Below are 144,179 nucleotides of genomic sequence, written 5' to 3' on the forward strand. Positions count from 1 at the left end.
GTTTACGGAGATTGCCGAATCATTTTTTCATTTTATAAAGCGGAGTTTTAAGTCTAATTAAACATTTTTATGGTGTGCTTACATAACCAATGCGTTTTGTTTATAACTATAATAATATCACACGTTTGTACAATATAGGTGGCAGGTGACCTTTAAGGTGTAGGAAGATTGCATTCAGAAATAAAGAACAACACTAGCTGTGATTGGTGCATTATGTAAGAGTTGTACTTTCTGTTAGGCTTAAACAAAAGTTGAGCCTCTTGGCAATATGTGAGTTTATGTTAATTTCTATTTAGATCATATTTTGTATTTTTTATTATTTTTTTTAAATATGGTACACATGGCTGAAAATGTGCCTGTTGTGACTAGATAACTCTTACCCATGTCTAGTTCCAGTGGAGTTATCTCTCTTAAATGCAATGGAGTACCTGGTTCTGTCATTGTCAAATTAACAATCTAACACTGCTCTCTAGAAAAGTTTGTGACATGCACGCTAAAGTAGGATAGAAAATATATTTATTTCCCCAAACATTTGAATTAAGGTCTATGGAAAAACAATTGGTACCGTGATACCTGGTAGATTTACCGTTGACATTATATGGTGTTTGGAAGTTGAAATAAATTCATTGAATCTCAAGACTCTTTTACGAAAATTCCTTAAATAAACAGAACACAAATTTGGCTTTCCGTTAGTATCTATATTTGTGATTCATAAGTTGACTTTGCTTCGGTGTACCTTGTTAAAAATCGTAAAATTTGGTGATCAGATATAGGAGAAACTGCCAGGTTGCCCATCGTCCAGGTAAAGTGGGCAGCATATCGTCTGCTAGTGACCTTATCGGGAAGCATCTATTAGAAAATAACCTTGGACATTTTGTAAAAGACTGGCCTATTTCCAGACCATGCCAGTCACTCACGCGATAACTTCTAACATGGAATGATGGGTATTTTTGCAAAGCAAAACATCAAAATCCTTTGCATCTGAGATAGGTACAAACTTAATGCGTGTTTCGGGGTGAATTCAGGGACAACGAAGTCTTGAAATTTCATTTCATTCTCTTAATTGGAGTTTACAATTAAGCAGAGGCGTAGCTATGATATTTTGCGCCCGGGGACGAACTATAAAATTGGCGCCCCAGCCCCCTCCCCGTTTAATCACATTTTTGAATATTACCCTTGTTTACTTATTATAATGTAACGTTGTAAGCCTCATTTTGGCGCCCCTGTACCTTGGCGCCCGGGGACATATGCACCCCCCTGCACCCCCCCCCCCCCCCAGCTACGCCTCTGCAATTAAGTGGGCCTAACTTGTCATACAAAGCGGAAGATGCAAGGTAACAGCCTGATTTGGACCAAGCTTAATTTACCCAAATCACAGGCTGATTAAACCCACATGTTTATCTTGTGTTTCCAATTTAATAGTGAAATGTTTTCAAAGCAGCCTATTCACCTTGGTGCAAAATTTAGTTTATTTTATTAACAAATAATACAATTACTGTACGCTGACAAAATATCATGAAAATAGGGCTCATGTAGTGATATTGGTTTCAGAGAGAGAGAGAGACAGAGACAGACAGACAGACAGGGGGAGTATTTTTAGCGCAGCTTTAAAAAATTTCAGTCATATCGCTACGATGTCTGCAGTGTGGCAGTTTATAGTGATGTCTAGCACTGGGGCATCATGTCGCAGACATGTGGCATGATATCCCCCAGAGTCATATTATCCTGACACCAGGCCGACCATACCTAACACTAACCTCTTATTGCTGAGCGCATAGCAAGGCAGCTCTTAGTACCATGTTTTTATAAGTCTTTGGTATGACTCGACCGGGGTTCAAACCCCCGGCCTTACGAATCCGAGGCGGACGCTCTAACCACTAGGCCACCAAAGGGATCTACTACAATATCAAAATATTGAACATGAACGTATATGAAATATTAGCAACGTTGTGCAATCAGAATACACTTCCAATGATCTCGAACAGCGTCATTTTTTCATCGAGGCAACAAGTCACTAAATGTTCTAAGTGAAATCCAAGGCTATGCTGATGAAACAATACAAACAACATTTCCACACACTATCGAATCTTAGTTTTCTAATGTCACTTTATTGAATTGAGTAAATACGGGATTCCTTCTCATAAATTGGATAATTTCGACTTCCATAATCATAAAGAATCAAAATATCCCACGATGTGATCGTTCGGACTTTAAGGTTACCCAATGGACTCCTTGTTGATGACTGTCATCCGTGTTGATCGCAAGTAGTTAAGTGGGATACTATACGTACAATGGGAATTAGCATTACGGAGACCCCTGGGACAATATACGTACAATGGAAATTTAACATGGCGAAAAATCGTGGGTCAATATACGTACAAGGGGATTTAACATGGAGAAAAATCGTGGGACAATATACGTACAATGGAAATTTAACATGGAGAAAAACGCTGGGCCACTTTAGGGACAATGGGAATTTAACATAGAGTTTGGGTCTGTCTAGGGACAAGGGAAATTAACATGGGGAATAGAGTTTGGGCTTTTGGGATTTTTTTTTTTTTTTTTTTTAAAGTTTTTTTTAAATTTAAATTTAAATTTAAATTTAAATTTTAAAAAAAGGGGTAGGCAATGGAAAGGCTATCTCTTTTCGAGAAATATGGCTGGCCCTGAAAAGGGCCTTTGGGTTTATGTTAATGTATTCATTAACATAAATGGTACCGCATTGGTCTTCTTCTTGTCCTTAGGCTACGTCTCACTGTTGGTCCGTAAATCAGCACTCTTTTCAGGCATCCTTGTCTTTCTACGTAGATCCTACGTATCCACAGGCTGGTGTTTGTCCTGTGGACAACGGCACACTTGGATCGGACATACATGGGTATGTCAGTCCGGAACATCAAGGAAGACACAAGCGTAGAAGATTGCACATCGGTCCACATCTTGAAGCGACGAGAACAGGTGAATCAATGCACTGAACTGCGCTTATTTATAGGTAGAGGCAGGATTGAAACGGATTGAGTTCATTCACCAATCCAAACACGCGTTACAAAATTCAGTCAGTCCGCATCCAATCCGAAGAGAGTAGTCTGTGACGTCAGTTGGTCTATATAGATTCGCTAGCGCTTGTGTGCAGTCAATCTATGCGACAGTGATTCAACATGACGGAAACTCAGAAAACGATCCATTGGGGTGCACCAGCAGGGGAGACTGCCCAAGGGAACCCGGACTTACTTTCAGAAGAGGTACATTGGGATTTTGTGGATTTTCTTACCTCGCAAGAATTTGTTCCGGAACCTTCGTTACCTTCTTCATTACCGCAAGTGGAGAATTTTAGACAGAGACAGAAAGAAGAATTGGAGAAATTTATGCAACGACAAAAGGAAGCGGAACAAGCTTTTCTCCTACAGCAACAGCAACAGCAACAAGAAGAGGTAAGAAAAAAACAACAGCAACAACAGCAAGAAGAAGTAGCAGCAAAGAAACAAGAGGGTGAAAATCAAACGGCTACGGTACTGTTGGACATTTTAGCGGAGTTAAGAAGTCTGAAACAAATGTATCAGACTTCTTTATCACGACTGAAGAGAATACGACCTTCCCGAGCTAAACACGCCAACCCTGTGACTAAGCCTGTCGTACCACCCTTAGTGATTTCAACCCAATCATCAGAAGTAGGCCTTGGCCGTGGCAAAGGCTTAAGGCAGTTAAAGTTGATTGGTTAAACTCACTCCTACACCATAAAGAAAAAAGGCCCTTTTCAGGGCCACCCACATTTCTCGAAAAGAAATACAATTTCAATTTGCCAATAACTCAAAAATAAACCCACCCATTTTACCCTTATAGTACGTGTCTGTGTATGAGTGCGTGAGTGTAGCTTCTTATTTTAAAATCAAAACTCAAAGACACTTACCTTATATCATTCATGTATTCTTTTATCCATTTTTTTACAATCCAATTCACAATTCACCACAGAACACTTTAAAAAGTTCGTACACTTCTTCTTTTTCATTATTTAGTCTCTCTTTTTTTTTAATTTCTTCACCGTTTTTTCCTCATTTTCTTCCCTTCTTCTTTTCTTCTCCTGTTCCTTTGCCTCTTTTAAATAGAATTGTCTTCTTTCTTCCTCTTCTTCCTCTGAAGAATCCCTCTCTTCTTCCGAAGAATCCCTCTCTTCTTTTGAAGAATCCTTCTTTTCTTCTGACTCCTCTTGTTTCTTTCTTGGGCAATCTGGAGACCAATGTCCTTTTTCTTTACAATAATAACAGGTATCTTGACTTTTGTCTTTTTTAGCCCCTGTTTTTGTTCTTTTTTGACGGTCTGGACACTCTGAAGACCAATGCCCTTTCTTCTGACAGATATAGCAAGTATCTTGACTTTTATCTCGAAAGGAAGGAGAGTAGTCTGTCGGCTGGTCTGAAGAGAATTTTCTAATGACCCCTCGCAAAGCTCTGACGAAACGTTCCATCTGGGTAGTCTCTTCCATCGTTGTGCTCAGCTTGAGAGTGAAATGAATAGTGAAAGGACAAGACACACACCCTTTTTATATACGCTGGTTTGCCAAGACTATAAATTAGTCTATGGTGTTTAAACTTGAGTCATTTGACGTTTTGCACTCAAGATGAAACGATCCCGTTCATTCGAGAAGAAAGAAGAAGAAGAAAGTAAGAGGCAGAAACGTGATCTATCGCCTCGTACCAGGGCTGAAATCTTGGCACAGATTCATGCCAGTGATTTTGAAGAGGACATGAGTGAACCAGAATTTGAAACCTCTAAACCAAGTTCGTCACCCTTAGTCAACCCTGAAAAATACTATTCCATTCGAGAGACGGAAAAGCGCTCCTCTAGAAAATTTAGAACCACGGCTTACACCTACACGGTGAAGTTTAAAGATTTGAAGGCCGACGTACCCTTGGAGAAAGCAGAAGGGTTCATCACCGAGATGTGGGATTCTTTGCTCACCGCACTCAAGCGACAATGTCAACCCAAAGAAGACGATCGCTTGACACTATCCATAGATCACGACGGTTTGAAATCCCCTGTTTGGATCGACTTTAGCAGACCTGCAGAACTAACCCCTTCCAAAATCATGGACAAGATTCAACACGTACAACAATCTAATGACCAGTTTGACATCACCGATGGTAAAGCCACACTGAAAATGGCCCACGTCTCTCTTCCTCAAGGGACAGGACGCAAAAAGATGTTATTGGTGAACGAGCTTCGCAGCATTAAGCGTAGTCTTGTCCAAATTCACAATCCTCATGACCAGATGTGTTTAGCCCGTGCCATCGTGGTGGGACGAACCTATGCCAACAAGAACGACACGACAGAATGGAAAAGAACCTGGAACACTATTCAACGATCCGATCGAGCCAAACAACGAAACGAAGCAGAACTCCTGTTGCAACAAGCTGGCCTGTCCAAAGACACACCCTGTGGCATTCCTGAGATGCAAAAATTGCAAGATGCCCTAGCTCCACGCTACACCTTGAAAGTGCACCCTCAAGAAATGCGCGGGTCTCTGTTGTTTCGAGGCCAGGATTTTAAGGACGGAAAATACATTCATGTTTATCATCACGATGACCATTTCGATACCATTACCAGTATCACCGGATTCCTGGGATACGGTTATTATTGTGAGAAATGTGATTATGGTTATAACAATCGAGAGCAACACAAGCATTGTGGATTGAAATGCCCAGGATGTTTGGCCTCTCCACCCTGTCTGAGCGAAGAACCAGTGCCTTGTTCGACTTGTCTGCGCACGTTTGTCAGCCCTGCCTGTTACCAGCAACATTTGAAAACACAAGGTTCACAGAAGAAATGTGCTTGTCAACTCCTGATATTGTGCCCTACGTGTGGACAAGGCATACTTACCAACAATGCCAAGGCACACGTATGTCGAGGAAAGAAAAAATGTCACATTTGTCACCACATCGTGGACTTGGAACACGAATGTTACGTGCAAAAATACCAACCCCCACCAGAGAAAGAGGACGGTCACAAGAAGAAAGGCAATTTCATCTTTTTCGATTTCGAATGCATGCAAGAGACTGGCATTCACATCCCTAATTTCTGCGTGGCTCATCGAGCGTGCGAGAAGTGCATTCAAGAACCTATCTTCAGTCATTGCCCTCACTGCAGCAAGATTCCTGAAGGACGTGAAAAAATCTTTCGGGGACCAAACACGTTAGCCGATTTTGCCCAATGGGTCTTAGACCCCATCGACAAGACGTGGAGCCAAGAGGACATCGAACGTTACGGAGATTGTCATCGTCATGCCACGGTGATGGCTCACAATTTCTCCGGATACGATGGACAGTTTCTTTTGAGGTACTATACGGAACATGGCACCGAACGTCCTAAAGTGATTTTGAACGGAGCCAAAATCATTTTCATGCAAGTGGGACAAGTACAGTTTAAAGATTCGATGAGTTACTTGGCCATGCCTTTGAGCCGAATGCCTAAAACGTTTGGAATGACAGAAATGGCTAAAGGGTACTTTCCACACTTTTTCAATACGGAAGCCAATCAACATGCTGTTCTACCCCATTTGCCTGAGGCTCACTATTACGACCCCGACAACATGCGTACCGAACAACGAGAAGCTTTCTACGCTTGGCACCAAGCTCACGCCTCGGACCCTTTCGACTTTCAGGAAGAAATGTTAAAGTATTGTCGTTCCGACGTGGACATTTTACGGCGTTGCTGTGGAAAATTTCGAGAACTGTTCATGGAACACGGAGGGGTCGATCCTTTGAAAGAAGCTTGCACCATTGCAAAAGCGTGTACCTTAGTGTACCGCCAACGATTCATGCCTGAAAACACCGTGGCTGTCATCAGTCCTCAAACGACCCATTATGTCAAGCGTCAATACTCGGTCAAAGCCCTACGTTGGTTACATTACTTGTGCGACAAGGAAGACAAATGGATTCAGCATGCCCGCAACGGAGGAGGCGAAAAGACCATCGGAACGTATTCGGTAGATGGCTGGGACTTAGAAAACCCCAAGATCGTGTACGAGTTTAACGGTTGCTTATTTCACGGATGTCCCGTCTGTTACCCTGACCGTGACACTAAAAATCAGTTTTTGCAACGAACCATGGAAGACTTGTACCAGGACACTTGTCAGCGACGCCTAAAGTTAGAACAGCAAGGATACCAAGTGGTGGAAATGTGGGAACACGAGTACGATCACCGTTTGAAAACCGATCCCGAGTTTAAACCCCTCGTGGAAAGTTACCAGTTCATGGACCCGCTGAACCCGAGGGATAGTTTGTACGGAGGAAGGACCAATGCCACCTGTTTGCTGTACCAAGCCGACGAAGAGAAAGGAGAAGAAATCAAATACTTGGATGTGTGTTCGCTGTATCCCTACGTGTGCAAATATTGTCGCTTTCCTGTAGGGCACCCGCAATTGTTCACGGAACACATCGACCTGAAAAACATTCGACAATACGAAGGCTTGATCAAGTGTAAAGTTTTGCCTCCCACGAACCTATACCATCCCGTCTTACCTCACCATTGTCAAGGCAAACTGATGTTTCCATTGTGACGTACTTGTGCCGAAACGTGCAACCAGGACCAACCTTGCCATCACAGCCAGGAAGAACGTGCCTTGACGGAAACCTGGGTCAGCGTGGAATTGTTCAAAGCTCTGGACATGGGATACCAACTGTTAGAAGTGTACGAAATTTGCCACTTTCCCAAGACACAACAGTACCACAAGGGTGACCCTACTCAGAAAGGCATTTTCGCCGACTACGTGGATGCCTTTTTGAAACTGAAACAAGAAGCCAGCGGCTATCCTTCCTGGTGTCACACTCCCGAAGACCAAATACAATTCAAAGAGAAATACTACGCACAAGAAGGCATCTCTTTAGACCACATCGAAAAAAACGAAGGCAGGCGATCGTTTGCCAAAGTGATGTTAAATTGCTTGTGGGGTAAAATGGTACAACGACCGTGTTTACCCAAGACGGAATATTTGACAGAACCTTCCCGCTACTTCCAGATGATTCACGACAAAACCAAATACATGAAACACGTGGACGTCGTTCGAGAGGATTTGATCTTGGTCAATTACGAAGAAGATCTGGACTTTGTACAAGACGACCCTTTTGGAAATGTCATCATTGCGGCTTACGTGACAGCTCATGCTCGCTTAAAATTGTACGAAGCTTTAGAACTGTTAGAAGAACGCGTCCTGTACTTTGACACGGACAGTTGCATTTACATCCATCACCCGATTCAACAGCACCCTGACATCGAAGGAGACCGTTTAGGAGCCTGGACAGACGAGCATCCCGACGACAAGATTCTAAGTTTCGTCAGTGGTGGTCCCAAAAATTACGGCTACGAATACCGGGACAAACAAGGAGAAGTGCACACGACGTGCAAAGTGAAAGGACTGACTCTGAATCATCGTACCAGTCGAGTGGTCAACTTTGGGGTATTGAAAGAAGCCTTGCAATCGGGAGAGGATGGAAACTTTAAAGTGACCACCTATCAACCGAACAAGATTGTACGTTTACCCACTCACCACATCGTCAGTCGACCCTTGGAAAAAGTCTATCAAATTGTATACCAGAAGCGAGTGCGACTTCCCAATCACTTTACCTTACCGTACGGTCACGTCGGTATTGGTCTGTATATGAAAAGGAACCCTAGGCAAGATCGATAGTTCATTGTTCATTGAAGTAACTTACCATGTCGTTGACGAAGAAGAAACCAGATTGGTTAGGAGTCAAATGTTGGACATCACCGAGACCAGGGTTTTGAGGCTTGGACACAAGAGGTGGCCCAGTATGCACGAGAGTTATTCAAGGAAAAAAAGTTACTTTTCAACCTGTGTTAGTGACGGTGCCAGAAGAACCCGTCACCCAGGACAGGACTGTCGTGGACAGGCCTGAAAGACCCTTTCGGGAGGACACTTGTGTGACCTTACCCCTACTATAGAACTGGTTAGAACTTTACCCAAAACATGTTGTACAGACACTTGTGTTTATTCCACGTTCATGGTTATCATGTGCCTTTTATTCTTGTACTTAAGCCTTTGGCTTTTATGCATTTTTGTCTTTCGTATTCATGTTTGAAACATTCAATAAACGTGTTCTGAAAAAGTATATAAACTCTTGTCTTGTTTGTTTTTCGTGTCACAAGTGACATTTCTCACACCATGGCTACCTCTGCTGTCTCTGCTCCCTCTTCCTCTACTGTCAAAGTCATCGACGAACACTTAGATCGTGCCAGTTGGGAGGCTTTGTATCTTCGCCATCCCTTTAACATGCTCATTGCTGGACTTAGCGGTTCAGGCAAAACCGAATTCGTCAAACGTTTGATCGAACATAAACATCATTTGATCGATCGACCCCCTCAACGAATCGTGTGGTGTTACAAAGAGTGGCAATCGGCGTACAGCCTCTTGCGAGAAAGTCAAGGCGATTCCATCGTGTTTGTGGAAGGCATTCCTAAAGAAGACGACGGCATCGTCTCTGACTCCCGTCAAACCCATTTGGTCATTTTCGACGACATGTTAGGAGAAGACGAAGAAGAAATTAAACTGTGGTTCACGCGCAAAGGGCATCACCGTAATGCCAGTGTCGTTTACATCACCCAAAATTTGTTTCAACAAAGTAAAGCCCATCGCACCATCAGTCTCAATGCGCATTACGTGGTCTTGTTTAAAAGCCCTCGAGATAAATCGCAAGTGCAAGTCTTAGCCAAACAGTTAGGAACGCCTTGGCTGACTCAGGCGTACGACGATGCCACTCAAACTCCACACGCCTATTTACTCGTCGATTTGAAACCTACGACTCCCGAAGATTTGCGATTTCGTACCCACTTGTTTCATCACTGGTGCCAAGACAGAGGGCCTGTCCTGTACACGTCTCCGTCCTCGACTTCATTTCACTCCCCATAAAAAAATCTATAAAAACCTCAGACCCTTTTTCGTCTGTCTCACTCTCAGTGCGAACATGACGTCCCTTCAGTCACATCTTCCCGTCAAATTGATTCGTGCCTTGTATGGCATCAGTCGAGAAAAAGATCCACAAACACGAGCTCGTGTCTTAGAAGCTAGTCTCAAAGAAGTCTTACGATGGTTCACGGTGACGGCACGTCAATTACTCCAAGGAATCATTCAGATTCCTCATCAAACCAAACGCTTTTTCGATCGAAACAAAGTCGCTTTGGTCCAACTGGCCGATCCCCGCATCGACACTCAAACCAAAAAACAAATCATTTTGAAACCTGGAGGGAGCGGTACTCTAGGAGGGGTCATGATTCGCTCACTCTTAAGATGGGATCCTAATGCCCCCAAAGTTATACCCAAGACAAAAGTCCAACGAAGCCCCAAGAAGAAAAAGACCAGGTCCCCAAGGAGAACTTCTCCAGTGGCAGGACCCTCCTCTGACCAGACACCACCCCGGAAAAAGAAAAGAAGCCCCCAGAAAAAGAAAAGTCCACAGAAAACTAGTCGCAAGAGAGGCACTTCGGCCAGGACGCAACCTTACACTCGCAAACCACGACCTGCCACAGCGGTGACTGCGTCTCCGGCAGCTTCACGTTTGTCCACTTCTCCGTTAATGACAGACAGAACTGAAGAGTACTTGGAGACGTTGATCACACCAAGAACTTCTCCGTTAATGACCCCCAAAAGAACTTCCCCAGTGGCAGGACCTTCCAATTTAGTGGCAGTGGCTGCTGCTCACAAAGTACCTTCTCCCAAAATCAAAGTTCAAGAAAGATCGGGCATGTTACAAAGTTTACTGGATTTGTCCAAGCAAGAACTGGCTCGATTTAGTCCGTTACGTACCCCTGCACGACGTGTCATGCCTGTCCTGAAACTGATACGACGTAAAGACAATCAGTGGCGACGCGTTCCAGTATAAAAAAGCCCTGTGACCAAGTCGGGTATCAGTGTTTTTTCGGTGCTCCTGAAGACTCAAAGATGTCACCCTCCAGAAAACCCCAAGGAAAGAAAAGGAAAGGACTGCCACCACGTTTAGACAAACATGGGGACATGTTATCTGTCCTGTCCAAAGCTTCTCCACCCCTACGAAAAAAACTCATTCAAACGGCCTCCAAAGAGGTCATCGATACCGTGTGCGAATGTTGTTTGAACGTTTTGAAAGGCACGATCCCTTTGTCCAAACACCAGAAACAATGCTTAAGCAAACATCGTCACGTTCTTCGCCAAATGGTTCGAAAGAAAATTCCCATTCGTCAAAAAAAGAAGATGTTAGTGCAACGTGGAGGTATTTTACCTCTCTTGTTAGGCCCCATACTGAAAGGAGTCTTGGGAACCATGTTGGGAGGACTGGTGGGAGCAAGATAAAAAGGCCTTCGGAAGTCCCAAGATCTCAGAATCGACCCCTGACAACCCCATGGAAGGACGAAAACTAGCTTTAGTGCCTTACAAACGATGGATGCAATGCCATCGGTGGCAAGAACAACGCACCCCGCATTTACCTCCCAATCCCCATTTGAGCGAGATGTCCCAGTTACAACACGAATTGCAGTCCTTGATGGATCGCCAAGATTTGTCCGAAACAGAAAAATCGCAAAAGTACGGTCAACTCTTGCAACGACTGCAACTCTTTCACCAGAAAGCTTTAGACGAAACAGCTCTACCCACTCTGAAAGATTTTAAGACCTTGATGAAAAGTCCAGCACCATCACCAGTACCAGTACCAGTACCAGTACCACCAGTACCCGTGACCAAGACAGAAAAAGGAGAAGAAGAGGAAGGGTTTCAAACTCCACCAGAAAAAGTACGCAAGTTAACAACACCACCTACCTCCAGAATTGGATGGATTAAAAAGATGATGGCCACCCCTTCTTCCTCACAAGAGAAAAAGAAAGTGAAGACAGAAGTGAAACAAGAACCGATATCCCCCGCTCAGACATCCTTCTCCTCTTCGACGCCTATTGCTGGCCGCACACGCAAAGCATTGCAATCCAAGAAAATACCCCAAGAGAAAAAGAGTAGCATCCTCCAAGAGTGGGTGTCTTATTAACACACCAACCAACACAAAAAAAATGGAAAAAGTCTTAGCCAGCATTTACTACGATCCTTCGCATCCTGCAGGTTACGCAGGAGTTCAAAAATTGTATCGTGCTGCCAAAACTCGACTGAAAAGTCTCCGTTTACCTCAAGTGCAACGATGGTTACAAGAACAAGCTACCTACACTTTACACAAACCCATTCGACGTAAGTTTGCCAGAAGTCGCACCCGAGTGGAAGGCATCGATCATCAATGACAAGCCGATTTAGCCGATGTCTCTCATTTGGCCAGCTACAATCGTGGCTACAAATGTTTGTTTTGTGTCATCGACGTCTTTTCCAAATTTGCCTGGGTCGTGCCCTTGACTTCCAAATCGAGCAGCGAGTTAGTGCGAGCCCTGCAACGAGTGTTGAAACAAAGCGGTCGTCACCCTCTTCGATGGTAAACGGACAAAGGTACCGAATTTCTGAACCAAGCTTTCCAAAAAGAATTAAAGAAACGTGACATTCATTTTTTTACCACCGAGAATCCCGAAACCAAAGCCAGCATCGTGGAACGTTTTCAACGCACTTTGAAAGAACGCATGTGGAAATATTTTACGTATCACCACACTCTGAAGCACATCGACATCTTACCGCACCTGGTGCAAGCGTACAACCAATCTTACCATCGAAGCATCGGACGTGCCCCGCAAGACGTGACTCCCGAGAACGAAGTGTTGGTGTTTGAGCGCCTGTTTGGTACGTCCCCGACGAGGGCTGTCCCCAAGAAAAGTGGAGAGTTGGCCGTAGGAGATTGGGTGCGCATTGGCAAAACCAAACGCACTTTCGACAAAGGTTACTTACCTAACTGGACGACCGAATTGTTTCGCGTCACTGGACGAGTGCATGGCCGTCATCCTGCCGTCTATAAATTGGAAGACATGAACGGAGAAGTGCTCAAAGGAACGTTTTATTTGCCCGAGTTACAACGTGTGACCAAAAAAGAAGACGACGTGTACGACATCGAAAGCATTCTCGAACGCAGAACCCGTAAAGTGGGCAAACGACGTGTCAAAGAAGTCAAAGTACGTTGGAAAGGATATCCACCCAGTTTCGATTCTTGGATCGACGCTTCGCAAGTCATCGACTATAAAAAGAAGTGACCATCATGCCCTTTCACACAGCAGACGCAGCCACGTCGACCACTCCTCCCTCACCTAGTTCTTCTGTGCAAGATTTACAAAAACAACCCTTGTGGATGTGGTGTGGAGAACGTGTGCCTAAAACGCAAATCGTCTTTTTCTGCCAAATCTTCGTGGTGTATTGTGTCATCGGGGCAGCCATTGCCAATTTGAGTTTGCAACAAGGAGACAAACAATTGTGGACCATTTTATTGAGCAGTTGCATCGGTTACCTGCTTCCTAATCCCTCCCTGAAATTCACCTCGAACGGGAACCCCGGGAACCTTGTGTCCAGTGCCAGTGCCAGTCACCACTTCAATCACAACCAGAACCCCATTTTAGACGGAGACACGCCTCTGACGTCCAGTAACCCCTCGGACAGCCACAGAACTCTGGAATTATGAGTCACCAAAACCAATTTTACTTAACTTTACCCAGTGACAGTTCCATGGAGGTGTTTCCCAAGAACACGTTGTGCTGTTACACGGCCAAATTACCTCAGGCCATCCAGTTAGATCACGAAGCCCATTGGGAAGTGGCTTTAGTAGAAATGATTCACCCGACCCAAGTCCTCAATGTCCTTCCCAATCAAAATTTTTTTGATGTGGAAGTTCATGACGAGCAAATGCAACAGTGGATGGATAGCAGTGTCAAATATGACAAGAAAACCCGTACACAAAAGTACACCACCTATCACTTGTTCATTCCCCCAGGCTATTATTTTAGTGGTCAACATTTGGTCAGCACCATAACCTCCAGGTTTAATGTCGTGTTTCTGAAAGCTTTGGAGCATGTCAACAAAAATGTCACCATGGAGTACCACAAAGCAGCTCGTCGCTTCTTGATGAAATTTGAACGAAGTAAAATCCTGTCCATTTTATTTTGTCCTGAATTGTTTGACATGTTGGGCGGAGACATGGACATGAGAAAGGCCATGCTCAAGAAAAACGAATTACCCATCGTTTACGACAACGAGTCTTTTAGCAAGTTATTTCGTGCCCCGGTAGAACTGAACCAAGGACTGAATTTGATGTTCGTGTATTCCGATGTGGTGGAGTACAACGTGGTGGGACACACCTCCGTACCGTTACTGCGTGTCATTCCTTTCAAAGTGGATTCTGCCACGAACGCTGACGAGGAAGGTGGAAACACTTACCACGTCCACCGCGAATTTGTCCATCCTCACTATTTGCCTGTCAGTAAGTCGTATTTGGGCACGGTCAACATTGCTATAAAAGGAGATCTGGGACAAAATATTCCATTCACCAAAGGAAAAGTCACGGTGAAACTCCATTTTCGAAAACGGTTCTCTCACGACTCGTAAGTAAGTCATGTATCCTGTGTACCGAGGGGTTGCTCGACAGCGAGGACACGGTTTAGGAGACATGTTAAAATCGGCCTTTCGTTCGGTGGCCCCGGTGTTGAAACCGATGGTGACACGCGGATTGCACGCCTTGAAAGATGCGGCACTGACGCAAGGCAAAGAATTTCTCCAAAATGTCATCATCGACAAACAAAACCCTAAAGAAGCCTTCATGAGGGCAGGCAAAAATGTCTTGCTGCAAACGGGCAAAGACATTTTAGGCCAACGAGAAACACCTATAAATGCCCTGCACGCTACCGAGTCAGGCATTCAGCAAGGACAAGGCAGAAAGAGACGACGAAGAAAACACACTTTCACCAGACTTCAAGCGAGAAAGGCCAAGAAAAGAAGAACCGTTCGAGACTTAGACGTTTTCGATTATTGAGAAAAGAGACAAAAAAATGATGCACCGAGAATCTTGCGCTTGTTCCAAGACGGAACTGGATCTGTTTGCCATGCCCCCCACCATGATGACCATGCAAGAATCCCAGTGGGTGGAATTTCACCCCGTCTCCTCAATGACCGATTCCGCTCCCATCGAGTTTGAAATCAAAGGACAGCCCGAAGATTACATCGATCTGAATAGCAGTTACTTGTACCTGAAAGTCAAAATTCTAGATAAGACTGGAGGTGCTATAGACGATGAAGCAGTAGCTCCCGTCAACAATTTCATGCATTCCTTGTTCAGTGGAGTGGACTTGTACTTGAATAACAAACTGGTCAGTAGCAGCATGGATACTTACCCTTATCGTGCCTACCTGGAAAATCTCTTGACGTACGGAATAGATGCCAAGAACACTCATTTCAATGCCTGTGTGGTATGGGAAGCTGACGAACCTACCAAGTTTGAAATATTGGAAACTGATGAAAAGAAAGACAACAATGATGGATTTGTAGAACGAAGAAAGAGAATCACGGGAGCCGACACAAGTTTAGAACTGATGGATCGTTTGCATTTGGACATGTGGTTGCAAGAAAAGTATTTGCTGAACGGGGTGGATGTCCGCCTGAGACTGAATCGTAGCAGTGCCGCTTTCCATTTGATGGCTGATAGTGACGGTTACAAAACCAAAATCCTAGAAACCAGACTCTACGTACGCCGTGTGGAAGTGTTACCTAAAGTGGGAAACGACATCAGTCAGACGTTGAGCAGAACGACCGCCAAGTATCCCATACGACGCGTGGAAGTGAAAACCTTCACCATTCCCAAGGGACAGCGATCCATGATCGAAGATCATCTGTTCCAAGGACAGTTACCCAAACGTTTGATCGTTGGTATCGTCGAGAATACAGCCTTCAACGGAGCTGCCGAAAAAAATCCTTTCTACTTTCAACACTTTGGCGTGTCCAAAATCGAAGTCAGTCGCGATGGCAAGACCTTGTGTACCCGACCTTTCGAACCTGACTTTACCAAGAAGAATTACTTGAGATCGTACTTGTCCCTGTACGAAGCCACCGGACAGTTAGGAACCAATACCAGTCACGGTATTACGTACGAGGATTATGCAGGAGGCTACGCTTTGTGGGCTTTCGATTTCACTCCAGACCAAGGCAGCGACGAAGGACATTTCCACCCTATAAAATCCGGTCAGATTCGTGTGGAAATTCAGTTTAAAGACCGAGACCCTGATGAAACGGTGAACGTCATCCTGTATGCAGAATTCGATAATACGATAGAAATCAACAGTTTGAGAGAAGTCATCCTAGATTACTAGAAACCATGGAAGACTGTTATCCCTCTTTACCTAGTGGAGAAACTTTTAGTGTTGGATTATTGTTAAAAAATGTTAGAGTTGTTGTTGTTTAGTGTTAAATGATTTTTGAATAAAAAATGTTGTGTTTTGAAAAAAATTGTTTGATGTTATATTGTTGGATTATTGTTAAAAATGTTAGAGTTCTTGTTTAGTGTTAAGTGATTTTTGAATAAAAAATGTTGTGTTTTGAAAAAAAATGCCTTTGTCTTTTGTTTAGCTATAAGAATGTTGGATTGATGCTCTTTCATTTCTTACTATCCCTCTCATGACACTCACTAAACGTTGCGACTCAAAAACCGTGTGAGGGATGTTTTCCTTCACGTCCGCGCTTTAACTTTAAGAACCGGGTTGTTTCCAGTCTAACCATCCATTGTCGACTCATCCTCCTAAGAAGATGTGCTCCAAACTAGCTAAACTCAACGAAGCCTACGTGAATTTGCATAGGGTCAGACACAGTCTGATACCGAAGCCAGAAGAAATAGAGAATGTGAGAATGTTAAAAATCACTGAAGACCTGATAGAAGAGCTCTTCAGAGAAGAAATGAACAGGGAAAAAGAAGAATGGAGAGAGAAGTACAGACTTCAGAGACAGCAGCGACAACAACAACAAGAGCAGCAGCAGCAGCAACCTGAACCTGACAGAGGCTTTGTCGATTGCCGTATCGACACCAAAGAGTTCTTCTTTTCTTTCCGAAGAACCAGACCTATCGCCAGAAAGTCTATCCTCAGAGGACATCGCATTCTTAGAAACTAAAAAAAGAATGCCATAGCAAACAAAACAAACAGCCCTTTTCAGGGCTACCCCAATACTCTAGAAAAGAAATAACGATCGATTTGCCAATGTGTGTAGGTAGAGTAGTGTGAAAATAAACACTAACTCTTTTTTAAAAAATGTGAGGGTATGTGTTTGTGTGTTAGTAAGTGCTTAAGTAAGTTGGTATGAATAGTAGATTAAAATCATGTTGTTTTTTTTTTGGTGTTTGAGGTGTATATTTGGAGTTAGATTGGATTGCTTTGCGTATGTGGATAGTCTAATGAAGTGATTTATAAAAAATTTTAAAATAGTGATGGGTAGCATAAAAAAGTGAGTGAGTGTTTCTTTTAGGTCCGCGTGTTGTTGTTTTTGGTCATGATGTAGGTAACATCAATTTTATGTTTTTTAGGGGGATGTTTTCCTTCACGTCCGCGCTTTCACTATAAATTGAAACTCGCTGGGCAGTCTAGCTACCCTTGTTGATTGATCAACACCAAAAATGAACACGAGACTGTCTAAACTGTTGGAACTTCATGTGCATCTGGAATATGCCAGGCGCCTGTTGAATGAACTGGCCGCGGAAGCCATTGTGGAGGAGGGAAGGATAAGAGAGGAGGAGGAAAGAAGAAAAAAAGAAGAGGAGGAGAGAAGATATAAAGAAGAAGAAGAAGAGGAAAGAAGATACAAAGAGGAGGAGAGAAGAAACAAAGAAGAGGAGGAGGAGAAGGAAAAGAAGAGAAGAAGAATAAATTTCAGAATCCCAGAGAGCGAAAATTGGGATTCTGAAGCGACATATCCTGCCTCTGCTCTCTCCCCCAAAAAAGTAAAAAGTAACTGGGGGATAAGATGTGTATGTGGCGCCAGGCCTGGAAGGTGCCACCATTAACCAGGTGTCCATGAAGTTCCAAAAAAACAGCCCTTTTCAGGGCTACCCAATACTCTAGAAAAGAAATAACCATCAATTTGCCAATGTGTAGGTAGAGTAGTGTGAATATAAACAATAACTCTTTTCTAAGATAGTGTGAGGGTATGTGTTTGTGTGTTGGTGCTTGTAAGAGCTAAGGTATGTTTGTGTGAATAGTAGATTATGGGTTTCTTTATTGTTTCTTAGCGTATGTGGAGAGTATAGTTTGGGTTTTGTAACCGCTCACGTACGATTGTGTGGATAGTAGATTATGGATTTGTTTATTGTTTCTTAGCGTATGTGTTTGTGTGTTTGTGTTTGTGTGTTTGTGTTTGTACCCACTCACGTACGATTGTGTGGATAGTAGATTATGGATTTGTTTATTGTTTCTTAGCGTATGTGAAGAGTGTAGTTTGGGTTTTGTAAGCGCTCACGTACGATTGTGAGGATAGTAGATTATGGATTTTGTTTATTGTTTCTTAGCGTATGTGTTTGTGTGTTTGTGTTTGTGTGTTTGTGTTTGTACCCGCTCACGTACGATTGTGTGGATAGTAGATTATGGATTTGTTTATTGTTTCTTAGCGTATGTGGAGAGTATAGTTTGGGTTTTGTAAGCGCTCACGTACGATTGTGAGGATAGTAGATTATGGATTTTGTTTATTGTTTCTTAGCGTATGTGTTTGTGTGTTTGTGTTTGTGTGTTTGTGTTTGTACCCGCTCACGTACGATTGTGTGGATAGTAGATTATGGATTTGTTTATTGTTTCTTAGCGTATGTGTTTGTGTGTTTGTGTTTGTGTGTTTGTGTTTGTACCCGCTCACGTACGATTGTGTGGATAGCAGATTATGGATTTGTTTATTGTTTCTTAGCGTATGTGGAGAGTATAGTTTGGGTTTTATTATATGAAATGAAAAAGTAGGGGATGTTTTCCTTCACGTCCGCGCGTTGTTTGGTCATGATCTAGGTAAGATCAATTTTACGTTTTAGGGGGATGTTTTCCTTCACGTACGCGCTTTAAGTATAAGAACCCACAGTATTCGTCGTTCAAACCATTCTGCAAAGAATAAAAAAAGAAGATGGCTTCTAACCAAATGGACAAAATACAAACATTACAAGACGTTTTAGACAACTTAGGAATGATGGAGCAGATGTTGATAAGACTGGTTGAAGACCATTATTCCTATATCCCCATCGTGTAAAGATGGAAATTAATAACTTAAAAAAGGTAAAGGACAAGATTAGTGGTGTCATGAAAGAGATAAAGGAGGAGAAGGAGGATGAAGAGGAAAGAATAAGAATAAGCAAATGGAACGAAAAGATTGAAAAAGAAGAAGAAAATGAGAAGAGGAAGAAAGAAGAGGAGGAAGAGAAGAAGAAAGAAGAGCAGGAGAAAAAAAAGAAAGAAAAGAAGAGAAAGAGTGTTGGAGATAAAATAAGAACTTGGTGGAGAAAAAGAAGAAACTAGAAGCAGAAGAAAACCCAAAGACCCTTTTCAGGGCCAGCCATATTTCTCGAAAAGAGATAGCCTTTCCATTGCCTACCCCTTTTTTTAAATTTAAATTTAAATTTAAATTTAAAAAAAAAACTTTTTAAAAAAAAAAAAATCCCAAAAGCCCAAACTCTATTCCCCATGTTAATTTCCCTTGTCCCTAGACAGACCCAAACTCTATGTTAAATTCCCATTGTCCCTAAAGTGGCCCAGCGTTTTTCTCCATGTTAAATTTCCATTGTACGTATATTGTCCCACGATTTTTCTCCATGTTAAATCCCCTTGTACGTATATTGACCCACGATTTTTCGCCATGTTAAATTTCCATTGTACGTATATTGTCCCAGGGGTCTCCGTAATGCTAATTCCCATTGTACGTATAGTATCCCACTTAACTACTATCGCATGATGTCCCACCCAGTCACATTATCCTGACACCATGCCGACCAGTCCTAACATTAACCTCTTAATGATGAGCGCTCAGCGAGGCAGATGTTAGTACCATTTTTATAAGTCTTTGGTGTGACTCGACCGGCGTTCGAACCCATGACCTCCCGCATCCAGAGAGAGAGAGAAAGATGAAAAAAATGAAAATAGAGAGATGAAAAAATGAAAAGTGGTGTAGTCCTCTTTAATTTGTGTTGTAATCCAATACAATCATCATATGTCAACGTCTATATTCTCCTAATTTTACGGACCTCATAAGCTGAAATATATTTAATCTTTTTTTTAAAGCATCGTATGTTAATTTTGTTCCATGAATTTAAAGGTATCATTTAATGTTCTCCATATTACTAACACTGACAAAAATCTGCAGTTAATTTGTGTTCATCTATATAGCCTGGTCTCAGTAAGCTAATGCTTTATTTTTCGTCTATATTTATACTTATCCTGGTATGTTCAAGCCTTTTTGTAAATAGATTTATGTAGAATGTATGTATATAATAAATAAACTTTATACTATAATACATCGAGCACCGTAACTTATTTTCATTAGCTGAATTTATAATGCATTATTTAATTGTATTGAACAGACTGTACACGATTAAAGTGTATACTGCACAAGATTAAAGATTAATGGAATTACGATTTAATTGCAAACAATAAAATTAAGAGCGTCTGGCCATTAACGGTTGAAACCCGTTTGATTAATTCATCTATAATTAAACATCATATTATCACCATTTAATACTTTGTTTGATCAGTGTATCCATAATTTAATTGTGAACACTAATAACAGCATAATCTAATCAAATTGGCAAAACAAGTTTGATAAAATACCTCTATTATTAAAGCATTTTTGATGCCATTCATCAATTTAATAAATTTATTACCATTCTACAGCATAAAATACCATGCTGACCTTAAATAACATTGTGATCTTTGGTTGTGTTATATGGAAGTTTTGTTTATGTATAGATTTAAAAATTATCTATTCAGAAATAAATACTTACTGAGCTTAGTATGTACTTTTAATGAGGCCAAGAAAAACAATGTGTGTTTCCTATTGCAATGATACTAAAATTTGGGCAAGCAGGTCATTTTTTTTAAACATGATATTTTTTACCATGGTGATAAGGTTGGTAATGAGAAACAGGGATGGTCGGCCGACCGGATTTTTTTTTTGGCCAGAAACATTTTTAAATGTTTCAAAGGTTAAAATGAAAACAAGTTGGTTTACTGGTGAGAGAGTTGGCACAAAAGACACAAAATCAGCAATAAAAGTAAGGTACGTTATACTATTCTGTTTGGATTCGGCCAATGTGGGTATGTGAGAAAGCTTGCCAGTAGCTCCTCGTGGGTCGGTGGTTCTTTCCGGGGTTTTCCCGGGTTCTTCCTCCACCATTAATACTGGCCGCCATGTATAGCCTCTCGTGTGTTGAAAAATGGCGTTAAACCCTACAACAACAAGAACAACAACAACAACTAATCTGTTTCTCAGCAATAACTCCAAACACAACTTAATGGGATAAATACATCACGAAGAAAGCAATGTTTGCATGAGAAATCAGTAAAAATGCACAAATACATTTATATGCATTACTGATAGTGTTTAAAGTCAGCCGTACTGTCCTGATTGATGAAAAGTGTCAAAACGCTTTTCAGATACTGTAATGTTAATTCAAACAATAATTTTATATTTTCTTTATTATAAACACTTAAAAGTTATTTTGTTTATAATAAAAAAAATCTAAATGCTAGAGCTCATCTATTTTGTTCTGATTTCCGCTAGACATTTTCGCTAATAACTATCATACGTAAAATGAATATTCTAAATTCATTTACTATGTTTGCAAAAACAGTAATAACTAGTAAAATAAATCAGGTATGTATGTTCCGTTACTTTTTTCTGATATTTCACATGGTCCAAATCAGCCCCTAATTTGGACTGAAACAGCTGCCAGCATTCAGATTCAATACCAACATGCCAGAGGGAGTACCTGTGGTGTGACGGGTTGTTATGCCGCCACTGTGGTAGGTGTGTTATGGATGGGGTGGGGTACTCCCACTATTCTATTTAAATTATTAAAGAAATCCCACCCTGGCTCGATTTTGGTTGGAAGTTAAATTAGTGAAAGATAAATGTAAAGCTCCTAGCCCCCAGTCAGCAATGCCGACGGATAAATGATTGAATATACAAAAAGGTGAAACTCAACGAATAACAATTTAATGACAATTCAATATTGAAATGATTAAAATTTCCCAGGTACTCTCCTTCCGCTCGACCCTGTGATAGCGTATTGCATAATTTGATTAGTAGTGTGAGATATCTTTCCACCTGTCCTTGTATTCTACTCTTCTGCGTATTCTTCTCTCCTATTCCTCCAATTCCTTCTCCTCTTCCTTTCGACTTTCTCCAAAATCCTTCTCGTCCTCGACTTCTCTATACTCCTCCTTCTCCACTTCCTCTTTCTCGACTCATTTTTCTCCTCTTCCTCGACTCTCTCCACCGACTAGACTTGTCGAATCCCACTGCTCTGCTAGTCTTACTTCCGTCTTCCCTCTTAGAGATTCGGGACTTAACTGAACCAGAAGTTCGGTTCCCCAAAATGTACGATATCTTCCTTAGCCCTTTCAGCTCACACTACACCCAGCCTAGCATCAGATAACGGCTATTAAATTTCTTGGGTCACGCATACATTCACATCGAAAAACTCATACGTTCTTGTATGGTAAAACAACGTCGTAATAAAAGCACGGTATCAATTACGTCACATACATACATCAATAAATTGCGTCACATCAGTACATATTCCTAATCCCATTACAATATCACAACAATCAGACGCATTTCTTTACATCGCAACTCATACAAAGTACACAAATTTTCAAATATCCATGCTCTGATATATCCATGCATCCATATTAACTAATCTTACACACTTCAACCATTTTCCAAATCACAATTCAAGCATGTGTAAATTCTAACATATAACATGAATAAATGCACTAGTCTGCTACGAAGTAACCTATTACCAAATTACAAAATTAACTCTGACCACAAGCTAACAATCTACATAATTTCCTACATAATACTCAAACTCTTTTCTCAAATACGCATGTAAATTAAACACTGCAAAGGTAATTCTACGTACTAAACGATCCTAGTAAGTACGTATACATACCGTTACAAGCCAGGGGTCTTTACTTGACCGAGCGGTTGTCAAACCCTGGCGCGATTCCCGCTAGAAGTCATAAGTTTACTCCAACTTTCCAAAGACTTACATACAACTTCAGTTGTAAATTAGAAAGCCCGACGTGTCCATTCTATACCTTAAATTTACAATAATTAATGGAAGACCACAGATAAAACAACCTGCCAAGTATCTATCAACCGAACATCTGCATGGTTTATCTTCATCAGGTTTCCGTACTGCCAGCCCTTCACGCCTTAGAAAATATACGAGTATCCCCTAACACTGGGAACTATTTTAATACCACCACCTTAGGCCAGTCCATGTATGCTTTCCAGGCACATTTCGCCAATATAACTGCGCCACATTTGCCCCCATGGCGACATAAACGGTATCTGCTGAGTCCCTTCTTATCTATTCCTTTGTGTAATTTACCGGTTTGCTACCGTAAATACTGTCACTGCAGTCACACTACCAATGTACACCACTAGATTTTAATATGTACTATCTTACTGCAGGGACATTCATTCAATTTTGGCCTGAATTCACTACTAGTGAACCATGGCATCATGGAAACTCACTAACACTTCACTCTGTGACGTTTGCTCCTAGTAACTGGCTAATTATTTCGGGCTAAGGATATTTCCATTGCGCCGAATTCCAATAATCACACAAGTAATCACACAAATCTAAGAATTCCTTAAAACGGGGCGCTATAACCAAATGCGCATACTCCAACTTTATTACAATACTACACATAATTACAATGCCGTAATGTTCTGCAAAATCGAGCAAATAACTTACTGACCTTTACGAGGTTTTGTCTTTCCTTAGGTTCTCCTCTCTAAGTTTTACTGCCGAATTACGAGTGGCTTCCTCGAAGTAACCCTATATTGCTCAGCAATCCTCGTAGGCGAGTCTAAATTTTCGCTTGCTAGTAAGAAGTTATGATTCGGATTGAAATTGTTATCAGACCCTCTATCTCAAGTCCGATTGGGTGCCGCTTTGACCCGATCCAATCAAACTTAGCGGACAATGTCCTTCTCGCTGACTGTCCACGTGGGGACAGATTTAGAACACACCCCGGTCCCTCGCGGGTTCCTCTGATCTTAGGACTAAGCTGTAACACATAGGTGGAAAGTAGCGCGATCCAACGCCTGTGCCGATTCAAGATGTCGTGTCTTCTCTCTTGTCACAGTAACCTTGCGTAAGAGATTAAATCTAGCCTGCGGCAATGTTTAGACATCAAACCATGGCTTGCAATAATACCTTAGTTTATACACGACTTACAAACTGGGGATGAGCAAACGTGACAGTATCTATATATAATAACGCTGATGATGTCATTCTTAATCAGCAAGTCATGTAACAATTTCATAACTTTTCAATCACCAGATATGTAACTTTAAAAAGAAGTTATTGCCATCTTAAAAGGAAACCCTCTTCTGGGCTGCTCCTTTGGTAATTTTTATAAACACAGATCAACTCCTTCAACATCTTGAAGAATTGTGGCTAGGTATTGACTCAACTTTTATTTTGCTACTCTGTTAACGGGTACAAGAACATGTGAAATTAAAACAATGAATAGTAACACTAATTTATATTCTTTGATTGGCCTGGATTACGCTTTTTCACGGTAAATAAAAAAAAAAGAGGTGAATAATAAAATATGATTAGGGATAATTTAACCCAAACTACCATACCGTCAAGGCATCATAAGTAAAACATTCTGTACGTATACAACGTTGAATGTCTGAGCAAAACAATAGCACCAAATTACAAGACACGAAATGTAATGTGAAATATCTGCACTGATTCTTAAATAGGTTGTGCAAGAAGTGTCTACAAGCAGCTATACGAGACTGTAGTTTTGACATACAATGTCTAGATCCAATAGTGGAAGTTTCCTCAAACCCTTCCAACCTATTTTTAGATATTTTGACATTTATTTCACAAACCATTTGAGGTAGATTCATATTAGTTTTGCGGTGTGTGAAACGAATTGACACACTTTGATTGAAATCAGATTTCGACACTCCTATGTGAAGATCCGAGAGCAACCGCTCAAGTATGGGGTCATGTTCTGGTGACCTTTGAATTAGCCAATGGAAATGCAACTTTAAGAAATCTGTAAGTGAATCAAATCGTTCAGCGATGACAGTGGAGATCGGATTTTAAACAGGTGTCATGGGACAGTTTCGTTACAATGTAATTTTTTTGTACTAAAATTTTTTAATATTAAATTAATTACATAATATTTGTAAAAACTAAGACAAGACAAAATGAACACATTATTATAAATTTAAAACAATGTAAAATATATGAAAAGCACAATTGATCAAACTTTTAATCAAATAAAGTTTCTTGAATAGACATTGACTATAACACATTAAAAGATCCGATGGCGACACATCTTGAAATGAACTGATTTAATGTTATTTCATTATTGACAACATGCTTTTGTATTACTCCACTAGTATCGGATATTCAAAGGTGCCAGCCTGGCCTCGTGTGCGGATCATCATTTTGGGCCATGGTACCAAGTTACCAGAATGTAACGTTGTCACCGCGACATGGAAAAAGGCCCATCGCGTAGACAGCACAGGTCAATTAGGACTCGCGTGACACCACCACCACCATCAACAGCAACACATAATGCAACGACGGTATAAGCTCTGCTTGATGGATATGACTTTCTCCAGGTTTCTGCGACAGCGACGAGTTTCTAATCTTTGTTTTCTAAATAAATATGTACTTTACAAACATTGCGCGATTTTCGAATTCGTTTGGTACAAGTGGTTTTTGTTTTGTTTACATCATGTGACTAATGGACTTCTGGTGTCATTTAGGTTGTTCCCAGTTCAAACATTGAAACTCTGCAATTTTCGGTGAAATGTGTTAAATTTAATCCACACTAAAATTTAGTCCACTGTATGCCAAGCTCAGAAAAAAAAAATATTTAGAAGAAATTAAAAAAATAACGCAGCACGAACACTACGTAATAAAGGACTAGAACCGTTAAAGCGTTGTCTTCAAATCTCGTACATCTTGAATTAGTTACATGTTGGTCCCACCCTCAGATTGTACTGCCACTATACTTTTACACGTATATTTAAAGCTTGAATTTTTTAAGACAAACAAAATCTACTTCAAAAAAGAAAAGAAAAACTAAACAACAAAATAGACACGAGTCCTGGTCAAAGCAACTGCCAATGTTGATGTGAGTCACTACTTGAATCCTCGATGCTTTAGCTGCAGGTACCATCTTCATCTCTCTTCGAAAAGAAAATGTGTTTGTTTCATTTCTAATGTTCGCAATATAAGTAGGTGAGTCACTTAAGAAATATGAACAGCGTGAATATGACCTATCTGTACCAGTACCTATTACCTACTATCGATCTTCATTATATAAGTCTCTGTGTGTGTGTGTGTGTGTGTATGAGAGAGAGAGAGAGAGAGAGAGAGAGAGGGGTGGGGGATTACTGTAACAAAAACATGTACCTCTACCTAGGTTGTTATCTTCATTATCTCATATATAGGTAAATACTCCAAGTTGTACCTGCATAAGCAGTTTATCCCAAAAGATATTACCTCTTACGTGTGTTTTTTTTTTTTTAATATTAAAGAAAGTAAATCTATAGTAACCAATGGGATCAGTCAGGGAGGTGTTCTTTCCTCTTTGTTATTTAATATATACATAGACGAGTTAAATCGTAACCTGGGTCAGTGTCACGTAGGGTTACGTCTGCCACCAAATTTGATGTTTCTTAACAATTTTAGTTTTGCTGATATGTTATTGATAAGTCCTTCTATCGCAGGTTTAAGGAAATTATTAAAGATATGTAAACAATGCGCATTAGAGAATGATATTAGTTATAATACACAACTTCTTTCAAATTACCATCTTCTCCCCCTGTACATAATAACGCAATGGTCTTACATATGTCAACAGTCATTCGTATTCGGGTGATAGTTTAAAATCCAGTCTGTCAGATAATGAAGATATTATGTGACATTAAGATATTTGTGCACTCGAACAAACATGCTTCTACGTAAATGTAAGAATTGTTCATTGAATATACAAAATACAATTATTCAAATCTTATTGCTACACAATATACTGTGCTCCTCTGTGGACAAACATTAGTAAATGTTTGAAATGAAAACTAGTTATTGGTTATAATAATAGTCTTCGTTTTCCAAGATGGAACAGTGCCTCCAACATCTTTGTAAATAATAATTTATTCAGTTTTGATGAAGTAATGTATTCTCAATGATGACAAGAATATATAATAGTATGAACTGTATATTGAAATCTCTATGTAACTATGACATTCATTTAAAGTCTCGCATTTTTAGTAGTTGGAACAAATTACTCTTTAAATGCGCTACTTAATTTCATTCCTAACAATGCAGGGCACAGTCCTTTTGTTGTAGATGTGTCTGTATACTTGGTTATAAAATATATATGATCTTTTATGTTTACAATGTTTTTATTTTATATTTATATTTTAGTTTAGATATACGGACTGTGTAGTCCTAAATAATCTTGTCTTGTCTTCTCTTGTCTTGTCATATTGTATCTTAATTAATCTCCTATGCCAGTGAGAACCGACCAATTTGCTCTATTCTCTATGCAAAAGACAAATCAATTTTGAACTGTCAGACACCAAACTACAGAATGAAAAAAATAATGGAGATATCTGAGACAATACAAAATAAAACTTCTAGATTAAATATGTCCATCATTATCAATGGAAGTAAACACGTTTTGTTGTATCTGATTGTAGGATATAAGCTTTTCACTTTGAACTTCCTAAACTTGTAGACAACTTTAAATGTTTTAGGAAGGAAACCGACCTACACCCTGACTCTATTATTGTGTCTCAGCTGTTTATATAATGCTGTTTACTTTAAATATTATTAATTCTTGCCTTAACATCCAAATCAGAATCAGTCTTATTATTGTCGTCAGTTTTTAATTTGTGTGGTTTTATTTATTCAAAATCTTATTCTCTGGAATTGCAAAGTGCTCAGTAATATACGTGAACTAAAACTTAATTTGAAATTATAATGAATTCAGACAAGGTTATTTTGGACTATATTAGTATGATACATCAAAAGACTATTAACACATTGCCACATTTCAAGCCATTGGCACATTAACACGTTCGAGTCTATATTCACATCAACACGTTCAATATTGAAATTTATTATATGCTCATTTTGTTTCCCCGTTAACTTTACATTGTCATACTCGTTCAGTATTTATAGGTTACTGCATTTGTATGGGAAAATATGAACGAGCTTTGGGATGGAATACCGCACGATCTTGGGAGTGCAGTATATCCTTCCGACAAAACGAGTTCATATTTTACCATATATAATGCAGTAACCTTTTTATTATATGCTCAATTTTTTTTTAAATTCTACCTAAGGTTTAATTATATAAACAAAATACACTACAAGAAACAACGTAAATGAATGAATGCCGTATTCCAAACTAAATATACAAGCGCAGATTTGTCATTACACAATGACATCATTATTAATGCGCACATAACTCCGCCCAGATAAATTTGAACTTAGTCGCGTGCTCGACGTAACTTTCGAAAGAAAATGGCGTGTCTAGTTAAAATTGAAATTTGCAGACCTCAAGCATCAACGTTATTATTATTATTATTATTATTAAACTAGTTAATTTAGTCATTAAATTAAGACAGGAGACGATATATAAAATATCGTACGAATAAAGTATAATTTTTGTTTCTTAATATTAAAACTCAAATTTTGTAAGATGATATCTTCGTATTTTTGTGTAATTTCAGTTATTAACTTAATGTATGCAGAATTGCGTATCGTTCATTAGACATGCTGTAGTCAACGTGACTGGAAACTAGCACGTAGATAGTCACGTTGAAAAAGGCATGTGTGTTGTTTTTTAATATTATTTCAGTTAGACGGGTTCTGTGCCTTTTCCTCTACAGTTTGTTGATTTAGCTATCAACAGAGAAGTGGACTAATTCTATTAATAGTTCACATTAGACGATGTTTCCAGGTGCCCAGTGTAGATATAGTCCTTTTTCGAGTTATTTTTGTTGCAAAAGATGAACATGATCAAAATTTTACTGATTTGTTGAATCTAAAATCGAAATATGGACGAGCCGCCAAAGAAGTACGTTATTCATTGGTTTAGAAAGGGCCTTCGCCTACATGACAATCCTGCTCTCTGTGAATCTTTCAAGGGAGCAAGCACTTTCCGCTGTGTATATATTCTGGATCCATGGTTTGCCGGTGTGTCACAAGTAGGAATCAACAAATGGAGGTATCAGACTCTTTTATACACCAAATATTGAATACAAATTCAAAACGCATTTGATGTGTTGTATCCGTTACCATAGACGCATTTAAAAATGAATGAATTTAATTTTAATGTGAACACTGAACCAATCAATTACAACTTTAACACAGAATGCCATTTTACATCTTTATCTCTTATAAATATATATGTTGAACTCTTTCTGTAATTATTTTAGTATGGCACTGTGGTGCATATATTTGATTCTTGGTTTTGTATTCTGGGATTTCCATAAAATTCAGTTTAATAGTGGTAACGTGCAGTTGTGGTACAACTATGTTACTTTTTATTGGTTAAATTGAAGGTCAAGTTCACTAGCTTGTTATAAATGGAATACATGCATGTAGGTCAATGTATTTATATCTTGGACTTGAGGTTTACGTAAATGTATGTGTCCTAATTTTTTGGGGACATTTTTGGTGGTAGAGGTCAGTAATAAAAAGACAGAGAACATGTTGGTCAACAGCTATTCATGATATTGGTCCTTACACCACAAAAGTCTGACGTTTTATCGATAAAGTACGGCGAAATCTCAGACAACATGAAATCACCTTATCGGTAATATAAATATACCGATAAGGAGATTTCATGTTGTCAGAGATTTCGCCGTACTTTATTGATAAAACGTCAGACTCCTGTGCTTACACTAATGTATTTGAACCATATGACTTTCAGATTAGCACAACAAAAATTTATACCAATAGTAGTAAGCCAGCGTCACCACCGTTTTGGTCTAAGCAGAAATTTTAAATTATAATTGATTATGACTTTGAGGAGTATAGCTGAAATGGAATACAAGTCAAGGACAAAAAAGTAAAGTAATATAATTTGGTATTTCATGTCAAATGTAAAATAAAATGTGCATCATGTAGGCATGGAATACATTTTAAAAAAAAAACAAATCCACTTATAAACTACTATGGTTTGATTTATTTTCATGATGTAAAATTTTTTATGGTTTTCTTTGCTGGCCCGAATCACAAATTTTAAAGGAATGCTGGCTGATTCAGACCATGACATATAATAAAAAGTGCATGTGTGTTTTGGATTTTTAACATAGCTTTAACAATTTTTCAGTCATATCACTATGATGACTGTAGTGTGACAGTTTATAGAGTTGCCTAGCACTGGGGCATCTTGCCACAGACATGTAGCATCATGTCCCATTCAGTCACATTATCCTGACATCAGGCCAACCAGTCCTAACAATAACTTTATAATGCTAAGCACCTAGCGGGGCAGCTGGTTAGTACCATTTTTATAAGTCTTTGGTATGACTATTGGGTCAGGAACCCACAACCTCCTGCATCCAAGGTGGATGCTCTAACCACTGGTCCACCAAAGCAGTCAATAGTTAACATTCTCTAAAAATATATATGTAAATAATGTCACTTGACATGTAGATTAGAAAGAGTGGACACAGTTGGAAGAGCAAAAGTGGACATGTACATGTATATAGACATTTAAAGGGATAGGAAGAAAAAGATTTTGGAAATAACCACATTTTTAAGAGAGAGAGAGAGGGAGAGAAATAAAGCAGGGCTGTAATGATTTGTTTATACCCACAATTCACTGATTTGTTAACATTTATTCAGTCCATTCATTTAACAATTATGACATAGTTACCTACAAATCAGTGATGTGCATCAAAATATTTCAGAATCTGACTTTTGAGAATGATTTGAGAACTCGTAGTTTTTTCCATTTAATTGTTTGTACCACAGTATATATCAAGCCTCCTGTAACTATTATGTAAGCAGGATGTCATAAATGCTGCCTGTGAAAGCTACATTTTCCAAACAAAATCATCCTTTAAATGAAATCCATCTGGTAGTTGAGCCTTAGAGATGAGTGCCTTTCATTTTAAAACACACCTGTCAGAGAAATCTCACGAGTTAGCAGTTAACACCTTAACAGGTTGTCATGCATGAAAACAAATATTGAAAATAATAACAAACTGCCAGAGGCAGCTTATAACCTGAAGTCTGCAAATCGCTGATAGATGGCATACAATATGGTCTTCAGCTAATCCTATGGGACAAATACCCAAAATTTTAAATGTTTCATTTTCATATCAAATTAGTTATGGATCAATGATCTAGTACTCTATCTTCAATAAAATAACAGTTGGAAGATAACTGTCAGTTTTCCTTTCATGTATTGCTTGTCAGATCATTGCAGTCATTTACTTGTAACTCGCATAACATGACAGAAAAATGTGGTATTTAACTGATGATTTCTTTTATTATCTGCATGGTAATTAACATAAACCTGTTACAACTATGTAAGGAATCAAAGTGTCATTAGCAGCAGCTGTATGGTTAAGATTTATGTAAAATGTGTCCATTTATCATATACTCATAATCCATAAAGTAACAACTTCAAACAAAATCAAAAAGATAAGCCATTGTTTCATGTTATGTTACATTGGTATTAAAACTATTAGGGTAGAAAATGTAATTCATGTAACAAGGATGGACAAACACAATTTCATTTCTCTATTTAAAATTTGTCAAATCTTTGGGAGCAAGCAATTGACAGGTTTGGTGCAGGATGTATATACACTACATCTGTTGATAATTTGTTGTATTCATTGCCTATAAATTTGCTAACTTTCTTAAAACATTTAGCCACCAATGTTAATTCTGATGTAATTAGAAAAAAAGATATTTATGTACAATTTATTAATTATTTAGAATGTTGGGTCGATAATGTATTAGTACATATATGTACTTTCAAATATTGACATGGTCCTATATTTATATTTTGTTGTATTATTTTCTTTTGCAGTGTATAATTTTGATTCTTGTGCACTTCGTTGCTTTTATGCATGCTCTCTGGCATGCCAACTTAGTTACGTTTTGGTCCTTGGTGTTGATCTGATGCTGCTTTTGCTGTAACATCTCTTGACAGTACTCAGTCAAAGTAAATTCTTTCAAATTAAAAATCTGATTTTTAAGTAAAGCATTGTATATTGTTAGACAATAGACAAGACTCACAGTTTAAATATTTGCATGTGAGTGCTCTCTTAAAATAACAATACACAAGAGTCAGTAAACAGTAATACAGTTTTATTACTACCATTTTTGTTCTATCAGTATTATGTGATTTGCATACAGATTGGTCAGAAATTAAAATTTTGATTGTACTGCAAAAAGACCAACTGTCAATATTTTTCAGTCATGTCATGAGGATACATTGGTATAGAATTCCAGTTATTTTATTAACATTACATCATAATATGGATAAACACTTCCAGTCCGTAAGTCCTATTTAAGGCTGGTTTTGATTTCAGTCATAAAAAAGCATCTTGAAATTGCAGAGAAAATACTGGTGTTTCCACACTGAAGTCTTTCATTTTCGTGATCATCATGTATTTATAACTAAAGATAAACAATTTCTGTCAAGACTGTTTGCTTAAGAATAAGAATTCTCTTATTTTGTCCCATACCACAGAACTTGCTGGTTCTCATAACAGTCACATAACATATTAATTACTTATGAACATCTTAGAAAGCATCATGATCAACTGTAAACAACTCTGATTGGTTACATGATGGTTTTCAACAGTAGGTTAGCAAGTGTGCCATGTGCAAACTGAATGTTGTATGCAACTGTTTGAATTTTCAGTAAAAATAGAAACCCAAAATTTTGCTCATGTAACGGTGAAAGTGGACAGACATAGACAGTTCATCTATAGATATGTAAATTTGTCAAAAGTTGAAGATATAAAAGTATTTAAGTTTTCTTTATTCATTTACAGTATAAAATGACTCCACAATAGACATCTTACTATTTAATTTACTGAAAATATTATGACAGGGCAAGTCATTGAATATTATGTAGTTGGTTGGACAGATACATCTCATATAACAGTGGGGTGATAAAAATAATATTTTTTTAAAACATTATTTCTGAAACCAGCAGACAATTTTAACAGGTTAGAAATCATAATACACAAATTTGTTACAAACATCCATAGTTTTATGTACTTGCAATGATTTTAAAAAATGATTTTAATTTTTTATGCAGACAAGTAATGCCCTATTTTAATCTGTCTGGAATGTAATGTTTTCAGAAATGACAGGAAATTAACAATTAAGAAACATATTTTATGTCAAAACTGTTTTTATTATCACTGTAGCACATGAACATATATAATACATAATATTTACGAGCAGTTAAAGTCTGAAATGCTTTTCACATCAGTGTGCAAACTGCTTTTATTAATAAGAACAGTACAGGGTTGTACTCACTGATAACAATGTACTGTCAACAAAGATGCATATGGGGACATAAAATTGCTGTCATGTTGAAGTTTGGCTCAGGCAGTTTATGAGTGTTGTTCCAGCTATGAAGGTTCAGTGTTGTAATCTTATATAGGAGCAACTCCAATTTTACTGATAACAACTTTGAGAGTGATGTGTGTTAAATTGATCAGTATTAATTGACATGTTCAGATATAATATTCATAAACATCAAAATCTCTAGATGAATATTTGTGTGGGGCAGTAATGCTATAATTATTAAAGTTTCTAGCCCCCATTAACCAAAATGAAATCTTCTTCACTATCTTGTACTCTCTGTGGCAGTTGAGGTTTATGAGTCTATGACAAAGCTGTTGAGGGAGATGTATGTGATTTCCCATTTGAACATATATGTTGAAAATTGCATGGATGTCTGGCCCATCTAACGATGTGGAAATGTACTTTATTAGAAGTTCAGTACACATAAGAGTCATTTACAGTCAGTGGATGAAGGTATTTTACTAACTTCAGCATAAAATGATAAGTTGTGTGCACTTAATTTTTCAATTTCAGATTTCTACTTCAGTGCTTAGAAGATCTTGATTCAAGTCTGCGGAAGGTGAATTCCAGACTTTTTGTAATTCGAGGACAGCCAACAGATGTTTTCCCAAGACTTTTTAAGGTAAAAATAACATTTGTTAAAAAACAGAGCTCTTTGTAGTCAGGGTCCCTGTTTCCAGGATCTCTAGTTTTTGGTCCATGGACTCTTAGTTCTGAAAATGTGCTCTGTCTGTTTCCAGTGGCCTCATGTGGCCAAGTGGTTTAATGCACTCGCCTTTACCAATCACAACCATCTCACCTGTGTCCACACGTGTTCAAGTCTTGGGCTCAGGCATAGTGGGTATGTGACAAAACTGCAGGCAGCTTCTTTTGGATTGGTGGTTCTTGTCTGGGTTTTCTTGGTTTCTTCCTCCACCAGTTATACTGGCCGCCATGTATAGCCTATCCTGGGCTTAGAAATGCATTAAAACCCAAAACAACAACAACAGTCTTTTTCCATATGCCAGACTCCTAGCTTTTATTGAATAGGGACCTTAACTACCGTTTTCAAAATGCTACAGAGAGCTCTGAGCAGTAATCTCAGTGATATCTATGCCTTGCCATGTCTGTCATTTGCACAAGCCTGTTATCACTACTCCCAAAGTACTATATATGGGGGTGGGGTGAATCTGCTATATTATGGCAGCCAGGTAGCTCCAATTTCGGTTTGCAGCTCCCAGAAATTTGATTCTGACACATCTAATTTGACAATAAATCTTGCCTGTCATAACTTTTCCCGCACTCCAATTATATCTGTTACATGTGTTGCTATATTGGAACTATAATTGTGCCTTTTATCTTACCAGAAATCATCTTAGTCATTCAAAAGCTTGGCATTGCTTTCAGGTACAATTCATCATATGGTAATAAAGTCAGGGTTGAAGCTGGACACTAATGTAACAACCAAATTATGTTTTTAGCCAAAATAGGCAAAGTTGGGGAAATTAGTGGAAAGTGAGTGGAGAGATTTCAAAATAGTCACTTTACATTAATGTTCATGCATATTTTCCACACAGATTAAAATAATAATGAAAAAATATTAAGAAATTATTCAGTATTAAAAATTTTTGATATCACTTTACCACATTTATTGTATAACAAAACAACAACCTCTCTAGTCTCAGTTGATTATGGGCGAATGTTTTCATAGCAGAGTTCTTCTTTTCATATGTTTTTATGATGACATATTGAATAAAATTATATATTTTTTATTAACAGTTTAAGATGTGTCCACCTCACCATAATTTTCATCAGATTAGGCAACACAATTTTTATTTTTTTGTAGTTTTTCAAATTTCCTGTGTGAATTGTTGGCAGGAATTCCCTACATAGCAGTGTTATTTCTGGAATTTAAGATAATCAAATGAACATCAGATTGATTTATGTTGGCTTGGTCAGTGTGTTGCAAAGAATCCTTTCTTTCAAAACAAAGAACTTTAGTTTGATTTGAAACTAATTAATGGTGCTGTATGGCACTTTATTTCAGCAATACCTGTAAGTAACAAACAGAATTATTATATTATGGGCTTAATTATTTTTTATTAGATGACTAAACAGATAAATTTTGTTTCTACTACAACTACTGATTAAAAAGGCAGGTTTCCACAAAACAAGAACATAATTATATAGCTGTCATTAAAATTTTGTTTATAATACTAATGTTTTTATCTAATATAAAGGTGACAACTAAAATTAGATTGCAACAAAGTTACAGGTATCACAGGTTTAAGAGGTTAGATACCATAAGCATATATGTTAAAAAAATTCCTAGGTATGCTTATTTTGCCATGACAAATTCCCAATTGTAAGAAAGTGGTCCCCAAAATGTTATTGCTGAAATCATCCCAGTATGTATATTATTTGCTAGACTTGTCAAAAGTTTTTAACAATATACTTGTCACAAGTCCAAAAGTATAGAGTATTCCTAATGAATTCCAGTGGTGTTCCAGTTTTGCATGTGTTGATGTGCCAGTAGTCTCAAATGTGCTAATGTGCCAAAAGTTGTGATGTATCATAGTGATATAATTCAAAATGCCCATGAATGAATTTACAATAATCCCAAAATAATAATTTAATCCGAAGGTATTGATCACTTTGAAATTACAGCAAATAATTTAAATAAAAATTCTCAAATTAATACTGAACACAACAATAAGACTGATTCCACTTTGGCTCTTGTGATAGGAAATGATAGAAAATGAGTAATGCTGATATAATCAACATTAACATAAAAAAAACTAAAACACAATTTGAGAACCAGGATGAAGGTCAAAAGTTAATTTCCAGAACATTCTAAGTCATAAACAGTCATAGATCCCCAATATGTCATCTTAATTCTAAGATCAGAATCAAAGTTGTATCCAGAACTCACAGTTAGTAAGCTTGTTTATGCCACATAATTATAGACATGAAGGCCCAATTCCAGACCTCATTTATGGATAAAGGACAATCACACAATACAAATGAAATATTTATAACATATAATCATTGGTCAAATATACATACATAGATACCTATAAACATGCATGCAGGCAGGCAGGCTGAAATATGTAAGTGCTTCAGTGTGTATTTTCAGTTCTAAATCTGGTTTCTGATTCAACCTTTGTTATCACCCATTCTAATAAGTAGACGTTATCACATATTCTAATAAATATACATATTTAATTTCATAGTTCCCCACTCCTGAAAATTTTTCTTTATAAGCTGATAGAAAATTTGTTCATTGATAAACTACATGTTTTTTCAAGTTCCTTTGTTGAGGAATTTAACCTGTAACATTATTGATACAACCTCAAATTATTTTTTACTAGCAGATTATGATTTTAAGGCAAAATCACAGGTTAACTCTTACTTAGTTGGTGTTCAAAATGAACCAGTAATAGAAAGGATCCATAATTCCATTGGTCCTTCTTTCTAATACTGGTTTATTCAGTACTGATAAATCTGTGAGATAGCCTGTGTTATCCATTGCCAACAGTTTAATACAATAAAGGGCATACTTGTACAGCACTCAGTTGCGATGATGTCATTCGTTGGAATAAATTTGTTACATTGTGGACATGGTCATGATTGCATCATGGTAACTGGTAGTAACATTGTTTGAATGGTAAATTTATTACAAGGCAGAATATTCTACAACACCCATGGACAATCTTTATAATGTAGGCATTTAATGAGTGACTGCCGAGTTTACCAAGACCATGATGAAAGTTATCTATTAACAGTGCCAATATGAATTGCAGATGTTGACACTGCTAATCTGTACTTCGTGATTGTATAGGCTGTTTCTGAAATGGCCAACAAATCATGGGGAAAGTTATTTTCTTTTCAAGTAAAAGATTTGAACCATGGAAATGTCAACAGTGTCAACAAAGTCCTAAATTACAATGGTGCCAATCTGACAGCCAGTATGACCAGCTTAGCAGTGATGTTGAAAATCTTGTTATTGCTTCTACTCTTGAACAGGAAGTCATACCAGTCTGGGATTTCACTTGAAAACTTCTTTATATGGTGTCTCATTGGTCTTAAATAAAAATTGTGCATATCTGACACCAAAATATAGCTACATCTTAACAACTTTTTGTGATCCATTATGACCACCATGGCAGCTATCTTAAAAATCATGTTTTTTGCTACTCCTCCTAACTGGAAAATCATAATGTCGTGGGGTTTTCACCAGAAGTCCTGTTATGATGTCTAGTTGGTCCTGAATGAACATGAACATGATGACCATCTGACCTCAGATATGTCTGCCACAATGAATATCCTTTGTCACTAATTTTCTTAAGACATTAACCCCTGGAGGTTTTTGCCATTTTTGCCTGAAAATCAAGTAGGAAACACATTTTGAAAGCTATTTCTGGATAGATTCGAAAACACCAAATCCCCAGTCATCTTTCAATACCATACTGCCTAGTTGTGTTAGAAACATTGTTTTTCGTTGGCTATTTGACTCGCGCATGAGCAGAAGGGTAAAAGTTGGACTTTGTTTTTTCTTTTTTGTTTTTTGTTTTTTTTTTTTTTGTTTTTTTTGCTAAACGGAGCCATTATTTTCGTATGGAGACCACTCTTTATTCCAAATGCCCATCTTATCCTACTTTTTGCAAAGGCTCATCTGTCTGCTTGCAGTTCATACTGGTTTGCCTTAGATCTGAGACCAAAATGTCTAAAATCCGGCCACAAAATGGGATTCCGACCACGGGCGAATTTTGCGTAAAAAGAAGTCGGGTCCAAAAAATGAGGTTTTTCTACCTGTATTTTGTAGTGCAACTAGATATTCCAGATTATTTGGTATCATTGTAGAGCTACATCTGTCTACCTTTCTATAATACCATCCACGTTAGTGTATCATGCATGACCATGACGCTACAGAGCTCAGCAGTAGGTTACTACCTCCTGCCCTGTAAAGTCGTCGCTAGGGGTTAATGTGTTAAAGATATTTTCATATCAGTATGGAATTTTCACAAAAAGTCTTCTAATGGTGTCTACTTTTTCTTAAATGGTACTGATCATACATGTAATATAGCTGCCACAGTAGCTGATATGAAAATCTGTGTTGCTCATAATAATAATGACTTTATTTAAAGAGGGTAAAACAATTAGCTGAAGAACTAATCTACCTTGAGACCCTCATACAAAGGAATTTATTTATTTTAGCTGCATCTCTGAAGCTACTGGATATATTGGGTTTGGAAGCAGGAAATAGAGTGGGCATTTCTAATGTCAACTGGAATACTTTTCCAGAGCATAGTTCCAGAGTATTGGAAACCTTCTTTGAATAATTCCTTATTTGGTTTGGGAACTTTATACTGTTTGGTAGACAAAGATGGCAGGTGTATTATCAGGTAGCCTATGCTGGAATAGTGATTGTAAATATTCAGGAGCACTATTATTGGATATACTGTACATTAATTTGGCTTTTCTCATGAATACAGGAAGGTTTTCAACACTTAGAAATCAAAAAGTAACAAATGGTCTTCATTTCCTGGACAATATTTTTGGCAAGTAGAGTATAATTTCCTTGTAAGAACTTGTTTTGTATGTCATACTAGTCAGCATTATGGTCCTGTCCATCATACCTTGGGCATATAGACCAGAACAAATCAATTCTTAAAAATGTGTTGGGACATTCAGGTTTAAAACAGATCTATATCTAGTTTAATTTTCATTTACTTAACTACAGGAGTGGCACATTACAACCCTCTCTTTTGAGGAAGACCCTGAGCCCTTTGGAAAGGAGCGAGATGCAGCTATCTCAGCGATGGCAAAGGAGGCAGGAGTGGAAGTTATTGTCAGAATGTCTCACACACTCTTCAATCTTCAGAAGTAAGTAAACTATTCCGTCCTTTTTATATAATCATAGTGTCTGCCCATTCATCCATCCTTTCTTTTGTCCATCCATCCTTTCTGTCTGTCACTCAGTAGTGCAAAAATAGTCTTGCAGTTTTTGATGGTACTGCGATGAAATGTTATAAATGTTGTGGTCGTCACCAGAAGCTGTGCATATTGACAAATCACTTTGCTCCTGTAATCATTGTTTTGATGTCCTTTTTGTCTGGTAATAATGTATGATACAGTCTTGTCAGCATAAGTAGTCATGCAGTTTTTGATGGATTAATGGCTTTAAAACAAACAAAATACCTTCTGACTCCTGATTATAGGTTAATGTGTAGTTTTCTGGTATATTGTCTCTGTCATTTTGTTTCTCTCACAATTTTCTCATTTACACAACAGAATTATCACAGAGAACAATGGAACTCCACCCCTGACCTTCAAAAGATTCCAGTCCATTTTAAAGACAATTGGTCCACCAACAAAACCTGTAGAGACAGTTACGCTGACAACCATAGGGACAGCCAGAACACCAATAGAGAATGACCATGATGATAGATATGGTGTACCCTCATTAGAAGAACTTGGTAAGTGTGACTTTGAACAGGTCTTGTTATAAGCAAATGATATGACTACATGCATTTGCAGGGTTTTGTCTACTGTATAAACTAAAGAAGACTTTTAAAAGACTACTGTAATGTTACAGGAATAGAAAACTTTTGAAAATCCATTTTTGTCCCGTTTTCTGTCATGTATGGGCTAGATAATTTTTCAGAAAGTATTTAAAACAAATTGAGTACTTCTGGCTACATTTCATGATGCTGACCAGAACATTTGTTGAGTTAAAGATACAATAAAATTCACAATGCTATTTCGAAGGAAATATAGTAACTTTGGTTTCATGAATATTAATGGCATCACTGTAGGCTATTTGAGAATACCAGCAGTAGGGAAATTGCATCACTGATGCTAAACTGCTTTTTCCAGTATTGTTTTGAAGAGAAAGAGAGAGGCATATGTATTCCATCACCTAGTGATCTTAATAAAATATGCCCCTGTATGTGAAAGAGATTTCAGCCCTTCTTTATGCTGTTTGTTTGTTACTACCCATGAAGCTTCAGTCAGAGAGAGAAAACAGTAATAAATCATAAATTGAAACTATTAAAATAATACCATACTCCTTCAGAATTTAAATATTCACAATATTTATATCCATATAGACTCCATTTAGGTTAAATCCCAAAAATGAACATTTAGCAAGCTGCATAATTTTCTTTGCAAGTACATCAACCTCTCCATTCCCAACAAATAAGAATATATGTTTTATCAGTAAACGAATGACATTGTACACTTCCTTTAGTTAAGCAGAATGTGGTTTTGATCTTTGCTCATGCTAGTTTTTACTTTGAATGACTCTTGTCTGTGAGTGCAAAGGTGTCACTTGTTGAGAAACTTGAGTAAGCACATGGCATTTCCTAGCATTACATAGTACTGTATCTAAAAGTACCTTATAGGTAGCCTCATTTCCCTATTGGTAGCCTCAATAATTTGATTTGGTCTGCTAAATCTTGCCCTGAAACAGGTTCTAGCTGGAATGACCTAACCAAAGCTGCAGTGTATTTAATTAGCAGGTAAATAACTCTGCAAAGCCATGTGGTTCTTGGTACAATGGATTTTATAATTAAACCCAGAATGAATTGTTTACTCTGGTATTATTAATAATGGAATATAGTATTGCCCTTGTACCTGAGTAAGATTACAATCATCTAGAAAACTCTCATATCAGGGCATATTTTATTTGATCACAAGGTACAAGAAAAAAATGTATTGGAAAAACACCTGTCTTTGTCATGGTTATTCATTTTCTAACTTGTACATTCTACTGCACATAAATGTTATCAAATTTAAACAACAATAGTGCATGCTGCTTTAGTGCAATTACATCTGATGCATGTGAATTTAATACTGACAATCAACCATATTTTTCTCAATGTCAGGTCCTATATTTTTTCATCCTTGATCTCCTCCACAGAATGATAATTACTTTTACACTACAGTTTTTGTACATCTTTTTACATATGAAACATTACATGACATACAGTAAAACAATCTGAACATATGAGTCAATTTGGAGTATAAGACAGCTCCGACTTTCTGATGAAAAAGGACTGACTTATAGGCTGGCAAATATGGTATACTTTTTTACCACTTAGAATATGCTTATACCTCCCATGAGGTTGGCAGATATAATATTCAGTATTTTGGGGGTTTTGGTGAATACTTTTGTATACAATCCATGTATATGACGCTTATCTAGAGTACTGGAGCAGCCAGCTGAGTAAGAAATGACCTGGGTGCCTATCATTCCTGAAGCTGTCAAACGTTTTGGAAACATCCACCAAGTATCCATTGATCCTAATGATTGGTTACCCAGGTACCCGATCAAAGAGAAATTGTATTAAATGTGAACCTGAACTGCTTTGTTGTAGGTTCATACAAGCCAACCCCCAAGAGAGGTATAAGCATAGTTATTACAACAGCTTTTGTTCTAGAGTGAACCTCTCCCTTGATAACTTGCACACAGCAGGGTCCAGAAAACATTATCCACACTGTAAGTGAGGGTGTGAGTTACTGAGGAACCTCCAAACATATAAGAAGTGATGCCATCCCTGCTGGGTATCAGAAAATGATGAGGGGGGACTGGGCTGTTTAATTGCTGATTACTCATTCTGTAATTGTGTTTGGAATAACTGTCACTGTAGCACCTTTTCTAAAATATTTGTTCAATTTTCTGTTTAAAATTGCCTTTATTTTCAAGATGCCCATCCTCTGAAAGGTCAATAATATTATTCCAACCGGTTTCAACAACCTTCACATGTTCATGAAAACATTATTTATTATGTCACTGTTATTTGCTGTTATTGATTAGCCAGGATTCCTGCTTTGTATTATCTGCAATGTATTCCTCTATAGCATAGAAATCAGGAAACCAGTATAGCTCTTCATTCAGTTCACAACCAAACAAGATTTCTTTTTTCAAAACATAGGAAAGTTTATTTCAAGAAACAACTGTCAACATTTATTTGTTCTATTAGTAAAATATTGATGCCATGATTTTATTGCTAGTAGTACTAATCCTTGTGTGACAATTTAAGAATTTTGCATTATTGCAAGCTCTGAAACTCAGTTCTTCACAGTATCTGTGCAGCAAAACTCTATTTCACCAAGTATTTATTTTGCTTGGTTGCCTTGCTATCTTTGATCTCATTTGTAAATGAGTAAGCTAATTTAAGGTAGTAAAATTATATTACATACAATATTTATAATGGTATTCAATTGATCAATTAAAATGAATTGGCCTGACACAGTCAGGGCAGCTAGTTCTTATGCAGGTAGGATTTGCATGCCTTTTAACCTCTCTTTTATACCACCCCTTTATTTGATACAGAAGACATAATTAATGTGATAATAAAAAGGAGCTCTGAGTTAAATTCATTGCAACAATACAACAGATACTTCAGATATCAAAACATGATCAGCACTTAATTAGGTTCATACAGAAACGCTTACAGACAATACTGTTACGGTAGATTTACATATTTCATGTTCAAATACAAAAGGGCACATTGCATTTATGATGATAACATTTAAATTGAATAGAACCAACACACAAATTTCACTTGTTCAAAAACATATTGAATTGTTATTGATTTATTAAAGTGCTGCCTCCAGTAGGCATTAGTGACATTTTCATTGATTGATATTTTGTTGAATATTATTATTTATAATGTAATTGATGTTTGGAAAGAAAATTTAATAAAATATATTATTTCTTATTAAAAGTTGATCCACACCTGATTCCACATCATAAGTGGGTTTTCAAGTTTTCAGGGTGTGAGTTACCTATGGAGTGATGTAAGTCCCTTGACCAGACTTTATGGATAGGTTATGGTTGGGTAATAAAGAAGTGTGTTGTGATGTGATTTGGATTTTTAACGTAGCTTTAACAATTTTTCAGTCATTGCTATGATGTCTGCAATGTGGCAGTTTATAGTGATGTCTAGCACTGGGACATCATGCCGCAGACATGTAGCATGATGTCCCACCCAGTCACATTATCCTGACACCAGGCCGACCAGTCCTAACACTAACCTCTTAATGCTGAGTGCGAAGCGAGGCAGCTGTTAGTACCATTTTTGTAAGTCTTTGGTATGACTCGGCCGGGGATCGAACCCACGACCTCCCGCATCCGAGGCGGACGCTCTAACCACTAGACTTGCGGAATGGTCGGGTAATAAAGAAACCTATTGATTTGGGAATATATAGGTCAGAAGTGAAGGTAATGTTAGGTCTAATAAGAAAATGGTTTCCGCACAAGTTTGTTTAAGACTGAATACCATGATCAGATATGAAGGTCATTGAAACCTGTTCTTCAATAATCTTAAGAATGAATAATGCCATACTAAAGCCATCATAGAGGACTGTTAAACACAAGGCAGGCACTTGGTACACTTCTTTTTTTGTTTTAGGTTTTGATATAGATGGACTGAAACCCTCAGTGTTCCATGGCGGGGAGACAGAGGCACTTCTCAGACTTGACAGACATCTGGAGAGAAAGGTGTGTAGTTTTATTACCTCTCCTGTGAAGCAAATATATGACATAACTATCACCATTTTGACAATGTTGTCTTTAGTTGTTAGTGTAGGTTTTGGCATTGAGGTTTTGGATTTAGCTCTTTTTTTTTTTGACAGTTGTTTACACAGCCATGAAATTTGAAATGTGTATTTATTGTGGAGGGTACTCTTCATAACCAACAAAAGAAGTCATAGCAACCATCTTTCTGTGCCTTATTTATTATACCATTTTTTTTTTTTTTCCTCTAACTATTGCATGTATAGTCAAAACTTGATTGGTGCATTTATTTTTAGAGATACCTCTCAATGGGAAAAAGTATATCACAAAGAAAAGTATATCACAGTGACCTACATTTCTTTCTCTAGTGCCTATCAGTGTTTGTGGTTTATGGAGCAGATGACGTTGCAGTCTGCAGAATTCTTGTCACAAAGTACTAAAAAGATTAGTATATGCTGCATGGTAATTTTTCACTGTTGCATTTTGTATAGTGCCTAAAATACAATCAGTCCAAATATAACCTTTGGAATGAATTCTTAAAGTCATGTATGTTGGTAATGGTGAATGGAACAAATATGACGTCTGCTTGTCAGAATATTATTTATTTTTTTTGTTTCAAATAACATTTAAATTGTCCAGGGCTTGGTAGACTTTGGATAAACAGTTTGTACTGAATTATAAATGGATATGCTCATTTAGAACTAGCATTATGACCAACATCTTAAGTCTGGTTTGTTGTTGCGTGCAGTCCTTGTAGATTATTGTGGTCTATGCTGACCAATGAACATATGATTTTAAAGTAAATATTGCAGACTTTGACTTTGCATTTTGCATGGGTAGATCATGGTATTTGCTATTTCTTCTGATAATTACTTCTACTGATAATTACTTCTAACAGAATCTATAGACCCAGATCTGCTGGCACATTATGCAGTGACAGATCTGGGTCTTTAGTTTGCAGTTGATCTGTCTTGTAAGCAAGTATATACATGTCAGTATGATAATCAATGCTTATTGTTGAATTTGCAGGCATGGGTCGCCAGCTTTGAGAAGCCTAAGATGACATCACAATCACTTTTCCCCAGCCAGACAACAATCAGTCCATACCTAAAGTTTGGTTGTGTGTCCCCAAGGCTTTTCTACTGGAAGCTGAATGATCTTTACAGACGGGTAAGAGAATTTCTATTTTGGAACACCATCTCAATCTCCTTCTGTCTTTTTATCTTTGTTTCTCTGTTCTGCTGTATCTTGTTCATTGTTTTTCTATCCGCAAGCCCATCAGCCTGTATTTTTCTCTCTCACAGCCGCATTTTTCTCTCACATCCTGTGATTGTAGGACATATTCAAGGCAGGTAATATTGCCTCTCCTTTGATCATGATTCCTTGATACTTATATATGTAAACAGATTTTAAATAAGCTGTAACAATTTTTATATGCCTGTCTTTGAAAGGAGCATAATTTGATATGACCCTATCTGTTGGTTAACTTTTCTTTTTGCCTATAATAACTTTTACAGCATTCACACCCTCACCAAATTTTGTATCTAGTTTGCACTTGGGTTAAGGAAGAAACCCATTAATTTAAGGGTCAAAGGACAGGGTCACTATAAAAAAAGAAAAATAATTTATGTATAATGACATCACAGACCTGTTCAGATTGTGTGGGTTGCTTGTACTTGCAGTAAGGATGAAGCCTATTGATTTGTGGGTCAAATGATCAATTCATATGCACAAGTACTGCAGTTCTTGAATATGTACCTTAACAAAGTTTGTTAATGGCTTGCACATTCAGTAAGAAAAATGTTTATTGATTGTTTAGGTCATAGGTCAAGGTCACTGTGCCTGGAAAAACGAAAAGAAGTTTTTTGCATAACTTTAGTACAAGTTAGGATACCTACTCCAAAGTTTGTGGAGGGCTTTTGCCTATTGATTTTGGGGTCAAAAAGTAAACAGTCATTGTAGCTTATAGAAAAATGAGTTTTGTTGAATGATAAATTTTATTCTAGAGTAAGTTCCTAAGTACTGAACTTTGGAGATTGCTTGCACTTAATAAACTAATGGAACCTATGGATTCTGGGGTCATGGCCAGTCTCATAAGAAAATATGTTTGTTTTTGCATAGTAAACTAATTCAAGACTGCATTCCTTGACCAAACGTCCAAGTTATTTAGATTCATGGACCAAAATAATCTCCATTATCATCCATGCCCATGTAAACTATTTAACATCAGGCATGTATATCCTCTTCATGTACTCATATTTCTGAAGTTGTGTCATTTCTTTATGACTTGCTTTGAGACAATCTTGATTCATCCCTATACATCTTTGTACCTATTCACTTGTCTGCCATGTATAGCCCATCACAAGCTGAAAAATTCTGTTAAACCCAAAAAAAACCAAAGCCAAATATGGATCTTGTTTAGCCATATTTTTATGCTGATGAACACTTCAAAATGCAGTGGAATTTTGGTTTGTTTTGATGTGACATTGCTAGTACTTGTATTTTTGTTTCTGAGTCCAAAATGATTTACTTTATGTAGAAATTTTTAATGGTGAAGCAAACAGAACAGAAAGTGCTTTCTGTTTCCAGATATATCCATAGAATTGAATTTTGATTGGTTAACACATTAACCCCTGGAGGTTTTTGTCGTTTTTGCCTGAAATTCAAGTAGGAAACACATTTTGAAAGCTATTTCTGAATACATCCAAACACATCAACTTCCATGTGATTTTCCAATAACCTAATGCCTAGTTGTATTAGAAACATCATTTTTCATTGGCTATTTGGCTCGCGCATGAGCAGAAGAGCAAAAGTTGGATTTTTTAATTATTTTTTTTTGCTTAAAGGAACCATTATTTTCATATCAAGACAACTCTTTATTCAAAATGCCCATCTTATCTTACTTTTTAGTTCATCTGTCTGTTTGCAGTTCATACTGGTCTGCCTTAGATCTGAGACCAAAAAGTCTAAAATCTGGACACAAAATCAGATTCTGACCACGGGCATATTTTGGGTGGAAAAAAAAATGGGTCCAAAAAATGAGGTTTTTCCCTCTGTATTTTGTAGTGCAACTAGAACCTCCAGATTATTTGGTATCACTGTAGAGCTATATATGTCTACCTTTCTATAATACCACCCACTTTAGTGTATCTTACATGACCTTGGCACTACAGAGCTCGGCAGTAGGCTACTACCTCCTGCCACGTAAACTCGTCGCCAGGAGTTAATGTGTTAACAGATGTTTATTAATTATGATAAAAGGAAAGATTCCTTTTGAGGGAAACTCTTGTGCATTGTTTATTTCGTAAGGATTTCCAGACAGAAGAGAAATGTCCCTTCTACAATTTTGTATTTTGCTGCTATTGAGGTGGGGTATATATGATTCTTCATGTCTCAGTCTGTCTGGCCATATGTATGTCTGTGTTCATCTGTCAGTTAGCTTTTTGATGTTTGCATGGTAACTTGACCATAAAATTTTACCAAACTGTGGGTGAGTTCCGCTAGTGGTAATGAAGAAGCGTCTTAATTTTGGGGTGAAAAGGATCGTCTGAAACAAATACCTAATTTTAAATGAATACCAAATCTGTTGAGAAAAGATTTGTATATAATTCATCAGTATTAATGGTGGGGGGGCACGTGCCTTTTTTATATTTAGCATCTTGACCATCACCCTGCATTAAAATCATGGTGAACTTAGCCATCCAATCTAATTAAATGACATTTTAGAGGTCTCGAATAATCTGGTGGGGAAATAGAGGCACTAGTTTCTTTTTTCACATGGAAACTTAGAACCAAAACCAAGAACAGAGCAATTTAAAAAGAGCGTCCAATACTCTGGTACATTTCTGTGGAACAAGCTTCCACTACATGTAAAATCTGCTGAACATATTAGAGTATTTAAGAAGAGATATCATGAGCATGTATGGGTTTGTAATAGATAATGGAATTTAGTATTTGAATACTAAACATGTTAAAATAAACAGTAATTATTGCTATCTTCATATAATGTTCATTGTTATACTCTCCTAATAAGTCACCCTCTATATATAAAGCATTATTATTATTATTTATCTTCAATTTCATTGTGACCAAAAATTTAGTGCCAAATTCAGAGTTTAGGTAATGAATGGGAATAACTCTAATTTATTCGTTCAGTTAAACATTTGTTTGAATTTCACGTGATTTTAGGTTTAAAATGCTTCTCAAGTAGACTACTTCCATGATGTATAATTTACATTTTGTCGTGCTTGTCTTTATATAAAATGGTACCAATCAGAACTATGGTAAAGCTGACTGCAAGGTCAGGTTTTAAGTGCTGCTGCTCAATGGGTAAAGAAATGAATATTTGAAAACTGATTTTCGATTAGAATTTTCACAAAAATGTATTATGATTCTGATTTTGTTAGTTGTTGCATCTCGACAAAAGGTCAAAGATCAAGGTCATTGTAATGGAAAGAAGAAATATGATTTCTGCACAATCACAAGTGACCAAACATGGTGGATGGTTACACTCTGTGGTAAAAAAAGAAGTCTGTCAATTTTGGGGTCAGATGTCATGGTCACTGCAAGAAAAATGGTTTCACTGTATTGATTTTGGTTCCACATTACACACCTGGACTGAAATTTGTGAATGGTCTTCATGTGTGGTAAGGAAGAAGCATATCAGTTTTGATGTCAAAAGTCATAATTGTGTCTGAAAGATAAAAATTGTTTCTGCTCAGAAAATTAAGTTCTTGACCATGTGTCTTTACCAAAAGTTTTGGATGGCTTAAATTTTGGTTAAGAAAATAGGCTGTTGTTTTGTGGGTTAAAGGTCAAAGATCAAGGTTACTGATTTAAGTAAGATTTTTTTTTTAGCATAGTAACCTTAATTTAGACAGCATACTATAGCCAACGGTTGTGGAAGACTTGCACTGTAGGTAAGAGACCAATTGATTTGGCAGGTTAGAAGGTCAGAGGTCATGGTCATTTTTGGGGGAAAAAGGGATTTGAGACAGTAACATTGTTTTTTACATATTAAGTTCCTTGACCAAACTTTGTGAACGGTTTGTACTTGGGGTTAGAAAGAAACAGATTGATATGATGGTCTACAACTCAAAGGTCATGATAAGGCAGATTAGAAATATGTTAAATCTAGTTTGAAAATATTGTTTTCTGTACAGTAACTATGTCAAGGTCATTTAGAACCATTGGTCACTAATCTCCTTGGTCAACCATAACCTAGTAGTGCTAACATTGCGTAGTGTATAATTCATGGTACCCTTGTTCTGTTTATACAAGCATGACTTTCTGTATGCAGGTAAAGAAGAAGAGTGATCCACCATTATCTCTGCATGGACAATTGTTGTGGAGGGAATTCTTTTACCTGGCTGCCACAAACAACCCAAAGTTTGACAGAATGGTGGGAAACCCTATCTGTGTACAGATTCCTTGGGACCAGAACAAAGAAGCCCTGGCAAAATGGGCAGAGGTATGTACCTCATGTTGTTTGTTGTTTTGCACCTGCCATAAGATGGAGTGTATTATGATGTTACATGTGACTCTTTACTGAAATGTGTTCATTTCCAGTGTTCCCCGACAGTGAAGCAAATTTTTGTTGAATGTATCAACTTCCACCATGCAAGACAGACATTTTAGGTTGTTTTTTTTTTTTCAACTGGATGATGCACTGGATATTATATAAAAGAATGGTGTTTCAGAACAAATTTATATCATTTTATTTACCTTTATTTTATTACTTTGTTTAACTACTAAAGAATTTTAACATTTGTACCACTTTTATTTTCATGCTTACTTTAATTTTATTTATTATTTATTTTACTGAAGTTTTTTGCAATTTTTAATATATGGGAACAGTTTTCAAGGAACAAAGAAAAAAGCTGCAACACATCTAAATTTTTTAATTGTTTTAGTTCGATAAAGCTGAAAAGGTACATTTACTTTTTGTAGAAATTGAACATTCATAAAGTTAATTTTTCATCCCTGTCAGTTTTCTGAGTTTACACTTCTTTTTGGGATTGGAATTTCGTACTCTTTGAAATATTGACCATTTTCATGGCTGATCATTCTCTTTTTTCAACCACAAGGAGAAGGGGTTTCAGAAAATTCACTTGTCCCACCTACATTTTCACTTGTCCCAGTTGTCGATCTCTTGCCAAGATTAAGTCATATTAAAAAACAAAAGAAACAATGTACATTATATTTCTTTCTTTAAAGGGCTTTATTTTTTATTTTTTGTTCATGTCGAGGTATCTTTTATACACTATTTCTTGCTCCAATATGGTAGCATCAGTACTTCCATCAACATGAATGGAAAGGACTCTTATGGATATGAGACCTTTCCCAACTTCTTCTCTCAAGACTTGATCAGTTGACAGAACAAAGTCTTTTCCCCTGAGTCTCTTCTTATAATTAGCGCCAAGTTTCAGACTTTCTTCTCCAGGAGCACACACACAACAATTCCATATAAAAAAAATGGTTTTCAGTTTATTAATCATACCAGATTTATTTTGTTTTTAGTATTTTGATTGGCTAATAATTTGGTTGCTTATCTTTATTTGCAGCCAAGCAGCAACAGAACTTTGCAGATGTGATAGTTATTAATGAGCAATGACTTAAGTATGACAGGATGTGAAGGAATAAAGTTAGATTCAAACATTCATTATGCCCAGAGGGTATGAATTGCCAGATATAGGTAGATAAAATGACTGATGTATGCAGAATTAACACTTGCCCAACTGTTTTAAAATTGGAAACAAGCACTTGTCCCAGATTAGTGCCTTTAGAAAATTTTACTTGTCCAACATCTGAAATGTAGACTCTGACATTGGGCTATGGGATCTGATTAGCTCTGATTTGAAAATGCCAGATTCTTGACTAGATCTATAGTATGTTTTGATTTAATATTTTTTGTTGGTCACTGGTAAGATCTTTCATGGAAGAAATACTTGGGTTTGACTTAACCAATATAATATTTTTAAAACATGGGAAAGTTTCATCAGTTTCTGCCATTGTATATATCCTCCTTCTTGTTGTCTGTATTGAACACTATGGATGCTTCTTACATTATTGCACTAATTAAGTAGCTGGTGTGTATTCATACATTGCACAAAAATTGATGCTTGATGTATGGTCTGGACCACTGAGACATGTTCCTCCACTATTTTAAGAAACAATTTAAGAAGCCTAGTGTGTATGAATACTGATGTCAGTATGTTTTATTTTTTCCAATCTTTACAACTTCCAACTTTTTATTTTGAAAACTGGACCAACAAGATGTGTATTACCATTTATGCTCACTTATGAGTTGAATTCAACTGCAAACAACATAGACCCTGATCTACCATTGTGTAATGTGCAGACAGAACAGGGCTTTGATGTTTGTTCTACTGATAACTCCAAACATTCAAAATAGTCCCCATTTTGCTGTTGTAATACATGATGGCTGCTCTAGGTTGATACTGTTTGCAGTTGGACTTTTATTGTAAGTAAGTATATAAGGTACTTTTTAAATAGTCTGTCTTCTGAAGGGGGCTGGGGGTTCAGAAATTTAATTGATTAGTTGTTTTAAAGTCACGGTGACAGGGTCAAGCCTGGAATGTTCATACAAGTCACCCATTAATCCATTATTCCAAACAAAGGCATGAAAGACACTCCAATCTTATAACATTAAACTTTCATGTAGAGTCTAGAATAAAAAGTGTCACCAAAAATGAAAGGAATTACAAATTATTTGGTCATAGTGACAATAAATGACTTTTACACAAGCCACCCCAATAATTAAAATAATTCAATATAAATATAAATTTCAATATTAAAACAGATTACTATGGTCTAATAGTTATTAATTTATCTACTGGCTAGTGGCAGCCTTAAGCAAAATATAACAAAGAAGTAACAACCATAAACAAAGGGTAGAGTATTAAGATCTGCTTCAAATATTATATAATAGTTTAGTACCAAACTACCTTTACTGTGAAATTTGCAGATTGGCCTAGATTTGCTTAATAGCCTACATGACATGTGTTACAGTGTTCCTTCTGTACAATGCTGTACATTGGAACCAAAGAAGTAACATATAGGTGTGGGAACCTTATCCTGAGGGATCTTAAAAAAATGTAGTAGCATACAAATGCATAAAATCATAAAAATCGTACCCTGTATTGATTGATGGGAAATCATTTTAACTGGTTTTCAGTAGTCTAGGAAAGAAAAAAACCCAATTTATTCCAATCCTGGACCAGTACAATAGTGGACGGCAGCATAGTGAGGAATTTAGACATAAGGGACCAATGATTAAGTGGATAGACATGCATGTATTACCAGCCATATTAATACGACAAGAGTAATGTAGATTAGGAAGCCTCTAAATGTATTTCAGGAACCAAGCATTACAATTGTGCAATATTTATGTTGAATTTTTTTCTGCAGGGAAGGACAGGATTTCCCTGGATTGATGCAATAATGATACAGCTGAGGGAGGTAGGCTGGATCCACCATCTTGCACGTCATTCTGTGGCATGCTTCCTTACACGGGGAGACCTGTGGATTTCCTGGGAAGAAGGGATGAAGGTAGTGATAAAGAGATTTGAGTTATTTTCAAGAAAAGCAGTTTTCTGAATGATGAAATCTTCCTGCATTAATATCTTTATTGCAGTTAAGAAAACAAAGCATACAGACATGCACATGTGCACTTCTACATCATTATTGTACATGCTTCTATTTAAAATACATTGATTTGTCATCTAATTATTTAGAGTTTACACAAGATAGTCAAATACTGTTGCAGCATTTAGACGCTTCTAACTGAAGGTTAATTAAAACCCCATTACATGAAGAAAAACAGTATTTAAACAGGGTTCTCACGTTACCAGAAATCAGGGAAAAGTCGGGAGAAATGATAATTTTCTTCCTGACTCTGAAAAGCCCTTGAATTTTGCAAACATTGATGAAAGTCGGGAAAAACCCGGGAATTTTCCACCACCATTGACGCCTGAAACAATTACTTAATTGAGTCGTAACTAAATTGATCAGGAGTTAAAAAGGAGTTTGTTGTTGATATCATGTGACTATTAGACTTCTGATGTCATCATTTGAGATTTGTGAAGTCATGTGACTAGTAATGCGAATGGCGAGTACAGGGTCAGGCTTCATGTATGCCATATGCCATGGTTTCATCTAGTCTGTCAATGGATTAAAGACGTAATGTTTATAATACATGCCATTTCTGAGAAAATAAATCATTTTCCTATTAATTTCATGCAGGTATGAGTCAATATAACATAAGTTTACATTTTCTAGGCCCACTGGTAAGCGACTACCATATGTCACTACACGCAGTGGTGGCTAATTCCAAATTTTCGATATCCAATTGCAGTGACCCTACACTCCAACCTAAATGTCCAAATATAAAAAATGGGGTGGGAATATTCAGAGGAAACCCAATTAGAAAACGAACTGCTATTCGTTTTAACCCAAATTTTGTTGTCCAAATTGTTGAATTTTGGAGCTGAAATGAGAAATTGTCATCCCTTGTACTATATAATAAAAAACGATATCAATAAAGGCTTTGGGACTGGTTTAATGAATTACAAGAAGACAAGTTGATTTTACAGAAAATTCAGTCCTTGTTTATACAACAGTATATAATTTTGAAGGTCTCTTGTCAAAATTTAAAGCAACTCTTTTGAAAATGTTTTTTAAATGATGGATTTTTAACCAGATCATCTTAAGGAGATTAGGTTGTTTGAAAAATCTTGTTTGTGATTTTATTGGCACATAAATTTAGGCTTAAACTCTTCGTTACAAGACAAGATTTTAATTATTTGCATTTATTGTTTTTTATACTGTAATAGGAAATGTTTACTTTCTAAAGGATGCATATATATATATATATATATATATATTGCTATAGAATTCTAATTATTTGGGTTTTTTATATGCTGTAATAGGAAATGTTACTTTCTATGAGATGCATATATATATTGCTGTAGAATTCTTTAGTATTAAAGGTTTGAAAGGAAACAAAACATAATTTAAGTTCATTATGTTATTCCCACTTAGCAAAATAATGCAGCAGAATAAAGTTAGAATTTGTATTATGTACGTTGAAATGACTTTACATGCCAATTTATCGGAATATAATCAAACTTGTTTCGTGTGATGTGGTTTTGTACATGATCATCTTTTCTGACTTCAGTGTTTTTGGAGAGCCTTCAAAGAGAAACATCATTAGATTTAGAAAATGCATGTTTTATAATCTACAATGTCCTTTAATTCCATTCAGTAATGGTCATATGTGAACCTTGAAAAAATTAATTTCATCCTGGAAAAACCCTGGAAATGACCTTAAAATTTATCTTTAGAAAAGTGTGGGAACCATGTTGTTAACTTTCCAGAATATTGTGTGTGTGTGATTTGGATTTTTAATGTAGCTTTAACAATATTTCAGTCATATCTAGGATGTCTGCAGTTTAACAGTTTATAGTGATGTCTAGCACTGGGGCATCATGCCACAGTCATTTAGCATGATGTCTTACCCAGTCACATTATCCTAACACCAAGCGTTACCAGTCCTAACACTAACCTTTTAATGCTTAGCACCAAGAGAGGAGGCAGCTGTTAGTACCATTTTTGTAAGTCATTGGTATGACATGGCTGGGGATCAAAGCAGCAAGCTCTACCATCCGAGGCTGATGCTCTAACCACTAGGCCACTGGAGCAGTCCAGGAATATTGTATGGGCAGAATATCTTACTGAACATAGTCTCAAAATATCCATCTATACATGAAATACCTCGAATAATTATTATGAGTTTAATTTATAGTGTTGAAACAATGTTAACAAACATTGTCAAAATATATGGCTTAGATGCACACATGCAATAAAAACTGGTAGTGATCAGTATATGACAACAACTGCCCAAAAGTAACTTCGAAAGCATGCCCTATTTGTCACAATATGTCTCATGTTTGAATTCATTAATCGGCTGATGCTTTTTAATTCTTTTCTTTTACTTCATTGAAAATGTCAGATTTGGCTTGTAAATCTTACCAGTCTTTTTGTTTCTGAATCTTTACCAATCCAGATCATTGATAATAGCATGATTCTGAACTCGTTTCCATGTAATATTCATGCCTATTTGCAAATGCAAAGACATTTTATGTACAGCTTCGGAGTTCATTTGTCATTGTTTGATTCTGTCAGAACCAGAATTAAAATTGTTTTGCTGAATAAGACCTGGGGGCCTATTACAGTATTTCTCCCATGATAAGACCTAGAGCCAGCCTAATAAATTTGTCAAAAAATAGGAGATATGTTTTGTATCAGATAAAGATACTGGTATTGTGGATACTTTGCTTCATGTTACAGAGGTTCCAGAGGTAATGATAGATGCTGGAAAGCATGTACTTAAACTTGAGCATATGTTAAAAAAACATTTCTGCATTTCACTGCTTTGAATCAACTAGCCAAACCAAAAACTGTGCTTCCAGGATCAAGTCTGGGGATGGGTGGAGTAAGAATCAACTTTGAGCCAATTGTAGTCACAGATCTTGATTTCTGTGTTTAGTTAGAGGGTGTATGCCCCTGAGAATGACTATGCTTTCTCATTTACAGTCCCATCTGTCATGATGTCATTTGGGGTAATGATCACATACCTTTTTTTCTGACATGTTTGTCTGATAATTTGTTGTTTTAAGTTAATGTCAAATCACCACCCTACCTCTCAGCCCTACTTTCAGGAGCTGCAATGAAATTCTATAATCATTGTACACATCCACAGACCACCCCAGTTCCTATATAGAGGTTTCAAGACCCTATACTGAATCATATGGGAGGAGTTGCATGACAGCTTCTCATGCACACATATCATATCTGAATGGGCAGGAACACATAGCCCCTGCAGGGCCCCAGGTGGCCAAGTGGTCAAAGGCGCTCACCTTTACAGATCACCAACATCTCACCTCTGTCTGTGAGGGTTCAAGCCTCAGGCTTGGCCAGCATGGGTATGTGAGAAAGCTTGCCATTAGCTTTCCATGGGTCAGTGGTTCTTCCTGGGATTTTTCCTGGTTCTCCTGCAATGTATAGCCCATCATGTTGAAAAATGGTGTTAAACCCAAAACAGCAACAACATAATCTCTTCCTTTTTCCATTATATATGGGTGATCCAAGCTGTTTTCATGTGACCTGCCCAGTTAAAAATTGATGGATGGTTAAGTCTTCACAAATTTTTTCTTCTGATTCCCCCATCTCATTCTGGAACAGACTTTGACAAATGAATCTATTTAATAACGTTTTCTCTTGACAGGTGTTTGACAAGTTATTGCTTGATGCTGACTGGAGTGTAAATGCGGGCATGTGGTTATGGCTGTCCTGTAGTTCATTTTTCCAGCAGTTCCTTAATTGTTACTGTCCAGTCGGGTTTGGAAAGAGAGCTGACCCAACAGGGGATTTTATTAGGTAAGAGCCAACCTATATAGTTTTAACCCCTCCAGATCATGAATCTCTTAATGTTAAGATCATATTTTGCATTGATTCTGTATATCAATTACAGTAGGAGAAGTATTTGGTTTGCTTGAAATTCCTGATCTTTCTTTTGAGAGTGTCAAATGGACAAGATACAGTTTGCTTGAAATTCCTGATCTTTGTTTTGAGAGTGTCAAGTGGACATGATACAATTTGCTTGAACTGCCTTTTCTTTGTTTTGAGACTGTCAAGTTGATATGATACAATTTGCTTGAAATGCCTTTTCTTTGTTTTGAGAGTGTCAAGTGGACAAGATACAGTTTGCTTGAAATTCCTTTTCTTTATTTTGAGACTGTCAAGTTGATATGATACAATTTGCTTGAAATGCCTTTTCTTTGTTTTGAGAGTGTCAAGTGGACAAGATACAGTTTGGTTGAAATGCCTTTTCTTTGTTTTGAGACTGTCCAGTGGACAAGTTTCAGTTTGCTTGAAATTCCTTTTCTTTGTTTTGAGAGTGTCAAGTGGACATGATACAGTTTGTTTGAAATGCCTTTTCTTTGTTTTGAGAGTGTGAAGTGGACAAGATACAGTTTGCTTGAAATGCCTTTTCTTTGTTTTGAGAGTGTCAGGTGGACATGATAGAGTTATCATTTACTTAAAATTCTTTATCTTTATTTTGAGACTGTCAGGTTAACATGATACAATTTGCTTGAAATGCCTTTTCTTTGTTTTGAGAGTGTCAAGTGGACAAGATACAGTTTGCTTGAAATGCCTTTTCTTTATTTTGAGACTGTCAAGTTGACATGATACAATTTGCTTGAAATGCCTTTTCTTTGTTTTTCAGAGTGTGAAGTGGACAAGATACAGTTTGCTTGAAATGCCTTTTCTTTGTTTTGAGAGTGTGAAGTGGACAAGATACAGTTTGCTTGAAATGCCTATTCTTTGTTTTGAGAGTGTGAAGTGGACAAGATACAGTTTGCTTGAAATGCCTATTCTTTGTTTTGAGAGTGTGAAGTGGACAAGACACAGTTTGCTTGAAATGCCTTTTCTTTGTTTTGAGAGTGTCAAGTGGACATGATACAGTTTGTTTGAAATGCCTATTCTTTGTTTTGAGACTGTCCAGTGGACAAGTTTCAGTTTGCTTGAAATTCCTTTTCTTTGTTTTGAGAGTGTCAAGTGGACATGATACATTTTGTTTGAAATGCCTTTTCTTTGTTTTGAGAGTGTGAAGTGGACAAGATACAGTTTGCTTGAAATGCCTTTTGTTTGTTTTGAGAGTGTCAGGTGGACATGATAGAGTTATCATTTACTTAAAATTCTTTATCTTTATTTTGAGACTGTCAGGTTAACATGATACAATTTGCTTGAAATGCCTTTTCTTTGTTTTGAGAGTGTCAAGTGGACAAGATACAGTTTGCTTGAAATGCCTTTTCTTTATTTTGAGACTGTCAAGTTGACATGATACAATTTGCTTGAAATGCCTTTTCTTTGTTTTTCAGAGTGTGAAGTGGACAAGATACAGTTTGCTTGAAATGCCTTTTCTTTGTTTTGAGAGTGTGAAGTGGACAAGATGCAGTTTGCTTGAAATGCCTTTTCTTTGTTTTGAGAGTGTGAAGTGGACAAGATACAGTTTGCTTGAAATGCCTATTCTTTGTTTTGAGAGTGTGAAGTGGACAAGATACAGTTTGCTTGAAATGCCTATTCTTTGTTTTGAGAGTGTGAAGTGGACAAGACACAGTTTGCTTGAAATGCCTTTTCTTTGTTTTGAGAGTGTCAAGTGGACATGATACAGTTTGTTTGAAATGCCTATTCTTTGTTTTGAGACTGTCCAGTGGACAAGATACAGTTTGCTTGAAATGCCTTTTCTTTGTTTTGAGAGTGTGAAGTGGACAAGATGCAGTTTGCTTGAAATGCCTTTTCTTTGTTTTGAGAGTGTGAAGTGGACAAGATACAGTTTGCTTGAAATGCCTTTTCTTTGTTTTGAGAGTGTGAAGTGGACAAGATACAGTTTGCTTGAAATGCCTTTTCTTTGTTTTGAGAGTGTGAAGTGGACAAGATACAGTTTGCTTGAAATGCCTTTTCTTTGTTTTTTGAGTGTGAAGTGGACAAGATACAGTTTAGTTGAAATGCCTTTTCTTTGTTTTGAGAGTGTCAAGTGGACAAGATACAGTTTGCTTGAAATGCCTTTTCTTCATTTTGAGAGTGTCAAGTGGACAAGATACAATTTGCTTGAAGTGCCTTTTCTTTGTTTTGAGAGTGTCAAGTGGTCATGATACAGTTTGCTTGAAATGCTTTTTCTTTGTTTTCAGAGTGTCAAGTGGACAAGATTCAGTTTGCTTGAAATGCTTTTTCTTTGTTTTGAGACTGTCAAGTGGACAAGATGCAGTTTGCTTGAAATGCCTTTTCTTTGTTTTGAGAGTGTCAAGTAGACAAGATACAATTTGCTTGAAATGCCTTTTCTTTGTTTTGAGAGTGTCAAGTGGTCATGATACAATTTGCTTGAAATGCCTTTTCTTTGTTTTGAGAGTGTCAAGTGGTCATAATACAATTTGCTTGAAATGCTTTTTCTTTGTTTTGAGAGTGTCAAGTGGACAAGATTCAGTTTGCTTGAAATGCCTTTTCTTTGTTTTGAGAGTGTCAAATGGACAAGATTCAGTTTGCTTGAAATGCCTTTTCTTTGTTTTGAGAGTGTCAAATGGACAAGATTCAGTTTGCTTGAAATGCCTTTTCTTTGTTTTGAGAGTGTCAAATGGACAAGATACAGTTTGCTTGAAATGCCTTTTCTTTGTTTTGAGAGTGTCAAGTAGACAAGATACAGTTTGCTTGAAATGACTTCTTTGTTTTGAGAGTGTCAAGTGGACAAGATACAGTTTGCTTGAAATTCCTTTTCTTTGTTTTGAGAGTGTCAGGTGGACAAGATGCAGTTTGCTTGAAATGCCTATTCTTTGTTTTGAGAGTGTCAAGTTGACAAGATGCAGTTTGCTTGAAATGCCTTTTGTTTGTTTTGAGACTGTCAAGTGGACAAGATACAGTTTGCTTGAAATTCCTTTTCTTTGTTTTGAGAGTGTCAAGTGGACAAGATACAGTTTGCTTGAAATGCCTTTTCTTTATTTTGAGAGTGTGATGTGGACAAGATACGGTTTGCTTGAAATGCCTTTTCTTTGTTTTGAGAGTGTCAAGTGGACAAGATACAGTTTGCTTGAAATGACTTTTCTTTGTTTTGAGACTGTCAAGTGGACAAGATACAGTTTGCTTGAAATTCCTTTTCTTTGTTTTGAGAGTGTCAGGTGGACAAGATGCAGTTTGCTTGAAATGCCTATTCTTTGTTTTGAGAGTGTCAAGTTGACAAGATGCAGTTTGCTTGAAATGCCTTTTCTTTGTTTTGAGAGTGTCAAATGGACAAGATTCAGTTTGCTTGAAATGCCTTTTCTTTGTTTTGAGAGTGTCAAATGGACAAGATTCAGTTTGCTTGAAATGACTTTTCTTTGTTTTGAGAGTGTCAAGTGGACAAGATTCAGTTTGCTTGAAATGCCTTTTCTTTGTTTTGAGAGTGTCAAATGGACAAGATTCAGTTTGCTTGAAATGCCTTTTCTTTGTTTTGAGAGTGTCAAGTGGACAAGATGCAGTTTGCTTGAAATGCCTTTTCTTTGTTTTGAGAGTGTCAAGTGGACATGATACAATTTGCTTGAAATGCCTTTTCTTTGTTTTGAGAGTGTCAAGTGGACAAGATACAGTTTGCTTGAAATGACTTTTCTTTGTTTTGAGAGTGTCAGGTGGACAAGATACAGTTTGTTTGAAATGCCTTTTCTTTGTTTTGAGAGTGTGATGTGGACAAGATTCAGTTTGCTTGAAATGACTTTTCTTTGTTTTGAGACTGTCAAGTGGACAAGATACAGTTTGCTTGAAATGCCTTTTCTTTGTTTTGAGAGTGTCAAGTGGACAAGATACAGTTTGCTTGAAATGACTTTTCTTTGTTTTGAGACTGTCAAGTGGACAAGATACAGTTGTTTTGAGAGTGTCAAGTGGACATGATACAGTAATCATTTGCTTAAAATTCTTTATCTTTGTTTTGAGAGTGTCAAGTGGACATAACACAGCAATCTTAATCGATATCTTTCCTGACAATCAGAAAATATAAAAGCAGCACAAACTGTTAACTTGGACCATTAGCGAGCAGTCTACACTTGGGTGAAAAGATTGACTCTTCTTACTCAGTCTAATATAGGTTATCTGACAACAAATTAAATGTTGATAAAAAATTATGATAAAGGTGATTATCCCATTTTTAGTATCCTATGAAAGTAATTCTCAGATAAATGAATACTATTTATGGTTGACTTGTATTAAATCATTCTCTCTTTTGACATCATATGAAAGTGATTGTCATTTTAATGGATACAGTTTATGGATGACTTAATAAATTGTTACCATTTTTGTGTCAAATGAAAGCAGTGATCAGATAAAGAGATACATACACAAAGCTGCATATGTGTGTTGTTCTGTTTCAGTGGAAAGAACAAGTTTGATATGGTATTATGATACATCAGGGTCGTGAGGCAGAAATGTATTAAGCCATATCAAACAAGTTCTTTCCTATCCAACTCAGAGCAAAATGCAGATTTTTTATTACATACCCCCCTCTTTATGATTTCTAAATACTTTCAGCTTTACTTTATGAATTCAATTACAAACAAATTGGGATTTATACAAGTTTTATTCATTTTGTCTAAAAATATCTACACGCAGACATCAAAGAAAGAACCTAAGTGGTTCAAATCGGGGTTTATGATATGGAAATATGGATTGAACAGCAGTATCGAATGCCAGATCAAGCATGTAAGAATAAATGGTTATGTAATAAAAGGTGTGGATGACACGTAATAAATCATTCCCATTTTTGGCATCATATGCAAGCAATTATCAGATAAATGGAGGTCAGATAAATTTGACTAGCCAGATATATACCAAACTGTAACTGAGTGAGCATTACTGTAGTCTACATGTTAAAAACTCCATTTATTTGTTTCTACATACACTTAAACACAATATCACTAGAGAAGAAAAAATATGGTTATTGTGCCAGAACACCCATAACAGCATGGTTTTCGGATTGTGCATCAAATACTCATCTTGAGCAAACTTTTAGATTACGTGCCAAAAAAATATTAGTATGGATGAATAATTGCTAATTTTTATACAATATGGATAATTAGGGTTCATGTGATTGAGGTTAAGTTACCTTTAAAAGCATAACAACATATATGGTCTTTTAGAAAGGAGTGGTGGATTCTTTTTTTAACAGGCATTACATTCCACAGTTGAAGGGATTTCACCCAAAGTATATTTATGAGCCGTGGACAGCCCCTCATGAAGTGCAAGTCGCAGCCAAATGTATTATTGGCAAGGACTACCCACAACCGATGGTTGACCATAACGAGGTCAGTCGGCAGAATATGGAGCGCATGAAACAGGTGTACCAGATTCTAGCCATGAGAGCCTCGGGAGGTTAGTATTGGAAGGCTGTAATGACTGCAGTTGGAAAATTTGAATGACCATACAATGTTTTTAAAGCAGGTATCAAATATTTAAAAAATATTATCCATGTTTGAGTAAACCAAGCACATGTACAATATAGATCCCTAGTGATTAGAGTGTCTGCCTCGGATGTGGCAGGTCATGGGTTCAGTCCCCGGCTGAGTCATACCAAAGGCTTACAAAAATGGTACTAACAGCTGCCTCACTTGGCGCTCAGCATTAAAAGGTTAGTGTTAGAACTGGTTGGCCTGGTGTCAGAATACTGTGACCGGGTGGGATATCATGCTACATGTCTGCGGCACGATGTCCCAGTGCTAGACATCACTATAAATTGTCTCACTGCAAACATCATAGCAATATGAATGAAAAATTCTTAAAGCTACATTAAAAATTCAAATCACACACGCAATATAGATCATACGACTGATTCATGAAAATGATATTCTCAGAAATTCTGAATCTACTGAATTTTCCAGAATTTAAGAATGGTCAAATATTATTAACTTTTTTTAATGGATAATAATTTAAGTTAGTCTCTGACTGGTTTTCTTAGATCACATTTCAACTCGTAGAAGCTGATTATCTTGGCTGCAAAGCAAAGGCAAGGTAAAGGTATCACTTCCTCTCAGCAAATGTAATAATGTTTAAAATATCAAGAAAAAGTTTTGATTTATATCAGGAGAAAATATCCTGGCATGATTAATAGGTGAGACTGTGTTTTTTATAACTCTTACAAAATTAGTGTTCTTTCCACAGCTGTAAGATTGTTTCCCTGAATTCTTCTTTCAGTCTTTTGATGGATTGATGTTATCAGAATTAACTAGATTTAAAAGGACTTGACTTTTACTATGTCATATAACTGGGGTGATCCAGAAAAGATAATTTAGCTGGATAGTTAAATGAAGTTGTGGAAATGTGTTCAACATGTACATATCTTCATTCTTCAGAATCGTTACCTAATAATACATTAAGGTACATGTGCTATGTCACAAATCCAGCCATCCCAAACAGGTTTTAAACACCAAAAGTTCTAAAAGTGGTGCCTTTTCACCATTTTAGTTATTGTCAAGTTGTTCACATAAGGAAGTATTACTGTCCATTTCTCATTCTTATCTATCATAGATAAAAAAAAAACACTTTATCTCCCTTGGTATTACAATAAACAGACCACTCCATAATTAAAGCATCTGCATCAGATGTAGGAGTCATTGGTTTGAACCCTGACCAAGCCATACCAAAGACTTAATAAAAATGGTACTGGCAGGTGCCCTGCTTAGTGCTCAGCATAAGAGGTTCGTGTTAGGACTGGTCAGTCTGGTATTAGGATAATGTGTCTGGGTGGGACATGATGCTACATGTCTGTGGCATGATGCCCCAGTGGTAGACAATACTATAAACTGCCACACTGCAGACATCATAGCGATATGACTGAATTGTTTTAAAGCTACATTAAAAATCCAAATCACACACACGTCATGTTACCCATCTCAGTTGTATTGAATGCATTTTATGTGATACCTGTGACATAATTACACAATGCTCAGAAAATATATGGGTGACCATCCTGACCAAACAAGTTAATTGGATAAGCAAGAGAATAAAAAAATGCACCAGCAAATATGGAGGCTCCATCAATCTTGCATCCAATGCCATCTCAGTTCACAGCTTCCAATAAGTAGAGACATGAAAGGCTCAGAGTTCAATGGTTCAGAAAAAAATTGGAAGGGCTTGATTTGCAAAGTAGTGGATCTACTCTTATTGTAATATGACTGGGTAAGGAATATCAAAGAAATATGTTTTACTCCAAACATTGGTCATCTCATGTTCTCATATAGTTTATCTTTGTTAAATGGTAAAATACGTAGGCCCAGCTATAAAATTTTTGCCATTGGCCAATCATCAGTCTCTAGTTTTTTCTAACTGATCACCTCCTGCACGTCATAAGGTGACTAAGAGAGACAGATTTTTTTCTCTGGGATATGCATACATGCCCACCATTACGTTTTTGGCATAATCATTATGATTTTTTTCACTAAATTGTGCGTCGTGTGTAACTGTATTCGGATTATACGTTTTCGGTATATCCCCCTCCCAAAAAAAATTAATCCCACAGACTGTATTGTAGAAAAGACTGCTTCTGTGAGACTGTATTGTAGAAAAGACTGCTTCTGTGTAACTATGACATAAGAGTACGCTTGTCCGTAGACTTGCGTGCACTTTCCTAACAGTATTATGTTCTATTTATAGCAGCTGCCCTATTTCCAAGAAACATGCTGGTTCTTCTTTCAAACTTTTGACCTCAGTTTCTATTTATAGCAGCTGTATGGCTTAGTTAGGAGAGAACAGACTGGTTTTCTAACTTGTAATCTTTGCTTATGGATTCTTTGTTCAAATTCATGTCTGGTACAGAACCAGTCTAGGTATTTGGTGCTAAAAGTCAAGTCAGATTTATTCTAGTCGATGTGTGTGTTAGAGCAAAAATGTTTTTCAAATAATTTCTCAGATGGATTAGGAAAACAAAAAGTTGATTCAGAAATGAAAACATGAATTACACAATACAGCGTTCCATTCTAGGGCAGCTTCACACCCCTTGTGTGGAAAGGATTTTAATAATGGCATGGTGGTAAAACAAAGAAACCTTGAATTAGCTCATTTTACTAACTCCAATACTAAGGCAACTTCTTTTTCACAGCAGAACAAAATTGTGGACACGGATTTTATAAATGCAGAGGCATTATATACCGAGTTCTTAATAGAACACGGACTACCCCTAGCGGTAGAAGGCTACATGGGTCCTTTGTTCAAATGGATGTTTCCTGATTCCAAAGTTGCAGAAAATATGCATGTGCAAGAACAAAATCATCTAATATTATTAGGTGTTTAGCAGAATATACTTCACTTAAAATTGCAGAAGCCATGAAAATTGAGCCATTTAGTAATTGCAACAGACAGGAGTAGTGATTATGATGACAAAAAGTTGTACCCAATCTGTGTAAGAGACTTTGACAACAAAAAGGGAGTGCTCTTCTTTCATTACCATAATTAACAGTAGATTCCATTGGAGAAAACTTTTTTTAATTTGTTTGATAATGCTTTGAATAAATATAAGTTGGCAGAACTTTATGGGGTTTTCAGCTGATACTGCATCAGTGATGACTGAAATTCATAAAGGAGTTGCACTCTATATTATGAAAAATGTCTCCATCATTGTTCATATCAGGTTGTCTTTGTCATATGATGCACCATGCTGCAGGAAAGGTTGCTGATAAATTAGAAGGAGAACTCCTGAAGTATCAAGTTGGCACTCTACCTGACAATGTACTTCATGTGGACAGAGTTGATTTTTTTCATCTTATTTCCCAGATAAAAGACTCAATAACTGGAAGATATAAATTTCTTTTGCTGACTGTGAGGGATTGTTCAGTATTGTTAACAAAAGTAAAGCTGTATTCAGATCCAGGCTCTGTAACTTTGTGCTCTGCTGGTGTGCAAAACATTCATAGTCTCAGCTGGTACAAAGTGTTTTGAAATGCAATATGAGAGTCTGTTATCTCCAAAACCTAAAGCAGTAATTGATGTTAAAAGTCCAGAGGAATAAATAAATCATTTTGTACATAGGATCATTTAATTTTTATCATATTGTATGTGGATTACTCATTTTGTCCACTTGAATTACACTTTTTCCTTGCCAGGGGTCGGCATGTAGGGATATGTGCCATGATGATGATCCAGCTGAGGATTGGATCTTTTTAACAGAGTGCATTTTTGTTCGTTGGATTTGTATCTTAAGGGTTTTATTGGCTTTATCTCAGTTTTGTGTGCCTTTTTTGGGTACCTGAACTTCCTCAGAACTGTACATCATGTATTATGCTGATGCACTATTAAATCCTATATACAAATAGTCAAATGGTTTTGTCTCTCTGTATTATTAAATTGCCAGAAGACTGTTATTATCTTCCCTACATTAGCAACTGCAGTACAGAAGTATCACTTCTCCAACATTGACAAGAGTGTCAACATCACCATCAGGATTCTGTGTTCAAGTTTTCCTGTAATGATTCTGCAAATCAGATTCAAGGATGGATTGCTGTAACACAGTGAACTGGTTAGAGACTGCATTTCTATAGAACCCTTGTAATAAATATGGAAAATATCTATTGATAATTTAGGTCAAAGGTCGGTGATCAAGATTAGAAAAGTTAGGGCTATTATTTCAAAGCAAGACAAAGATATTGGATTCTTTGAATATCATCTAATGCAGAAAATAAGCTCTGATCATCTTTGATTAGATTTAATATAGATAATCAGCATTTTAAGACAACGTAATTGTGTACACTATTTATAACATACTTTTCTTTTTGTAGTTTCAGTCATAACCAAGACACTGACAGATGATAGCAAACATCCTCACAGTAGAAGTAAGCTCTCTTTTGTTTGAATTCCATTTATTTTTGTAGGTTGTCAGTTTTCAGTACTTAAAAATTTATGGATTGAAAAAGGGGTCCTTTTTTGTACAAAAAATTGTGTTTGTTGGTTTTAGGGCCCACAGTATCTGCGAAAATTTATACCCTACCCAAAAATTCTTAAAATCACAGTTAAACAACTCAAATTCCATATGCTACACATACTGTGTTCTCTATTTTAATTACATACCCATTTAACCCTTTACATGATGGTGTTTGCTTTGGTGTTTGATGCATGTGATCAATCCATAATTCTTACATACATGTACTATGACAAGAACTATTTAGGGGATTTCACTGATGTCCAGGTGTTGATATTCTTAAATCTAAATTTGGTTTAAATTTCAATACCACTACTGCTGAAATACTTATAATATCGCAAAGAAGGGATATCTAATAAATGTAAAACTGCATTCAGGTTTTTTTTTCTGACCCAGAGAAGAAAAAAAAATTCATTTGATTATTCACATCTTAAAACAGATAATATATCAGGGCTACATACAATCTTATAATAGGTAATAGACCAGGAACCATATCTGATATCTAATAATGGGTAATAGATATGGGCCATTGTAAAATATCTTATAATAGATAATAGATCAGGGCTACAATCTTATAATGGGTAATAGACCAGGAATCATATCTGATATCTTATAATGGGTAATAGATATGGGCCATTGTAAAATATCTAATAATGGGTAATAGATACAAGCCATTGTAAAATATCTTATAATGGGTAATAGATAGAGGCCATTGTAAAATATCTTATAATGGGTAATAGATCAGGGCTACAGTCTTATAATGGGTAATATATATTGGCGATTGTAAAATATCTTATAATAGGTAATAGATACAGGCCATTGTAAAATGTCTTATAATGGATAATAGATCAGGGCTACAATCTTATAATTGGTAATAGACCAGGACCCATATCTGATATCTTATAATTGGTAATAGATATGGCTCATTGTAAAATATCTAATAATGCATAATAGATACAGGCCATTGTAAAATATCTTATAATGGTAATAGACTAGGAACCATATCATATCTTATAATGGTAATAGACTAGGAACCATATCATATCTTATAATGTGTAATAGATATAGGCCATTGTAAAATATCTAATAAAAGGTAATAGACTAGGAACCATATCTGATATCTTATAATGGGAAATAGATATGAGCCATTGTAAAATATCTTATAATGGACAATATATACAGGCCATTGTAAAATATCTAATAATGAGTAATAGATACAAGCCATTGTAAAATATCTTATAATGTTTAATAGACTAGGAACCATATATGATATCTTATAATGGGTAATAGATACGGGCTACAATCTTATAAAAGTAATAGACTAGGAACCATATATGATATCTTATAATGGGTAACAGATATGGGCCATTGTAAAATATCTATAATAGGTAAAAGACTAGGAACCATATCTGATATCTTATAATGGATGATAGATATGGGCCATTGTAAAATATCTTATAATGAGTAATAGATATGGGCTACAATCTTATAATTGGTAATAGACTAGGAACCATATCTGATATCTTATAATGGATGATAGATACGGGCCATTGTGAAATATCTAATAATGGGTAATAGATATGGGCCATTGTAAAATATCTTACAACAGGTAATAGACTAGGAACTATATCTGGTCTCTTATAATGGGTAATAGATATGGGCCATTGTAAAATATCTAATAATAGGTAATAGATACAAGCCATTGTAAAATATCTTAAAATGGGTAATAGATACGGGCTACAATTTTTTAATAGGTAATATACTAGGAACCATATCTGATATCTAATAATGGGTAATAGATATGGGCCATTGTAAAATATCTTATAATGAGTAATAGATACGGGCTACAATCTTATAATAGGTAGTAGAATAGGAACCATTTGTGATAACTAATAATGGTTAATAGATACGGGCCATTGTAAAATATCTTATAACAGGTAATAGACTGGGAACCATATCTGATATCTTATAATGGATAATAGATATGGGACATTATAAAATATCTTATAATGGGTAATAGATACAGGCCATTGTAAAATATCGAATAGTGGGTAATATATACGGGCTACAGTCTTATAATAGGTAATAGACCAGGAACAATATCTGATATCTTCTAATGGATGATAGATATGGGCCATTATAAAATATTGAATAATGGGTAATAGATACAAGCCATTGTAAAATATCTTATAATGGGTAATATATACTGGCTACAATCTTATAATAGGTAATCGATTAGGAACCATATCTGATATCTAATAATGGGTAATAGATATGGGCCATTGTAAAATATCTAATAATGGGAAATAGATACAAGCCATTGTAAAATATCTTATAATGGATAAGAGATCAGGGCTACAATTTAATAATAGGTAATAGATATGGGCCATTGTAAAATATCTTATAATGAATATTAGATACAGGCCATTGTAAAATCTTATAATGGATAATAGATCAGAGCTACAATCATATAATGGGTAATAAGATATGGGCCATTGTAAAATATCTTATAATGGGTAATAGATAGAGGCCATTGTAAAATCTTATAATGGATAATAGATCAGAGCTACAGTCATATAATGGGTAATAAGATATGGGCCATTGTAAAATATCTTATAATGGGTAATAGATAGAGGCCATTGTAAAATCTTATAATGGATAATAGATCAGGGCTACAATCTTATAATAGATAATAGACTAGGAACCATATCTGATATCTTATAATGTGTTAGTAATAGATATGGCCATTGTAAAATTTTATAATAATGGGTAATAGATCAGGGCCATTGTAAAATATCTTATAATGGGACAATGGTTCAGGTGCCATATTTGACATCAGTATCAAAGCTGTTTGCATGGAATCATAGATATAAATAACAACCTCAGCTCTGGTTGGCTGACTTAAAATTCAGTTGGGTATCTGGTCCTGTTTTCATAAAACATTTCATTGTAGAACAAAATCTGGACTTAAAATTTGCATCTATTTTTTGTTAACTACAGCAAGATAATTACATTAAAGCTTTTATGATACAAACTGGTTATGTTTGGTTTAATATTTATGTTATTGACATTAAACATGATTTTATAAAAACATATTAGAGACAATTTTTTTAGTAATCACTAAAATTGAGAAGATTTGTCAAGGTCATTCCTGAGCATGCTATTTTTGTATAATATGCAACATCAATCTGTGATTATTATCCTTGACCCTTGTTGATAAGTGCAGTCTACACGACTTCACTGTGAAGAATGTGGTCCAAATAGAATTTGGAATTCCACCCTGAATTCTACTGTGTTATTTCTAGTCCATTCTATTGACTCACTTTCTTAATCTTCAGCACAATAATGCTGCCTATCTGGCTGCTGTAGAGCCTGGGACAATAAAGCTGCCTATTTGGCTACCATAGGGCCTGGGACAATAATGCTGCCTATCTGGCTACCATTATGGAATTCCACCCTGAATACTACTGTGTTATTTCTAGTCCATTCTCTTGACTCACATTCTTAATCTTCAGCACAATAATGCTGCCTTTCTGGCTGCCATAGGGCCTGGGACAATAAAGCTGCCTATTTGGCTACCATAGGGCATGGGATAATAACGCAGCCTATCTGACTACCATAATGGAATTCCACCCTGAATACTACTGTGTTATTTCTAGTCCATTCTATTGACTCACATTCTTAATCTTCAGCACAATAATGCTGCCTATCTGGCTACCATAGGGCCTGGGATGATAACCCTGCCTCTCTGGCTACAATATGGCATATAAAAAAGCCCCTAGAAAATAAATATAAAGATCATATACACTGCTGCCTCATTTTAATGTACCCACATAATTCACAAATCTTTTTATAATGCAGGGGCAAATTTGGATTCCATTTGTTCTTAAAAAGACAGGGACCCTAAATACTTAACTTGAATATCGATCAAAATTGACAGTTGAAACCTTGATATAATACTTGTTTTATCACTGAAAAAAGTGAATAGTGCCTGGAAATTTTTAATAGCCTCATGAAATTTGAAATGTTTAAAATGCAGTCATATATATTTTTTTTAAAGTACTGTGTTTTTTAGATGAAAATATATGAGAAAATATTGTTAATGGTAATGCCTACTAGTGACAGCACTTTCAGAAATAAATACAGTAGTCCCCCTCTTATAAGGCCACCCCTAATGCAGCAGGGAAGTGGCCTTATAATGCGGGTGGCCTTTCTAGAGGGGGATGACAAATGCGAATAGCAAATACATATGAAGAAAGTCACAAGTATATTTAATTTTAAATATTTAATATTTTCATTAAAAAATCACATGCATGATGTGAAATAAATGTAAAACAAACTGTGTCATCATTTTCAAAAGAATGCTATGAATAACCATTGATACAGTTTTAAAACTGTCTTTATAATTATGTTACAGTTCACATCATCTGTCACTTTGTTGGTAACAGTCTAAAAAACAAACCATTCTTGTCACATTAAAAATATCCTTGCTGTCATATCCCCTGCATATATCGTTTAGTCTTTTGTTCCAGTCTTCGACAACTTCATTATTAACATCAGCTGATTCTCCACTAAGGACAGAACACTTAATATTGTGTCGCACTTGAAATCTGTGCAACCATCCGTTACTTGCAGTAAAGTCGTCATTACCCAATTCAACTGACAAAGTTGTTGCTTTTTCTTGTCATTCAAATCAGGAAACAAACGTCTCCTGGCTCAAACAATCTTCCTTTCTCCGTCCATTTCACCTTCCCACTTCTGCAGAATTGTTGCATTATCTTTCACGATATTGTTTATCTGAGTCTTCCTGACATTAGTTTTCTGCAAGGATCCTCGACGACTCTCCCCCCCCCCCCCACGTCAGTTGAATTACTTTCACTTTCTCCTCCAAACTGAGAATTTTTATTTTCCTCGATGACATGTTGATCTTGTTGCAGTAAACTATTCATATTGCCAACTACAATACTGATAAAACAATTTTGTATGCATCTAAACAAATTGCCGTATGTTTTTAAAGGAAGTGATCTTGTCACGTGATTCATTAGTCGCAGTCTGGTACCCTATTGTTTTTATACGTTTCTTTACACTAAGTGATAGAAGCCAAAACGGCTTCGATATGTACCATTAACATCACACAGATTTGACCTCACAGCTGTTAGGATTTGTAATTTTGACAATTATTGTCAGTAGTAATAGCCACTAATTATCAAAGTGAACAAGCTCAACATCTTACTAAGGAAAGCCATAAAGGCTATCAAACCATTTTCCTGCTGACTTGTGTATCGTACATCGATACTGTCACTTCTCAGCTGTTACTACTGTTCAATAATTGTAATTTTAACAATTATCAGTGACTAAACCGGACATCTTATGATAACACAGCAGTAAGGCTAATTGGATTACATGTACGTACCCTTTTGTATGGATTAAAATTTGAGTCTTTCTCGGTTTCTATGGAATAAATTTGGCTTCTCGTGAGGCGTAAATGATATAATATTAACCTTAGTGGTAAATGTACTTTACTCAACACTTCTTTCAGTAACGAAAACCTGACATCGGGGAAACAGAAATTGGATTACTTAACACACGTTATGAATAAAATACTGGTTCTGGATACATATTCAAATAAAATGCGGCCGCTTGTGAGGGGTAAATTTTATATTATTGCACTAATATGCTGGTTGCGTTAGCCAGGTGGCCTTTCGCGAGGGGTACTTTTGAACACAAACTCGTACTACTACTGTACAAGTTAAAGTAGTCTTATCAAGTGAAATTCATGTTTTGGTTTCATCTCTTAATTCAGTTAATTGAACAGTGTTTAAATTTAATTGTTCAACATTAATCAGTGATTTATCATGTTCATTCACAAATGTAAACAAGGACAGCTAAGGAACCAAGTAGAAGGCTTACGTGGTGCATAAAAAGCTTCGTTTCGTAGATTGTGTTCATTATGGAGAAGCAATATCCAAAGTTTGTAATGAACTTAAAAATCATTAAATGAACACTAAATTAATACATTTTATGTATTGATTTGGGTTTCATTGACAGAATTTAAATAACAATTAATTCAATTAAAAAAATAATTTATTCACAGCCCAATTGAAATTTCATTGTGTTCAGAAGAAAAATACCTGATATACTTGTTTTGTTCTCATTGCATTGAACTAGCCAAAATATTTGGCTAGTTTATTCCTGGTGTTAATTATGGGTATGAGGAGATTTTAGTGATTGGGTTGTTAATCAGAAGATTTATTGAAAAAGAGATTATATAGATTCCATGACCATTGCATTAAGATGACCCCCCCCCCCCCCATTTGCATTTTTCATACAATCTTTCTAATTAAATACAACATAATTAGGTAGGTGAGAAATATTATGTGTAAATGCACTTGGGCCTCCTGTCCATGATATATAGAAATAGCTCTTGTTAGAGTAAAACAATTGTTCATTATATTGATCAGTTACATTGCTAACATTTTCAATTTGCACTGCAATAGCCCCAGGTTCATTCCAGAGAGTTCTATGTGTGCAACACTTTCAGTCTTTGGTCAGTACCTGTCCTTTGGGTGAACCCATTACCTCTGTAATATGGTAATCAAATACAATCCCTGAGCATTTGATACTCCTTTATATACTATATAGTGGGATTTTTTTTTATTACAATGAATATGAAATACAGTCAATTCATTTAGTTTCATGCATATCATTGTATGCAATTTTTGTGCATAGAAGTTTTGGTGCATATCAGTTTCCATGGTATTGTGTAAAACTTGTGTAAAACTAAAGACAAGTTTAGAAGAAATTAAATTTATGAATTATCAAAATTATGGAATGGATTGGGTCATGTTGTTTCAAGAGAAGGATCATTGTTATTAAGATTGTTACTATTGCTTATAGCAAATATAAATTTGATCAAAAAATGTTCCCATGAAAAATAGTGGATTCATTGTAAATCAAGTTTTAAAAAAATAATGACTACTTTTATATTTATTCTATTTCAGTTTCATACATTACGTCTTGCAGTAATCATATATCAGGCAACAAACCATCGAAGGCAGCCATACTTCTTGGAGGAGATTCCATGAGTAAACTTGGCCACACTTCAGATGAAGATAACACAGGCAACAGTACAAACTGTTAAATTCCTTTGAAGAAAATAAAGCTAATAACTTAAGTAAATAGACAGAAGAAAAGAATAGAAGATGAAATTTCACTTTTCACTTTGAGATGATGACTGTTTTCATAAAGTTGGTCACTGTATAATGGGAATATAAATTTATTTTGTGTACATTTTTAAATTTACACAGACTGTTCCCATTGACATTATGATATTAACCTGGATTAGGGTAAACATCAGATGTAGAACAGCTGTACATTTTGCCAATTCTCCATGGAACAACAAATTATTGTTAATGTAAGCATAAGATTTTTGACGAAACTGGAAAAACACAAACTTCTCAAAAGTATCATTTTTTCAAGGTATAAGATGCAACACATTTTACATACATCATACATACGAGTGATTTGCCCCATTTTTGTTATGCTAATTTGCTCAATTTTAAAAATTCAGAAACTCCAGAATAACAATCACCTATATCCAGTTGGCATCCAAAGATCTAGTACTGATAAATCTGTTGCTTAAGGCAGCTGGACAGACATCCTTTTTGATGTCTTCAGGTTAGTGTGCAATATATTAGTAGACATGATTTTTGTCTTTTTTTAGTAGATAACATATAGGCCCTTTTCTCTCATCTGCAACAATATGGTGAGATATGGGTATCACTTTAACTGTAGTGAAGGTGATGACAGTTATGTGTTATAGTTAAGATTTTAAGTGAGAAATGTAAGAATTACTTGAATGCCAAGAAAATTATCTTATTTATCATTGAAAAATTCTTGTATTCATTAAAAGCTTCTTGAATTTGTCAAAAGTTCATTGATTTTAATTAAGAGAATTTGAAAAAAATGAATTAAACTTGTCATTTTTTAAATTAAGAAATCATGTTATTTATATACTTTCTACAAAACAAAAAAGAGTAAATAAATTAAATGGCATACAGTTGAGCAAACAACTCGCTTTAAAATGATGCACTTTGGTACCAGCCATTCTTTCATAACAAATATGTTAGTCATTCTGTTGATGTGCAAGAACTATCATCTTTGACTTTTCCTTGTCAAAACAGCATATATATATAAACGAGAAGAATTAGAAATATAAATCTTCATTTCATATTTGATATTACTGCAATCATTTTTAAAACATTTGTACATATTTCCTACATGTGATACATTCCCAAGGGAAAAATATTAAATACAGTTCTTTCATTTTCTAAAAAAGATCCAATTTTATAATTATGTCACATAGAGAGTTGCCTGTATATAATAAAATTCCATTACATGTCAAATTTATGCTGTGCCACACATTCCATATTTCTGTGTGTGTAAATTGTACCCATTTCAATCAGAGTAGACTCGGATATGCCCATATATAATATACACAGGTCCTAGTCTTCACTATTCTACATAATTTTATGTCTTTTGCATTGACCCAGATTTGTCAGCGGATAGTGTGATGAATAATCTGAATGAAAGCAGTGGTGTGTTTTGAGGAGCCTGTTCTAGTCAAGATTTCATTGCCCAGAATATTTAGATGGCAACACAGGAAGATCATTTCATGAATTTATTTCAGTCTGAAACTTTTATTAATGTAGCAGGTGGAGATGCACAAAGAGATTTCTCAACACCAACATTTTTATTCTGTATATAAACATAGTTTGCAATATTTGGTTTAAAAGAAAAACACTGGCACAATGGGACCAGTCCATTGACTTGAACTGACCGACAAACATTAGTCTTAATCCCCCAAAAGAGGGGAATAGGTTCTAGTTGAAAAATGATTCATAACAAGGGAATACAATTTAAATTTAAATTATGTTACTATCTTTTTTATGACTAATGAATATGCAAGAACAAGGTACACAGAACCTGTAAAATATTGAAAACTGAAAAATGACAATATAAAACATCTTTGAATAGATACAAAATCACTGCCATAAATTACATTCACCAGTATTGACTATGAATTAAATAAATGACAGATTTCATACAACTTGATATAAACTTCATTCAGGCATAGGCATTTAAAATGAATAAAGTTTTACTGCTACTTTAACTAAACTAGTTTATTTAGTGGTTAAATTTCTTTTTGACATGCATTATACCTGTGTATAGGGATATTAACCTATCTGATTTACCATGATTTTATAACCAAGGGAAAGGTCCAATTAGACCTAGTCAAAATACAAATGCCACATAACCATAACTGAATTATTTGTTCAGGGACACACCCCTATCCACCTTGCCACAATTTTAACCAAGGGAAAGGCCTGATTAGACTTCGGTCAGAACTGTGACATCACATGACCACAACCAAGTTGCAGAAACAGTTGACCAGTGATCAGAGTTAAACATGTTCCTACGTAGTTGGCCTTTAGCAGTGAGTTCATTAATGTGCACCTTTCATCAAAGCAAGCCAACTACAATTTTCCATAACAACAAAGCACCTTTGAGCTAAGGAAGTCAGTGCCGTCTTAAATAAAAGCAACTGAATCTGATCGATTGTTGCATTTTACAAAGTGGCTGGAACATATTTATTGTGCTGTGAAAATGTCCTTTTTGCAGGAAAAAAGTTTATGTTCATGGTTACTACCATTGGCAGCATAAAACAAAAATTAAATTTCCAATCCTTGGAAACCACAGATACCTGGTAATTGAAGGTGAGGCATCATGTAAAGTTGTTTGTTAAACTTGTTAGTTTGTTCACGTTTTCATTTCCCAATGAATAGCCTTTTCCCCTTGGTAGCCTCAGCAAACTGATAGATGTATCCAGCTGACTAAAATCTAGGCCAGTTTAAGTACATGTACATGTAGCACATAAACAACTATAGCCACATGATCCTGGCAACGATGAATATTGTAGTGAATTGTTTTGTGATGTGTTTGTTGATTATCGTGACTACCAAATGGTCACGACTGCTGTTTTTCTATATACATGTTATTGTGTTCTCTAATGGGATATGACTGATACATGAATTTGATTTATACTCAGATTCATGGATTTTTCATATATACGTTCAGTGCATTTTGGATTGTAATACACAAATGTAAGTTGTCAATGTACAAGTGTATTTCAGACTATTTTTACCTTCATTTAATCAATAACGTGTATTTTTGCACCTGTTTTTATTACCCTCCCCATTCCAGACCATTGTCTTCAGCTGACTAACTTGGTTGGTCATAACACAGTTCAGTACATAATATGGTCATGTTCTATGGACCCCAGCCAAAGTGTGAAAGTGTGGTCACATTGTATTTTTGTAATTTTTGCTCTTGATGTGAAGAATAATACAAGTCAGAATAACTTAACATATCTTGTAATATCATACTTATTATATTGTACCAAATGTGGAACAGGTGTCATGTCTGAACACTTGGCCATCATGCACATTTGATGTTGTAATTCATCCATGTTACATTATATTTGTGCCAAACATAATGTTGATACACCACTCCCTCGATAACTCGCGCACATCAGGGTCCAGAAACATCGACCGCACTATAAGTGAGGCGCGAGTTATCGAGGGACCTATAAAATAAGCCCAAAACCAATAAAGTGATTGACGACATAACAGAGAAATAAGGGCGGGGGTAGGCAGATTATACTCTTGAATACTCACTTTATAATCGTTCTGAGATTAAATGTTAATAAATAGCTCTTCATAACGGTGTACTTTATTATTTCCTCATAGGACAACATTAATTTCAGGATAAATTACAGTATATTGAGGCGATCATCGAAAACATTATTCCACGTGGTTTCCGTTCGCTTAACATGTGTACCACTTCACACATTGTGTACTACGTCACAAATTTTTATGTTGAATTGGATACATTCTAGTTTTATTGTTTGATCCAAATTAGACGTTTTTTTTTATATACAAAAGATCGACTCTTTTCGAGAAACAGTGTCGATCGAACGATAGATAGATAAATATTTTTGAATGTGATAGAAGTAAAATGGAAAACAAAAAAAATAAGGGTTAATCAGTACAGACATATTTAATTGGTCTACAAATTTAAAACAACGTAAATTAGAACAAGTTAATACTTGCCGTTTGTGCCACGCTTGACAAATATCAATTCACTTTTTGAAAAAAATCAGTTATTTTTTTTTGTGTGTTACTCCTTGGTTTCTCTGCCGCGAAGCAAAATCCCTCAGATTTCTCAACTGCATGAGCTTTACGTAGTCAACATTTTGGGTCTCCAGCCACCTTATGGCAATATCAAAATATTTGATTGCTTCCTGTGCAGAGGGGTGGGGGTGCAACATCTGCGTCTGCATCACTTTCAACACTTGTGTTACTCCAGTTAGAATTGTCTTCTGCTGCAAATTTGTTCGCTATAGAAATAATTATAGTTTCATCTGACATGTATTCGGCTGTGGGACAATCATTGTCAGCATAAATCCACTCCTCCTTATCATCAAGAGAAACGCACATCTCAGGACCATGAGTCTGTACAAATTTCTCCCAAACAGCCTCGGCATTAATGACATCAATTTCACTGAAACATTCGAAGTCACTATCATCGTCGTTGTCTCTGTTACTGTTTTGCTTTACGTCAAAGGCAGCTCCAAGACCCTTAATCCAGCACCCGAGGTCTCTTGTAATCGATTTTTTTTTTTAATGCAACAAACACTTCCCCAAGTTGTTGATCAAAACAAAGCCGGCCTTTACATGTAATTAGGTTCTCACAGAAGTACTCACGAGTTTCGATGTGACGGTCGATTGACTCTTTTCATGTTTTCAATGAACAGAATATGTTGTGATTATAATGTTTACACTGAAACGGAATTAAAGGATTAGAACGTGACTTTCACACAGGAAGACATTTAATTGGTGTTTTTGTCATTCTCTGTTGCCACCTGTTAGCATTTACCAGAAGTTTTCATTGATTGCTATTTCACCAGACTGTTTATTTACAGTATACTGACAACTATTTATCATAAAAACTTACATAATATATGATATCTTTAAACAGACATCTCGCTAGGATTTTAAAACTGGGTCTTTCTGCCTCTGAATTCAATCACTAAGTATCAGTACATTTTCTCACTCGGCCGCTAGTCAAAGCCTTTGAACTAGCCGCCTAGCTGTTGCATCATGTTCTTTTTTTTTTTTTTAATGTACTCTTATAAAATGGCAACAGTACATCAAAGAGTCTTTCAGTCACTGAATTCTGTCATTGTAAATATCAGCACAGTTAACTGATCAACACATTTTCCCACAAAGCAGGTGGCTGAAACAGGACCGGCAAATCTTTGAATTTTCCCGCCACCTATTACATGCGTACGGAGGACTCCCGCCTCAGTGATTTTCTGCGTCCCAGATCAAAAATTGGCATCCAAATATGCGTAATTAAGCATTTTTGAGATCTCTGAAATTAATTCTTCTTCAAAATATGGATTATATTTTTACAGGCTTTAATCACCATTTTCGATGATAAAACGAGCAATTTATCATGGTTTAATTTATCAATTCTTATCGTAATTTTTTCATGTTCAGCATATTTTAAAGATATTTTAAATACATTTTCTCTGGAAAAAATCAGGAGCCAAGACGGACACTGCATTATAAGCGGGATCGCGAGTTATCGAGGGAGCGGTGTATAATGAACATAGAAAATACACGTTAGTATGTATTACATATAATTTCATGTCAGTATGCTTCATGTGGTTAGATTTATTATTCTTACAAATAATATTGTTGAGCCTCAGTGGTTAGCATGCCATACTCATGACTGAAAGGGTGTTGGTTCAAATCCTACAGTCTGGGTTGGCTACAGTAGTATGTCCTTGGGCAAGGCACTTTGCTCCAGTTGCCTAAGCACTAAATAACCCACTTGTGTTGTCATGGTTTAAAACACCAGTCAAACCAAAAAGCATATAAGATTTATACCTTCAGGGTAAAGAAAAAGATTCGTGATGCTGGTCATTAATTAAGTATTATGTTCATTTTTTCATTGTACCTTTAAATATCTGCTTTTGTTGTTACCAACCTTCTAAAATCATGAATCTTGACATAAAGTTGTTAACAAATGCTTCATGCTTCAAATACATGTAGCTTGAGTTTTAGTTTTTACAAAGTAGAGTAATACCTGCCTTACGTTCACATTTTCATTACACACTTAATAATCAACTCTTCTTATCATCACTGAGTACCACATTTGTTATCTTTAAAATCATGAATCATGACATTGAGTTATTGCTTCCAAAAATTTCATTATATGAATAGATTTCATTCTTTCCAAGTCACAACAAAAATAATTGTCAGTTTATTTTTTGTTTTTTCTTTTTCATACAGTGAAAAGTGCACATGTATGTTTGTGTCTATTTATTGTTGCATTGTTGTATTTTTGTATTTACAGCAGATTTGATACGTAAAGAATGTGTCACTGTATGTTTTGCATCTGTAGACAGCATCAAATATTAAAGAGTCAATACTCCTACATCTTTGTCTTGTACATTATGAAATAAAATATTTGGTAATAAATGTGTTCCACACTTCTAAACTCCATTGACTCATAAAATAACTGACATTCAATGTTTGAATGTTTATTCTTTGAGGTATATAAGGAACATCCCAACTCATATAATTGTATAACATGGAGGGTTGAAATACCTCCAAGTCTGTGGCATAGAATTCATTCTCTTTAAAAAGTGTAGTTTCTGTTACTAGTAAAAGTAATCAACTGTATTACCTTGATAAAATTAATGAAAACATTGAGCCACTAGCATTTCAGGTTAATTTTATATGTTGATGGAGGCTATTCGGATTTAGGTCAATGATTAGACCTTATAATAGTTATCTCCCTTGGTAGTAAAGGACAGCACATAGCAATATCTCTTAGATTTGTGTTTTTCTGTTAGGATTTATGTACAATTGGTATCGCTTTAACCTTCAGTGCCTTCACTATATTGATTAAAATCTTAAAAGTACTTTAAATAGATGACTATCATTTGTATACTAAATAGGTGGTTTTACAATGAGTAAAAAAATAAGGACCTTACAATTTAGATGGCTTGCTACATGCCTAAATTATAGAATGCTTTGTTCAGATCTATCATGTGTGATTAAAATCTTATAAACTAATATTTATTGTAATATTGTTGTCAAGACTACTTACTTCATACGTCAATATTACAGCTTCTTCTACAGGTTTTTGAAAAAAAATTCAATTACTATGGAAGTCTTAGTGCTGAAGGTTTTTTATGATGGAATTTGCTTATGCCACATGCCATTGAGTAGTGCATGCCAACTCACACACTTTCACAAGCAGTTATAGATAATAATACTCCAGATTTCATACACCAGACCATCTTTTATCACCACAAACCACTGCTTGTCGCCTTTTCCTTCCTTTACATTGTGTCCACCAATAGTTGCTGATAAAACAGTTATTTAAAAAAAACACATCAATATCTTCTTTTTCACAAAATCCATCAAGTTTTAAATTTTACCTTCCAATGATCAAATATAAAGTTTATCAATTAACATGGTTTTTAAGGAGGTGCATTAGCTCAGTTTGTTGAGTGTTGGACTTGTAATCTGTCTATCATGGGATTGCTGCCAGCTTCGATCTTCTGCCTCAGTGTGTCCATGGGAAAGACCGCATTTTCATGTCCTGATATATCCAATAATAAAACCAACCAACAAAGAAACAATTTTAATTAACTTCTTTGTACATAAGTCTTATGATTGAAAAAAAAAAGTGTATTGAATCTATCAGCAGTCCTTGATGTGACCAAAGAAAATGGGTTAGTGACTTCAGTTGATAAGATAAGTAGCAGCAGAGAGGGTGAACAGACCGACTTTTGGGAGTGTCCAAAAACCGAAATAAGCCTTCCTTAAAAAAAGGATTAATAACTTTAAAAATCAAAATAACTAACTACAGAGGCTCTCTCAAAGAGTTCTCCTCAAAAAGTCCTCCTCTGGGTTAGTCCACGTTATTTCTCCAACTAAAAACTTGTTGATGGTGAATACATTACAAAAACGAACCAACTTGAGGTCCCACCCTCTCTGCTGCTATTAATTTATCCAAATATTTTATCAAGTCCAATACGATATCTTGTTCTAGGATCGTGCAAATTTATTGTTATAAATCCATGCGGAGTAGCTTGTGCTCGTGAAAAGAAGTTTCTGAATTTAATTATATCCATGTCACCGCTGCACCAAATTTGATGAATATTTCTCATCGTGTGTGTATCAACTCCATTAAACACAACTAAAATATTACAGTTATCTCTGATCACTTTTGGTATTTGTGTGTATTGCTAAGTAATATAAATGACATCGGTGTTTTTATGTCTACCTCGAGAAAAAATCTTAGCTGGATTTGATTGTTTGTCCAGCATCACATCGTCGTATACAACTAAATTATTAATAAATCCGTCTATGGAATCTACTGATGGTGCTTCATCAATATCGGTTAAAAACTCGATAACATCGTTATCTTTATCTATTCGCGCGTTTTCATTAAAATCCTTGAGCACATCATAACATCGTTGATCATCAACTGATGGGGCTACCAAATACAATTTATCCCACTTTAACCATCTCATTATAAGATTAAGTAACAACTGTGTCTTTCCACTTCCAGATGGTCCTATTATTATCATTCTGATGGAATTCGGTAACGCAGGATGGTGCTTGACAGGTTATCGTTTTCTTGTCGCTGAAAAATCAATTATAACCATGCTGTATAAAATATCCATGGATTTATATTGTGTGAAGTGCAGGACGCGTACCCCAACGGATACACTAACAACTATTACCACAAAAAATAATAGATCAGCAGTTACGGATAAGTGTATGCAGTGTGGTACAAAGAAATTTAAATTTATTCCCGGTGATAAGTCGGGGACAAAGTCAGCGTTAAAAAAAAATGCAACGAGGAGGTGATATTGCAGCAAAATTAGGAAAATTACCGGGAACTCCGTGGGCTAAATACCCAGGAGAAAAACATCTACCAGGATATAATTATTGCGGTCCTTGTACTCGACTCGATATTAGGCTTGATAATCAGGATCAACCAAAACCAGGCAAGGAACCAATAAACGCTATTGATAAAGCATGTCATGCTCATGATGTTGCATATAAAAGCAATGATCTACAATATAGGTATATTGCAGATGTGAAATTAATTCATGCGTTAAATTCTATAAAAAATAAAAATATCAAAGAAAAATTAGCTAATTGGTTAGTAAGATCCGCGATGAAAGGTAAATTAGCGCTAGGGGCTGGTAATATATAAAATGGAATCAATTTATTATTCCCCAATTGGATACTGGAAAGGTAAAGCAGCAATTAGCAAACTTGCTGATGCAGCAGCAGTTAAACATTCTACTGCTAAAGCGTGGTTATCCAAACAGGCAATATGGCAAATTTATTTACCACCACCTAAGCAAATTCACTTTGCACATTTCGATGTTAGTGTTCCTAATGAAGTTCATCAAGCTGATATATTATTTCTACCACATGATACCGTTAAAATTGGTCGACGTTAAATAACAAGTACGCGCTAACTGTTGTTGATGTTGCAAGTAGATATAAAGATGCAGAACCGCTATCAAGGAAAACAGCATCTGAAGTAGCCGATGTGTTTGAACGAATTTATCAACGAGGTGGTCTACGATGGCCACAGCTGCTACAGGTTGATCCTGGCAAGGAATTTCTTGGTCCAGTATCATCGCTGATGAAACAACATAATACCAAAATACGACGAGGACATACTGCAATTCATCGTGATCAGGCAATTGCTGAACAATTTAATCGAACACTCGCTGAGCGGTTATTTGGATATCAATGTGCAAAGGAATTTATTCAGGATACCAGATGTCGTGAATGGGTTGCAAGATTACCAAGTGTGATAGCAGCGTTAAATAATGAGATCACTCGAACATCCAACATGAAACCTATTAATGCAATTACAAGCGCGCATATACCTACACAACGACGTGATCGTTCAGCACAGCCAGTATTAGGTAATACCACTGAGATATTTATATGAGCCCAGTGAACTTGAAGGCGGTAAAAAAAGAGCGACTGATCCTATTTGGAGTATTACCACACACAAAATATCCACCGTGACAAGATCCACTGGTAGACCTGCAATCTACCGATTAGATTCAACTGCTCCTCAAAGTGGATTTGTACGTGAACAATTACAAGTAATTCCCGAGGACACTCAATTACCGCCGCGATCACTTAACTAGCACCAGCGCCTCTACGTCGGTTACATTCAAGACAGGTCAACATATTTTCTCGTGTATGACCAAGATTGTTATTTTTTCTGTCTACAGTAAATTGTCTTGGATCATTTTTCAGATACCGCCATAACATTATACAATTGCAACTTGCACAATGATTATTATGTTGTTGTTTCAGTGTGCTAATATATTCAATATCAACATCAAAATCGCGTTTGTTCTTTTTGTCACTTTGTATATAACCAGATAATTTTTTTCTTATTATATCATTTTGACATTCGTCAATATCATCATTGATCACTGACGAGTCCATGACGATTCGTCTCAATTGAGATATTTTTTCTAACTCAAGACACTGCAAGATAAACTAAGTTCGACCATTCGATGTGATCATCGACGATCCAAACAACTGTATCAGTAATAGTTAATCCCTGAGATGAATGAATCGTCATTGCGTATCCAAGCGTCCACGGAGATTTATCAGCACGTAGAGCATCTTCAACAAATCAACATCAACTGCGACAATATCATTCAACACAAGATTCTGTTTCCTTGACTCGGTCTGTCCTGGTATATCAACGTCAACATTTTGCCACCGTGTATCTGCTGGTCGATAACATAACGGAACTGGCAACGTTGGAAACTTTTCTCGTTGTAACTGAAACAACTCTCGTTGAAGTGTATCACGAACTATCTTTCTACTTGCAACTATTAAATCGGTTGGTCTCCACGCGCGCAAAAAGTCGTTCATGGATGTTTCTGAAATTATCTCGCGCATTACTTCACATTGAATTTTATTCGGTTGTAGTCTGATTAATTTTTTAAATTCCTTTAATTCTACATCAAGTGCTCTATAATCATCAGTTATTTCTTCATAGTAATCAACGAAATTTTTCAGCCAATCATGTGGAGATGGTCCAACTACGGGTGGTGGTTGACCGTGATCGCCGCACATTATCACAGCAGTATTTCTCGTTAGTAACCAATCAAGAAATGTTTTTAGTGTTTCCAACGAAACAGTACATATTTCATCCCAGATTATAATCCTTGGAATATATTTTTCTCCCATCCTCGAAGAGGTCCATGTCTCACCCTTCCATCGGAAGAAGCTGTGATAAGTACATGATTGTACTCCGCGTTGTTTCATTTCTAGCGCGAGTCTGTGTGTAGGTGTTAGCACGATCATATCTGAATTCTGAAATAGTTCGATCGCTCGAGTGGTTTTACCAGAACTCCAGGTCCGTTTAGATAAACCGTTTTATTTCTGATTATTGGATCGTATACCGATGGTGCAGACGATAGTTTTAATGTTTGATATTTTTTACAGTAAATATCTTTAACCGCAACATCAGCGGATTCGGAATAATTAAGTATATTTTCCTTTTTTATTCTCCACGAACGCCACGATGCACAAGTGCCTATGTTTAATTTTTCTAACAGTATTGAATATTTTTTATTGATAAAAAACGAATCCGTAGCGACTCTGACAGCAAACTTAGAAACCTTATTTGTCATCGATAATAAATTTATCGAAACATATGCGAGCATTGAAGATCTTAAATGAGTATATTGAGGTGACTCACCGTCCATGTAGCTCACAATTGTACCTAGTTTATTTCCATTTGGCAAGAAAGCTATTTCTCGACTTATAAATGTGTTCTTATTCGTTGTATCAGCGATTATAAAATCTAACTCAGCATCGTCCATGATCAATCTTGTACAATGTCGTTTATGATCGTATGATCCTCCTTGGGTGAACTTGCCAATTATTTTTCTACCAAGATCTTTTGTGATCTTATTTTCATAATCAGTTTTATCCGGGTTTTCATCATCAGAATATTTCTTTTGCTGTGGTAACCAAACTTCGGTTTGTTTTCGATATGATATAATTGCTTCGCGGATCGTCAGCGATATTAATATCGCACAATCAAGCATATATATTAACAATATTATTGGTGCCCACATTTTTTCTGAAAAATGTTTTCCAAACCAAACATAACAAATTGGATGAAGACCCATAGCAAACTCGAATGACTCGATACAAGCAAATCCAGTCAGGTCAAAATCCGATAATGGTCCATTTATCGATACTCGCGTCATTTCGTGTGTCGGATAACCGAATCTTTTAAAATATACAGAACAATCTCCCATCCCGAGAAAACTTCCCGGATAACATGCAACCATATCAACTGAAATAACATCTTTATGATCGTATTTAGTATTCCACAATCCACCGTGCCCGTATTCGACACAACTCGATATTATATCATTGAGAAAATCAAATCTAGCTGGTTTCCACGAATTTTTCTTTCTAGCAAAATGAGCCGCAACTGACGGAACAGTAAAACAGTTGCTCAATAGTTCGTCAGTATCATCAGTATATTGCAGTGCAAGATTTTTCATTTTCTCGTGAAGAAGATTTGTTCGATAAATAACACCATTTGGTCTTACAAATTGATCAAATTTACTTTTTTCTAACATATCTGATTCGTCGTTAGAACTCTGAAATAACCATACTGACACAGGATCGTTTTTATTTATTTCGTTAATAAAATCAAACATATCTCCCCCAGAATTATCTGGGGGATAACATTTAACAGTTCGATTTCGTGGAAACACTGTTACTGCGTTAGTCCACGCATGCGCGTTATGATCAATAATTTTCATCGAAGCTCCTTTCGAGTTATATTTTGATTCATACAAAATCTCGCCTGTTATCGTCGCTACGGTTATTGGAAATTTTAATTTTTTTCCTATTTCAGCGACATCTTTGATAGACGCTCCGGTATCTTTAACCATTTCTCCCCACGTGTTTATTATTTTACGTCTTTTATCTGTTAGACCGTTTCTACGAGTCGAAACGGTAAAATGTTCTGTTACTCGTTCAGCTACATAGTTTATTTTTGAAAATTTCATCGGCGCCAGTTTATCAACGCTAGGGTTTTCATTTATTACATAGATTCCATAAATAACTGCTGTTACAGGGTATGCTCGTTCATAATACGGTTTGTCAATACCGGTCAATAGACCTGGTTTGGAGTTTTTACTCAGTGTAGCAATTTTTTCACCATGACGTACAGGATCATATTTGTCACGGATAATCCAATTATCTGTTTCTGCAAGTATGACAAATTTTATTCTGAAAAGATATTTTCGATTGCTTTCTATGTTCAAAGAGGTAGTTAATGATAATTGCTGCTCGTTTGTCGTTCATCGTAGCGTCGATGATACCGTCGACACCCTTGGTGTTGCGTATAATTTTGAACGTTGACCAGACATGAGATAATTTTATTAATCAAACTTTTGTTTTTCGGATCAACCAGATCTCGTATCGGCACGTCAGGAGATATTCTGTCGAGATTAAATTTATCTGCTTTCCAAGGCTTGATTCGGGATCATTTATCGAATTCGTTCATATTATATTTCAAACAAGTATTTAAATTAAAATATATATACAATGTCTCGATGCAAATGGCTCATGGTGGGTTCATTGACTCGTTGTAATAAATCCTGTAAAAAGGAATTCTGCGGACAACACATGCAAAACATTCACCGTGGAAGCTTAGGACCAATACCATGTCTGCGATGTGGTGCTGGAGTACGAGGAAAAACACAGTTGTGTGCGTGTTGTGGTGCTAAACGATACAGAGAGCTTAAAAGATATTATGACAAACAAATAACGACCCTGACAGAGCCAATAACAACGCTATAAAATCCGTGGAGGATTATCTAACTTAGTTTTCAGATAAATTATGATTTAAACAAATGAATTTGTCCCACATCCTATAATAACAAACTACAAATCAAATATTGATGGTATGACCAGAAATTGTCAGAAGAAAGTACCAGTTGGTTATATTAATAATACTGGTCACCTGTTGTTTACTGCTGGGAAGAAACCTTGTCTCTGTCATCGATTCGTGTATGAATGTCACAAGGGGTTGATCAAAGACGGTCTTGTGATCGAGCATATTGACGGGAATCCTCAAAATAATTATTTATCCAATCTTCAAGCTGTTACACAGAGCGAGAATAATACAAGTGGTAATACTGGGAGATGTAAAACAACCGGAAAGAGGGCGGTAAAATCTACAAACATAGAAACTGGCGAAGAAATTATATTTCAATCAATGAATTTAGCTGGGAAATATTTTAATATTAATCCGCCTTCAGTACAATTTTTCGTGGAAAATATAACCAAATCCACTCTTTCCAAGAAATATAAACAGAAAATTATTTTCCAATATCAATAATGGAGATAAACTATCATCACTATCAAGTAATTACCTTAAATTATATATATTTTATGGACCCAATATTGTACACTCGTATACTACTTATTTGTTGACTCATGCGAAAGGGAGATAATTCTATAATATAACTTTCTCCGTAGATTTCTGATTTTTATGGTCGTAATTCGTCAATTAACAATCTACGTCGTAATTAATATAAATAATTATACTAGTAGAAGGATATTTATGGTTTTTAGCTTACAAAATAAAAAAATAAACGAATTTTACATCGTACAATATAGCGGACTTATTTTTAGATCTGTTATGAGAAATCGAGGCAGAACACGCTGTTAGTGTAGATATTTACAATCTGTTTAGAAACCGCTGTTATAATGCATAAATATTTAAACCGATCTGTAGGTGATAAAACGTTTGATGGTGCAGTGGTAGGAGATGTACATATATTTTTTAAGACTCGATTTTATCAATGCAGAACACCCTGTTAGTGCAGATATTTACAATCTTTACGAGAAATCAAGGCAGAACACGCTGTTAGTGCAGATATTTACAATCTATTCAGAAACCACTGTTTTAATACAGAAATATTTACAATTTACTCAGAAACCGCTGTTTTAATGCAGAAATATGTATAACTTACAATCTATTCAAAAACCGTAGCTATATAATAATTTCTGAAACGTATATTGTTAGATGATTCGATAGCTCAGTTGCTAACGTATTCGACCGTGATACTCGAGGTCTGGCGATCGAATCCCATGACTGACAACTGTCGGTGTTTACGCTTAATTGCGATTTTTATAATTAATTGGGGCCCCGCCAGCCCTCGCCTCTCAACAGAACCTCTCCAACCACGTCACTGGTGGTGGATACATGTTTTGTATCACCCACGGGCTGATTATTGGGGGGGTGTTCTGTTGAGCGTAGAGAATGGCCCCGTACATGTTGTGCCGTCCTTAATTAAGATTAGATGTTGTGTTGTCCTTAATTAAGATTATAAGTTGTGCTGTCCTTAATTAAGATTAGATGTTTGTGCTGTCCTTAATTAAGATTATATGTTGTGTGTATCCTCTAAACTTGCTGGAATACGGTGGTAAGCTAGGAGTTTATGGGGATTGGTGTTGTCCTTGTAAATATGTAAATACTACGTGTTGTGTTCCGTGCATCCTCTAAACTTGCTAGAATACGGTGGTAAGCTAGGAGTTTAATGGGGATTATACGTTATGCTGTCTTCACCAAACACACCCTCTTGAGCCTCTAGACCGTTGTTTGACGGGTTAGGGGCTCTCATAGGGGATTGTTTTTCGTGTTCCCGTTGAACTTGGTAGAATGCGGTGGCAAGCTACCAGTTCTGGGTTGGACTGTCATTGTAAATATGTAAATTCTATATGTTATGCTGTGCCCCTCCTGAACTCGCTAGGACACTCCACTAGGGGTTCATATGGGGATATCTTTTTATTATATATATATATATATATATATATATATATATATATATATATATATATATATATATATATATATATATATATACTTTTTATTATATATATATATATATATATATATATATATATATATATATATATATATATATATATATATATATATATATATACTAAATAATGAACCATGAAAATATCAATGATGTAATTGTTGCTATTAAAAAATTAGAAAAAGACAGTATTAATATATCTGATGAACTGAATCCTGAAAAGATTTTTTCTGATTTCGAAATCTTAGAAGAACGTAAAAATGATGGCGGTTTTACACTGTCGTTTGAATACAAGTTTATAAAACGAATTCAGGCGGCGATGTTCCGGTGAAGGATGATCAAGGAATTCGTTCCTCTCTCTGCCGCAGTAGAAAAAATTAGATCAGAGTTATCCCACGAATACGAGGCAAAGAAAACGATTAGTGCTCGTATAAGACAATTAAGAAAATTTATGTCAGCGAGTAACTTCGTTACTGATGAAACGACCGAACACGTGTAATATTTTATTTATTCTGAAATATTTTATTTATTCTGAAATATTTTATATTTTATTATTCTGAAATATTTTATTTTTCTAAAATATTTTATATTTTATTATTCTGAAATATTTTATTTTCTGAAATATTTTATTTTCTGAAATATTTTATTTTCCATAAAATCTGATAGATTTGTATAATTTTGAGTATCAACCACCATATCAGGATTAACAAACTGATTGATTTGCATGATTTTGAGTACCAACCACCATATCAGGATTAACAAACTGATTGATTTGCATGATTTTGAGTACCAACCACCATATCAATTTCAGAACAATAATAAAATATTTCTGATAAAATAAAAAAAAAATATTTCAGAATAAATAAAAATTTTTGTAGTATTTTTTGCAAAACTGATTGATTTTATTAATTTTGAGTACCTAACTACATATCAGGATTACAAAATTGATTGATTTTGTTAATTTTGAGTACCCATTTACTAGTCAAAATCAACAATCTGATTGATTTCGTTAATTTTGAGTACCCATTTACTAGTCAAAATTAACAAACTGATTGATTTGCATGATTTTGAGTACTAACTACCATATCAATTTCTGAATAAATAAAATATTTGACAATAAAATATTTCAGATTATAATAATTATTTCATAATAAAATATTTCACAATAAATAAAATATTTCAAATTATTTGCAAAACTGATTGATTTACACGATTTTGAGTACCCATTTACTAGTCCAAATTAACAAACTGATTGTTTTCCACGATTTTGAGTACCAACCACCATATCAATTTCAGAATAAAAAATATATTTCAGAAAAATAAAATATTTCAGAATAATAATAAGGTATTTTTTGTAGTATTTTTGCAAAACTGATTGATTTACATGATTTTGACTACCTAAATACCCATCAGAATTAACAAACTGATCGATTTACATGATTTTGAGTACCCATTTACTAGTCAAAATTAACAAACTGATCGATTTACATGATTTTGAGTATCAATCAACCATCATCTCAATTTCTGATAAAATAAAATATTTCTGATAAAATAAAATATTTCTGAAAAAATAAAATATTTCAGAATAAATAAAATATTTCTGATAAAATAAAATATTTCTGAAAAATCTACGATAACAGTCTTACGACAGAAATCTTAAGATTTCACATACAGATTTACGACTAGTTGTTCCCCACGCAGATCAATTAAGTGTCCAAGGTGGTCAGTTAGTTTAAAATTTATTCGTGTTAACATAGTATTATGACACCGCAGATAAACAGGATTAGTTGGTTCTTGCACGATCAAATCCCCAGGGGGAACTTGTGGTGTGAACGTGTATAAAATGTATCCTTTTTGAGCCCGATTTGATTTTCCGAGATCTATTTGATAGCTACCATCGATCACATCACAAACTAGATTAACCGCGATCGTTGAAGTTATATTAACGATGTCTACCGCCTCCGTCTCGATCATTATTATATCTAAGAACAGTTGCTGGTGGGGCTATTTTTCTCCACACAGGAAAGTTTTTATTGATAAGATCATTGAGTGATCTTATCAATTCGCCGGTTTCAAATCCTGGTAGTGTAAAATTTAATAAATCTGCTTCAATTATTTTATAATGATCAATATATGCTTGTTTGATACTATTTTTTTCTCCTGTGTCTATATAATTATTAGCATTTATTATTTCAATAATAGTCTGATTAAAATATTTAAGATCTAATACAATTTGATTTAAATGTTGTATCGTTGCAATGATCTGATGTTTTAGATTGATATTGGGATACTCCAGGATATAGTTTTTAAATAAATGTGCTAATGTCGTTAATGTAGTTGTGTATTCAGTTTTAATTCTATTAGCTGATGATTTGAAATCTCTTTCATAAACAATATTAGTTGAAGTTTTTATATCAAATTCATTGATAGAAAACGGTACCATAGGATATAATTTTCCATCATGAATAATACGAGTATCCCTACCAGTCCATGTATACAAATTTCGGTATTCTGGAGTTGTTATAAACTTGGCCTAGTCCGTGAGAAATTCAATTAATTTTGGTTCTGGTGGTCCTTCATGCACTGGGGGAACATCCGGCCATCCTAGTACAGATCTTATCGTGGACTGATAAATATCAAAGACGTAATCAGGCGAGTTTATTTCGATTGCAGAAGATAGCGTCGGCTCATGAACGTTAATCGATATTTTTGATTCTTTTCCGGTTATTGATTTTATTCTACGCGCAAATTCTTCATTCATTTGTTCGATCTCATAACTACCAGTTGGTATTCCAACAACAACCCAGTCACGTGTTCCATCGGATTTATTCTTATTAGCAAATACAAGCGAATTATTTGCTTGTGTGCCATTAAATGATCTCGATCTGATATTTGGCCAACTATGGTATACTCGTAATTGCGCTAGTGCAATTTCTTTTACTGGAATTGCAGTTGGAAAATTGATACTAAATTCAGGATTAATCGAGTTTACCGAGATCATCGTGGTCTTGTGCGGGGTTGTGTTCGTCACGATCTGCTGGAGTAGCTCTACTGATGTCATTATTAATACTCATACCTTTAGTACCAGCGCAGTAGTATATTTTAATCATCTCTGAAAACTCGAAATCAGATATAATTCCATCACTGAGACTCGCTGATAACAACGAAGATAACTTCGAGTATGCGACCGTCGCTGTATGTAATCTTATCATGTAATCGGATAATTTTTCATTTGTGCAAGGACATATTTTTTTTGCAATGATATTGAGCACACCTGCAATCGTTGTTGTAGCTGAAATACAAATAGTTACAGCTAATGGTGCCATCATTGTCATTGTTGATAATATCACACCGGTTCAAGCAACAACAGCGGATGCTGAATAAACGATTACGTCGACGATAACTAGTCATCGTCGATATTTCTTTACTTTTACCGTGTATTGTTCGACTCGATCTTTTAAGTTCGTTTCCCATTCACGCGCTTGATTGTACCTGTAATGTTGCGATGCAACGTCGATTGAGGTACTCATTATATCTTATAGAGTAACCAATTGAGGGTGTTTCAGCTACAAATTCTAGACACCACCAGTAAGATGTTGCGGGTAATTTCTTATCAGCTGCTTCCAGAATAAATATTTCTTCGTTTCCGCTATTTAATATAACAGATACAACCCCGGAAAACTTATCAGTTGAATGACCCATGGATACGTTGTAAATATTTCAAATTTTGCAGCACTTAACACAGACAGCCTGTACACGCTAGTGACTGTTGCGCTTTATTTGATAGTTTTATTGTGCTGCGACCAGGTTGCGAATCCCGATGATACTGTGCATATGATGTTGGTAATATGCCCGGGAGTAACCCCGCCGGGAATTTTAATCAAACTGGTTTTATTAACGATCTCAGGAATCACCGCTACGATGTTTAGCTGTGTTTGTTTGATCGTGTCGATGTTCGTCTTGATATCAACGAGTTTCACGTCAACGGTCAACGGATTACCAAAAAATTCCTCTGCGGTTTCGTTAAGTTTTCTAAAATTCCTACGGAGATTTGTGAGCGCGTTTGCGTGAACGTCATACTCGGCCCGCAACGTGGATAATTTACCATCTACGGTGTTGTAGTTGACGTCAACATATTTTTTGTTGTTGCGTCTTCGTCGGATGTTGGATCTCTTAAAACTACTATCTTATTCCCGTTCATACTGAGTTCTCCCGTCATTGTGTCACCGGTATTTTTCACGCGATTAGCAACACTTGCTGTAATTTGATCTCTGATGGTTGTAAACGATACTCTTGAATCCCTGATTTTTCCGCTGTCAGTAAACACAGGGATATTATCCGTGACCGCACCGAGTACTCGTCGAATTATATCATTCCATTTGATATTGCTGGTTTTTAGTTTACCATATCGATCCTGAAAAATAACAACCTCACCTGGGTCAATTGCAGCCAGGTTCATAATATCAGCGAGTTCATCTTTAGTCGCGTACTTCGACAGATCAATGTCATCGAACTTTTTCTTAACGCCGGAAGAAGATCTTCTTCCGTAAATATCAACCACTATATAAGATCTAAGATCTGTTTAAAACGAATTGGTTGCTTGTATAATCATGCACGACTTTATGTGGCGGTTTGGATGATTTTGATATAGCGTTAAGTACATTAATTACTTCACGGCCGCATATTGGCGGATCTGTCATTATTTGTGTGGGTAGCGTTGAATACCAAACTTGCGCGTGAAGTGGTGCAACATACTTGATAAACTCACGCGGTGGAGCTAACCCGTATGAATCAAAATAAACGATTCCACGTGGATCAACCGCGTATGATACCCAATGAGTACCGGGTCCTGAATTCGAGTCAAGATTAATAATACCTGTTTCGAATTCATTCGGTTGTTTCGGTAATTGATCTCGCATAAAAACACCTCTGAAGTTTTTTTTATTTTTAATCGCTTAGCAGCATCAAGTAAATCAAAATTTGATGCTGGAGCATCTAACGAAGTGATCCTGGAAGCCTCAGACCTCTTCCCCAACGAGATCCCGGTAATCTTAGTCCGCGTCCCTTTTTTGTGTACCCCTTTCCTGTTGCTTTCTTTAGAGCCATTCCAGCAGCTGTTCCAACACCATCTAATTCGGCTGCTTTTGCTACGGCTGGAGCTGCAGCAGCTATTAACGCTGGAATAGCCGCGAGAAGTGGAAAAATACCACCGGTTTTAACTGAGTCCTTAATCGCACCCGCAGAGAGATTAAGTTTGACTCACGTTTTTGATTGTTTAGCGCCGTTGAAATGTTTAAGTTGACGTTCTGATAATGATCATTTATTTTGACCACCCGTGATCTGATCTCGCTTTAGTGATATTTTCATTCCGCAGTTTTTTGCTGAATTTGATTGAAGGTTTTTAATCTGACCAGGAGTCAGACTGACACTAACGTGATGATATGGCATTTTATGATAAATACTTGCCACGCTCCAAATAATGATTAAAGATTTTCCACTGGTGCATCAACGACTCTCATTCGACCACTACCACCTTCAAGTAGCATGGCTTTATCGCTGAGTATAACCGCGATTGCTCTATAAACAACACCACCTGTATTTAACGTTGCTTTAAGATGTATATCAACGACAGATTGTTTTGATAGATCAAGATGCTCCAGTGAACAATAATAAATCGGATACAAAGTTCTGAAATCATACTGTGATATTTGCAACCCATTATCTACATTTTGATCACGTCCCATGAATGACATCAAACGATGATATACACGTCAGTAGTGAATGGGGTCACCCTAGGGACAATGGGAATTACCATTACAGGACCCCTTGGGTCACTCTGGGGACTATGTAAATTTAACATGGAGAAAAATCATGGGTCACTCTAGGGACAAGGGGAATTTAACATAGGGAATAGAGTGTGGGTCTATCTAGGGACAAGGGGAATTGAATATGGGAAATAGAGTGTGGGTCTGTCTAGGGACAAGGGGAATTTAACATGGGAGAAAAAAACTACTTTAGGGACAAGGGGAATTGAACATGGGAGAAAAAAATAGCAATTCTAGGGACAAGGGGAATTGAACAGGGGATTTTTTTTAAATAAAAAAAAGAAAAGAAAAAATGGGGTAGGCAATTGAAAGTCTATCTCTTTTCGAGAGATGTGGGTGGCCCTGAAAAGGGCCTTTCATAAAGGGTATCTGTGACTTCTTCTTGTCCTTAGGCTTCGTCTCACTGTAGGACCGTAAATCAGGACTCTTTTGAGGCATCCTTGCCTCTCCACGTAAATCCAACGTATCCATAGGTTGCTGCCAGTCCTATGGACAACTGTCCATTCGGATCGGACATACATCGGTATGTCCGTCCTGAACATCATTGTTGACACAAGGGTGGAAGATTCAACGTCAGTCCACATGCTGAGGCGACAAGAACAGGTAAATCAATGCAGTGAACTGCGCTTATTTATAGGTAGAGGAAGGATTGAAACGGATTGAGTTCATTGACCAATCCAAACACGCGTTACAAAATTCAGTCAGCTCGCATCCAATCCGAAGAGAACAGTCTGTGACGTCACGTGGTCTATATAGATTCGCTAGCGCCTGTGCGCTGTCAATCCATGCGACAGTTATTCAACATGACCGAAACTCAGAAAACGATCAATTGGGGTGCACCAGCAGTGGAGACTACACAAGGGAACCCGGACGTACTTTCAGAAGAGGTGAATTGGGATTTTGTGGATTTTCTTACCTCGCAAGAATTTGTTCCGGAACCTTCGTCACCTTCATTACCACACGTGGAGAATTTTAGACAGAGCAGAAAGAAGAATTGGAGAAATTTATACAACGACAAAAGGAAGCGGAACAAGCTTTTCTTTTACAGCAAGAAGAAGAGGTAAGAAAAAAAACAAGAAGAAGAAGAAACAGCAGCAAAGAAACAAGAGGGTGAAAATCACACGGTCACGGTACTGTTAGACATTTTAGCGGAGTTAAGAAGTCTGAAACAAATGTATCACACTTCTTTATCACGACCGAAGAGAATACGACCTTCCCGAACTAAACACGCCAACTCTGTGACTAAGCATACCGTACCACCCTTGGTGATTTCAACTAAATCATCATCATCAGAAGTAGGCCTCGGCCGTGGCAAAGGCTTAAGACAGTTAAAGTTGATTGCTTAAACTCACCCCTACACCAAAAACCAAAGGCCCTTTTCAGGGCCACCCACTTCTCTCGAAAAGAGATAGACTTTCAATTGCCAATAACTCAACAAAAAAAAACCTATTTTACCCCTATAGTACGTGTATATGAGTGCGTGAGTGTAGCTTCTTATTTAAAATGAAAACTCAAAGACACTTACCTTTTTATACCTAATATATTCTTTTATAAATAGTTACAATCCAATTCACAATTCACAACAAACCACTTTAAAAAGTTCATAGACTTCTTCTGTCTCATTGTTCACTCTCTCTGTTTTTTGAATTTCTTCACCGTCACAGTCTTTTCTTCCTCTTCCTCCTCACTTTCTTCCCTTCTTCTTTTCTTCTCCTGTTTCTTTTTCTTCGCCTGTCTGCTATCTTCCTCCTCTTCTTCTTCCTCTGAAGAATCCCTCTCTTCTTCTGACTCCTCTTGTTTCTTTTTGGGGCAATCTGGAGACCAATGTCCTTTACCTTGACAATAATAACAGGTATCTTGACTTTTGTCTCTTTTAGCCCCCTTTTTTTGACGGTCTGGACACTCTGAAGACCAATGCCCTTTCTTCTGACAGATATAGCAAGTATCTTGACTTTTATCTCGTAAGGAAGGAGAGTAGTCCGTCGGCTGGTCTGAAGAAAATTTTCTAATGACCCCTCGCAAAGCTCTGATGAAATGTTCGATTTGGGTAGTCTCTTCCATCGTTGTGCTCGGTTAGAGAGTGAAATGAATAGTGAAAGGAGAAGACACACACCCTTTTATATACCCTGCTCTGCCAGGACTATAAATTAGTCCATGGTGTTTAAACGTTAGTCATTTGACGTTTTTCACTCAAGATGAAACGATCCAATTCATTTGAGAAGAAAGAAGAAAGTAAGAGGCAGAAAAGTGATCTATCGCCTCGTACCAGAGCTGAAGTCTTGGCACAAATTCATGCCAGTGATTTTGAAGAGGACATGAGTGAACCAGAATCCAAACCTTCTAAACAAAGTTCACCACCCTTAGTTAACCCTGAAAAGTACTATGACATTCGAGAGACAGAAAAGCGCTCCTCTAGAAAATTTAGAACCACGGCTTACGAATACACGGTGAAGTTTAAAGATTTCAAGTCCGAAGTACCGTTAGAGAAAGCAGAAGGGTTCATCACCGGGGTGTGGGATTCTTTGCTCACCACACTCAAGCGACAATGTCAACCCAAAGAAGACGATCGCTTGAGACTTTCCATACAACACGACGGTTTGAAATCCCCTGTTTGGATCGAGTTTAGCAGCCCTGCAGAATTGACCGCTTCCAAAGTCATGGACAAGATTCAACACGTGCAACAATCCAATGACCAGTTTGACATTACCGATGGAAAAGCCACACTGGACATGACCCACGTCTCTCCTCCTCAAGGGACTGGACGCAAAAAGATGTTATTGGTGAACGAGCTTCGCAGCACCAAAACAAGCCTCGTCCGAATTCACAACCCTCAGGACCAGATGTGTTTAGCCCGTACCATTGTGGTGGGACGAACCCATGCCAACAAAAACGACACGGTAGAATGGAAAAGAGCCTGGGAGAATATTCGAAAATCGGACCGAGCCAAACAACGAAGTGAAGCAGAACTCCTGTTGCAACAAGCCGACTTGCCCAAAGACACACCCTGTGGCATTCCTGAAATGCAAAAATTGCAAGATATCCTAGCTCCACGCTACACCTTGAAAGTGTACCCTCAAGAAGTACGCGGGCCTCTGTTGTTTCGAGGTCAAGATTTTAAGGATGGAAAATACATTCACGTCTATCATCACGATGACCATTTCGATACCATTACCAGTATCACCGGATTAATGGGATATGTTTATTATTGTGAGAAATGTGACTATGGTTATAACAATCGAGAGCAACACAAGCATTGTGGATTGAAATGCTCAGGATGTTTGGCCTCTCCACCCTCTCTGGATGGAGGACAAGAACCAGTGCAATGTTCAACTTGTCTGCGCACGTTTGTCAGCCCTGCCTGTTACCAACAACATTTGAAGACGCAAGGTTCACAGAAGAAATGTGCTTGTCAACTGCTGAGATTGTGCCCTATGTGTGGACAAGGCATACGTACCAATAGTACCAAGGCACACGTATGTTCAGGAAAGAAAAAATGTCACATTTGTCACCACATCGTGGACTTAGAACACCAATGCTACGTGCAAAAATACCAATCCCAACCAGAGAAAGAGGATGGACACAAGAAGAAAGGCAATTTCATCTTTTTCGATTTCGAATGCATGCAAGAGACCGGTATTCACATTCCTAATTTCTGCGTGGCTCATCGAGCGTGCGAAAAGTGCATTGAGGAACCTATCTTCAGTCATTGCCCTCACTGCAGTAAGATTCCCGGAGGGCGTGAAAAAATCTTTCGGGGACCGAACACGCTAGCCGATTTTGCACAATGGGTCTTAGACCCCATCGACAAGACGTGGAGCCAAGAGGACATCGAACGTTACGGAGATTGTCATCGTCATGCCACAGTGATGGCTCACAATTTCTCCGGATACGATGGACAGTTTCTTTTGAGATACTATACGTAACAAGGCACCGAGCGTCCTAAAGTCACTTTGAACGGAGCCAAAATCATTTTCATGCAAGTGGGACAAGTACAATTTAAAGATTCGATGAGTTACTTGGCCATGCCTTTGAGCCGAATGCCTAAAACATTTGGAATGACAGAAATGGCTAAAGGGTACTTTCCACACTTTTTCAATACGGAAGCCAATCAACACGCCGTTCTACCCCATTTACCTGAGGCTCACTATTACGACCCTGACAACATGCGTACCGAACAACGAGAAGCTTTCTACGCTTGGTACCAGGCTCACGTCCCGGACCCTTTCGACTTTCAGGAAGAAATGTTAAAGTATTGTCGTTCCGACGTGGACATTTTACGACGTTGCTGTGGAAAATTTCGAGAACTGTTCATAGAACACGGAGGGGTCGATCCTTTGAAAGAAGCTTGCACCATTGCCAAAGCGTGTTCCTTAGTGTACCGGCAATGATTTATGCCTGAAAACACCGTGGCTGTCATCAGTCCTCAAACGACCAACTATGTCAAACGTCAATACTCGGTCAAAGCCCTACGCTGGTTACATTACTTGTGCGACAAGGAAGACAAATGGATTCAGCATGCCCGCAACGGAGGGGGCGAAAAGACCATTGGAACGCATTCGGTCGATGGCTGGGACTTAGAAAACCCCAGGATCGTGTACGAGTTTAACGGTTGCTTATTTCACGGATGTCGCATCTGTTACCCTGACCGTGGCACTAAAAATCAGTTTTTACAACGAACCATGGAAGACTTGTACCAGGCCACTTGTCAGCGACGCCTAAAGTTAGAACAGGAAGGATACCAAGTGGTGGAAATGTGGGAACACGAATACGATCACCGTTTGAAAACTGATCCCGAATTTAAACGCCTTGTGGAAAGTTACGAGTTCATGGACCCCCTGAACCCAAGGGATAGTTTGTACGGAGGAAGGATCAATGCCACCTGTTTGCTGTACCAAGCCGACGAAGAGAAAGGAGAAGAAATCAAATACTTGGACGTGTGTTCGCTGTATCCCTACGTATGCAAATATTGTCGCTTTCCTGCAGGGCACCCACAATTGTTCACGGAACACATCGACCTGAAAAACATTCGACAATACGAAGGCTTGGTCAAGTGTAAAGTTTTGCCTCCCAAGGACTTGTACCATCCCGTCTTACCTCACCATTGCCAAGGCAAACTGATGTTTCCTTTGTGCCGTACTTGTGCCGAAACGTACAACCAAGATCAGCCTTGTCAGCACACCCAGGAAGAACGGGCTTTGACGGGAACCTGGGTCAGCGTAGAATTGTTCAAAGCTCTGGACATGGGATGTCAACTGTTAGAAGTGTACGAAATTTGTCACTTTCCCAAGACACAACAATACCACAAGGGTGACCCCACGCAGAAAGGCATTTTCGCTGACTTCGTGGATGCCTTTTTGAAACTGAAACAAGAAGCCAGTGGCTATCCTTCCTGGTGTCACACTCCCGAAGACCAAAAGACATTCAAAGTGAAATACTGGGCACAAGAAGGCATTACTTTAGATCACATCGAGAAAAACGAAGGCAGGTGATCGTTTGCCAAAGTGATGTTAAATTGCTTGTGGGGTAAAATGGCACAACGTCCGTGTTTACCCAAGACGGATATTTGACCGAACCTTCCCGCTACTTTCAGATGATTCACGACAAAACCGAATTCATGAAACACGTGGACGTCGTTCGCGAGGATTTGATCTTGGTCAATTACGAAGAAGATCTGGACTTTGTACAAGACGACCCTTTTGGAAATGTCATCATTGCGGCTTACGTGACAGCTCATCCTCGCTTAAAATTGTACGAAGCTTTAGAACTGTTAGGGGAACGCGTCCTGTACTTTGACACGGACAGTTGCATTTACATCGATCACCCGAGTCAACAGCACCCTGACATCGAAGGAGACCGTTTAGGAGCCTGGACAGACGAGCATCCCGACGACAAGATTCTAAGTTTCGTCAGTGGCGGTCCAAAAAATTACGGCTACGAATACCGGGACCCACAAGGAGAAGTGCACACAAAGTGTAAAGTGAAAGGATTGACTCTGAATTATCGTACCAGTCGTGTGGTCAACTTTGGGGTATTGAAAGAAGCGTTGCAATCTGGAGAGGATGAACACTTTAAAGTGACCACCTATCAACCCAACAAGATTGTACGTTTACCCACTCACCACATCGTCAGTCGACCCTTGGAGAAAGTCTATCAAATCGTGTACCAGAAGCGAGTGCGACTTCCCAATCATTTCACCTTGCCGTATGGACACGCCATGCATTGGTCTGTATATAAAAAGGAACCCTAGGCAAGATCGATAGTTCATTGTGACTACCAAGACCAAGCGAACAAGATGAATACTTTCAGAGAAACACAAAACAAGTTCAGAATGGCACAATTCAAGTTTGGGGCTTCTGAAGTGGAATACGATTGTGAGCCTTGCGATGGGAACGATGCCGTACGCTGTGACCTTAGTGATCCCGTAAAGCATCATGGGAACTTTGTTCTCACTACCCCTATCATGGAAAGTGATGCTGTGCTTGTCAAACCTGAGGGATGCAAAAGCGATGCCGCTCGTCCTCTTGGACACTTTACTGGGTTTCGTTTTAAAGGTGGATGTTCACCTTCACGTTTACCCCCCTACGGATGTCATCCAGCCCTAAGCGAACTCCTGTCCATGTCACCCAACCCTCATCGAAACGAATCTGTGAAAGACGAATATTCGTTCCCTGTACGTTTGTCGGAATACTGTGACTTTGAAAATCGTCTTCAATCGTTCAAAGGAAAATGGCCTAAGTATCTGGGAGGACCGACCCCCGAAGAATTAGCCAGAGCCGGATTGTTCTACTTGGGCGAAGGGGATAAAGTCAAGTGCTTCAGTTGCGGTGTGTCACTTCACCACTGGGAACCGCAAGATTCGGCCTACGTAGAACATGCTCGATGGTCACCGAATTGTCATTACTTACCCTTAGTGGGACGAGACATTGAAGTAACTTACCATAACCTGTTTATGGATACTTTACAAGATAACATTCGTGCTTTGCCTGTGGAGTTGAGAGAAAGGATTTACCGAGAGCTGGTCAAAATACAAGTCAAACGTAAAGAACAATTGCATCCATTACGTCACCGGTGTTTGAACCACTGATACCTGAATGCTATACAAGGACTGATTCAGTTGAAAGTGTTCCATTGGACAGACATTGATCAACGATCCCCTAGTTTTAAAAAGGATTGGTTTGCTATTGATGATTCTATCTACTACATTGTAAACTTACTGCATCGAATTCCACAGGAAGAGTTAACGAATTACCAACATCTTGTACACAATGTCAACTTAGTGAAAGAGGAAACTTCTGAACGAATTGTAATGTGTAAATTAGTAACTAAACGATTTAAATTCGACACTGAAGTAAAACCATGTCTGTGCAAACGGTACATTTCTTGTGTCAGACAAAAGAGGATTTAGTATGACCTATTCATTGATACCTTACAAGAGAACATTCGTGCTTTGCCTGTGGAGTTGAGAGAACGCATTTACCGAGAGCTGGTCAAAATACAAGTCAAACGTAAAGAACAATTGCATCCGTTACGTCACCAGATCTTTAACCACTGGTACCTGACTGATATAAGAGAACTGATTCGTCAGAAATTGTTTCAGTGGTCAGACCTTGTTCAATACTTCCAGGGCCCCGATGATCCACGTGTTGATCATTTTGGTTACTTCGAGATTCACCTAGAGCAACGTATTGAGGAAGACGAGTTAAAGGATTACCAACATATTTTACGTGGAATCTGCTTAGCGGAAGACGAAACATCTAGACAAACTCTGAAGTTTAGGTTACAGTTTGGAGCATTTAGATTCCCTACTGGAGAACGAAGATGTCTAGTTAGAAAGTACCTTTATTGCTTCCGAAACAAAGAGACTATAAAATGAGGAATCCATGCCACGGCTTATGTCACAAGTGATTGAACAGATTCCGTGGAAGGAACTCAATGACCATATTCAAACCGTGGATCATTACCATCAATTATTACAAGAACTGTATCCATTCAATTTGGGTCGACAAGTGGTGTGTGTCTTAGTGACTTGTTTTCTGGGATTTCGTTTACCAGCCGATTCCTTGTGGACTCTTTACGAACAGTACTTACCACCCCAATGGCCTTAAATGGTCACGAAAGACTCCTTTTGCTTAAAGCCTTGCGTTTTCATCTGGATACTTCTCGACCTCTACAGGAAAAAAAGATTCGTCAACTTTTAGCTACCGAAGACGTGTATGACGATGTGTGTGTAGCTTGTGACTTACACCCCCATTGGACAGATGTCCGTGCCTGGAAAGAATGGGATTTTGAGGCTTGGACCCAAGAAGTGGCCCAGTATGCACGAGAGTTGTTCAAGGAAAAAAGTTACTTTTCAACCTGTGTTAGTGACAGTGCCAGAAGAACCCGTCACCCAGGACAGGACTGTCGTGGACATGCCTGAAAGACCCTTTCGGGAGGACACTTGTGTGACCTTACCCCCTATAGAACTGGTCAGAACATTACCCAAAACATGTTGTACAGACACTTGTGTTTATTCCACGTTGATGGTTATCATGTGCCTTTTATCGTTGTACTTAAGCCTTTGGCTTTTATGTATTTTTGTCTTTCGTGTTCATGTTTAAAACATTCAATAAACGTGTCCTGAAAAAAGTATATAAACTCTTGTCTTGTCTGTTTTCGTGTCACAAGTGACATTCCTAACACTATGCCTACCTCTGCTGTCTCTGCTCCCTCTTCCTCTACTGTCAAAGTCATCGACGAACACTTAGATCGTGCCAGTTGGGAGGCTTTGTATCTTCGCCATCCCTTTAACATGCTCATTGCTGGACCTAGCGGTTCAGGCAAAACTGAATTCGTCAAACGCTTGATCGAACATAAACGTCATTTGATCGATCGACCACCTCAGCGCATCGTGTGGTGTTACAAAGAGTGGCAATCGGCGTACAGCCTCTTGCGAGAAAGTCAAGGCGATTCCATCGTGTTTGTGGAAGGCATTCCTAAAGAAGACGACGGCATCATCTCTGACTCCCGTCAAACCCATTTGGTCATTTTCGACGACATGTTAGGAGAAGACGAAGAAGAAATTAAACTGTGGTTCACGCGCAAAGGGCATCATCGTAATGCCAGTGTCGTTTACATCACTCAAAATTTGTTTCAACAATGTAAAGCCCATCGCACCATCAGTCTCAATGCGCATTACGTGGTCTTGTTTAAAAGCCCTCGAGATAAATCGCAAGTGCAAGTCTTAGCCAAACAGTTAGGAACGCCTTGGCTGACTCAGGCGCACGACGATGCCACTCAAACTCCACACGCCTATTTACTCGTCGATTTGAAACCTACGACCCCCGATGATTTGCGATTTCGTACCCACATGTTTCATCACTGGTGCCAAGACGGAGGGCCTGTCCTGTACACGTCTCCGTCCTCGACTTAACTTCATTCCACAAACAAATCTATAAAAACCTCAGCCACTTTTCGTCTGTCTCACACAACGTCAACATGACGTCCCTTCAGTCGCATCTTCCCGTCAAATTGATTCGTGCCTTGTATGGCATCAGTCGAGAAAAAAATCCACAAACACGAGCTCGTGTCTTAGAAGCTAGTCTCAAAGAAGTCTTACGATGGTTCACGGTGACGGCACGTCAATTACTACAAGGGATCATTCAGATTCCTCATCAAACCAAACGCTTTTTTGATCGAAACAAAGTCGCTTTGACCGAACTGGCCGATCCCCGCATCGACACTCAAACCAAAAAACAAATCATTTTGAAACCTGGAGGGAGCGGTACTCTAGGAGGGGTCATGATTCGCTCACTCTTAAGATGGGATCCTAATGCCCCCAAAGTACTCCCCAAGAAAAAAGTCAAAGGAAGCTCCAAGAAGAAGAAAAAGACCAGGTCCCCAAGGAGAACTTCTCCAGTGGCGGGACCCTCCTCTTACCAGACACCACCCCGGAAAAAGAAAAGAAGCCCCCAGAAAAAGAAACAGAGAAATAGTCCCCAGAAAAAGAAAAGTCCACAGAAGAAAACTAGTCGCAAGAGAGGCACTTCGGCCAGGACGCAACCTTACACTCGCAAACCACGACCTGCCATGGCGGTGACTGCGTCTCCGGCAGCCTCAAGTTCATCCACTTCTCCGTTGATGACACCAAGAACTGAAGAGTACTTGGAGACCTTGATCACACCAAGAACTTCTCCGTTGATGACCCCAAGAACTTCCCCAGTGGCAGGACCCTCCAATGTAGTGACAGTGGCTGCTGCTCACAAAGAACCTTCTCCCAAAATCAAAGTCCAAGAAAGATCGGGTATGTTACAAAGTTTACTGGATTTGTCCAAGCAAGAACTGGCTCGATTTAGTCCGTTACGTGCCCCTGCACGACGTGTCATGCCTGTCCTCAAGTTGATACGACGTAAAGACAATCAGTGGCGACGCGTTCCAATATAAAAAAGGTGTGTGACCAAGTAGGGTATCAGTGTTTTGGTGCTCCTGAAGATGTCACCCTCCAAAAAACATCCCTCTTCTAAACAACCCCAAGGAAAGAAAAGGAAAGGACTGCCACCACGTTTAGTCAAACATGGGGACATGTTATCTGTCCTGTCCAAAGCTTCTCCACCCCTACGAAATAAATCATTCAATTAGCTTCCAAAGAGGTCATCGATACCGGATGCGAATGTTGTTTGAACGTCTTGAAAGGTACGATCCCTTTGTCAAAACACCAGAAACAATACTTAGGCAAACATCGTCACGTTCTTCGCCAAATGGTTCAAAAGAAAATCCCCCTTCGTCAAAAGAAGAAGATGTTGATCCAACGTGGAGCCATTTTACCCCTCTTGTTAGGTCCATTGCTGAAAGGAGTCATGGGAACCATGTTGGGAGGACTGGTGGGAGCAAGATAAAAAGGCCCTCTGAAGTCCCAAGATCTCAGAATCGACCCCTGACAACCCCATGGAAGGACGAAAACTAGCTTTAGTGCCTTACAAACGATGGATGGAATACCATCATTGGCAAGAACAACGCACCCTGCATTTACGTCCCAATCCCAATTTGAGCGAGATGTCCCAGTTACAACACGAATTGCAGTCCTTGATGGATCGTCAAGATTTGTCCGAAACAGAAAAATCGCAAAAGTACAGCCAACTCTTGCAACGACTGCAACTCTTTCACCAGAAAGCTTTAGACGAAACAGCTCTACCCACTCTGAAAGATTTTAAGACCTTGATGAAAAGTCAAGCACCATCATCACTACCACCAAGACTACTACCATCCCCAGGGGTCACCAGAGATGCTACCCCACGAAGACCTGAGGAAGAAGAGATGCGAGAAGTGTTTCAAACACCGTCAGCAGTTCCCCTTTCAAGTAAGATTGCAGCATCCTTGTTGACCCCGTCCCCCACATCCCAACGAGAAGAAATGAAAGCTTGGGTTAAAAAGATGATGTCCACTCCACCTTCGACAGAAGTGAAAAAGAAAGAAGGGAAACCAGAAGTGAAAAAAGAAAAGAAGACCAAAGCCATTCCATTGCCACCTCCACCACCACTACCTTCGACTTCTACTCCCGTAGCCCATCGGACACGTACATCCGTTTCTAAACCACCCTTTCGTCCCACCCAAAGTAGCATCACCGAAGAGTGGGTAACGTATTAACACACCAAAAAAAATGGAGAAGGTGTTAGCCAGCATTTACTACGATCCCTCCCATCCTGCAGGTTACGCAGGAGTTCAAAAATTGTATCGTGCTGCCAAAACGCGACTGAAAAGTCTCCGTTTACCTCAAGTGCAGCGATGGTTACAAGAACAAACTACTTACACTTTACACAAACCCATTCGACGCAAGTTTTCCAGAAGTCGCACCCGAGTGGAAGGCATCGATCATCAATGGCAAGCCGATTTAGCCGATGTCTCTCATTTGGCCAGCTACAGTCGTGGCTACAAATATTTGTTTTGTGTCATCGACGTCTTTTCCAAATTTGCCTGGGTCGTACCCTTGACTTCCAAATCGAGCAGCGAGTTAGTGCGAGCCCTGCAACGAGTGTTGAAACAAAGCGGTCGTCACCTTCTTCGATGGCAAACGGACAAAGGTACCGAATTTCTGAATCAAGCTTTCCAAAAAGAATTAAAGAAACGTGACATTCATTTTTTTACCACCGAGAATCCCGAAACCAAGGCCAGCATCGTGGAACGTTTTCAACGCACTTTGAAAGAACGCATGTGGAAATATTTTACGCATCACCACACTCTGAAGTACATCGACATCTTACCGCACCTGGTGCAAGCGTACAACCAATCTTACCATCGAAGCATCGGACGTGCTCCGCAAGAAGTGACTCCCGAAAACGATGTGCTGGTGTTTGAGCGCCTGTTTGGTACGTCCCCGACGAGGGCTGTCCCCAAGAAAAATGGAGTGTTGGCCGTAGGAGATTGGGTGCGCATTGGCAAAACCAAACGCACTTTCGACAAAGGTTACTTACCTAACTGGACTACCGAATTGTTTCGTGTCACTGGACGAGTGCATGGCCGTGATCCTGCCGTCTATAAATTGGAAGACATGAACGGAGAAGTGCTCAAAGGAACGTTTTATTTGTCCGAGTTACAACGTGTCACCAAAAAAGAAGACGACGTGTACGACATCGAAAGCATTCTCGAACGCAGAACCCGTAAAGTGGGCAAACGACGTGTCAAAGAAGTCAAAGTACGTTGGAAAGGATATCCACCCAGTTTTGATTCTTGGATCGACGCTTCGCAAGTCATCGACTATAAAAAGAAGTGACCATCATGCCCTTTCACACAGACGCAGCTACGTCGACCACTCCTTCACCTAGTTCTTCTCTGCAAGATTTACAGAAACAACCCTTGTGGGTGTGGTGTGGAGAACATGTGCCTAAAACGCAAATCGTCTTTTTCTGCCAAATCTTCGTGGTGTATTGTGTCATCGGAGCAGCCATTGCCAATTTGAGTTTACAACAAGGAGACAAACAATTGTGGACCATTTTATTGAGCAGTTGCATCGGTTACCTGCTTCCTAATCCCTTCCTGAAATTCACCTCGAACGGGAACCACGGGAACCTTGTGTCCAGTGCCAGTGCCAGTCACCACTCCAATAACAACAACAACAACCCCATTTTAGGCGGAGACACGCCTCTGACGTCCAGTAACCCCTCGGACAGCCACAGAACTCTGGAATTATGAGTCACCAAAACCAATTTTACTTAACCTTACCCAGTGACAGTTCCATGGAGGTGTTTCCCAACAACACGTTGTGCTGTTACACGGCCAAATTACCTCAGGCCATTCCATTAGATCACGAAGCCCATTGGGAAGTGGCTTTAGTAGAAATCATTCACCCGACTCAAGTCCTCAATGTCCTTCCCAATCAAAATTTGTCTGATGTGGAAGTTCATGACGAGCCAATGCAACAGTACTTGGATGCCCATGTCAAATATGATAAGAAAACCCCTGGCATAAAAACTCAAAAGTCGACCATCTATCACTTGTTCATTCCCCCAGGCTATTATTTTAGTGGTCAACATTTGGTCAGCACCATAGCCTCCAGGTTTAATGTCGTGTTTATGAAAGCTTTGGAAAGTGTCAAAAAAGTGTCACCATGGAATACCACAAAGCAGCTCGTCGCTTCTTGATGAAATTTGACGGGAGTAAAATCGTGTCCATTTTATTTTGTCCTGAATTGTTTGACATGTTGGGCGGAGACATGGACATGAGAATGGCCATGATCAAGAAAAAGGAATTACCAATCATTTACGACAACGAGTCTTTTAGCAAGTTATTTCGTGCCCCGGTAGAATTTAACCAAGGACTGAATTTGATGTTTGTGTACTCCGATGTGGTGGAGTACAACGTGGTGGGACACACCTCTGTGCCGTTACTGCGTGTCATTCCTTTCAAAGTGGATTCTGCCACGGCCGCTGACGAGGAAGGTGGAAACACTTACCACGTTCACCGCGAATTTGTACATCCTCACTATTTGCCTGTCAGTAAGTCGTATTTGGACACGGTCAACATTGCTATAAAAGGAGATCTGGGACAAAATATTCCATTCACCAAAGGAAAAGTCACGGTGAAACTCCATTTTCGAAAACGGTTCTCTCACGACTCGTAAGTCATGTATCCAGTGTACCGAGGGGTTGCTCGACAGCGAGGACACGGTTTAGGAGATATGTTAAAATCGGCCTTTCGTTCGGTGGCCCCGGTGTTGAAACCGATGGTGACACGAGGATTACACGCCTTGAAAGATGCGGCATTGACGTAAGGCAAAGAATTTCTCCAAAATGTCATCATCGACAAACAAAACCCCAAAGAAGCCTTCATGAGGGCAGGCAAAAATGTCTTGTTGCAAACGGGCAAAGACCTTTTGGGCCGACGAGACACACCTATAAATGCCCTGCACGCTACCGAGTCAGGCATTCAGCAAGGACAAGGCAGAAAGAGACGACGAAGAAAACACCCTTTCACCAGACTTCACACGTCTAAAGCTAGAAAGACAAAGAAAAGAAGAACCGTTCGAGACTTAGACGTTTTCTATTATTGAAACACAGAAAAAATGATGCACCGAGAGTCTTGCGCCTGTTCCAAGTCGGAACTGGATCTGTTTGCCATGCCACCCACCATGATGACGATGCAAGAATCCCAGTGGGTGGAATTTCATCCCGTCTCCTCTTTGACGGATTTCGCTCCCATCGAGTTTGAAATCAAAGGACAGCCCGAAGATTACATCGATCTGAATAGCAGTTACCTGTACTTGAAAGTGAAAGTGATCGAACCACCCAACGCTAACATTGACGGTGATCAAGCAGTAGCTCCCGTCAATAATTTCATACATTCCTTGTTCAGCGAAGTGGACTTGTACTTGAATAACAAACTGGTCAGCAGCAGCATGGATACTTACCCTTATCGAGCCTACATGGAAAATCTATTGACGTACGGAAAAGAAGCCAAGAACACTCATCTGGATGCTTGCGTGGTATGGAAACCTGACGCGATAGGCAAGTTCAGCAGTTTAACATTTGCTGGGGATGCTGAAAATTTAACGGGATTTGTAGAATGACAAAAGAAAATTGCTGGAAGTCGTAGTTTAGAACTGATGGATCGCTTGCATTTGGACATGTGGTTACAAGAAAAGTATTTGCTGAACGGGGTGGATATCCGCTTGAGACTGAATCGTAGCACTGCTGCTTTCCATTTGATGGCTGCTGCTAATGCCACTTACAAAACCAAAATCGAAGAAGCCAGACTCTACGTGCGTCGTGTGGAAGTGTTACCTAAAGTGGGAAACGACGTCAGTCAGACGTTGAGCAGAACGACCGCCAAGTATCCGATACGTCGCGTGGAAGTGAAAACCTTCACCATTCCTGCTGGACAGCGATCCATGATCGAAGATCATGTGTTCCAAGGACATTTACCCAAACGTTTGATCGTTGGTATCGTCAAGAATACAGCCTTCAACGGAGTCTACCATGAAAACCCTTTCAACTTTCATCATTACAAAGTGTCCAAAATCGAAGTCAGTCGCGACGGCAAGACCTTGTGTACCCGACCCTTTGAACCTAAATTTGAGCCCGAGAAGAATTATTTGAGATCGTACTTGTCGCTGTACGAAGCCACGGGACAGTTAGGAACCAACACCAGTCACTGCATTACGTACGAGGATTATGCAGGAGGCTATGCTTTGTGGGCTTTCGATTTCACTCCAGACCAAGGCAGCGACGAGGGACATTTCCACCCTATAAAATCCGGTCAGATTCGGGTGGACCTTCAGTTTGCAGAACCTTTACCCGTAAATAACACGGTGAACGTCATCTTGTATGCCGAATTCGATAATACCATAGAAATCAACAGATTAAGAGAAGTCATTCTAGATTATTAGAAGCTATAGAAGACTGTTATCCCTCTTTACTTAGTGGAGAAACTTTGAAGATGGAATGTGAGGAGACTGTGGAAGAAGAATCCCAAGACAAAGACGAAGAAGTTGTCATGATGAAGTCGAGATGACCAGAACAAGAAGCCCATTTAGTCTCCTGTTTTGCCAAACACTTGGTCGAAAAAATGACGGAACTGATCAAGAAAGATTGCTATGGATGTCAAAACGACCATCCCAGTCAAATTCAACACGATAAATGCCTGATGCTGAGTCAAGAAGAAAAATTGGACGAGTATCTGGACGAAGCTTGGAGTCTCATCTCGGACGAAGTCGTGTTGCACCAGTGGTATAAAGACTTGCGTGAACATTCTTGTCCACCATTAACCACTCAAGAGATCCATCGCATCGAAGCTCTCCTAAATCAGAGTGAGGAGACGAAACGAATAAACAGTTATTTGTCAGACATTTTCAAGCAAAAAGTCAGGATCGAATTGATGACTTATTATTACCTGTGAAGAAAAAGAAAAAGACGCAAATCAATGGATACCTGGGAACTTTATTATCTTTTGAACCACAGTTCGTACACGGCTTCTTGGAATCCTGTCGTCTCTGCTAAAGATGAACTCCCTCATCGCAAACCTCAAGACCATCAAGCCTATGTGATCAACACGGACGACAGTCATCTCCCAGGAACCCACTGGGTAGCCATCTACTTTCCTCAAGAAGGATGTGTGGAATATTTCGATTCCTACCTATTGCCCCCTTTGGAAGACGATATCATTGACTTTATGAGAAGAAATGCTCAGACCACCCGATTCAATAATGTGAAATTACAAGGCACAGATTTCTTGGTGTGTGGACAATATTGTGTATATTTTCTGCATCATCGCAGCCTGGGCTATTCCTTAGAACATTTAGTGACTCATTTTGATCCTCGTTCTTCTTCAAGAAACGATGTGAAAGTAGGTCAATGGTTTTGTGACCATTATGCTTATCTTTTGTCTCAAGCTAGGAAACGTAGTGTCCATCAATGGCCTAATGACTTCCAACAGTGGAAATCACAATTTCATTCACAACATTGTCAACCCTGTTTAAAGTAGAGTGTTAATTGAAAAAAAATGTTTGTGATTTGAAAAAAATGTTTGATGTTATATTGTTGAATTATTATTAAAAATGTTAGAGTTGTTTGTTAGTGTTAAGTGATTTTGAATAAAAAAAAATGTTGTGTTTTGAAGAAAAAATGCCTTTGTGGTTTGTTTGACTATAGAAATCTTGATTCATGCTCTTTGACTTCTCTCTATCCCTCTCATGACACTCATTGAACGTTGCGGCTCAAAAACCGTGGAGGGATGTTTTCCTTCACGTCCGCGCTTTGAATTTAAAGCCGGGGTAGCCTCCAGTCTAACCATCAAATACCACAATAGTCAAACCCCGGGGCCATCTAAGCCATTAACGGAAGAAGACTTACTCTATAGTCAAACCGAATTGGTTTCCAACCCCACCCCCGTTTCTACAACAAACAAACAAAAGGAATATTTCGGAAAAGGAAAAGGTCCCTTGAAACAAAACTTAAAACAGACTAACATGACTAATACAAAACAACCTTCAGCAAATCAAACACCTCAAATAGAAGATATTACCAAACTAGGGGAAACCACCTACCCCCAAATTAATCGCAAACAAACACCGGAAACGAAATACCACCAATTAGAACTAACACTATACATCAAAAGTAGAAACCCTAGATTTCTAAACATGACCACAAACAGCACTGTAGGAGCCCTTCAAAAGATACCACTCAGGGCAGTTCAAAATAATTAGACCCAACACAGACTACATAATAGTGCACTGCGGCACTCAAAGGCAAATGGCCAAATATTTAGAAATAAATGACATCAACAAGATACCAGTACAGGTAGAAAAACACCATCAGATGTCAAAACCCACACCACCCAACACAATAAACTCAAATAAGATTAAGAACTTAGCACAGGAAAAAGTAGAACCACAAAAAAACAGTTTTCAAATCAGTCTTGAAATTAGCGAAAAATTTACAAAAACTCAATAATGAACAAATTACAACACAGATCAAGGAAGGTGGAACTGAAATTAACAGGGCTTTCAGGCTAAGAAATCACCATGGATATGAAACAAATACAGCAATAATTGAGTCAAACTCACCCCTATCAACAATAATCAAACTTAATCCAACAGGTATCCGATACAAACTCGAAACCTTTATCAACAAAACCAGGCTATGTAACAATTGTCAACGCTGGGGCCACTATGGCTCCAAATGTAAATATCGAACCGTATGTAAACAGTGCGGGGAGGACCACCCTAGGCCATGCACAAGGAAAGCCCCTTTCTGTATTAACTGCAAAGGAAACCACCTCCCCCATTCACCAATCTGCCCCTATGCCATTAGGGAAGAACAAATCATCCAATTAATGAACTCTAAAAACATGAGTTATCAATTAGCAAAACAGGAAATCACATCTAAAAAGTCGAAACCAACTGTAAACGAAAACACAACAACAACAAACACGAAACCTACTAATTCAAAAAACACTAACAGATCAATCAATCCACACCCACCCTCCCCATCAAGGTCTACTATCATCAACACCGCTCAAATAAAGGATCCGACAATCACAATAAATAACAAACTAGCTGCACTAGAAAGTAGGATCAAGAAAATGGAAGCCATACTACAACTCCTATTGGAAAAAACATGACATGAACCTACACAACATCATAGGGCAATAAACGAACAACACCAACATGAATAGTACAACTAATAGGAACATAACAATATGGCAATGGAATGCAAGGGGCCTGTCATGCAATATAAATGAGTTGAGACTTAAACTTCAAAACTCAGCTGTAAAACCTGACATTATCTGCATTCAAGAAACAAAAATTACCAACAAAATAAGGGCCCTACCAAAAATTCAGGGCTATGCCCCAGGGTACTTTCAGAATAAAATCAAAGGGCAAGGAGGGCGGCTAGCCACCTTTATTATAAATAACATGCCCAATATAACAACAGTACCCATAACATCCAATGTAGAAAATAATCAGTCAGTGGAAATTCGATCACTAATTGTAAATACAGGAATAGAAGATATACAAATATTCAACCTATACGATCCAGGAGGAAGTACTAAAGATATAACAATAGATACCTACCGACAAATTAACGACACCAAACAGGTGGACAGAGTGGTCATATGCGGAGATTTCAATGCGCATAACGAGCTATGGGGAAGTGATCGAACGGATAAAAGAGACAGGTTGGTTGAAACTTGGATAGCAGAATCCAACTTGACCATACTAAACAATGGTACCAGAACTCGACTAAATCCCGAAAATGGTACCCTTACCACCATCGATCTCACCATATGCTCCACAACAATAGCACAGGTGGCGGAATGGAGAGTGGATCAAACTGATACCATCGGCAGTGACCACTTTCCATTGATAACCACCCTGCAGATGACCACTCAGTTCAACTCGCAACAAACGCAACCTAAGTGGAGATTCGAAAAAGCAGATTGGGAAACTTATAAACTCATACTCAGCACAACAGAACATAAGGACATAGAAAATGATAACATAAACATATACTATGACAACCTGATTAACACAATCAATCTAGCTGCAGATACTAGCATACCTAAAACTAGTGGCCACCCAAACAAACAACCAGTCCCGTGGTGGAGCGAACTATGTAAACAAACACACATAGATAAGAAACAAGCACTTAGGAACTTTAGACGAACAGGGAACACAACAGATTTCACTAACTATAAAATAAAAGTACAAGAACTTAGGAAAGTCATTAAGCAAGCCAAAGAAACTACTTGGCAAAAATACTGCAAAAGTATTAATATCAAAACCAACACCAAACAGGTCTGAGATAAAATTAGAGCAATTAGAGGGAAAACATCATATAGCACCCCTAAAATACCAGGAGCAAAAACAAATAAAGATAAAGCAGAAGCACTAGCCAAACACTTTGCAGAAATGAGTAGTAATAAAAACCACACCAACTCATTCCAACAACATAGAAACAAGGTAGAAAGAACCCATAGTAAACTATTTACTGACATTGGCAATAAAAATTCCTATTTAAACAAAGATATTACAACTGCCGAATGGGATAAAGCACTGAGCACCAAGAAAGAAACTTCCCCTGGAGAGGATAAAATACGTTATATTATGTATAAAAATATTCCAAATAACATCAAAAAATCAATAATTAATTTCTTAAATAAAATCTGGAAAACAGGAATACTACCTGATAAATGGAAAACTGCCATAGTTATTCCTATCCTGAAACAAAATAAGGATCCCCACCACGTCGGCTCATACAGACCCATCTCATTAACAAACAATATATGCAAGATCATGGAAACAATAATAACTAATCGCCTGAAATGCCACCTTGAGCAAAATAATTTAATATCCGAAAACCAATGCGGATTTAGAAATAAACGATCCACTACGGATCAACTTATTAATAAGACTGGAAACAGCGATCAAATTAGCCTTTAACTCAGAAAGGAAAGCAGATAGGAATCTAATAGCGGTATTCTTAGACTTAGAAAAAGCATTTGACCTAGTATGGACCAAAGGCTTACTAGCCAAATTAAATCACTACGGAATTACTGGTCAAATGTTCAGTTTCATCGAAAACTTTTTAACAGACCGCAAAATAATAACTTGAGTTGGAGACACACACTCTGAAATACACTCCCTTGAAAACGGAACCCCACAAGGCAGTGTACTCAGTCCCACTCTTTTCAACTTAATGATCAACGACCTAGATAAAAATCTGGCAACTACACAAATTGAAATTTCGCAATTTGCGGACGACAGCGGAATATGGAAAGCTGGCAACCCCAGCAGTCAAAAAACCATACAAACTATACAAGATAGTCTAAATAACATAGGAAAATGGGCTGACAAATGGGGGTTCAAATTATCACAGGAGAAAACAGAAGTCATAATTTTTTCACCCACACATAAAATAAATAAACCACAACCGACCTTTACAATAAACGAACCAAGTAATTAAATATGTCAAATTTAAGAAGTTTCTGGGTATGTACTTCGACGAACACCTAAATTGGGGAAAACACATACAGGAAGTAGTACAAAGATGCGATAAAGACATCAATCTAATAAGAAGCCTTAAAGGATCGAACTGGGGATCCAATCAGGAAACATTGCTAGCAATATATCGGGCACTGATAAGATCCAAACTTGATTATGGGTGCCAAGTTTACAACCTAGCACCAGCAAAACGACTAAAAAAATTAGAGCAAGTACAACGAAAAGCCCTAATTACAATCACCGGAGCATTACCATCAACTTCACTAGCAGAGCTCCAAGTACTAACAGGTGAGCTACCGCTCTATCTCAGAAGACAGGAATTAATACTGAGATATGCAGCCCGATTACGAACACAATCAAACACTCACCCCATCCTACTAGCAATAGAGAAATGCAACATCTCCTTCAGTAACACCCAAAAGCACCACGTACCAGCAGGAAAAATAGTGCACGAACTAACAAAACTACTTCCCATAGACATAAACCAAAAAGAAAAATACAATAACTTCGATCCTGAACCTTGGTATAACGAAGATCCAAACATCAATACCTCTATTACCAAACATGGAAATAAATTAAATCAAGAACTGCAGCTGCACACTATAACATCAGAAATCTTAGCAACTAAGTATACAAACCATCTACAAATATACACAGATGGTTCAAAAACCACTAAACCCGCAAAAACGGCAGCTGCATATGTAATCCCCAAACTTAAAATACAAGCTGGTCACCGACTACCGGACCACTGTTCAATCTACACAGCAGAATTCTGGGCAATACTACAAGCACTAGAATGGGTGGAGGAAAACAAACCACCCCTAACAGTAATAATAAGCGACTCGCTAAGCGTCCTTACAACTATTCAAAATAACAATACCAACAGTAGAGAAAATTTCCTAAATCGAACCAATCTAATACTAAAACAACTGAAAAAAAAACAAACAAGTAGAATTCCTATGGGTCCCATCCCACATAAACATAATAGGAAACAACCTAGCAGACGAATTAGCCAAACTAAAGCTAAGCGAACTAAACCACGTACCACTGGCATACAGTGTTAGTGAAATATATAGCCAAATAACAATCATGATCAATCAGAAATGGCAGGATTTTTGGGACAATGGCAAGACAGGTAAAAAAACTACATAACACACTTAAAGAAACCATCCGAAATAGAAAACCACCATTACTTAAAGGGAAAGAACAAAAAGTAATACATGTAAATAGAATTTACACAGGAAAAACCAGGTTGGCTAACAGCTACGGAAAACACATAGGACCAAAACCTCACAACCCAAATTGCTTCTACTGCCGAGAGCCTGAAGACCTGCACCACATATTCAACATATGTTACAAATTACGGAAAGAAAGGGAAATTTTCAAAACGGAACAGAATAAAATAGGATCGCCGAGTACATATCCAGAATTCCTCAATAGCACAAACCCCAATTTAAACAGCACTTACAACAATATCATTACTTTCCTTAAAAAAACTGAAACATATACGAAAATTTAAATACAAACCATAAATAATTAATTAAGCGACATACCCTTTTAGACCAATGGCAGGGAATAGGATTCGGTTCTCTCGATCTCTCCAGTTATGAGAGGTGAGTGTGATCGACGAGAGAATCTAATCCGAAACCAGCTAAGCAACGAAATTATTTAAATTACACTAATAAATACTTACATAAAATATATATATCAAATTTGGACCAATGGCGAAGACAAGGATTCGGTCTCCCCGAACTCTCCATTTATGAGAGGCGAGTGTGATCGACGAGGGAATCTAATCCGAATCTAGCCAAAAGTATTACAAAATAAATACACTCAAAAAACAAGTACCAAATTCTGAACAACAGAAAAACTCATTTTATCAAAACTAGCCCAATGACTGATAAAACTCTACAAACAAATAGCATTAAATTAAAAAACACCTAGTTCAAATACCAGGAAGAAATATACAGGGGGTGGGTGGTGGGGAAAAAAAAACAACAATCCTTCTCCACTTCTCCTAACATACTACTCCCCTAACACCCTAACTAACAGCTCCAAAAGTCTATCTTCTACATAGGTGACAGCTAAGACAAAAACTAGATATAACCATATAGTCACAAAATAGAACGTATAAGGTGGTCGCAAGAATAGACCATCAGGGATCCCCCGTATTAAGACCCTAAACTTACACATATAAGGTAGTCGAAAAAACCCAACGACTATCAGGCCCGGCGGCACAATGCTGCAAATATAACAAATATATAGAATACCACCCCAAAAATTACTTGTATAAGGTAGTCAAAAAACCCAATGACTATCAGGGCCAGCAGCACAAGGCTGCAACCAAAATTTACAACTAGATAATTAGGACCCAAAAACAATTACTCAATAAGATGGAAAAAACACCAACTCCATCCAGGGCCAGCAGCACAAGGCTGCAAAACCAATCAACAAATGCTGTCACCTAAAAGCTAACATCGACCTCAATAGACTCTATCTCTCTCAAAAAACAGCACAGAGATTTTATGATTCAAATTCCAAAGACGGAAATTTAGAACAAAATTACCCTGGATCGGAAAAACCCTGCTAACCTGTGGCAAGACAACTCCGCCCGAGCCCGACCACTTTCGCCCTTTTCCACGGACAGACATCAAAACACATACGTGCAGTGCACGCATCATAAATTAAAAATACGAACTAGATCGGGTCCAATCGCACTAGTCGCTAATCAATGCAAATGAATGACAGAGTGTGTGCTGGGTCCAATCTCACTCAAACAAAACATAGGCCTTACAATCAGATCGATGTGTACACAAAAGTACCTCGACCTGACGGCCCAATCAATTAGTGTTCTGTGAACACAGAAATGCCTGGAGGAAGTGGCTCCATTCCTTCTAGGTGCCTGTGGCATCATAAACCAGTGGTACATGCTCAATGCGAAGCGCACGCCACTATAATTCAACTCAACAACAACAACAGTCTAACCATCGATTCACATCAAGACCACTGAGGGGAGAAGACCTATTTCCTGACTTCAAGACTTCAAATACGTTATACCTGTTTCGGCAAGCTCTGGCCTTAACGGATGGTTTTTTCGGACAAAGCTTGTGCAGATCTTTTAACCGCCGAAATTGTGCAGGGTATCCAGGGATTAGAGGGAAGAAAACTTCACAAATTTGGATTCCAGCCCGCCTAGCAGCCCGCCCAGCAGTCACCGGCAGCCATTTCTCCTACACCTGAACAAAGAAACACCGCCTAGCAGCCCGCCTACCAGCCTTTCGGAAACACCACCTCAAAGTACTTAATTAGCAGCAAGGAGGGCGAATCATACAAGTTATTTTCGTGAAACAACCATTCTATCAATAATATTTACAAAAATAACTCTTATTTTGGAAAACAAACCCTTATTTTTAGTAAATATTACAATAAAGGTGTCTATTTACTAAAAATAAGGGTTTATCACATAAATCTCATCTTATTATTATTTATTGCTACGTTGGTTCCGCGCTAAAACCGCTAGGTATCCGCCCTCCCTGCTGCTCTCGTGGGGAATTTTTTTAACTAAATAGTGTATCAAGTCCGATACGGTATCTTGTCCTGGGATCGTGTAAATTTATTGTTACAAATCCGTGTGGTCTTCGCTGTGCATGACTGAAGAAATTTTTAAATTTATTTATATCCATATCACCGCTGCACCATGTCTGATGAATGTTTCTTAACGTGTGGACATCAACTCCGTTAAACACTGCTAAAATATTACAGTTATCTCTGATCACTTTTGGAATTTGTGTATAACGTTGTGTTACATAAATGACATCAGTGTTTTTGTGTCTGCCCCGGGAAAATATCCTAGCCGGATTTTTTTGTTTATCCAGCATCACATCATCGTACACGACTAAATTATTTATTGTTCCATCAATGTCATCAATGGACGGTGCTTCTTCGATATCAGTGATAATTTCAACTACGTCTTCACCGTCCTCGCTGATCGCTTTTGCACTCTCATTAAAATCCTTTATCACATCATAGCATCGCTGGTCATCTACAGACGGAGCAATTAAATACAGTTTGTCCCACTTCATCCACTTCATTATTAAATTCAACAGCAACTGTGTTTTACCCGATCCTGATGGTCCTATGATAATCATACGGATAGAATTCGGTAACATGGAATTATGCTTGACTGGTTCTTTTTTCTTTGTCGCAGAAAAGTCAGTAACTTCCATTTGTATACAACTAAATAATATTATGGATTTATATTGTGTGAAGTGTAAGGCACGAACTCCCACGGACGGTTTAACAACCGTTACAACAAAGAATAACAGACAAGCACTTTCTGGTAAGTGTGCGCGATGTGGCACAAAAAAATTTAGATTTAAAAAAAAAGCCTGAAAGTGAAGCTTTCCACAAAGTCAGCGGAGGTGATATCGCAGCAAAATTGGGAAAATTACCCGGAACTCCATGGGCAAAGTATCCCGGAGAAAAACACCTTCCCGGATATAATTACTGCGGCCCTGGAACCAGACTTGACATCAGACTTGACAGCGAAGATCAACCAAAACCCGGCGAGTATCCAATAAACGCTATAGATAGCGCATGTCATATACATGATATAGCTTACCGAAGCAAAGACCTACAGCATAGACATATCGCTGATGTGAAATTAATTCATGCATTAAACGCCATAAAAAATAAATCCTTCAAGGAATCACTCGCTAACTGGTTAATAAGATCCGCAATGAAATCTAAACTAGTATTAGGCGCTAGCAATTAAATAATATGGAGTCGATTTATTATTCCCCAAGCGGATACTGGAGAGGTAACGCAGCAATTGATAAACTCGCCAGCGCGGCATCAGTAACACGCGCGGTTGCGAAAAATTGGTTATCAAAACAGGCAATATGGCAAATTTATCTACCACCGCCCAAACAAATCAACTTTGCACATTTTGATGTTAGTGTGCCAAACGAAGTTCATCAGGCTGATATATTATTTCTGCCACATGATACTATCCGAAAACGAAAATACAAATACGCGTTAACTGTCGTTGATGTTGCAAGTAGATACAAAGAAGCAACGCCGTTAACAACAAAGACAGCATCTGAAGTTGCTTCTGCGTTTAAACGAATTTATCAGCGAGGATTTCTAAACTGGCCACAATTATTACAAGTTGATCCTGGTAAAGAATTTCAGGGCGTGGTATCATCGCTGATGAAGCAACATAACGTTACCATACGACGAGGACATACTGAAATTCATCGTGAGCAGGCAATCGTTGAGAGATTTAATCGAACACTCGCCGAAAGATTATTTGGATATCAATACGCGAAAGAATTTATTCAAGATGCGAGATCGCGCGAATGGGTTGCAAGATTACCAAGCGTAATAACTGCGCTAAATAATGAAATTACCCGAGCCACCAACATGAAACCTGCCATCGCGATCACAAAAAAACATATACCCAGGCAACGAAATAATGTTTCAACATTGGCAAAGCCAGCGCCAGTGCTGGTTAATGTCACTGTAAGATATTTATATGAACTTGGCGAGCTAGAAGGAGGAAAAAAAAAGAGTTACCGATCCTGTCTGGAGTGTTACAACATACAGGATATCTAGCATAACCAGATCTACTGGTAGACCAGCAATCTACAGATTGGATTCGACTGCTCCTCAACGTGGATTTACACGCGAGCAACTTCAGGTGATTCCTGATGATACACAATTGCCACCACGATCGCTTAAATAGCTGCAGCAGCACCTCTGCGTCTATTACACTCAAGACAGGTCAACATGATATTTTCACGTGTGTGACCAAGTTTGCTATTTTTTCTATCTATGGTAAATTGTCTTGAGTCATTTTTCGGGTATCGCCATAACATTACACAATTGCAATTAATGCAATGATTACTTTGTTGTTGTCGCAGCGTAATAATAAATTCAACATCCAAACCCTGATCAAATTCCCGATTATTTCTTTTGTCGCTGTGTTTGCAATCGGTTAATTTTTTTCTTATCGTGTCATTCGTCGTTGACTTATCAACGGCATCAGTCGTCGACGTATCTAATACAATTCTTTGCAGTTGAGACATTCTTCTTACTCTGGACACAGCTAAGTAAACTAAATTTGACCACTCGATGCGATCATCAACAATCCAGACTTTTGTGTCTTCGATGGTTAATCCCTGCGATGAGTGAATTGTCATAGCATATCCTAACACCCATGGGGATTTATTCATGCTTAGTGCATGTTCGACAACATCAACATCAACTAACACAATATCATTCAACACTAAATTTTGTTTCTCTGATTTCCCTGGAATATCAACATCGATATTTTGCAATCGTGTATCAGCTGGTCTATAACATAACGGTACCGGCAACGTTGGAAATTTTTCTCGATGTAGTTGAAATAATCGTTGCTGAAGTGTGTCTCTGACCATTTTTCTACTTGCCACTATGAGATCACTTGGGTTCCATTTTTCCCAGAAGTCTCTCATGGATGTCCTCGGGATTACCTTACGCATGATTATGCATTGAATTTTATTTGACTGCAACCTAATCAACGATTTGAACATCTTTAAATTTTTATCAAGCGCTCTAACATCGTCGGATATTTCTTCGTAATAATCAACAAAAGTTTTTAACCATTCATGTGGAGATTCACCTGTAAACGGTGGTGGTTGGCCATGATCACCACACATGATCACGGCGGTATTCTTCGTCAACAACCATTCAAGGAATCGTTTTAATGTATCCAACGGTACAGTGTCTACTTCATCCCACAGGATATTCGCAGGAATATACTTTGTGCCCATTCGTTCAGGAGCCCATGTACCACCGCTGTATTTGAAAAAACTGTGATATGTACAAGAATTAACCCCGCGTTGTTTCATCTCCCTGGCAAGTCTGTGTGTGGGTGTTAACACAATCATATCTGAATTTCGAAATAACTCAATTACTCGAGTTGTCTTACCACAACCACCTGGTCCGTTCAGATAAACAGTTCTGTGTCTAGCAACAGGATCATACACAGATGGCAACAACTTATTAGAAAATATTTCAGTCATTGTTGATTTACGATAATTATCTTCGATTGGAACATCAGCTGATTCACAATATCCGTGTAATGTTTCATTTTTTACTCTCCAACAACCCCATGATGAAGATTCCGTTACGACGCTATTCACCAACGGTAAGTATTTGCTATCTATGTAAAATGAATCTGTTGCGACTCTCATTGCGGTATCAGGAAATCTATTTATCATCGACAACAAATTTATAGAAACATAAGACAGCATTGAAGATCTCAAATGTGTGTACTGAGATGATTCGCCATCAAGGTAACTAACAATCGTGCCTAATTTTTTTCCGTTCGACAACAACGCATCTTCGCGGTGACAAAATACATCTCTTGCGGCGGCGTCAGCTATTATAAAATTCAATTCGGCATCGTCCATGATTAATCTATTGTGATGTATTTTGTGATCGTACGCTCCTCCTTGAGTAAATTTCCCTATTAATCTTCGTCCGAGATCCTTCGCTACACTTTCATTGTTTTTAAGGTTAATCTTAAGCATTTCAGGAGCTCCTTTGATAATAACATCAATGGGGGTTTCTGGACGTTCTCGAGCCCATCTTTCGATAACTTCTTCTTCAGTAACAGGGATTGGTGTTGGTAACCAAACTTCAGTTTGACAACTGTAACATATAATTGCTTCACTGACCGTCAACGATATCAATATTCCACTGTCAAGCATGTATCGCAATAACACTATTGGTGCCCATTGCTTCTCAACGAAATGTTTACCAAACCATACATAATTGATCGGGTGCAGATGTTCAGCAAATCGAAATGATGTCACACAAGCAAATCCAGTCAAGTCAAAACCAGGTAAAGATCCGTTTACAGCTACTCGTGTCATCAAGTTGGTTGGATGACCAAACCGCGCAAAATATTCACTACATGATCCATACCCGAGAAAGCTTCCCGGGTAACACGCAATCATATCCACGGATATCATACCGCGGTGATCATACTGAGTATTCCACAATCCGCCATGTCCATATTCTATACAGCTCAGCTGAATATCCTCGAGGAAATTACTTCGAGTTAGTTTCCATGAATTTCGTTCCCTGGCTATGTGAACAGCAACACTTGGAACAGTAAAACAGCGCGTCAACAACTGATCAATATTTGAAAACTCATCAGATGAAACTGAATATTTTTCTGCGAGTGCTTTCATTTCATGTTGCAGTTCTTGTGTTCGGTATATTTCTCCGTTAGGTCTCACAAACTGATCATACTCGGAATCTTCATTACTTTTAAACAACCATACCGACACAGGATCGGTTTTACTCGTTTCATAGATACAATCAAATATATTTCCGTGATAATATCCTACAACACGGTCTCGCGGAAATATCCTAACCGAGTCAGTCCAAGCATGACTGTTATGATCAATAATTGTTATTGGTGATCCATAACAGTTGTATTTTGATTTGTATAATTCTTCTCCGGTCAACGATTTTACCGTTATAGGAAATCTCAATGAACGTTCTAGTTCAGCAACATCCTTTATTGATGCTCCGCTATCTCTGACTCGATTAGCCCATGCTGTTATCCGAGATATTCTTAGCGGAGTTAGACCATTGCCTCGCATTGCGTTTTTGAAATGTTCTGTTACTCGTTCAGCTACACAATTCAGCGTCGACTCAGTCATTTTCATCCGGGCAAGTTTATCAATTTTTGGTTTTTTTACAGGATATATTCCGTAAACGACCGCAGTTACAGGGTAAGCTCGAGCATAATAAGGAATATCAATTCCAACGAGCATTCCTGGTCTGGAATCACGACTTAACAAAACTGTTTTTCCGTTAGCAAGGACAGGATCACGTTTATCACGGATAATCCATGTATCTTCGCCGGTTTCATCGACGACACCGACGATAAATTTTATCAGAATAAAATATTTTTTATCATCAAGATATTTAACAATGTTGCCCGCGTGTATATCGGTCATTGTACCGTCAATGATATTTTCCCCGAAAAGATCTTCAAAGATATCTCCGGAACGCTCACCAATAATTTTATACGTAGAGAACACGTGACTTGCACCATCATCACGAAATTTTTGTTCGCACGTCTGATGATGCTATTCAGTATTGTTAAATTCTTTCGTCGTGCGTCATCGGTTAATCTATCAAAATCAAATCTTCTCCCGGTTGGTCTTATCGATGACAATCTGTCAAATTCTTCCATATATAACATTTAAGACAAATATGTTTAATTAAAAAAAAAACAAATTAATATATGCCTGAAAACTATTGCAAGTGGAGAATCGCGGGAACTAAACAATGTTGCCAGCGAAGATGTATCAATGAATAATGTGCATCGCATAATCAAAATTTCAAACGAGGATCCAACGGTGGAGTTACTTGCATGATATGCGGTATTGCAATTCGTGGAAAAACAAAAATATGTTCAGGTTGTGGCGGTAAGAGATTTCGTAAGCTTGCCAGGTATTATCGATGTAAGCATGGTACTACGCTGACCGAACAGGAATATCTCACACGAACCAACAGACAACCCGCTGAAACTTCCCGGGTTGATTTTTGTTTAAGTGATAATGAATTAGAAACAAAAAACATATAAGTATATGAACGACGAAACCATTGCTGTGCTGTCTGCTGAACTCGATTCACTTAAAAAATTTACCACATCAAGTGAAATTTTTAATTCAACGTGGTTGATGAATGAATACGGCAAAGTCAGTGATGCTCGTGCACAAGGTTATCGAACTCATAAAAATGAATACCGGATAATGAAACTTCTCAATGAAGAACTAAGAACTAAAATTGTTTATCAGAACCGAGACAATATTGCGTTATTCGTTCCAGTAGCTCGCACAATAAAGAAGATTCTTGATGAAATCGGCAAAACATTTGAGCAAGAAAAACTATCAAAGACTCTTTCCGATCAGCTTGATAAAATGCTTCTCCAAGATTAATTATCCGAAATAATTTCCCGATAACGATTACCCGATAACAATTACTCGACAAAAAAGTCAGTGTTTTTCATCAAAATAATTTTTTTCGCATATTATTTTTCAGCGACGTAAAAAAATTATTATTGGTAATTTTTTTTCAGAATTTTTTCCAATAATACATAATGAGAGTTGCTCTTACGTCGACACAGATCGAACAAATTCAACTTCAGCGAAATGTTACTCCGATTGCTGATCTTGCAAAGCAATTTCACATCGGATACAACAGAATATATACGATATGGAGACAAGCCGATCCTGATTCTATCAGGCCAAAGATATCAACGAAACCTAATCAGGCAGAGATAACGTCGTTGACACGTCAGCGAGATTCCGCCGAACAAAAATGTCGCCGTCAGGAGGAAAAAATACAACAATTAATAGACGCCAATAACAAACTTGCCATCGATGACGTGCAGTCCCGCGAAACAATAACTAAATTAACCGAGCAAATAGCATCCATGGATGCAAAATGTTTCCACGCAGGAGTAACTATGCACCTCGAAAAAACGATTCAACAGCTAAAAACAAACCGAGATGCAACTGAACAGCAATTTACGCGTGAACAACAAAACAACGCCGATCTTACATTGAAACTCGGCGCGTTGAAATCTGGCAATGAAAAAATGCGGTCTGAACTCGAAGCGATGCAATCTGGCAATGAAAAAATGCGGTCTGATCTTGCAGTGAAACATCGAAAACAGAGAAAATCCAGCAACAATCAGCAAGTGCAGGTTGATCTCGCAGCGAAACGACGAAAAAAGAAAAGCAAATCCAGCAACGTAGTAAGGTTTAACACTTCCAACGAAGTATCAGATGAATTCACCGAGCAAATACAGATAATCAACGCCGAGTTTGACGCACAACTTTCAAAACTTTGTCTTCCCGGACAGCGAGCTGTCAAAAACTCACCATGATTTGCATGATTCTATCAAGGTATTCAAGTGCGGCAGCGGCGTAACGGGGGTGAGAGACTTCATAATCATCGTAACATTCATAATATTCTTGATAATCTGCATCGCCTTGATAATTTTTATCACAACGATATATGATTCTGAAGAAGAATGAATTTTTGTAATCGGCGTACTCGCACAGGCAACCGGGTTCGTCCACGAACAGTTCGCCAGATTTTGGATCTAAATTACTCAACGTTGACGTTGACAACGTTAATTCGGAATCAGAATCTGAAGATTCCGAATCTATTTTGTCTAACGTCGACTTGAACTTGTCAAACACTGATTTGTATTCGGGGTCAATCAACGATATAGTACAGTCGCAACAACTGCACGGTAACCCATCAATGTAAGAAAATCTCATGATTATAGTTATGCATTTTGTTTAATTGTTAGATCAGGAAATTTCCCCTGATATACGATTTCATCTAACTACGCGTCACTCAAACATTTATCCATGTAGTTGAGAACTTCATTCCGCGACATGGTCAAGAAATGATATCCTTGTCGATGGAGATACCAAAGATCTGCATCATTCAACAACATTTTATGGTTGCCACCGGCGGTTATACGTACAGTCACAGATTGGTTATTTTCATCGTACACGGAGGAGGGTTTTGGAAGATTATAACTCGATTCAAGACGAACGCGATATGCTCGGCGAATTGCATCGACGAGCGCTTGTTGATCTTCAACGTGTACTAGTTGCTCTGTATGCATTATATATATACTCGCGGCTTATGTTTAATTGTTATTTGGGTTTATTGTGATATTCGGGGATTTTTCCACCCGCGAGAACGTCATTTAACTGTTTCCGCGTCAAACATGAGTGTGCATAGTTTAAAATTTCTTCATCGCTGAAGAACACATCTACGTAGTCGCGGTCACGCAACCGTGCTACATCGTCAGGATGTAACAGCATGGGATCGTTGCCGTCGCGGAAACAACGTATCTTGGTTTGTCCTAGCCGATGTCGATGTGGTGGTGCATTAAATGCCGCCCTGATTGCATCGGCAAATTCCTTTCGGTCGTATACATGCACTCGAACTTGCTGATAAGTCATTATATAATTATTTTTTTTAAATTTCAGGATGGAAATCCTTAGGATTTCACCAGCAAGTTTATACTAACCGTCTCGCCACGTAGGTCCAAAAGTCTACCCTGTTGGCCGGTGACTTTAAAATTCATACTTATCAGCGTCGGGTTATAACACCGCAGAAATACTGGATTGATTGGTTCTTGCACAATCAAAAATCCAGGTGGTTCTCTAGGAGTAAATGAATATAATATAAACCCTTGCTGGGCTTGATTCGATGTTGTCGTGTCTATGTTGTAACTACCGTCGATTGCGTCACACACAAGATTGACCGCGACGACATCAGTGATATTTACGATTCCCGGAGAAATATGTCTGCCATCACCGCTGGTGGAATTGTCAACGCTGAGGATAACGGGTTCTGGTAATATTCGCTTGTTGTACGCGGCAAGAATATCCGGGAAGTATTCATCGATGACAGTAACGTGTTTTCGTAAGATGACAGGGGAAACGTATCCTGGAAATTTATAATTTGCAAGTTCAGCTTCGCTGATTTTAAGTTTATCTAATGCTTCTCGGAGAGCACGTAGATTTTTTTCGTTTTTTATTTTTTCCACAAGCTATGCTAATTTAGGATCTTCGTATCCAGACCGATCAAAGAACGACTTCAGTTCCCTTACCTCTTCTTCATCTCTTTCTATTTGGGCTTTTTCGTGCTTGATCGCATCGACTATGCTTTTAACTGCTCTGCTGTTCAAAGTGTCCATGTAATTCGCGATTTTATTTAATTTTTTTATTTCGCTGATGATATCATCACGGGAACCTGTTATATCGCTGATATGTGATTGAAAGCGCGAACGTAAATTCTTTAGTCGTTGATTGTGCAATTCACGATAATAATTAAATAGATCAATAAGCTCCTCCTTCGAATAAAAAGCTCGGGAGTAGTGACGCTCTTGTAGAACAAATACCAGCCGAGTCTCCCTAAGATATATTCAAAATCAAAACTTGGATGATAACCATCTGGATCAGTCATTGCCGCGAGAATACGCATCTTTTCTCCTACAAGGTCCTCCTCCCCGAAAAAATCTTCTTCCTCCGGTTCGTCAGTGATATAATCGGACTTTTTAGGTTCTGGTGGTGGTGGTGGTGTTGGTGGTGGATTTTCAGGCCATCCTAATACTGTTCTGATTGAACTGTTATAAATGTCTACGTGGTAACCCGATGTAGCAACTTCGATGATCGTTGACAACGTTGGCTCGTGTGCGATTATTGATATTTTTTATTCTTTTCCGGTGACACGCTTCATTTGACGCTGTATTTCTTTGCTGATTTCTTCTATCTGATACGAAAATACAAATGGATTATTCGGCGATTGTCCGTGAAATGATCTCGACCTGATATTGGGCCAACTGTGATATACTCGTAATTGTGCCAACGCGATTTCTTTTACTGGAATTGCAGTTGGAAAATTAATATTAAACTCTGGTTGCGTCGAAGATATTGTTATCATTGTGGTTTTTACCGGAGTTGTGTTCGCGGCTATCTCTTGAAGTATCTCCGTCATTATTTATCTTCATCGTTTTCAAATTAAAATTCTTTGTGCGCTCGTAATCGTTGTATGCTGCTGAGATCAGCGTGAATTCGGAATCGGATATAACTGTATCGTCAAGGCTGAATGATATCAACGAGGACAATTTCGAGCAGGTGCTTGTGGCCGCGTTGTTTAACTTTTCATACTCGTGTAATTTGGTTAGCGCGCACGAGGATATTTTTTTTTGCAATTATATTAGCAACTCCTGCAATCGTCGTTGATGCTGAAATTGTGATTGTAATCGCGATTGCAGTTGTCACTGGTGTCAGCGCTGATAATAACACACCCGTGGATGCAACTACCGCGGATACCGAATACACTATTGTGTCTAATACAGTTACACGCCGTTTGTATTTTTTTATCTTTGTTGCGCATTTGTCAATAGTGTTTTTTAACTCTGACTGCCATACGCGTATCTGACCATATCTATATTGCTGAGCATCTAATGTTGTCGTTGATGCTGATTTCATTTTATTATTTTACGCGGTAACCAATTGAGGTGTTTCTGCGTCGAATTCCAAACACCACCAGTAGGATGTTGCGGTTAATTTCTTGTCTGCGGCTTCAAGTATAAATATTTCTTCGGTGTCCTTGTTTAGTATTCCAGTTACAACCCCGGAATACTTATCGGTGGAATGTCTCCAGGGATATGTTGTGAAGATTTCAAATTTAGCGGCGGAAAACACAGACAGTCTATACACGCCAGTAGCTGTTGCTGTATATTTGAGTGAATTATTTTGTCGGGACCATGTTGCGAATCCCGATGATACCGTGAATACGATGTTGGTGATATGCCCGGGGGTAACTCCAGTGGGGACTTTAATCAGACTGGTTTTGTTAACGATCTCAGGAATCTCCGCTACGATGTTTTGCTGTGTTTGTTTGATCGTGTCAATGTTATTTTGTATCAACGCGATTTGATCTGAAAAACTTCTATCTGTTCTGACTACACCTAACCGGGTATTGATCTAATTGATGTCGTTGGTGTTATTATTAAGATTTGGTATGATTTCAGAAAGTTTCATGTCAATGACTGGAGGAACCCCAAAGAACTTATCCACGGCCTCATCAGTTTTTGCGAAGTTTCTTCGAAGTCTTGTAAACGAGCCCACGTGAACATCATACTCTGCCCGCAACGTAGTTAGTTTACCGTCAACGGTGTCTACATATTGTTTGTTCGCGGCATCTTCGGGACATTCCGGATCCGCTAAAACGGTTATTTTGTTACCGTTCATGCTGAGTTCACCTGTCATTGTATCACCGGTCTTCACTACACGTTCCCCTGCGGCTTTTCGTGCATCATCTCGAAGCGCCGCGATTGATATCAGTGAATCTCTGATTCTGCCGCTGTCAGTGAATACAACGATGTTGTCCGTGGTAGCTCCAATAACCCTGCGAATTATGTCATTCCACTTAATGTTACTGGTTTTTAGTTTGCCGTGCCTGTCCTGAAAAATAACAACCTCATCTGGGTCTATCCCGGTTAACGTTAAAAGATTATCAATTTCATCTTTGGTCGCATACTTTGATAAATCGATATCTTTTTTTTCTTCCTTGGTTCTGCTTGATCTTCCGTAAATATCAACCATTATTAGTTATGGGGTTGTTTAAATTTGGAAATCACATCTGTGGTGTATTCATGCACGACTTTGTGCGGAGGAATTTTTGGGTGTTTTGTTATCGCGGCAAGAACGTTTAAAACCTCCTGACCACAAATGGGAGGATCAATCAGTGTTTGTGTTGGTAACGTTGACTGCCATAGGAGTCTTCGTCGCTGTGAAGTATTATTTGCGTACCTGAGAAACTCAACTGGTGGTGCTAGCCCGTACGAATCAAAATATACATTTCCACGTGGATCGATCGCGTAAGCAACCCAGTGAGTTCCAGGACCTTCTTTGTTGTTGAGATTAATAATTCCGGTTTCTGTGCTATTCGGTCGTGCTGGTAATTCATCTCACATAAATAAACCTCTGAAATTCTTTATATGTAATCGCTTAACAGCATCAAGCAAATCAAAATTGCTCGCTGGAAGCGTTTTTAAAACCTTTTTGGGTACCATGACGCCGAAGTTCCCGGTAGTCTGAGACCGCGGCCTGTTTTTTTATATCCTGATCCTAATTTTTTCGACATTGCTGCGGCCAGCGGAAGTAGGTTTTGGAGGCTAGGACTACTAAAAGCTTTATTTGCTATTGCTGGTACCGCTTCAACCATCCATCTCATTTGAGGAGGTAATTCTGCTATTGAAGAATACCGTTTAGCACCCGGAATAATACTAACAGGAAAGAAACCTCCACGTTTAGTATACCCATTTCCGGTTGCTTTCTTAAGTGCCATTCCAGCTGCGGTTCCAACTGCGCCTAACGCTGCTGCCTTTGCTGCTGTGACTGCTGCTGGTGCTAGTGTTGCGGCAAGTATTGGAATAAGTGGAAATATTCCACCGGACTTAACCATGTCACGGACAGCTGTGGCAGTAAAATCAAGTCTGATTCCTTTTCCTGCTGTTCTGGCTTTGTTGATTTGATTAAGCTGTGTTTGAGTAACCGATAACTTATTTTGACCACCACTAAGTTGTCCGTGTTTAAGTGTTATTGACGTTCCTGACGCTGATGCTTGCTTTGATTTTAATTTGTTGATCTGACCAGGGGTCAGAGCGACGTTAGCGTGATGATATGACATTTTATTTATCAGAGATTGATCTAATTGACATGTTTTTGAAAAACTACATATTTTCCACGGGAGCATCAATAACTCTCATTCGACCGCCAACACCTTCGAGTAACATTGCTTTATCAGAAAGTATAACCGCGATGGCTCTAAAACCAGCTGCAGGTGTAACACCTATACGAGCTCGGAAATATAGATCAACAACGGATTGTTTAACCAGATCAAGATGTTCCAGCGAGAAGTAATAAATCGGATAATTTGTTGTAAAATCTTTTTGTGATATTTGCAGACCAGTATCCACGTTGAGGTCGCGTCCCATAAATGACATCAAACGATGATACGCACGTGCGACATGATAACGGTCAAAATCTATTAATATATCCTCGGATGGTTCTTGATGTCCGTTTATTCTCAATGAGATTTCTTTGACTCCAAGCGTGTCAAACATCATTAGACTTCTATTTTGATTATTTAATCTCGCACGATCTTGAAATGCAATGAAAATATGTCGTGGAGCTGATACTCCCTGTTGCGACGATATATGCCACGTGAATAAATCTCCATGATCACCTTGATGAACGTCTGTGGTTGTTGTTTTCCATGATAGCAGCGATTTACCGCCTGTGTCCATGAAAGACAGTAGTTGTTGTTCTTCAGCAAGTGACGGAGACAACACTGGCATCCACAGCGATAATTTGGTTAATACTACTTTACCATGAAGTGCAGCATTTGCATTAGCGTCTGCTAACCTCGCATGCCAGACAGCATCATTATCATCAGCTTTTCTATGAAGTACAACTGTGTGTTTAGCGCCGAATATGACCTTGTGGACTTCTCTGCAAAATCCAAATATATGAGATAACGGAATTACACCCGAAAACTCTCCATTTTCATTCAACATCGATCTACGTGATGCAAATCCTAAATTATATTCTGCATTAATCGATAATACTGCGGGTATATCTCCTCCTCCTCCTGCGTCTCTTACATTACCCGTAATAGAGTATCTGTGGTCTGGATGATCTGTTGCATCTTTTGCAAACATCATTGATGGTCCGACTGATCTAATGTAATCATCTGAGTATCTCGCTAGACCGATAATTGTTGTAGCAACATCAACGTTATCATGAATAGTTTCAATTTCCTTTCCATCAATCATATAGATAGCACTTTTGAATAACGCCATGATGCCATTGTTAACAAATCCAGCTTGGTCATTTGCGTCATAAGCAGTATCATCATTTTTTGATAGTCTACCTTCGACTTCGATAAAAGCCTCAGCGGGCAAGAAATATCTACTTGTATCCTGGACCTGCAGTTCAATTCACCCACGTTGATTAGGAGTACGAGCATCATAAGAATAATATTGAAAATCACGTACAGAATCATCTTTAAGTACTGGTCTGGACATATCAAACGCGTCATTGGATTTGCGTACAAACATTTTATTATGAATGCAACGGTCTAAATAAAAAATGTTATCGTCGTCGGAAACCACTACCGGCTATCAAATTAGCGGTTACACTATCTTGCAATGCTTTGGAGGTAATTCCCATTGTTGCGAGCTCAGCTAATTTCTGATTCACAGCTTTATTTACTACGCTACTAACATTTGCCGGCATAGCTTCGGTGGATGGTAGTTTTACTGGCGGTTGAACCACACGTGGTTTTCTTCGTATCAGTTGTGCTATTCTATCTTTGATTGATTGAAATGCTTTCCCAGCAAGATTACCAATAGTGCCAATGGCTTTATCCCTGACAACATCAGCAGCCTTCATCGCGAATTGTTTTACTAACGGTCTAGCTTTTGGAGCGATTCTTGTGACTAAATCTCTGACAACATCACCGACTCCATCTCCGTAAACAACCTCGTATACTGGTAATCGTGAGTTTACTACTCTGACCATGTTTGGTCTGCGATAAGAATCGTGTAGTATCATTTTATTTAATTGTTGTTTCTCTAACTAAAATTATTAGTCGCTGTAATAACCGTCTGCGAGTTCGTTAATGAGTTCACGGTAAACGCTGGTATCCATTATACCACGCTGAAATAGTCGCTGACAGATATCTGCGGCTTCATTTATAATCTCGGGAGAGTTATTTCCGGCACGTTTTCCTCCAATGAGAACCTCTAGCCGTGATACATCGTCGATGATATTATTAGGACAGGCAATAAAACCAGATCCGGTTTTTTCGGGTCCTTCAGGAGATATTATCCTTAGATCTTCGAAGATATCCCCGCTTAGTTCTTCCGGAACCTCTTCTATTTCTAAAGCAGAGAAAGATGGAACTAGTTTCTCTTTTTTAGGTCTTCCACGTTTTCGTTTAGGTTTCTGTTGTTGCTGTTGCAATGATGGAGGAAGTATATATTCTTCATCCTGCAACATAAATTGTTCAGGTTGTGATTGGTTTTTTTTTTGTTTTGTAACTCGCTTTCGTTCTTGTAACCGCTGTTGTTGTTCTTTTTTCTTTTCATCTTTCAAATATTTATCATACGTAAAAATACCCGTTTTTAAAATATTATGATCCATATCACCTTTGGATATCTTAGGAATATCTCGTCTTATTTTATACACGTAATCAGCCCAATCATCTCGAGACATACCTTTATCAGCTCCTGGTTTTAAAAATTCATGTCTGCGATGAAAATTATCAACAATCCAAACAGGAAGTCATTTAAAATCTTCCTCGGTATCTAATGGAATAGCCTTTATTTCTTCAATACCTGTTTCAGTAAATTTATTTATAAATATTCCTTTGATTGCTTCTGGTTTTCGAAGTTCTTCTATCGCCTGAAGCAAACTTTTTGTGGTCGATCAGGATCAGGTTTTCCTACGATAGCCGTTGTAACCGCTTGAGTGGCTGCAGTTACGGGTTTGAATAATTCCTCTGTGGCCTCTGCGAAACCTTCTTTTGCTTGCTGTCTTACTTGTAATTTTTGTCTGACACTATCACGAACAGGAAGAAATTTTTTGATTGCTTCTAGTCATTCTCGAGCTAGTCTAGCAGAATGTGCTTCTCCAATGTTGGCCATTATTGTTAACTTAAATTTTTAATTCCACTGATACACTATTTAGTTAAAAAAATTCCCCACGAGAGCAGCAGGGAGGGCGGATACCTAGCGGTTTTAGCGCGGAACCAACGTAGCAATAAATAATAATAAGATGAGATTTATGTGATAAACCCTTATTTTTAGTAGATAGACACCTTTATTGTCATATTTACTAAAAATAAGGGTTTGTTTTCCAAAATAAGAGTTATTTTTGTAAATATTATTGATAGAATGGTTGTTTCACGAAAATAACTTGTATGATTCGCCCTCCCTGCTGCTTAATTTTATACAAAGGTAGGAAAATTACTAAGCTTTCGAGCAACAAAAACTCTGTGCTGTTTTAAATATTCAAAACTTTTACTATAACTAAATCTTTTTCATCTAATTTGCCGCCTATTTTCCAAAACAGGTTCTAGGAATCATACTAGAAACACCTGGATTGAATCCGCACACGATATAGCTCCTATAACGAAGTGCGATTTTCAATCAAAATAAAATAATAACGGCAAATTAATCTCTCTCCTTCTATATAACAAACCTAATCTCCTCTAGCTGTTAAGCACCAATCCAAAAAACAGGCACTAGGAACCATACTAGTATACGCCTGGACAGAATCCTTACATTACTACAAGCACCGGTAATATTGTGAGATTCTCTGTCACAAGGATTAAAAACAGCACTCTCACTTTTTTCTCTACTGTACTACCAATCTATTTTATCCCCAGCTAACACTATGGCATCTTTAAACTTAACAAAACAGGCAATCCATGATAGGAACACCAGAAACTACAGGGAAGTTAGGCAAAAAAGGAAAATGGACAAAGTAAATGCTAAAAAACATACTACAGTCACCACTCCTACACACATAGGAATTTTCAAAACTACTCCGAACTCAAAACAAATCCAAGCCACGGAATTGTCCTTCACTTCCTCAACCCCGGACTTTGAATTGATACGAGCACAGGCAGTAAAACTCAGCCCTAGTTCTCCTATCAGATTCAATACCTACGACACCTTGCCGGGGGGGGGGGAAGGTTTTGGAAAATACCTTGGCCATGGAAAACAACTTGATAGACCCTTCTCTTAGATCACCAACCCCCAATTTCCAAAAATTGGCATTATCCCCTAGAAAGCTATCTCTAACTATACAAACTGAGACCAAAACAGCAGGGGCAGGAAGTTATAGCGAAATAGCACAGCAGGGGATTAAGCAGACTAACAAAGGAAACTCAACAATAACGCCTACGGGCAAAACCCAAACAAAACCCTTAAATCTGAACAAAAGCTGTGCAAATAAATACCACAATAGTCAAACCCCGGGGTCATCTAAACCATTAACGGAAAAAGACTTACTCTATAATCCAACCGATTTAGATTTCACCCCAACCCCAGTTTCTACAACAATCAAACAAAAGGGATATTTAGGAAATGGAAAAGGTCCATTGAAACAAAAATTGGAACAAACTAACATCACTAATACAAAACAATCTCCAGCAAACCAAATACCACAAATAGAAGATATTACCAAACTAGAGAAAACCACCTACCCCCAAATTAATCGTAAACAAACACCAAAAACGAAATACCACCAATTAGAACTAACATTATATATCAAAAGCAGAAACCCTAGATTTCTAAACATTACCACAAACAGCATTGTAGGAGCCCTTCAAAGATACCACTCAGGGCAGTTCAAAATAATCAGACCAAATACAGACTACATAATAGTGCACTGCGGCACTCAAAGGCAAATGGCCAAATATTTAGAAATAAATGATATCAACAAGATACCAGTACAGGTAGAAAAACACCATCAGATGTCAAAACCCACACTACCCAACACAAAAAGCTCAAATAAAATTAACAACTTATCACAGGAAAAAGTAGAACCACTAAAAACAGTATTCAAATCAGTCTTGAAATTAACGAAAAATTTACAAAAAGTCAGTAATGAACAAATTACAACACAGATCAAGGAAGGTGGAACTGAAATTCATAGGGCTTTCAGGCTAAGAAACCACCATGGATATGAAACAAATACAGCAATGATTGAGTCAAACTCACCCCTATCAACAATAATCAAATTTAATCCAACAGGTATCCGATACAAACTCGAAACCTTTATCAATAAAACCAGGCTATGTAACAACTGTCAACGCTGGGGTCACTATGGCTCCAAATGTAAATATCGAACCGTATGTAAACAGTGCGGCGAGGACCACCCTTGGCCATGCACAAGGAAAACCCCTTTTTGTATCAACTGCAAAGGAAACCACCTCCCCCACTCACCCATCTGCCCCCATGCTATTAGGGAAGAACAAATCATCCAATTAATGAACTCTAAAAGCATGATTTACCAATTAGCAAAACATGAATCATATCTAATAAGTCAAAACCAACTGTATACGAAACCACAACAACAACAAACCCGACACCTGTTAACTCAAAAAAAGCTAACAGATCAATCAATCCACACCCACCCTCCCCATCAAGGTCTATTATCATCAACACCGCCCAAATAAAGGATCCGACAATCACAATAAATAACAAACTAGCTGCACTAGAAAATAGGATCAAGAAAATGGAAGCCACACTACAGCTCCTATTGGAAAAAACAGGACATGAACCTACACAACATCATAGGGCAATAAACGAACAACACCAACATGAATAGTACAACAAATAGGAACATAACAATATGGCAGTGGAATGCAAGGGACCTGTCATGCAATATAGATGAGTTAAGACTTAAACTTCAAAACTCAGCTGTAAAGCCTGACATTATCTGCATTCAAGAAACAAAAATTACCAACAAAATAAGGGCCCTACCAAAAATTCAGGGCTATGCCCCAGGGTACTTTCAGAATAAAATCAAAGGGCAAGGAGGGCGGCTAGCCACCTTTATTATAAATAACATGCCCAATATAACAATAGTACCCATAACATCCATAGTAGAAAATGGTCAGTCAGTGGAAATTCAATCTTTAATAGTAAATACAGGAATAGAAGATATACAAATATTCAACCTATACGATCCAGGAGGAAGTACTAAAGATTTAACAATAGATACCTACCGACAAATTAACGACACCAAACAGGTGGACAGAGTGGTCATATGCGGAGATTTCAATGCGCATAACGAGCTATGGGGAAGTGATCGAACGGATAAAAGAGGCAGGTTGGTTGAAACTTGGATAGCAGAATCCAACCTGACCATACTAAACAATGGTACCAGAACTCGACTAAATCCCGAAAATGGTACCCTTACCGCCATCGATCTCACCATATGCTCCACAACAATAGCACAGGTGGCGGAATGGAGAGTGGATCAAACTGATACCATCGGCAGTGACCACTTTCCATTGATAACCACCCTGCAGATGACCACTCAGTTCAACTCGCAACAAACGCAACCTAAGTGGAGATTCGAAAAAGCAGATTGGGAAACTTATAAACTCATACTCAGCACAACAGAACATAAGGACATAGAAAATGATAACATAAACATATACTATGACAACCTGATTAACACAATCAATCTAGCTGCAGATACTAGCGTACCTAAAACTAGTGGCCACCCAAACAAACAACCAGTCCCGTGGTGGAGCGAACTATGTAAACAAACACACATAGATAAGAAACAAGCACTTAGGAATTTTAGGCGAACAGGGAACACAACAGATTTCACTAACTATAAATTAAAAGTACAAGAATTTAGGAAAGTCATTAAGCAAGCCAAAGAAACTACTTGGCAAAAATACTGCAAAAGTATTAATATCAAAACCAACACCAAACAGGTCTGGGATAAAATTAGAGCAATTAGAGGGAAAACATCAAATAGCACCCCTAAAATACCAGGAGCAAATACAAATGAAGATAAAGCAGAAGCACTAGCCAAACACTTTGCAGAAATGAGTAGTAATAAAAACCACACCAACTCATTCCAACAACATAGAAACAAGGTAGAAAGAACCCATAGTAAACTATTTACTGACATTGGCAATAAAAATTCCTATTTAAACAAAGATATTACAACTGCCGAATGGGATAAAGCACTGAGCACCAAGAAAGAAACTTCCCCTGGAGAGGATAAAATACGTTATATTATGTATAAAAATATTCCAAATAACATCAAAAAATCAATAATTAATTTCTTAAATAAAATCTGGAAAACAGGAATACTACCTGATAAATGGAAAACTGCCATAGTTATCCCTATCCTGAAACAAAATAAGGACCCCCACCACGTCGGCTCATACAGACCCATCTCATTAACAAACAATATATGCAAGATCATGGAAACAATAATAACTAATCGCCTGAAATGCCACCTAGAGCAAAATAATTTAATGTCCGAAAACCAATGCGGATATAGAAATAAACGATCCACTACGGATCAACTAATAAGACTGGAAACAGCGAACAAATTAGCCTTTAACTCAAAAAGGAAAGCAGATAGGAATCTAATAGCGGTATTCTTAGACTTAGAAAAAGCATTTGACCTAGTATGGACCAAAGGCTTACTAGCCAAATTGAATCACTATGGAATTACTGGTCAAATGTTCAGTTTCATCGAAAACTTTTTAACAGACTGCAAAATAATAACTAGAGTTGGAGACACACACTCTGAAATACACTCCCTTGAAAACGGAACCCCACAAGGCAGTGTACTCAGTCCCACTCTTTTCAACTTAATGATCAACGACCTAGATAAAAATCTGGCAACTACACAAATTGAAATTTCGCAATTTGCGGACGACAGCGGAATATGGAAAGCTGGCAACCCCAGCAGTCAAAAAACCATACAAACTATACAAGATAGTCTAAATAACATAGGAAAATGGGCTGACAAATGGGGGTTCAAATTATCACAGGAGAAAACAGAAGTCATAATTTTTTCACCCACACATAAAATAAATAAACCACAACCGACCTTTACAATAAACAACCAAGTAATTAAATATGTCAAATTTAAGAAGTTTCTGGGTATGTACTTCGACGAACACCTAAATTGGGGAAAACACATACAGGAAGTAGTACAAAGATGCGATAAAGACATCAATCTAATAAGAAGCCTTAAAGGATCGAACTGGGGATCCAATCAGGAAACATTGCTAGCAATATATCAGGCACTGATAAGATCCAAACTTGATTATGGGTGCCAAGTTTACAACCTAGCACCAGCAAAACAACTAAAAAAATTAGAGCAAGTACAACGAAAAGCCCTAATTACAATCACCGGAGCATTACCATCAACTTCACTAGCAGAGCTCCAAGTACTAACAGGTGAGCTACCGCTCTATCTCAGAAGACAGGAATTAATACTGAGATATGCAGCCCAATTACGAACACAATCAAACACTCGCCCCACCCTACTAGCAATAGAGAAATGCAACATCTCCTTCAATAACACCCAAAAGCACCACGTACCAGCAGGAAAAATAGTGCACGAACTAACAAAACTACTTCCCATAGACATAAACCAAAAAGAAAAATACAATAACTTCAATCCTGAACCTTGGTATAACGAAGATCCAAACATCAATACCTCTATTACCAAACATGGAAATAAATTAAATCAAGAACTGCAGCTGCACACTATAACATCAGAAATCTTAGCAACTAAGTATACAAACCATCTACAAATATACACAGATGGTTCAAAAACAACTAAACCCGCAAAAACGGCAGCTGCATATGTAATCCCCAAACTTAAAATACAAGTTGGTCACCGACTACCGGACCACTGTTCAATCTACACAGCAGAATTCTGGGCAATACTACAAGCACTAGAATGGGTGGAGGAAAACAAACCACCTCTACCAGTAATAATAAGCGACTCGCTAAGCGTCCTTACAACTATTCAAAATAACAATACCAACAGCAGAGAAAATTTCCTAAATAAAACCAATTTAATACTAAAGAAACTAAAAAGCAATAAACAACAAGTAGAATTCCTATGGGTCCCATCCTATATAAACATACTAGGAAACAATCTAGCAGATGACTTAGCTAAACTAAAACCAAGCGAGCTAAACCACGTACCACTGGCTTACAGTGTTAGTGAAATCTACAGCCTAATCACAGTCATGATAAATCAGAAATGGCAGGAATATTGGGACAATAGCAAGACAGGCAAAAAACTACATACCACACTCAAAGAAACCATTAGAAATAGGAAACCGCCCTTATTTAAAGGGAAAGATCAAAAAGTAATAAATAGAATCTATACAGGAAAAACCAAGTTGGCTAACAGCTACGGAAAACACATAGGACCAAAACCTCACAACCCAAATTGTTACTACTGTCGGGAGCCTGAAGACCTGCACCATATCTTTAACATATGTTACAAATTACGGAAAGAAAGGGAAATTTTCAAAAAGGAACAGAATAAAATAGGATCGCCGAGTACATATCCAGAATTCCTCAATAGCACAAACCCCAATTTAAACACCACACACAACAATATCATTACTTTCCTTAAAAAAACTGAAATTTATACAAAAATTTAAATACAATTAATTAGGAACTGGGACGGCCGGATAGGTCATGTGGGTTCACGGACTAACATGACCGTTCAGGGACCTGATTAACTAAAACAAACTAAGGAATTACTTTCCTTAAAAATACTGAAATTTATACAAAAATTTAAATACAATTAATTAGGAACTGGGACGGCCGGATAGGTCCTGTGGGTTCACGGACTAACACGACCGTCCAGGAACCTGATTAACTAAAACAAACTACGGAATTACTTTCGTTAAAAATACTGAAATTTATACAAAAAATTAAATGCAATTAATTAGGAACTGGGACGGCCGGATAGGTCCTGTGGCTTCACGGACTAACACGACCGTTCAGGGACCTGATTAACTAAAACAAACTAAGGAATTACTTTCTTTAAAGAACTGAAATTTATACAAAAATTTAAATAAAATTAATTAGGAACTGGGACGGCCGGATAGGTCTTGTGGGTTCACGGACCAACACGACCGTTCAGGGACCTGATTAACTAAAACAAACTAAGGATAAATCCAAACAATTATAAGCAAAACAAATCCACTGGCTGATAAAACTTTACAAATAACAAGAATAAAATAAAAAACACCAACCACAAAAAAAAAACAACTAGTACAAAAACCAGGAAGGAATATACGGGGGGGGGGTAGGTGGTGAAAATAAAAATCCTACTCCACGCCTCCTTACCTATCCTTCTCCTAACACCCTAACCAACAGCTACAAAACTCTTTTCTCTATACATAGGTGACAGCTAAGATAAACCTAGATATAACTATGTAATCCCAAAAATAGAACGCATAAGGTGGTCGCAAGAATAAACCATCAGGGATACCCTTATTAAGACCCCAAAACTTACACATATGAGGTAGTCGAAAAAACCCAAGGACTATCAGGGCCGGCGGCACAATGCTGCAAATATAATAATAACATAGATCAATACCCCAAAAACATTACAAGCATAAGGTAGTCAAAAAACCCAATGACTATCAGGGCCAGCAGCACAAGGCTGCAACCAAAACTTATAACTAGAATAATAGGACCCTAAATAATTACTCAATAAGATGGAAAAAACACCAATTCCATCCAGGGCCAGCAGCACAATGCTGCAAAACAAACCAATCAAATTGCTGTCACCTATTAGCTAACATCTACCTCAGTAAACTCTACCTCTCTTAAAAACAGCACAGACATGCTCATTGCGAGCGCACACCACTATAATCCAACTCAACAACAAAAAAAAAACAACACTCTAGCTACCCTTGTTGATTGATCAACACTTGAGAATGAGCAGAAGGCTAGCAAAACTGTTGGAACTTCATGTGCACCTGGAATATGCCAGGCACATACTAAATGAACTGGCCGCGGAAGCCATTGTAGAAGAGGGAAGGATGAAAGAGGAGGAGAGAAGAAACAAAGAAGAGGAGGAGAGAAGAAAAAAAGAAGAGGAGGAAAATGAGAGAGGAATGGATATACCAAACCCACAAGAAGGAAATTTCAGAATCCCAGAGACAGAAGATTGTGATTCTGAAGCCACTTATCCCACCTCTGCTCTCCCACCAAAAAGAGTGAAAAGAGACTGGGGAAGAAGATGTGTGTGTGGTGCAGGCCTGGAAGGTGCCATCATTAACCAGGTTAATTAAAAATACGAACTAGATCGGGTCCAATCCCACTAGTCGCAAATCAATGCAAATGAATGACAGAGTGTGTGCTGGGTCCAA

The 144,179-nt window shown here is 37.8% G+C and overlaps 1 protein-coding gene across 5 annotated transcripts; it reads left to right on the plus strand.

Moving 5' to 3' along the window:
• Positions 1–29,109: 29,109 nt before the first annotated feature.
• Positions 29,110–80,299, plus strand: LOC149786714 (cryptochrome-1-like). 5 transcript variants are annotated; one of them, XR_016425014.1, is made up of 14 exons: positions 29,110–29,388; positions 34,242–34,350; positions 39,451–39,593; positions 40,002–40,186; positions 44,129–44,217; positions 45,262–45,402; positions 49,532–49,702; positions 52,663–52,803; positions 56,540–56,691; positions 62,000–62,202; positions 66,597–66,650; positions 73,738–73,863; positions 74,307–74,413; positions 75,289–80,299. XR_016425014.1 is itself a non-coding variant. In XM_089977213.1 (13 exons), exons 1-13 carry the CDS (start codon positions 29,219–29,221, stop codon positions 74,318–74,320), a joined length of 1,698 nt encoding a protein of 565 aa, XP_089833339.1. In that variant the 5' UTR covers positions 29,110–29,218; the 3' UTR covers positions 74,321–80,299. The 5 variants fall into 5 exon arrangements, 3 of the variants coding, with proteins under 3 accessions (XP_089833339.1, XP_089833340.1, XP_089833341.1); XR_016425015.1 differs by having other exon boundaries at positions 73,738–73,857; XM_089977213.1 differs by having other exon boundaries at positions 74,307–80,299.
• Positions 80,300–144,179: the final 63,880 nt, after the last annotated feature.

This window comes from Sinohyriopsis cumingii, chromosome 12 (assembly GCF_028554795.1).
Source record: "Sinohyriopsis cumingii isolate HCF-2022 chromosome 12, ASM2855479v2, whole genome shotgun sequence".
Classification (NCBI taxonomy): domain Eukaryota; kingdom Metazoa; phylum Mollusca; class Bivalvia; order Unionida; family Unionidae; genus Sinohyriopsis; species Sinohyriopsis cumingii.

What these genes read in the sequence shown, in the direction of transcription:
- LOC149786714 (XM_089977213.1), top strand. Translation starts at nt 29,219, where the DNA reads ATGGACGAGCCGCCAAAGAAGTACGTTATTCATTGGTTTAGAAAGGGC. An exon ending in TTTTCCCAAGACTTTTTAAG is followed by an intron (nt 34,351 to 39,450) that starts GTAAAAATAACA and finishes ACTTAACTACAG; the next exon opens with GAGTGGCACATTACAACCCT. An exon ending in ACAGACATCTGGAGAGAAAG is followed by an intron (nt 44,218 to 45,261) that starts GTGTGTAGTTTT and finishes TTGAATTTGCAG; the next exon opens with GCATGGGTCGCCAGCTTTGA.